Below are 144,179 nucleotides of genomic sequence, written 5' to 3'. Positions count from 1 at the left end.
TTAGCATCAAATTCATTATGAACCTTTACTTCAACTGACTTTTCCATTGACTCAAAATGATTACCCATTGAATTGATTAAACTCTTCAGCTAGTAATTGGAAGGGGAATCAAATGCATCCTTTTGAAATGTAGGCATTATTTTCTCCAAGATACCGTATGGAAGATTCACGAGCTCACTATCCTCTATGTGAGATTTTAAGATCCCTTCTATTACTTTAGCCTGTGCAAGTGATACCAACTTTAGCTTTTGGATCGAAAAGAAAGAATATAAGTTAATTGGACCTTGTGACAGTGTGGAATCATTAAATTTTTTTGTCTTTTTCAAGAAATTCCTTTACATCATTTGCAATGTCTCTTGTTGCATCCCTTTTATCTTCTACATCCATTTATGTCTTGACCTCTTTAAGTCCTACATCATCAACAACCGAAGCTTGTTTCTCAATTGAGGGTGTTGTATCCATGGGTTGATCCAAATGATTCTGTGGATCCTCATCCTTATTATCATTACCTGTCTCATCTCCACCTTTATTCAAATCTTCTTCCTTTTTAGCCTCTTCCAGGATAGGAGTAGCATCTACCATAGCTTGTTCACCTACTGCTTGCACTTCGAGAACAGAAGGAGTATCTACTTTGGTCTACTCACTCCGAGCTTCCAGAATAGATGACTTAGCAGTATCATCATGGACTTTCTTAGGAACAACTTCATATTGGTTTTTTAGCACAACTGATCTCAAGATCTTCTCAGTATCTTTCATGACTTCTTTAGTCTACCCAATCATGAGCTTATTAACCCTCTTTTTTCTTCACAATTCCTTCTTGGCTTCTTTAAGAATTCTATTAATTTCTTCCTTAGATATTACCAAACATATATTAACCAAGATAAGCTCTCTTAACCTTTCATCCTTAGATTGAGCACTTACTCTCCTCATTTCTAGGAAATCATATAAGCTTTTAGGAATTTATGACATTATCTATACAAGAGCCCTATTGAATTTATTCAAATATTCTCTAGTTGCTTCTTCCAATGACCTCTTACTGACATCATCAAGTAACTCATAATACTTAGAAAGTGGCTTGAGATTACCTTGTTCAGTGATGGCTTCCTTCACCTTTCTGACGGTCATACCAGATTAATCTGAACCATAATTAGCTTCTTACGAGGCTTCTCACCACCAGAGGGCTTCTCCTTGGTAACTTTAACAACTTTAGACCCCTTTTTCTTTACTCCCTTCACAACTTCATCCTACTTTGTCTCCTCATCATCCTTCATAGTCACAAATCTTACTTTCTCCCTCTTTTCTTCACCACCAAATGAATTGACTAGAGATTTAGTCGTGCTTGCAGGCTTCTGAGGACCGGAGGAGGGTGCAGAGCTCCTTGTTTGCTTGGGCTTGGGGGCAGAAACTTCCAGTTTAGCCTTTTTCTCCTTAATAGGCTCCTCTACAAATATAATTTTTCTCTTTCTCGCTTCCCAGACCGCCTCCTTCATGATCCTAAATTCAAAATTTTCAAGCTTCAAACTTAAAAGGTTTCAACGAAAAATAACTTCACCACTGGATTAGGAAATTCGTGCAACAAATCTTCTTCACACTTAGATCTTTGAAAAATTCCGCTTGCAGAGCTCTCTCTTCTTCTTCTCTCGAATGCAAAATGAGAAATGAAGTGATTAAGTCATTTTTAATCTTTTGCACACCTATCCTTTAGGTGTAATAAATGCATTTTACCCTAATACTTCTAGATACCCTGCATACATAGGCAATTCTTCAAGAAATCTTTTGCGGCTCTTCAATTTCGCCAAACCCTTTCGGAAATCCTTCAAAAACATTTGCACCACCATTTAATATAGCTATTGACAATATGTTGATCTTCTGACACCAACATTTGACGGGAGGGAAAAAATTTGCATAAATACTCCCCTTAGGCCAAAGGCCTCAATCTAATTCCAAGAGGAATTTGCAGGGCCAAAATCAGGTGCGGACCCATTTCTAGTATCTAAATCACTCTTCTTCACCCATGTCTTCTTTATTTGATCTCTGATCTCTTCCATAGTCATTTTTCCTTTTCCCTTATCATCTTTTTGCACATTCTTTCTCTTGTGTACCGAACCCTTCCTATTCACATTCTTGCTTCTACAAAATCTCACAATGTGATCGGATTTGTTGCAATTATAGCACACAACATTTCTTTGATTGGGCCAGAAATTGCCTTGATTTCCTCTTGATCTACAATGGTTAGCAATATGGCCAAACCTACCACATGCATAACATCTGACATTCCTTCTATTAAAAGAGTTATTTTCCATACTTCTGCATTCACTTGATTTATGACCATACTTATTGCAATTGAAACATTATCCAAAGAAAGATGGACCATTATATTTCATTCTATTTTTGCATTGACTAGCCATATGACCAAATTTATTGCAAACAAAATAGTTACCATTGAAATTACGAGCATTATGTTGTCTTATCAGAGACCTTTTAGCTTTTTTCTTCTGATGTTGAGACTTAGGATTGCCTTTACCAGATCTAGAGCTTTCTCCTTTCTCAAATCCAAGACCTTGCTTGTCATCTTGACTCTTTTAGTTTTGAAGCAGTTCATCAAGTTTGGTGGAGCTAATCATGAAATTCTCCTTGTACTCATTTTCAGTAGCAAGTTCATCCCTAAGAATGATAATCTGCCTATCAAGCTCTTGCTTATTGTTCTTGGATTGTAGCAATTCAAGCTTCAACTAATCATTCTCATAGTTAAGTCTGCAACATTCATCAGATCTCTCTTTCAAGGATTGAATAAGACTCTCTTCATTACGGGGGCTTCACTTAGTGAACCTGGGTTATAGCACATGCGTTCATGACATACTAAAGAATCCCCCTATTTAAAAAAAATATTGCCCTAAACTCCTTTTTTGTCACCCCCTCCCAATACACAACCCGTATTAAAAGTCTCCCTATTTTCACCAAATATTGTATTTTTTCATAGCTGTAATTAAAAATCCCCCTATTTTCACCGATAGGCAATATATTGGACCCTCATTTTTGGGATATTAAACCCCCCAATATGAATGCACATGATAAAATATTGCCTAACTAGTGAAGCCCCCATGCTCTTCATTATTTCTTTCTTCAATCTCCTTAGTCAATCTCATCACTATAGATTCCATCTCATTCTTTTGGACTGCATTATCTCTAGCAAGTTTCTCACATTCTTTTGACTTTTCCTTCAAGGCTTGGTCATCCATGTTTTGGCTTTCTTTCTCCTTTAGCTTATCAAAAAAAAATCTTTCTCTTCTCCCTACACTTGTTCAACTGATCTTTCAATGACTGAATGAGATTCTCACCATCTTTAAGATTCACTTTCATTTGTTGGACCTCATCTTGGGCTTGATCAAGATCCTCAAGTGCCACAATAAGCTGTTGTTGAAGGCTACCAAAATTCATTGAATCACCTTTCCGGATCTTCCTCAAGATGTTAAACTTCTTATGAGGAACTTGGCTCCGATATCAATGGTTGGAATCAAGGAACACTAAGAGGGGGGGGTGAATCAGTGTTCTACAATTTTTAACCTTATTAAGCTAATCCTTCAAGCACTTAATGCAATTCAACAAAAGAGAGATGCAAACACATAAAGTAAATATCCACAACACCATAACACCAAGATTTTATACATCGAAAACCTAGTCAAAGGAAAAACCACAGTGGGAAGCTACCCACAATATGATGATACCCTGTTAGAAGTATGTGAAATATTACAATGGGGATTGCGCATGCATTCAGAAACACTGCCTAGAGCTCACTGCTCAAAAATAAAAACAACAAGGGCTATAACCCTACGAAGGCTCACTGCCTTACAAATGAGTTACAAATGATTACAAGAGAATTTGAACTACTGAATCGCATCTACAAATGCTTGGGTATAGTTTCGGTTAAGCACAATGTCCACTGATTTCACACTCTCTCTGATACTACTCTGTTTCATTATTTTGCAATATTATGAAGCATAAATCCTTCACTCGCATACATGAAACTATGCACACACACTTTCCACATAAACACCAAAATCTAAAATGATCATATCAATTGCTCTTATATACCCGCAACAAGAAATTAGGTATTTTACATGTCGACATCAAGAATACTTAACAAATAATGAAATATGTAAATGTTGTCGATTGAATCCAATCTCCAATGCATATGAAAACCAAAAAGAATTGTCCACATGCTTCCCAACTGTCGACTTAACATCCTCGATCACAAAAAAAATCATGAAAACTACTCCACCAATTCCGCACAACGATCAACTAAGCAAAACATCCATACCCCACTGTTCAACCAAAAAACTTGTACATCGGATCTTTCAACTCAAATGACAACCATCACCAAAGGCTAAGATTCCAGAATAAGGCACTTCAGATATCTGACTATCTTCCTCTAGCTCCGGACACAAAATATTCAAATAAATTAAATGCCAACCTAAATACCACATTCTGTCGGGTGCACTATTATAACTTGTCAGACTTGACCAAGTCTTCATTTTGACTTCCCGTAGTATCAAATCACACATTGCAGATGGTATATTTGACTTTAGTTGCCATCAATGACAACATCTAGCATCCTATGCAGTGTCTCTTGCCAACAATTTCTGCCCTTAGGAAGAAAATACACCCCATATATGTGCAAAATGACCTCCCATTCTTCATATGAAAATGTAGGAAGTACTATGTCTCTAAATTATGTACATGATCCAAAGATTGAAATTATGCCCATGATGGATGCTCAATTATCTCCAATCCAATACTATGAGGTGACAAATGGTCATCAATAACTACACAATCAATCATAATAGAAGCTGATGTAGGCAAGACAAGAGCAAGATCCAATGGTGGCAATAGTGATGCAACTTTATGAAAGCTAACATAAAAAAATAAAGATGAATGTCCTCATTAGTAAGATTCAAAGAAAAGACATGAAATGTAAAGTAGACATGCATCCCAATGAGGTGGATCTAGAAAGACAATTTAGCAACGTCCTAATGCAAATAATGTTTAGGACTCACATATTAGTCAATATAAGATTCAAATGTAGCAATAGGCAATATGGGAAATAAATCATCAATACAAGTCACACAAATAAATTGTTCATTCTCAAATGATGGTGTCTAAGGCCATTTGATGGTTCTACAAGTGTTGGATATGAGGCTCAGGTAATGGAATACCACGAGCAAGAAGAATTTGGTCCATATTGACACTTTTACAATTGATCATGCAATCATCTTATGCATGCCTTTTCATTTCACAACATCCACATTTTATTTTTCATTTATTAGGATGATTAAAAAGAATACTCAAATGGAAGGGATTGAATGTGAGAGACATGGTCAGATGAACCAACAAACTCAAAAAACAAATACACCCAAATTGCCCTATGAATAGAGAACTCCACTATATTCACTACTTTGTAAATTAGTGCATCTTACAATGCAAAATGTTTAATGTGTGAGAAATTAGAAAATATAAGCTTTTACAAAAAATGACACTTGATTTTGAGTTACTGATCAAAAGTTATGACATAAACAAGTTCTCGTAAACTAGTTATGCACAAAAATAAGGACAAAATTGGCCTTCCAACAACTCATTGAAATTGGCACAAAAGATCTTCACATTGAATAGTCACACTCAAAAATCGACTCTCCGTTTTTAATTTATGGTAAAAATAAAAAATTTCACCTTCTTTAGAGTACTAATACAAGATAATAATCAATTTTACAAAACAATGTAAAAAAAGACTATTAGCAGAGCTAAGAATTACAATAAAGGCTAAGTGAAAAGACTAATATAGCTAATGTGAGAGAAGAGGGGATGAGTGTGCAACTTTTACCAAGTATTCTGGGTGCTAAATTTGGAGTGTGATTATGTTGGTCAAATCAAACAGAAATAACAACCCTTCAACAACAACTTTACATGGTAATTTATTTGAAAAATTCTTCTTATACTCCCATGCAATTTTTGATTAGATATTTGTGTAGCAAATCTATGTTTTGATGAACAAAGTCCTTAAATAAAGGTACTATAACAACAAAGTGGTAGAATGGTGGCCTTGGTAGAAATCTAGTGAATTGAAGCAACACACAACAAACAACAAAAAGGCACACCAAAGTTTGTAAAGACTGCTAAAAAACAACAAAGAAATGGTGTTGACAATGACCACATGGAGAAGATGGAAGGGCACCTCTAGTTGATTCTTGGTGAAAGACAAACTGCAAATTAAGGAAGACACCACAATCTCAGAGTATTTTGTACTATCACACCTTTGCATAGTGCTCAAAAGAGTGCAAAAATAACTGCTTTAAAGACTACACCTCTACAAGTCTTCAAATAATTCTCATAGATGATCTCAATAATGTTTTGAAAAAAACAGTAATGACAACCACAAAATTCTTAAAACAAGAGTAGTGGTGCTGACAAACAAGCTTCAAACATTAGTCTTTAACAGATATTTGCCAAAGCAAACAACCAAACTAAACCTATAAACTTGCGTAAAATTAGCACCTTATATAGCTCAAATAGGTATTTCACTTGTTGGTAACAGATCCCTATATGACACATGTAGCTTACAAATCGTCACAAAATACAAACAAAACAACCAAAATAGTCACAAATTGCATACAATAAACACATTATTGGCAAGAATGCAACAAACTAAGAGGGGGGGTGAATCAGTTTGCATAAAAACTTAATTTAAACACAAATTCAAATTTGATAATTAACAACAAAAGCATAAATCATCATGACATCAATAACACACATAACACCAATATTTTTGATGTGGAAAACCTAAAAAAGGGAAAAACCACGATGGGACCTACCCACAATACGATGATACCTTGTTAGAAGTATATGAAATATTACAATGGGGAATGCACATGCATTCAAACACATTGCCTAGAGCTCACTGCTAAAAAATAATACCAACAAGGGCTACAACCCTAGGGAAGACACACTGTATTACAAAAAGATTCAAATTACATCAGGAAGATCATGAACTGATAGGATAGAATCTCCTCATGCCTAGTTATAGTTCCAATTAAGCTCATATACTTCTCTACTACAATTCTTCACACTTCCTTTTTTGCTATCGAAAGATTAAAGGAATATCCGAACATCTCACGCATTCACTGATACCATAGACACACCCACATTAAGATATTATATCAATTTATACAAATCATCAACCTATATTTCAAGGTTGACTCAACCCACAACACAAATTACAAAAATATAACCATACATGCTACAATATTACATGCAGATCAAAAAAATGTTGGCTAAGACATAGTTTGGACCCAAATCAACTCCTCAAACACGCAACACCTCCAATAATTACACCATGAACATCTGCAACACACTATAGTCATCCGGTCACCAAGAAAGTTGCATAACATGAACATATCGAAGAAATCACCAATAATGAGCACAATGATCAATGCGAACCATCAACACAAACAAGACATGATCTAGAAACATCCACAAGCATCATGAATTACCACAACAATAATTACAACATCACCACTTACTAGAATCATCATCATCATTATACCGAACCTCAAGAACACCAGCTAAACTGACTATCAAACTAAAAGATACACTTGCAGACATCCAAATTAAGAACCATCTGAATTGAGAACACACCACAACGTCCTAAACACTGCCAAATCTGCAAACCAAGATATTGCAACGTGGAGTAATGTAGAGTAAAATCCAGAACACCGAACAACTGAAAAACCAACCTCAATATCGGACCTCATAACTTGATCAAATCACCATGCGAACCATATAAACTTTAGCTGAATCAACTAGAGATACTTATCACAAAACCCTTTAATCCAAAACAACTCATCTGCAACACACTGGCCAAACCATCTTACATAATTTGTCTGCAACACACTGACCAAACCATCTTACATGATCTGACTGCAACACTGAAACATAGAGGAATATGTTGACATCAATGACAACAACACATTTCGGCAAACTCCTCAACAATATCCAACAATCTCCCCCTTTGGCATTGATGGCAACATATGAATGTGAAAAACAATCAATGCAAAGAAAGAAAATAATTAGCTCAACTCCCCCTTAGATCATGCACACAAATCAACATAGTTCTTTCTCCCTCATTTTTTCACATGACTGTCTCTCCCCCTTTGACATCAATGCTAAAGGCACATATTGTACAAATCTCTCAACAATATCCACAAATTGACTCTCTCCCCTAAAACTGAGTACCTAACCCACAACACTGACTACTCCCCCTGAGTAGCAGCCACCTCATCAATCTAGATCACAAGATATCTCTGTGAATTCCATTGGACTGAAGCAAATCCATACATGTTAGTTCTCATCAGGAGGGGGAATTACCCCTAACTTCTCTCTAAGATACTCAAAAGTATCTTTAGGCAAAGGCTTCATAAAGATGTATTCAATATGTTCCTTTGTAGATACATAATCCAATTTGACTTCCTTCTCGTTCACCTTTTGTCTCAAGAAATGAAACTTGATTGATATATGTTAGTCTTTGAATGCAACACCGAATTCTTAGAAATGTTGTTAGCACTTGAATTATCACAGTATATAGCAGTAGACACATAAAAAATAACTATGATATCCTTCAACATTTGCTTCACCCATATTACCTAAGTACAATTCCTAGCCGCAATAATGTATTAAGCTTCTATAGTAGATAAAGAAATAGCATTATGTTTCTGGTCATCAACATCACCTGCCCAATCAACATTTGTAAAAGCACTCAAAGTAAAATCATCATCTTTAGGATACCACAAACCAAAATCAATTGTCCCTTTCAAGTATCTGAAAATCCTCTTCACAATAATAACATGAGATTTCTTAGGATTAGCTTGAAATCTAGAAACAAGACATACAACATTCATAATATCCAATCTAGTCTGAGTTCAATATAGCAGTCCACCAATCATAGACCTGTACCTAGTCAGATTTGCTTTCGGAGAATCATCATCCTTAGTCAACTTACATCTGATTACCATAGGAGTACCAACTGGTTTTGCATCATCCAAACCAAACTTTTTCAACAATTCCTTCACATACTTGGATTGAGATATAAAAAAACCTTTACTTGAGTGATTAATTTGCAATCCCAAAAAGAATTTCATCTCATTGATCATGGACATCTCAAACTCATTCTGCATATCATCAACAAACTTCTTGCATAAACTATCATCTCCACCAAAAATAATGTCATCAACAAATACCTCAACAATCAAAATGTTACTATGATCAATCTTGGAATACAAATTACTATCAACATTACCTTTATTGAATTCAAGCTTCATCAAATACTTATCCAATCTGGCATACCAAGCTCTGGGGGCTTGCTTCAGTCCATACAGTTCTTTCTTCAATTTGCAAACCATATCTTCTTGATCTATCAACTGGAATCCATCTGGTTGCTTAATATAGACTTCTTCTTCCAACTAACCATTAAGAAAGGCTGTAATGACATCCATCTGATAAACTTTGAATTCTCTGTAAGCAGCACAAGCAATAAATAGTCTAACAACTTCAATTCTAGCCACCAGAGCAAAAGTCCCCTCAAAATCAATTCCTTCCATCTGAGAATATCCCTTGCAAATAAGTCTAGCTTTATTACTAACCACTTCACCTTTCTCATTCAATTTATTCTAAAAGACCCACTTAGTTTCAATTACATTTTTATCCTTAGGTTTGGGAACAAAAATCCATGTATTATTCTTTTCAATCTGATTCAACTCTTCTTCCATTTCTTTAACTCAATTTTCATCTTTACAAGCTTCATCAATATCCTTAGGTTCAATCTTAGAAATCAAGCAATATTCTTCTAGTCACCACACCTTTATTCTTATAACCTATGATCTAATTCTCTAAATGAATCAACCTTACATACCTGGGAGTGTTTTATTTTTCTTGATTTCCAGAGTCTTGAGCTCTTTCTTCTGCATTAGCACTTATACCTTCTCCTTCATTCATAGGGTTTTCCGGATCCATCCGAATTTGATTCTAGGTATGCAATTGCTTTCCTTTATCTAAACTGACATCCTGATTATCTAAATCATATCGACAAGATCTAATCTGTCTCTCATTTCCTTCATCAACTCTCATGTTAGCACTCTTAACTATCTTCTTCAATATTTTGTTATAACACTGGTAGGCCTCGCTCTTATTAGAATAACCAAGAAAGATCCCTTCATCACATCTAGCATCGAATTTCGCTAAATACCCATCTCTTCTGATATAGAATTTACTTCCAAAAATTCTAAAATATCTAACTATAGGGGAATGACCAAACCATAGCTCATAAGGAGTCTTATTGGTATCACCTTTAAAATGCACCCGGTTAAGAGTATATTAAAAAATCCTCACAACTTCTCCAATACATATGCAGAACATTTCCTTCAATCATCATAGTTCTAGCAACTTCCTAAATTGTCTCGTTCTTCCTCTTTACAACACCATTCTGCTGAGGGGTCTGGGGAGCAGATAACTGTCTCTTCACTCCATGTTCTTCTCAAAATGCATTAAACTCACTGGAAGTAAATTCACCACCTTTTTCAAATCTCAGACATTTTAGCTTCAGTCTAGTCTCAGTCTTAACCATAGCTTTGAAAATCTTGAACTTCTCCAACGCTTCAAATTTCTCCCTTGAGAAAGTAACCCATATCATCCTTGAATAGTCATCAATCAACATGAAATACATGTCACCCTGCAAGCTTCTCACTCTAGCAGGACCACACAAATCAATATGCACAAGATCCAACAATCCATTAGAATTATACTATTTTCTTTTGAAAGTAACTCTTGTCTGCTTCCCTAACTAACATTCCTTATATGTCAGATTAGTAGGATTTATCAACTTAGGAAGATCTCTCACTTCTTGAGTGGAACTTATCTTAACCATGCAATCAAAATTTACATTACACATCCTTCTATGCCATAAGAAAATTTCACCAACTTGAGCAATCAAACAACTTTTACCGCCAACATTCAAGTGAAAGATATTATCTTTATTATATGTACCTTATGCAATCTCAATTTTGGAACCACTTAAGATCTTACACTTGGAATTCTTGAATTGCAAATCATATCCCTTGTCAACCATCTATCCAACACTCAAATGATTATGCTTTAGACCTTCAACATATAAGACATCATGAATATTATGCTTACCATCAAGAGAAATAGAACCTCTACCATAGATTATACCAGCTTTATCATAACCAAATCTTACTACACCACCATCATAATTTTCCATACTCACAAACTTACTCTTATCACCTATCATATGATGATAGTAGCCACTGTCAATAACACATTCATCTTTCTCTTCAACTTTAGCAGCCAAAGCTTTCTTCTCATTAATGCAGTTAGTAGAATCAGTAGTCACCAGATCATTTTCCTTGATAGCAATAAACACCCATTCATCACCCAAATTTCCTCTCTCAAATTCATCATCCGTCACACCTTCATCGACAACATAATAACACTTCTTCTAATATTTAGACTTGTACAACTTAAATTCTTCTTAGGAACTCTTTCCGAACACCTTAAGGCAAAATTTCCTATCTTATTACATGAAAATAATTTAAGAGGTAACTTTCCTTCATACTTACTAGCACCTTTAGGCAATCTTCTGGAAATCAGGGCTTCAAGCTCCTCAAGCTCTTTTTCTTCTTCTTCAAGTTATCTCATCCCCTTCTCATATCTGGACACCCTTGTAGAACTTTCTCCCATATCATATTTTTGCTTCCCGAAAATAGTAGCTTTCAATGCAGATTCAAACTTAGGAAGAGATTCACCAAATTCGCTCAACTCAAAGGCATCAAGCTCCCCAATCAACGTGTCTCTAGTCACATCAGTCATCGTCCAAATCTCCTCAATAGTAGCAACTTTATGCTTGTAAGCAGGAGGAAAGGATCTCAACATTTTAGCTACAATCTCTGATTCTTCCAACACTCCATCGACACATCTGATATTCAACACAAGCTCATTAACTTTCTGCATAAAGGAGGTAATATTCTCATATTTGCCCATTCTCAACATCTCATACTTTCCCTTCAAGCTCTGCAAATTAGAAACTTTCACATGGCTATCACCTTCATACAAAGTCTCAAACTTCTTCTAGATCTCACGAGTTGTCTGCAGATCCATCACATTAGTCATCTCAGAGTCAATCAAGGCACTCAACAATGCTTCTGTAAAGCGGAAAAATCAAACCCTAGTTGTTCTCCCCTCCCCAACTCCAAGGAGAGAGAAGGGAGGTCACTAGGGTTGATGGTTTTCACTTAGGAGAGACTTTACATTCAAAAGAGGGGTTGAAACCCACAAGATCCAATCCCACACAATGCAGGATTGGATTCTAAATGAGTTTCAAGGGTTAAGACATCAAGGATACCCTCTTTTGTAAAGAATACAGATAGAATGATTGAACTAGGAATGCATGTTAAGTAGGAAAGATTCACTTATAAACAGAGATAGGGATACGGGATGAAGCTGCGGACCTGGAATTAGCAGTAAAATGTCGAGACGGTGCTGTTCTGCAAATTTGAGCGAAAGTTGATGGGACGATGGCGCCCGACGTGCACACGGTCCTCCGAAAAATCCGCGAAACGAAGGGGGATCTGTTCGTCTCTGCACAAGGATTCCAGATCTTCAATTACATCCGCGTACCTACAACCTACACACAGAAAAGAGAGGACGATTGGGGGGTTAGGGATTAGGGGTTTGCCTTTAGGTCAAACCCCGGTTTTGGAATTAACCAAGAAATGAGAATGCTATAAATGTAAATGTTTGTAATGTAAACAAGTACTGATACCTTGTTGTAAGAATGTTTGTATTCTTACATGCGAAGGTGTAATGAATGTAGTATGTTGTATGTGATCTCCTCTTCAATGGTTGAATCCTTGTCTTGAATGCAACACTTAGCCTTGAATGGAGACTTAGAATGCTCAATTGCTTGAAGGAATGCTTGAATGCTTGAATGTTTGAATGTTTGAATATCTCTTCCGCCTCTTGCGCACATATGTCTTCCTTCCTCTCTTTCTAGGAGAGGAAAAGTAGTTTATATACTTGTCAATTAGGGTTGAGAGACTGATTTTCCCGACCTTAGGCCGACCTAGAAACAATATTTTCCAATTTGCAAACTTAAAGACCCGATGCCCAATAGGAGACCGGGCCCAAAATAGGGCTAGGGACCAAGGCGCTGGGCGCCATGGTCCCACTTCCCGGGACAGCAGGGTGCAAGGAGGGATCAAGCCAAGGTGCAAAAAGATGCAATTTTTGGTGTCACAAGTAGGTTTCGGGGTCTCCATTCAGGTTCAACATTGCGTCGCCATCGTGAAGACCCAAATGCGGTCGAAATTGCAAGTGTCGCAATTTTAGGACGCTACATTTAGCCCCCAATTTAGCGGGAGTATAAGCGTACGCTCATACTTCCGGTAAAGTACAAGGAAACAACATTGAAAAACTTTCACCACGTCAAGGAGGCAAGATACACCAAGCCCCCAGTGGACTAAGGATCTTACGACTTCGATTGACAAAGTAAAAGGGAAGATCACGAGGGAGAACCATGACTATCAGTAGTAAGGTTCCCTCACTATGAGTCATGCAAGAAAGATATCAAAAATTTTCAAGGCAAAGCTAAATTTGCCAAGAAATTTTCTAGTATCTTGAAAAGATATGAACGGGATGTATGCCCCCCTACGTTAAAGCGATCGCACATGCCTCACCGGGGGTGATTGCTTTAAGGTAGTGATACATATAAGAAATGAGAAAGGAGCACGTTATCACAAGGATTTAGCCCCCAAGTGTGAGATAAGCCCAAGGATAATAGACACAAAACACAAAGCACAGGGTGACTTCGCTTTCCTCAGGGTCAGTATGCTGTATGATAATTCATGTATATCATATGTATGTATGCATAATTGTTCTTCATTCCCCAATCAAGGAAGGTCACCTAGAAGAAGGGAACACATGTGTCTTTTGAGTCAACATGAGAGAGACCAAAAGAGATCTCAATGATTTGCATCGTCCTCAAGTAGACAACACTAAGGACAACAAATAGAAGAATAAGAATAACACATAGAAGAAGTAACAAAAGAGATCAAGAGAGGAGGAGAGAGTCTGCTATGCTAATGAAACTAGTCTAGCACGTCATCTACCCCCCGATCTTGCTGATCAATATTTCGGGAAGGCAGGAAACATGCTAGAGGAGGAACATCCAACACAGCAGATGGAGCTATCACAAGATCCAAACAAGGGCTATGTTCATGTCCCAAGCCACGTTGTTCTTGTCTAGGAGCTAGGATAAGTGCTTTAGAAAATTCGTTAGATAAATGGTTATCAACATCAACATATTCATATTCACTATCAGAATGAACAGGAGTAACATTTTCATCATGAATAACATTTTCATCTATATCATCATCAAGATTTACAAAAATAGGATCTTTAACTCGCACAGGATCAAGACCATCATGCATCTTATGTTTAGGAGATTTTGGCTCAATTTTCGGCTGAGGAGAAAATGGAATAATACTAGCTGAAGGTGTTTTTGGGAATTGCAAAGTTTGAGAAGCAGCTGCCTGAGCTCTAAGACGACGCTTTCGTCGGCGTTCACGTGCAGAACGATTTCGTCTAGTCTTAGTAGGAAGTTGAGAAGATTGAGGAGGAGGAATATTCTCATCCTTATCACTTGGGTGTTTAGGTTGTGGTCTCTTAGGTTGAACAATAGGAGAAGAGGAAGGTCTCTTCTCTCCATAAGAGGAAGGAGGAGGAACTGCTCCATATAAGGGAGGAATATTTGGTTTAGGAAGGAGACCAAGTCCATCATGACGAGGAGGTATAGATCTACTTTTAGGAAGTTTTATAGGCATAGTCACATTCATAGGGATGGGTTGGGAATCTTCTTGAGGAAAGACATTAGTTTTATCTTTCAAAGGAAGAACTTCCTTCTCAAGAATGATAGGAGTATCAAGTTTGGGTGTTCTAGGTTCACTTAGAGATAGGATCACATCTTTTTTCCACTTTTGATAAGATTTGAAAAGATGATCACTTCGCGGTGGAAGAGATTGGAATTGTTTAGGCCAAAAATAATCAATAAGAACGCTAGAAGTTCTTTCAGCTGGTTTAAAGAGACTATGATTGACAGTAACAACTTCACCATTATGGGGAAATTTCAAACACTTATGAATAGGAGAAGCAATAGCTTTCATGGAAGATAACCAAGGATAGCCTAGCTTCACACGAAATTGTTCGGACGATGGAATAATAGCAAAGTCCACATCAAGGGATTTGTTATGGACCTCAATAGGTAATGTAATAGAACCAATTGCAGGAGAAGAAAATGCATCAAATAGTTTCACAACCACATTTGTTTCATCATAGATCACTTGATTCAATTGCAAAGTAAAAAGAAATTCTTCAGTAATGACATTAACCATACAAGAAGGATCAATAAGCACTCCACGACAAGGTGTTTTCTTGAATTTTGCAACTATATATAAAGGACCATCAGGTGCCCTGATAGTTTCACTGGAATCAAATGTGATGGAAGGTTCTTTAGGGATTTTCTGCTGTTCCACAAAGTTAATCACATTCGGAGTCATAGACACAAGATCATCAGGTGAGACAGAATCATTAGTATCAATCACATTAGAGGTATGAGAAGGTAATGGATCGGTAAAAATCTTAAGATTTTGGTTAGGAGGAGCTACAGATGTGTTGCCTTTATCATTCACACCAGAAACAAAGATAGTATTATTATCAATCAAATCTTGAATTTTACCCTTTAAAGCAAAACATTTTTCAGTATCATGCCCAGGATGACGATGAAATTGACAAAAAGATTTGTTATCAAAATAGGGTGAATTAATCTTTGCAGGATCTATTTGCTTTATAGGAGGAAGAGTAAGCACATTTTGTTCCAATAACTTATTCATAATACTATGCAATGATTCATTCAAAGGAGTAAACTTTCTTTCTTTCTTGAAAAACTTAGAAATAGGAGGCACACCTGATGCTGCATTCACATTGTTGTTGATGATGTTTTCATTGAATTTAATAGACTCTCTGTTCGGTTTAAACTTCCCAACTGGTTGTTGACTACTATCACCCTTATCACTTGGAGCCATAGGATTTGCTTGTTCCATTTGACTCACAGTCAGTTGATAATTGTGAAGAGTTGCGCACAACTGTTGGAAAGAAGTAAACTCAGAAAACATAAGTTTTTCTCTAATATCTTTTTGTAAATTAGAAATAAAGATTCTTTGAATATCATTGTCAGGTACTGGAAAGGAAATTTGAGCATACAAATGCTTATATCTACCAATGAAATCAGTCACTTTTTCTTTAACACCTTGTTTACAATGCATTAAATCAATCAAAGTAACTTTAGGACTTATATTGTTTTGAAATTGTTGAATAAAAGCATTTGCAAGTTGTTCGAAAGAATAAATAGAATAAGAAGGCAACGAGCAATACCATTGTAGGGCTTTATCTCTTAATGTTCTAGTAAACAGTTTTGCAAGCAACCTTTGGTCATAAGCAAAATCGGTACATATTGTTTGAAAGGTCTTAACATGTGTTAGAGGATCACCCTTACCATTATAAAGCTCCAAATGCGGAATTTCAACATGTCTAGGGGGGATAACTCGAACAATGTCAAGAGAAAGTGGGCTCGCAACATCAAATGTGGGCACACTAAACTTAGATTGATTCATAGAGGCAATTTGTTGCTGTAAAGAAGAGACAGTTTGTGCAAGATTGTTAATGGTCGCTTCAGTCGAAGAGTTCATATTAGACGTGTTAGATTGTGATGGAGGTATTATGTTATTGAAAGAAGGTATTGATTGAGAATAAGGTGGTGGTACATTATGATAGTTAGTCATAGGAGATGATTGGAAAGGAGGAACACTACAAGGAGGAATGGAATGATTAAACGAATTGCCCCCTTGCGTCATGTTCATTTGTGGAGATGTAATAAGAACACTTATTGAAGGAATGAATGAAGAAGTTGGATTGAATGAAGGAAGAGGGTTGATTGAAGAAGAAGGATTGCCCCCATGACTGGTGATCATAGGTGGAATGTCTTGTATTGAAGTAGTCATTATGTTTGATGTAAAAGTAGGTATACTAGCAATAGGAGTTGTCAAAGGAATAGAATGATTAACTTGAGTAGGAGGTTGTGTATAACCTAAAGTTTCGACACAACTCTTCATAGGCATCACATTCGAATCCACAATGTGTGCAATACCACGCAAAATATCAATTCCATTCTTATCACTTTGAACCATACGTTTTAGACCCTCAATTAATGAAAGAGCTTCACTATCAGGGTATTCTTGAGACATCCATTGTCGAAAATCATCAAATTGGTTATCCAATTTTGAAAGTTGTTCTACAGAAACCTCATGGAGAGCTTCTTCATCATTAAGAGGATTAGAGGAATTACCCATGTCCTCGTTAAAAAGGCCATTCAAATTAGGTTCCATCTCCTCAGCAATTAAACCTTGAAAAGACTTAATTCTAAGGCTTTGTCTAACGGGAATAGTGTAAGTAGGGCTTATTGTTGTAAAACTCATGCACTAAAGAGAGAGAGAAGATTTTGAATTTTGAAGGTAGCAAATTTCAATAAAATCAGCCAATCTCCTAGATTTAAGCTGTTAAATGCAATCAGGACAATCTCCCGAAATTTCAGAAAAAATGTCAGGGACCGTGGCGAACGGAGTGCACACGGTCCTCGCAACTTTTTTCGAAATTTTCAGGGATGAAAGTTATGATGATTTTAAAGCTAATCTGAAAAAATTGAGTGATTTTACGATCTGTAGATAGGCCAAATTAAAGTTGCAATCTCAAAATTGAACCCTACCAAGATTGTTGAAAAATGCAAAATTTGAATTTTGAAAAAGAGAGGGAAACTGAAATTTTGAATTTTATGATTTTAGAGGGAATACTGAAAGCAATGCAGGCTTTGAAATTTAAAAGTTGACTCAATTTCATGCAAAATTCAAATTTGAAAGTGGAAATCAAGGTTGCCGCAATTAAACACTTAATTTCAGAAGTCACAAATTGTAAAAAATTGAATAAAGCACTGAAATTTCGAATGGATGCTAACACACTTTTCAGATTTAGTACAGTAAGGAACACAATTTTGATATGAATTTTAATTTCAACAATTTTTGAATGATTATAAGCCTTAATCCAAGCAATCACTAGACCAACCTTGACTTTAATTTTGAAAGTGTTAGAATTGATAAAATCAACCAAAATTTTGGATTTTAGCAGGAAAATACAGTAAGATCTAGCTCCCGAAATTTCGGAAAAAATGTCGGGGACGATGGCGCTCGGGGTGCACACGGTCCTCGCAACTTTTTTCCAAATTTTCAGGGATGAAAGATATTGTGATTTTATTGCGGAATCCAAAGTTACAGCCGATTTGGAGGTGTTTTGATCAGTGAAATTATCAGTCAAAGGTTGAATCAAGAGGGTTTTAAAAATTAGGGTTTTGACACTTAACCACTTAATTTTCAAAATTAAAGCACAAATATGAATTGACAATTTACAATAGAAGGGTAGATCTAAAACAAGCATTAAACATTTCACAAGCTCAATTACTAAAAAGAAAATTTTAGGGTTTTTATGCAATCAACCTCTAAAATTTGCAAAAGATCAAACATGGAAATGTAATTAAGGAAGCAAATTTTTCAGATCTAACCATGAATAATCAGAATTAGGATGTTCACGTTGGGTTCACCAAAATGTAAAGCGAAAAAATCGAACCCTAGTTGCTCTCCCCTCCCCAACTCCAAGGAGAGAGAAGGGAGGTCACTAGGGTTGATGGTTTTCACTTAGGAGAGACTTTACATTCAAAAGAGGGGTTGAAACCCACAAGATCCAATCCCACACAATGCAGGATTGGATTCTAAATGAGTTTCAAGGGTTAAGACATCAAGGATACCCTCTTTTGTAAAGAATACAGATAGAATGATTGAACTAGGAATGCATGTTAAGTAGGAAAGATTCACTTATAAATAGAGATAGGGATACGGGATGAAGCTGCGGACCTGGAATTAGCAGTAAAATGTCGAGACGGTGCTGTTCTACAAATTTGAGCGAAAGTTGACGGGACGATGGCGCCCGACGTGCACACGGTCCTCCGAAAAATCCACGAAACGAAGGGGGATCTGTTCGTCTCTGCACAAGGATTCCAGATCTTCAATTACAGCCGCGTACCTACAACCTACACACAGAAAAGAGAGGACGATTGGGGGGTTAGGGATTAGGGGTTTGCCTTTAGGTCAAACCCCGGTTTTGGAATTAACCAAGAAATGAGAATGTTGTAAATGTAAATGTTTGTAATGTAAACAAGTACTGATACCTTGTTGTAAGAATGTTTGTATTCTTACATGCGAAGGTGTAATGAATGTAGTATGTTGTATGTGATCTCCTCTTCAATGGTTGAATCCTTGTCTTGAATGCAACACTTAGCCTTGAATGGAGACTTAGAATGCTCGATTGCTTGAAGGAATGCTTGAATGCTTGAATGTTTGAATGTTTGAATATCGCTTCCGCCTCTTGCGCACATATGTCTTCCTTCCTCTCTTTCTAGGAGAGGAAAAGTAGTTTATATACTTGTCAATTAGGGTTGAGAGACTGATTTTCCCGACCTTAGGCCGACCTAGAAACAATATTTTCCAATTTGCAAACTTAAAGACCCGATGCCCAAAAGGAGACCGGGCCCAAAATAGGGCCAGGGACCAGGGCGCTGGGCGCCATGGTCCCACCTCTCGGGACAACAGGGTGCAAGGAGGGATCAGGCCAAGGTGCAAAAAGATGCAGTTTTTGGTGTCACAAGCAGGTTTCGGGGTCTCCATTCAGGTTCAACGTTGCATCGCCATCGTGAAGACCCAAATGCGGTCGAAATTGCAAGTGTCGCAATTTTAGGACGCTACAGCTTCCTTAGCTCTAATATTGAAATCAGCGTCCTTTATCTCATCCAAAGTAGAAGGACCATTTAGAGGAACATTATAAGCATTCTTAGTAATCTTCGAGTAATCTTCACAAATGCATCTCAAGTGACACTCCATCCAGTTCTTCCAAAGAGAGTAGTTCGTTCCATCAAATCTCGAACTATCTTTCTTGTAAGGATAGGTTTCTATCTCGGATCACCTCAAGCACTCAAGCTTCTTTTGGAGGATCTAGCTCTGATACCAATTGTTGGCAACAATGCAACAAACTGAGAGGGGAGGGGGAGAATCAGTTTGCATAAAATTTTTACTTAATTTAAACACAATTTCAGATCTGATAATAAACAACAAAAACATAAATCAACATCACATCAATAACACACTTAACACCAAGATTTTTGACATGGAAAACTTGACAAAGGGAAAAACCATGGTGGGAACCTACCCACAATATGATGATATACCCTACTAGAAGTATATGCAATATTACAATGGGGAATGCACATGCATTCAGGCACATTGCCTTGAGCTCACTGCTAAAAAATAATACCAACAAGGGCTACAACCATGGGGGAGAATCAGTTTGCGTAAAAACTTTACTTAATTTAGACACAATTTCAAATCTGATAATAAACAACAAAAACATAAATCAACATCACATCAATAACACACTTAACACCAAGATTTTTGACATGGAAAACTCGAAAAAGGAAAAAACCATGGTGGGAACCTACTCACAATATGATGATATACCCTACTAGAAGTATATGCAATATTAAAATGGGGAATGCACATGTATTTAGGCACACTGCTCAAAAATAATACCAACAAGGGCTACAACCCTGGGGAAGACTCACTATCTTACAAAAAGATTCAGATTACATCTGAAAGATCACAAACTGATAGAATAACATCTCCTCACGCCCGGTTATAGTTCTGGTTAAGCTTATATACTTCTCTACTACACTTCTTCACACTTCCTTTTCTACTACCGAAAGATTAAAACATTATTTTCACCGCACATATTCATGGATACTGCAAATACATCCGCAACAAGATACTATATCAATTTATACAAATCATCAACCTATATTTCAAGGTCGACTCAACCTACAACACAAATTACAAAAATATAACCATACACACTACAATATTACATGTAGACCAAAACAATATCGGCTAAACACATAGTCTAGACTCAAATAAACTCCTCAAACATGCAACACCTCCAATAATTACACCACGAACATCCACAACACACTACAATCATCTGGTCACCAAGAAAGCTGCATAATATGAACATATCAAAGAAATCACCAATAACGAGCACAACGATCAATGCAGAACATCAACACAAATAAGACACAATCTAGAAACATCCACAAGCATCATGAATTACCACAACATCACCACTTACTAGAATCATCATCATCATTATACCGAATCTCAAGAACACCAACTAAACTGACTATCAAACTGAAAGATACACTTGCGAACATCCAAATCATGAACCATCTAAATTGAGGATACACCAAAACATCCCAAATACTCTACCAAATCCACAAACCAATATATTGTAGCGTGGAGCAATGCGAAGTAAAATCCAGAATATTGAACAACACCAAACAACTGAAAAACCAACCTCAATACCGGACCTCATAACTTGATTCAAATCACCATGCAGACCACAAAATCTTTAGCTGAATCAACTAGAGAATCTTATCACAAAACCATTTAATCCGTAACAACTCATCTGCAACACACTGGCCAAACCAACTTACATAATCAAACTGCAACACTGAACTATAGAGGAATATGTTGAAGTCAATGGCAACAACAAATTCCAACAAACTCCTCAACAATATCCAACACACATTGATGCTATGTGCTAGGAAAGAGGTCAAATAATGTGATGTTGGTGAAGCAAATGAGAAAAGGGTCAATGACTAAGCTTAAAAAATAATTTAAATTTTCCTTAGAAGTTGTGCATAAGATTGAAAAAAATTAAAAATTACCAAAAAAATGACATTGTTGAAAGAGCTTATGAACTATAAACACCAAAACACCAAAGCGAGGAATTCTCGTACAACTTTGATATCAGGTTGGGCAAGCCAAGATCACAAAGTCATGTCCAAATAATCACTAACAGGGTATACACCCAAAAATGAGCCAAATAACGATCGACACATCAATTAACATAAAACTAGACGATGTACATAATCCACCACCCGTATATATACACAAATGGGTGTGAGATGAGAAGGTGAGAACTAACTATGACTAACCCTCTAAGTAATGAACACATGTTAGCAAGTGACAATTGTTGGGACACAATGCAAGGTATGTGTGTTACACTAAGCCATGTGCAAGACCATGTGAAGGGTGATGGACAAAGTCTCCAACCTCCCCATAAGGTGACGAGAGAATATCTCCAACCTCTAATGAGGTGAGATGACAAAGTTTCTAACCTCCTGTGTGCATATGTGGTGAGACAAAAAAGAGTCTAACCTCAAAAGTGAACTTAACCTTTTATGTTAAGGTTAAATTAAACTAATCCACTAAGTGTGACTTAAGCCTAGGTGAGGTTTAGGAAAACACTTCACTCTAACATCAACAAGGGGTGGAGTGTAATGCTCTTAGTATTTTAACAAAACCTCTTACTTTTTATCTTGAATTTGAATTCATTCACATGTCAAAATATTTAATATAATAATAAATATTAAATATTTTTTATTTTGTAAACACTATTTAAAATAAAAACAAAAACTTTTATAAAAACAACGAAAATTTTCACTTTTTACATTTGGGGTAGGGGGTGTTGAGACCCTGAATAAGAAAGTGGAAGTGAAATGGGAACTACCATAGCTAGGTTGGTACAAACTGAACATTGACAATGCATCAAAAGGAAATGTTGGCCCCTCGGGGTGCTAGATGTGGTGAGCAAATGATCTTATACTGAGGGGTGAAATGGGCAAGAGGGAGGGAGAGGGGATGAATCAATATAATGCAATCTTTTTCTTTCTCAACTTAACAATCATAATAACGTTAATTGGATAGTATCAAATATTCGCATAAGATTTAATAATTATGTAACACAAAAGTATACCACACAATTTATGTAGAAACCCTAATGAGAGAAAACCATGACTAGAATATTGTTTATATAAACTTATCTTACAAACTTTATAGACGTCGACCCACATGTGAAACCAATCCCCTCAATTCGAAGGCATCAACCTATTGGAGACACCAATCTCCACAATTTGTAGGTACCAACCCCCATAAATAAGCACCATCTTAGAAAGAGACACCAATCTCTCCTTTAGGAAGCATTGACTTCCAATTTTTTCTTATCTTATGAGTGTTGCTTTTGTTGGAGTTGAGAAAATACAACACCATAGGAGCCCAAATGATCTCTGCAAGCTGAAAAACCTGTTACAAGGAGAAGCAAGGAAGCAAATCAAAGAAGAAAGAAATACACAAAAAATATGCTCAAAAAGAGAGAGCTCAATATTCACAAAATGTAATGTAATAATCCTCCTTCTCTTACAAAGAAAAGAATGAACTCAACCTTTAATAGGTCAAGAAACCCTAAAAGGGAAAGCCTAGGATTGCACATAATAATTAATAAAAGAATTAATTATTATGCACCTAAAGTTAGCTTAAGTGTAAAAGAAATAAAGAGAACTTAAATAATTAAACAAATATTATTTAATTAATCAGGTAAATACCCGAATACTCTAACACCCCCCCTTAAGATAGAATTAGGGAGAAGCTACAACCTAAAAAAACTATTGAAAGCAAGAAAGATGGGTCCCGACAACAAGGCCTGATCAGGTACCCAAATACAATGAAATCTCTATGAACTGGAGAAATAGAGAAAACCACGTGGGAACAAAACTCTACTCCAAAAAGAGATGAAAAAGAACACCACTGAAGCATGAAGAACCTGTAAACTCTGTCAAAGAATAACTACTGAACTGAAGAACCTCCACTGAAATAGAACATGACCAGGTAGAGAAGACTATAATCTGTATGAGTGCCCTCAAATGACACTACTCGAATCAAAAGGCAAACAAGGCAAACAACTAAAATCGAACATACATATGACATGAAAACACCAAAGCCTAAAGAGTTGATCAATCGAACCACAGAAGCATTAGAACCAATAGGACAAACCTCCCCATAATGTTGAAGAGGGACAAGAACACTGAAAAGAACGACCAAGAAGAACTGCAGGATGAAGAACTAGGAACATCAAAGGCGTAGAGACAGTACATGGTGTCGTGGAAGGAACACTCACTTGACCCACAACATGAGGTGAATGTCGTGGAAGGAACACTCACTTGACAAAGGTGGATGGCAAATAAGGCAAACATCAACCCCCTCATGGCACTTTATAAGTAGTGCATGTACAACAAGGCACAAGATATGCAAGATCCCAAGTAAACAATGCATGATGGCACTTTATTTCAGTGTGTTTCCATAAATACAATGCTACAATGATAAGAAGACAGGAAAAAAAAAGAACAACAAAAACCGAGACATCCTACTGAAAGAAGAGATCACAGGACCTGAAACAACTAAGATATCCACCAGAGTGCGAAAAAGAAAAAAACTGAATAAAATATGCATGGATCAGAATATGGAAATAAAACTCATATGGCTAGAAAGTACACAGCACATGCTTTCCAAAAATATAATTTTTTTGAAAAATGGAGTTCGGATGCTCATTCTACGTCCCCTGGAGTGCAAAAAAGAGACCCCACTTTGACTGGAACAAAAACATAGTCAAACAACAAAATTGGAAAAAATTACCAACATCACGAGGTCCGGCTCGAAACCAGCTTTTCAACGCCTATTCGTTTTCAAAAAAATGACTCCGTATGCCCAAGATATGACCAAAAAACCAAACCCCCCTTCAAAACAAGAGGAAGGGGTAGTCTCATGGCTGGGGTAGGCGGACGTGGCCAGTGAGTGGTGCTCCAGTGGCGACTAGGTGGAGCTCCGGTGGCCGGGCGGTTGTTTTCGGCGACGGTAGCAGCAACAAGGGCCAGGCGGGACAACATCAGGTGGTCAGAGCGATTTCCAACAACGGCAGCAGCTGGTGGGGCCAGCGGTGGTTGCGGGCATGTGGCGGGGCCGGGGAGTTGTGGCGGGAGAAGGGCCGCACGTGGGCTACAGGTGGCGGGCCATCGGGCGCGGGGGCGGCAGGGGCCGCAGGGAGGCAGAGCCCGGGAAGCGGGGCCGCAAGGAGGCCGGTAGTCGGAAGAAGCGACGACGGTGGGTCGGAGGACGACGGTGCGGGGCCCGAGGCGGTCAAATCAGCAACATCGGTAGGTTTAGGGCTGCGTACCATGGGGAACCCCCCAAAATGATTTTTAACAAAAAATTTTTGTTAAACCCTTGCTTTTTGATTTTTTTGAAAAATCAAAATCCGGCTTGCATGCCGTAAAAAGGCAAAAAATTATTTTAAATTTTTTTTCTCGAATTGCGTGCCAAAGCCGTACAGCTTGGATCTGGAGAAAAAATACTCCCAGAGGCTCAAGAACCAAAACAAGTCAAATTTTATATGACCATAGGGGTTTTCGGGCCTTCGGATCATGATGGTGAGGTCCCTTTGGGCCCAAAGTGCTCAGAAAAAAGCCTATCCCTAAGTGCATAAAAAAATTTCTGAAACCGTAAATCTACTTCCAATGCAAAAATTCTCAAAACAAGAACAGATAGCTGCAGATCTGAAGCTCTGATACCATGTTGGAGTTGAGAAAATACAACACCACAGGAGCCCAAATGATCTCTGCAAGCTGAAAAACCTGTTACAAGGAGAAGCAAGTAAGCAAATCACAGAAGAAAGAAATACACATAAAATATGCTCTAAAAGAGAGAGCTCAATATTCACAAAATGTAATGTAATAATCCTCCTTCTTACAAAGAAAAGAATGAACTCAACCTTTAATAGATCAAGAAACCCTAAAAGGGAAAATCTAGGTTTGCACATAATAATTAATAAAAGAATTAATTATTATACACCTAAAGTTAGCTTAAGTGTAAAAGAGATAAAGGGAACTTAAATAATTAAACAAATATTGTTTAATTAATCAAGTAAATACCCAAATACTCTAACAACTTCAACAAGATGATGGATAATACAATCTCCTTTAATCTTTCATTATTTCACTTTTGTTCCCTACTCTCAATTCTAATTGTAAATCCTTCACAAGTCTGCTCACTACTTTACAATATCTTTATAAATGTACTCATTAATTCTTCACAAATATGCTCTAATATGTCTGAATAATCTATTCGAATTATGCTTATAAATTTACTTCAATATCCAATACATCAATAATATACTTCAATTATCCTTATAAATTTTCTTCAGATGTGCTATAGAAACTCCTTAATACATTTGCTCCAAAATTTCTATTATTCTCCTCTTAAATCTATAATAACTTCTTGACTAAATCTACTTCTAATGTAACTCTATCATACATCCACGAACCATTTGTGAGGAGAGAAGAGAATGCAACAAATTTCATCTAACAAGCATATCAAAGGAAATATGTATAATGTGTAGCTTGCAATTTGTAGAAATTGTTTAGGCTTTCTCCTCTTTGTAGCTCAATAATTGAGAAAAAAAGAATGAAATGAAACTTTTTTATAGATAGAAGGGAGCGATGTCCATAAGTTATAGTTTAACAACAACAACAAAAACAATAATAAAAGTATAGAGTGAGGTGAAAAACTACTTAAATTGAAATATGTTTTTTAATAATAATTTTTTAAGTGTATTATAAAAATTCTAACAAAATAAAATAGCTTTATCTTTTGTTTATATCTATTTGTATAGTAGTTTAAATTAATAAATCTCTAATTCAAAAATAAAGAACAATTTTTTTTAATTTTTTTTCAAAGTTATATTAAAAAACTCTTTAATAATAATAAAGTAATAGAAAAGTTATGTATTTTAAGAAACAAAATAACATATAAAACTATTCTAGGCCTTGGACCCAACCGCTGGATTATGAGGGCCTCCCTTTCTGCTATCGAAGGTTCTTCTCAACAGGTCACCTTGCTTTTGACTGTTCTCTCTCTCGTCGCAAAGGTGTTGCTACTTGGTGGAAAGATGCTACGGATGACCACTTGATGATTAATGCTTCAGATTTTGTTTCGGTTTCATCTCATGATGAGGTGCTCCTTACTGTCGAAGAAGGCCTGGTTGATATTACTGTGGTGGCGGATCCTTCCCCCTTGGTTCATGCACCTGTTGCTCCTGCTCCTCACCTTCACTCTGCTCCTGGCGCTTGTTCTCTTGCTGCTGCTCCGCTGCAATAGCTTGTTGCCGCTCTGCATCAGCAGTTTGGCAGTGACCTTGCAGGGTCTTCCCTGCTGAATTATTCTTTGAAAGTTCCTAATGATAGTGTTGCTTGGACGGTTGTTTGTCGCAAGAGGAAAGGAAAATCTAACCCCCTTTCCCATGCCCCCCTTGGTCAAGTTCGGGGTTTTTCTCCTCCCTCTTGATTTGGGATGGGTTGTTGATGGTTTGACAAGTCAGTTTGGCTTGTCCGACTTTGTTCTTTTGGGATTTGCTCCCCTGCTTGGTCTTTTTATTTGATAGCCATTGGCTTTGTAAAGGGTCAGCGCCCTCTTTAACGCTGCTTTTTTCAATCAAAAACATATAAAACTATTCATAAAATTTATTAAAATTGTAGATACAAGATATGTTAGATACATTATTCAAAACACCAAACACAAAGAGATGTCTCTCACTATCTTTTAGATAGATGTATTTAAGCTATTCATACTAATTTATTTTAAGAGTTGTTTTATATCTTTCATATTAATATTGAATATAGCTTTTTTATAATTGTAGTCACCTAAAATTGTCTTTTAATCAAATAAATATTATTTATTTATTTAATTAATTCATTAGCCTCTTCTTTCTAATTTAAATAAATATTTATTATTTATTTAAATCCCTCCTTCCTAAATTAAATAAATATTATTTATTTATTTAATTAATTAATTGTCCTTTTTCTCTGTTAATCCTAGCCCTCAAATTTGTTCACATGGATCATAATATAAATTTATAGGCATGTGACGAGTGTCAATTTCCTATTCATTCACTTTAACTTGTCTCCAACATCCAAGTTCATTGGATCTAAAAGTCAACCCGCCACTTAATCTTATCCCTCTGTTTTAAATTAAGCTCTCAATCCTATACATTCTTATCTTTTACCTTTCCACCTCTTAATTTCAGCCCTTCATCTTACCTATCCTTCAATCCTATTGATTCTCTTTCATCAATGTGATCCTAGTCAGTCATAATTTTAATGTTTTAATCCAAACCCTCCATTTTTAGGATTATCTCTATAAAAGAGTCTTCCTCCCTGCATTCCAAAATCACTCTAGAGCATACCTCATCACAAGCATACATGATCACAACCACGTCCATTTTTCCTTGAGCTCTCATACAAGTGCAACACAAATATGAGAGCAACACCATCAAATATGAGATCGTGGAGGATAGAATAACAATGGAGACAAACTTATCATGGATATAAATGTACGATCTTTGTTCTTTTATGTTTTATTTGCATTGCATGATAATTCTCTATTGAATTTTTTTGAATTAGTTTGTAGATCTAGGGTTAGTGGTTGGATCTTAGATAGGGTTTACGAATAGATTCAAATTCGACATAATTCTTTTGGCACATCCACTAAGAATTGGAGGATTTCTATTGGATCCCTTATATTGCTATTTTGTGCAAAAATTTAGCTCGACTAACCTTTTCTAGCTAAGGTTGGAGACATAAGCTTAGGGTTTGGATAGATTTGATCATATCACTAAAAAAACTAATAATTTTTGTACAAAATTTTTACTGCAGGTTGGAGATGGCATAAGGATCTCTCAATCGAAAAATCATATTTTCTCATCATTTTTGAGCGAGTTATAATTTTTTTATGATTTTTCATGAGAATTAAATTCTAGGTGCAAATCAATGAATTTTTGAGAGAATCTTATATTTCAAAAAATCTCTCAAAATTATAAAGGGGGTTTGTTATTTGTATTTTTAATTTTGACAAAAAATTATTACCCCAAAAAATAGATCTTTGAAAATTAGGGTTTTGCAAATATTTAACCATATCTCTCAAATGGCTACAATTTTTTCTACAAAACTTTTACTTCAAGTTGGGGATGGTATAAGGAGCTATTAGTCAAAAAATCAATTTTTTTGGAACAATTTTGAGGGAGTTATATGTTTTTATGATTTTTCATAAAAAATAATTTTTGGGGCATATCAACAATTTTTTTAGAACTTCTTACATTTTCAAAAAGATATCAAAATTCTAAGCGGGGTTTGTTCTTTGTATTTTTTATTTTGACAAAAAAATAGCAAAAAAATAAAACTTTGAAAATAAGGGATTTTCCTTAATCTAAGGGGGGTATGTTCTTTGTATTTTTTATTTTGACAAATAAATAGCAAAAAAATAAATCTTTGAAAATAAGGGATTTTCCTTAACACTGCTCTCTAGGGCTCAAATCAATAAATTTTTCTAAAGTTTTTACATTTTTAGAAAGCTCTCAGAATTTTAGTAGGGGTATCTTCTTTGCATTTTATGTTTTGGACTCAAATAAAAATTATAAAAAATTAGATCTTATTGACTAGGTCAAAAAGCAAAAAAATAAAATTGGAATTTTGTGATGAGCATATGTTTTCTTTTTGTATTTCTAGATTTTTGGCTTACCCTTGCTACTAACAAAGTGGTGCAACTTGCTTTCGGTTTTAGAAGGTCCCCTAGACTACTAACACCTTTCTTGTAAGACCTAGCATGGAAAAGGGGTTATTTTACATCTACTAACTTGTGGTTTTGTAGGGATAGCTAGTTGTGCTTTTGGTTTTTAGGATAGATCACATTTGGATATGGTGCTTTAAAAAGAACATTTGTTTGTCATGTTTTATGCACTTGTATGCTTTGTATTTAGATTAGAACCTAAGGTGTTGTGAAAGTATCCTCTTCCCTCACCTTCATGGATCTTAAGTGTAAGAGAAATCACAATATATTCTTTTTTTTTAGAGAGCCAGCCTTTGGAGAAGTGATCACTCCAATGGGAATAGCCTAAAGCAGTATTTCCTTTGGGTCGTATATAAAAAGAGCAAAGGAAAAAGATGAAGCTTATAACCTACAACTATATATCGAGCATGTCAATTTTGCAAAGGACGTATGGGCCCTAAAGTGTTTGACTAGAGACTTAAGTGTCTCATCTTGAATGTACATATGTAGGTGTTCTTGAATTGCTACTAGAAACCTTGTTTTAGTAGCCACCCCTTTTGATTAAGTGTTGTGGATATTTCAGTGCAATGTATGTGCATTGTTCCCTAAAGTTACTCACCATTTGTACTTCCTTGCATTGAGACAATTTTTTTGGGGGTTGTAGAAGCTAATTGTGGCTTCTGAAAATAGGGTAATTGGGTTATATCTCCAAACCTGAGGCCTCCTACATGTCCTCTCACAAAGATAAGAATACAAAGCACTTCTTAAGGTTTTGTGTATTTGAGTTGATGAAGTACCAAGTGTGGGCCTAATTTCATTGTAATAAGCCTTGAATTTTAGGTTGTACAAAAGTGCTTGAAGTGTGTTCTTTTGTGCTAAACCAATGGAATTTGGACTTTGTGAAGCCTTGGCCATACCCTTATTTGTTCATCCCAATCATCATGGATTGGCATTACATATTTTGTAGGTAAGATGAAGAATTTATCCCTCAAATTGAAAGAGCATATGAGATCTTAGCATTTTTCCTCCAACCAACCTATCAATATGTCCCAAAACTTGCAGCAAAACTACATACCTTAACAACAACTACAACAAGGCACCTCCTCTATAGACATATAAAAACAAAACCAAAACTTTAGGGATTGGTTTGAAAAAATGGATATGAAATTGAAAACATCTTGGCCAAACCCCCAAGTCACACATCCAAATTACACTCCCCAAAACAACATTCTACCTAACCAAAAATCCACATTTACACCTAGAACATCGAACAATCAAGTTAACACCCAAATGACAACATCAGAACCTATGGTTCAATCATGAAAAAAATTCAAACCTTTGGGTGAATCTATAGAATCTGCCTTGTAAAATATTGTCACATCCAAGCTAATTACACTTCCTAAGGGTGGACCTTTTGAACCTAGAATCAAACTAGCATGGTTGAATAATAATGAATTTTGTGAATACCATAGGAACGCAAGATGAAAAAATTATAATTGCAACAAGCTTAGGAATATCATTCAAGTACTTATTGATCAAGGTGACATCACTATTGAAGAACATATCAATAATTCACCTAATGAGGAATTAGGTATATTTCAAGATAATATTTCCAAGCATGATCAAAATAATCTACTTATGTCTAGCAATGTCTTATCCTAAAAAAATCGCACCAATAACATATCTACCTCCCATGATGATGTTGGCCCACAAGTAGGCTACATTTCTGCCACCATTCTATCATCCCCTAAATCTTTACAACAAACGCTCCACCATCTCCATCAAGTAACGAATCCAATGATGAAACCTTTAAATTTTACCCCCAAGGGCTATCTACAATAGAAATTCAAGATAATCCAATTATTAATACCAATCCCTCCCATTATCCAAGAATCCTAGAACCAATGCCACCATGCACTCCACTTCTATTCAAACCCAATCTAGAAATTCATATTCAAGATCTAGTCTTATCATTCCAAAACATGGACTTCATCCAAGAATACCCCATACATATCCAAACTCATACTCCATGTCAAGAGGATAATCCAATGTATGAAGAAACAAGTCCTAAAATGAATCAAGATTAAGATCCCAAAGCTTTCCAACTCAATTTAATTATTGACCAAGATCCTATCTCCCTATAATCTCATCCCACCATCCCTTTTCATTTCATTTGAGATGATCATGTTACATCTCAAGAGTAAAGTATTCTTCCAAGTCCCACTCATAATTCACTTCCTAAGAAAGATCATCACATCCCTTCCATTTTGTCTAATGATCATATTCATAATCCAGTCCTATCATGCCAAAACATGAAATCCATCCAAGAAACCCCCATTCATATCCAAACTACATTTTTCTCATCCACTTCATCCAATGATCCTTTTCCATGTCAAGATCAAAGTATCCCTTCATATCCTTTTCACAATCCTCCATATCAATCTCAAGAGGCCATCATCCCTCCAAATCCCCCTCATGATCCTAATACTCCTCAAGATCCCATCATCTCTACCAAAGATGCTCATAAACCCCTTACTTATCAACTCGTTTCCTTTGCTAAGTTTATCATACCTTCCATACCATATCCAACTCAAAATGGACTCTCATCATGTTTCAATAGCAACAAGTATCCCATTGCTACAAATATTTGTGAAAGCATACATCATCAAGGAAAAGGGTTAGGAATCCATGAACAAGGTATGTTGGAACCCCTTGATATATAAGAAAATCCTAATTGTCATGGCCTTGGCTACATAGCTCATGCTAAAGACACCGGTATCCCTACTAAGCCTCACTTTCCTCCATCTAAACCCAAACACGCATATCCTCCATAATCCAAATTTGTTTTGGGTCTTTATTCGAAAACTAAAGCCTTCATCACTTCCATCTATGTTAGGTTCTTATGTCCCTCCATCTACTATCCATATCACCCCTAGCTCACAATCCACTTACCCTACCATATATCAAGGTCAACAAAGGCACACATCCTTGAGAACCTTCCAACCATCCATTTGCATAAGCTCATCCAAAATACCTCCATAGATCATTCCCATCCACCCATGAATCCCAATGATCTTGGAAGAAATTTGAATGCCAAGCATAAAATTTATAAGTACAAAAATCCACATATGTCCAAAGATCACCGTGTCCCATCCAAGAGACATGTAAAAACAAAGAAAAATTTGATCCAAAAGCAAAAAGAAATATCCAAAAGGCCACAAAGGGCCATCAAGAAAAAAGAAAAATAAAAAGCCATGTGGATTCCCAAGCTTCTCATAAAAGCAATGTATTTTAAAGAACCACAAAGAAAAAATAACTAAAAAACCACTTGGATTCCAAAGTTGTTGCATCCTAAAGAAAAATGAAAATCGAAATCCAAACTTGTTATTCCAAAGGCCTCCTTCACTTCTCCATATAAACATATCCATCTTTCAAATCTATTTTGGGTCCTTATGTCTCAAAATCCAGATCCACCACTCCATCAAAAATCTCAAAATCCAAAATCCAGTTTTCCTCCATCACTTTGACACACATCAAGGTGTGTGCCAAAGTTGATCTTGACAACATTTCCATCTATCCCTACAAAAATATCCCAAAACCCCATCCATTATCCAACATATATTTTCTCTCTCCTTTTCTCACATCCAATCTTTTGCATAAGTTCTTATATATTTCCACCTTATCATCCATTTCATCACCTACCAACATATTTGAGCATATCTTCAATAGCCATGTTCCATTGTCACAAATATTTTAGGGGTAATATCTAAATAATAAGATGTGTGAGCCCTTTCTCTATCTGATCATATCATTCATCCATTGTCTCCCACAAAAAAAGTAAAGAGAAATAATTCATCTAATGATGAAAACCACCTCTTGTGTCTTTGCCAAGCACCATGATGAAAACCTGACATCATGTGTAATCCATTACCCTCTTGCACTCTACACTTGGGGAAAAGTTTCATCCATGCTATCCTATCCACAAATTTCATCCTCCATTATTCCTCATCCACCATTATCCCCTCATTCACCCTATATACATATATTCCCTTTTCCACCTTTGATCTTGACAAGGTTGAGGATCCCCACAAGCATCATGCATCCTATTTGCTTCACCTTATCCACACTTTCAAACCATATCCATTTTTTTCCCCCATTTGTTACTTCTATCATCCATTATCACCTTTGATCTTGTTTATCCTATCTCAATCCTTTCCAAATCCATCCCTTGATCTTGATCAAAACTAAGGACAAAATGCAAAACATGTTTTCATAATCCTCTTGACATGTTCATTCCTGTGGACCAAATGATATTCAAAGCACCATGACATCACCTTACATTTCCATATCCAATCCCTTGGCCTAGAAAAACATGTTATCCCATCATGAGATAATCCTTGGAAACAAAATCAATTGTGATTCCATAATAGGTTGCCTCCATCCTTCACTTATCCATTTACATCCCAGCAGTTCATTCATAGTGCCAATACTGCTTACAAAAGTAAGTTTAGATCATCCCTTGAGAGCGAGCATCAGGTTCAAGGATGAAAATAATAAACCAGTATGCTCTCCCTCTCTCCCTTCCTCCAACGACCCTTTTGGATCATATGATGTCTTAAGGGGCCATATGGTGTTCTAACACATGTGTGGCCCCATTAGGACCCTGCATGAACGACACCATAGGACCTCTTAGCACACTATACAACCCCAAGTAGGACCATATGATATCCTAAGGTGACATATGGTGTCCTAAGGGGTCATATGGCATCCTAAGGGGTCGTATGGTGTCCTAGGGGGTCATATGGTGTCCTGGGGGGCAAGATGGACCATTGTTACAATATAAAAAGCAGTGCCAATACTGCTTACAAAAATAAGTTTAGATCATCCCCTGAGAGCGAGCATCGGGTTTAAGGATGAAAATAATAACCAGTATGCTCTCTCTCTCTCTCTCTCTCTAACGTAACCATAATTCTCACCCTCACCCTAACAATATGCTAAACCTAAATTTTAACCCTTATAACCATAATCTCAAAACTAATCCTAAACCCTAACCCAAACTAAACCTTACCTTAAACACTAACCCTAACCCTAATCATAATAAATGAGAATTCCTAGGGCCACCCATTTGTTATAAATTGCTTATAGCACTAAAATGTCCTACTTGTGAAACATGCATTGAAGACCATAATTCATATATGAAGAGAAAATCTTGTTTAAACTATCCATTTTAAAATAGACCCAAAATCATGAATTATTAAAAGACTTCGTGGCTAAAAGACTCAATCATATCATCATATCCTTATCTACCATCTAGATACTTTGCACCATCTACTCTTATTGACTAGATACTTTGCACCATCTACTCTTATTGACTAGATACTTTGCACCATCTACTCTTGTTGACTTGGCATATATTTACATATTTATATCTATCTTATATTTAAGCTATGAAGAAGTTTATTCATGCAAACTAAAGAGATTACTTAAAGGAAATGTTGCATGATATTAGATGTTAGAACAAACCTTTAATCAAAAGCCAACTAAAATGGACAAATAATATTACAACACATTAATTTAGTGAAATGTGCATATTATTCTAGAATGTTAGAGTAATTTCTAATGTAGCATTAGTATTAGATTATTGTTTGTAGGCCTTGATATCTTCTAGAGGTGTTCAAATAAAGTGTTTTGTAGACATTTTGTTCTTCAAGTTTACATAAAAATTAAAAAGAAGGAAACAAATTGGACCCAAATTGTATTTTAAATTTTCTTTGAAAGTATAAAAATGAACCTATAGCCTAGTTGGCTCATTATTTGAATCCCATGTGTGCATGAGCGGAGAGTTGGGGCTACGATACACTAGAAGGCATAATCCAGTTCTTTAAGCAATCCCAACGGAATCCCCATTTGCATAATGACTGCAAGGATCAATTGAAATACCAAGCCGCCCACAAAGCATCCAGTTAGCCGGAAATTAAAAAATGGAGGGAGAAAGAGGATGAACAAGTGCAAGTGCCAACAAATCCATTGTAAGTGTTGCATTCTATATTTTAGTCAACTCCCATTAATCTTCAAATCCACTATAAAATCCTTCCAATTTGCTAAATAATGTTGAAATGGTAGTGTGATTTTTTACATTGAGTGGGTAGGGCTTATTGGGGCAGAAAATTGTGTTTTTTGCAAAACCTACAACAAGCATTGTGCCTTATGAACAATTCATTATAGAGCCTTTTAGCTCATCAATTAAATAACTTGACTACATACATATTACAATATCCAAACTAAAAACACATCAACTAATATTTCCCAACTATGGACAATAGAATATTTCCAACAAAATATACAAAGTATGAACAAGGGGCAACAAAATTGCAGTAGGGAGACAATTAATACCAAACCTAATTCAACACCCTCTCGAGCTTTGCTCATGCAATAATGTCAGACTCTTGAGACAAGGCGTCATCTGTTGGAAGAGGGAGTGCAAAACGTGTTCCATGTGGATCTAACAAAGTGTGCTCCCTAAGAACCCAGACTGCATAAAACTTTGTCATTGCTATTGTAGCCAAGGGCTCACCAATTTGGAGGGCATGTTGTTGGATCCATTGAAGAAAGGGTTGTGGAGAAGAATATCCAAACCCATATATGAAGGAGAGAAAAACTAAATGTGGCACTAAATTAAAAAGGAAATAAATCCTTATTCAGGAAACCACCCCACCAGATACCTCCAACAAAAATATTATATTTGTTTAACTGTAAATTGAGCTCTTCCCAAGTGAAAAGAAAGGAGTAAACAAAGGCCCCAATTATCAACCTGGTATAGTCTTTTGACTGTGTGAGATCCATAACCACCAAAGCCAGCCTTGATAATGCAATGTCACCTGAAATTTTTGTTGTAGGGTGGCGGATTGTGGATCTGACTTGCAGTTGCAGAGGACTGGCGTGAACGATGATGCAAAGAGGAGCTAGGAAAGGTGGAGCACGTGGAAATGCAAACCCTGTTGTGATGGAGATGTTGCGAGGTATAGCAGCTCGGTTGGAAGTCATGGAGATAGCCCAGAGAAGAGGCCGACATATTGAAGATGTAAGTGAAGATTAAGGAGAAGAAGCCCCGACATAATAAGTAAACCCACCGGCGGTTGATCCGAATGAGGAAAGGTTTTTGAGGGTTTTGAGTAGGACAAATACTAAACCTCATTTTACCCCATCGAAATATGATGGGAAGTTGGATTCAGATGAATTGATGGATTGGATCTCAGAGATGGGGAACTATTTTGATTTTGAAAACACTGTAGAAGAGAGGAAGGTGAAATAGTACCCATTTGAAACGTCATGTATCTCTTTGGTGGGAGCATTTGCAAGTTGATAGACAAAGAAGAGGTAAAGAGAAGATTAAAACATGGGATCAGATGATTGCTAAGTTGAAATCAATGTTTATGCCAGCTGATTATCAAGTGAATCTGTTTTGAAAGTTGCAGAATTTGAGATAGAAGGAATCTAGAGTGAACGAATACACCGAAGCATTTTACAAGTTGAATATCAGATCTAGACATGTTGATGATGAAGTTGAACAAGTTCCAAGATATTTGAATGGATTGTGGATGTCTATACAAGCTTAACTCAGTTTGATCAAATTGGAGAGTGTTGAAGAGGCTTACCAGTATGCCCTAAAGGTAGAAGAGTAGCTAAACAAAAGACATGGGCAGAGGCAGAGAGGCAAAGGTGGAAGGTTTACCGAAGGAAGATTTCAAGGAGGAAGAGGATATACCAGAGGTAGAGGAACATGTACAGATCAGAACAAGAACAAGGAAGTGAACAAAGAAGGTAATTCAATTTTGGAAGGATGATAAGAATTTCTACCAGAGGAGAGAACCAGATGGCTACCGGAATGAAAATTTTGGAAGACAAGACAAGAGAACATTTAGAGGAACTTGCTATAAGTGTGGAGGAGAAGGACATCCTGCTTTCGAGTGTAAGTAGACAAAGAATACCAAAAGAGCAACAATGGTGGAAGAAAACCCCACCGGATCAGACAATAAATTGGAAGATGGAGAACTGTTGATGATGAGGAGAGCTTTGTGTCATAGCGGAGGAGATGAAGAGCCCTTGCAGATGAAGAATTTGTTCAAGACCAGATGTAAGGTATCCGGTAAGTGTTGTAAAGTTATTATTGATAGTGGTAGTTCAAATAATCTTGTTTCTGAAGAGATGGTGAATAAGTTGAATTTGGAGAGATTGAAACACCCTAAGCCTTATCAGATAGCATGGATTCGGGATGAACATAAGTTGTTAGTAAGTGAGCAATGTTTGGTGAAATTGAAAATTGGGAATTAACATGATGTTCTTCTGTGATATTATGCCTATGGATATTTGTCATCTTTTGTTGGGTAGACCTTGGCAGTTTGATAGATAGGCAGTACATGACGGGAGGAAGAATAAATACACTATTGTGGCCAATGGGATGAAGAAACCTTGTTCCCCTTAGAGGAACCTTTGAAGAATGAAGTCTGTACGAATGCTAGAATCTGTTTGGTAGATGGAAGGAAATTCCTGGATGGATTGAGACATGAGAATGTGTGTTTTGCCTTAATTCCTAAGAAGACTGAGAAACCATAACTGAAAGAAGAACAACCGGAAGAGATAAAATATTTGTTGATAGAATATGAAAACATCATTTCAGATAATGTACCTGATGGATTGTTACCTATGAGAAGTATTAGTCATTGCATGGACTTGGTTCCCGGAGCTAGTTTGCCTAAAAAAGCTACACATCGGATGACACCGACGAAGAATGAAGAGCTGAATAGACAAGGACAGGAGTTGTTGAAGAAAGGTTTGATCAGGAAAAGTCTGAGCCCTTGTGCAGTACCAACAATATTAGAACCTAAGAAGATTGGAGAGTGGAGAATGTGTACTAATTCCAGAGCAATAAACAAGATCACGATGAAATACCAGTTTCCTTTGCCTAAGATGGATGACATAATGGATTGTTTGAGTGGAGCAAAATACTTTACAAAGATAGATTTCAAGAATGGATATCATCAAATCAGGACCAGAGAAGGAGATGAGTGGAAGATAACATTCAAGACAAATGAAGACTTGTATGAATGGTTGGTGATGCCTTTTGGGTTGACTAATGCACCAAGTACTTTCACGAGGCTGATGAATGAGGTATTGAAGAAATTATTGGGTAAGTTTGTTATTGTATATTTGGATGACATTCTGATTTTCAGTAAGACAAAAGAGGAACATTTGTTGCAGTTGAGACAAGTTTTGCAAAGGTTGAGAGAAGAAAAGTTACTAATCAATATCAAGAAGTGTACTTTCATGAAGGATGAGTTAGTCTATTTGGGATTTGTGATATCTGAGGATGGTTTGAAGATGGACCCAGAGAAAGTGAAAGCAATTGTTGATTGGCCTACACCAGAAAGAATTAGAGAGGTGAGATCATTTCATGGATTGGCTAGTTTTTACCAGAAATTCATTAGAAATTTCAGTTCAGTTTGTAACCCTATGACTGAGACCATCAAGGGAGATCAAATGAAGGACATCCCATCCTTGCAGCCTAACACAAACACCATGCAAGATATATCGGTAACCGGTAAAAAAACACCAGATAAAGCAGAAAGAACAACCGATAACATCACAGAATACACAACAGGTAAACAATATGAACAATTCTTATTACAGTCTGAAGAATTGCATATGCCACATGCTGGACCGCAACCCATGATTACAAAGCAACTCTTACAACTTAGATATATGATCCACAAATCATCCTCTCAAAAAATCACCATCCGATAATAACTTCCACTGTTCTGCACTGATCCAGACTTCAACCATCCCGACTTAAGTCTCCCCGGACCAGAATCTCGTTGGAATCAATATACAAATCTAAGATCTGCATATCTTCTGCTCGACGAATAGGTCTCCGGTAACAATCTGCACTGATCCGGACCTCAGCCATCCTGACTTCAGTCTCCCCGGACTAGAATCTCTCTGGAAACTACATCTTGCTTGATCTCGAACTTCAATCTTCTATCTTCTATTTTCTATATCTTCAAATGATTCGTAAACTTCTATTTATACCGTCCGCAAATAATAATAACTTAATCAAGTCCGCCCAAAGACCAACTAGTTAATGAAACGTGCTAACGGTAACATGTAGGCTCAAATCACTAAGAACAACTTCAAAAATGCATATAACATCACGCGGTCTTCCGAGAACATCGGAAAAGACTCAAGAAACATAAATCAACGATCCACAAGTCACAAAGATCAACCACAACCCGATCCAACTTTTCTCAACACACTGCAAGACTAACCGGTAAGAACATATCAACCAGACCAATATCGAAATCGATATCTCACGGGGATTAAATCCAAATGCCATGAAACTCAAACAAGACAAAGACAATCAACACAAGGGAATAAATCCAAAACCACAATGCTAAACTCTCAAACATGAAGATCTGCCACGATCTCCAAGCAATTCCATTGCTAACTGCTCAACCGGTAAGAACTACACCGATGCTCCCGCATCACTTGAAGCCACCATGCTTGGAGTAGCCATTGGATGTTGTTGGCATTATGTGAATCAACATGGCATTATGTAAACCGGCATGAAGACATAATGATATGTATGTTGTCATTGATGTCAATATGAGACATGGTGTGAACCGGCACATGTGATAGGTGAAGAAAGAGAGGAACCGGCATATGTATGAACCGGTTTATATGCCAAAGTGAAGCGGCATATTTGTTCGAGGTGAACCGGCATGTAGTTATGGGAACTGGCACATGGAAGCATTGTATGACTATCGGTTGGTAGGTAGCTTCCACTTCAGGGTTTCCGGTTGGAATACCTCGAGTCTGTGTGACTCAATCGGTGATCTTTGTGTGATGAGTTAGCAGTATGATGGAGGACAGATCGTGTTGCCACGTAAGCTCTGTGTGCGTGAAGGATCTTGCATGAAGATGACTATTCCTATCTACCTCAGGATGTGCGAAGTCTGTCAAACGGTGATAACGCATGATGGGTTATCAGCCGCCATGAAAATAGTGGATAATGGACGATGGAGAATGTCTTAAGATCGATTCAAGACTGTTGCATTTAATGCATTGTGATTCAACGGTTAGGATCGAACCGTTTGAATTGCTTAACCTAACAGGTTTAGGGTTTTTGCTACCGACCTGTATGTTTCCTATAAGGTCGATGTTGGGTTACTTTCTGAGGTTGTTGGCAAAAGTTGTGAGTGTGTATCCAAGGAAAGTGATACGTGATTCTTGCCAGACCAAAGGAGAGAAGAGATACCTGCAAAGTGAATGTGCAGAAGGAAAAGAGGAGCCTAAACGGATCTATATTAGCATTAAGTGCTATTAACAGATCATTGTAATACCTGTTGATCTCTAACCACTTCAACAATTGTAAAATCCCCTAACAGGGTAGCCTTAACTGGCTTGATTCAAAATCCCTTAAATTGGGTGGTCTTAACTGACTTGTTTCAAAGCCCTTAATTGGGTAACTCGAGGCTAATGAGTTTTGAGAAGCTAGAGAAGCTTAGGAGATCCTTTCAAGTATTAAGTTCTTGAAATCCTCTAATAAGGTGACCCTAACGGGTTTAACCCTTAACCGGGTGATTCCTAACAGGATCGGTTCCTACGAGAACCTATTGTAATGTCCTTAACCGGACAAGGCTCCTAACAGAGCGGACTTCTAAAGAGTTCAAAAAGCAACTTGTGGGTATTCATCCCCACCATGGTTTTTCCCAGTTGGGTTTCCACGTGAAAATATGTGTGTCATGTGAAATGTTTTTGTCTTGTGATGCTTTGTTTTATCTGTTAAGCACATGAAGGTTCTATGTTTTATGCCTGTCTATAAAACATATTGAACTCACTATTGTGAAGATCTAACAAATAAGTTTACCTGTTTATGCATGAGAATCTAATGATACTATAGTATTGAGCTAAGAGGAAAGCTTATTGAGTGACCAGTTGATGACTGATTGAGCTGTACTGGATGTTACCGGTTGCACTCTGTTTTACCGGTATCCCCGTTTATTAGTCATTTAGAGTATTTGTTGTCAAACTGGTTTTGGACTGTATTTGTGTTTATACTGATTCACCCCCCCCCTCTCAGTACTGGTTTGGTACTAGTGGTTCATCATTGAGTTATCAGATGTGTCATAATACATTCTTCACCTATGACTGCCCTCACAGCCCATTCGACACTTCCACATGGTAACGCAAATGTGTCAAACATGCTTAGTGGATGGACATTTGTGTAAAGACCCAAGTTTTGCGTTCTCCCGCGAAGCTGGATTCTTGATGCCATAAATAACTGCTTATGAAGGTAGACCACTCAAAATTGTAGAACATTGTTTGTAATGAAGATCCCAGAACCAAAACACGATGCAGAGATGAATTTAACCTTTCCACATTGTAAAAAACTTTTGAAATACAGATATATAAAATTAAACAATCGGTGAGGAAGGACATTGGAATTCCACTAACTCGTGTGGAGTACCTTTGTACTCATGTGGAGTATCTCTATATGAATTCCTTACTCTATCCTCAACTTCCATGTTGGTAGCCTTTGCCTGCATCAAATTGAATGCTGAAATGAAGTCCATTATGTCATACGTAAGAATCCCCATTGTAAAGGATGTAGATTATTTTTCAAATCCTTCGCCACTTTTGAATAGACTATTGCCCTGGTTCTTGATTCTCCACATTTCTTCCTATCTCTGGCCCAATGTCATGAAGTCACACCTCTGTGAAAAACATGCTCTTTAATTCCCATTTTTGAACATTGCGAGATGTTATTCTGAACATGGGATCTGACTAATTTGAGTCAGTTGTAGAGCTCGTATACAAGCCATTATTTCCGATTACATCAATGCACTGAACACTTTGCATCCACCTGAAGTGTCATTCCAAGTCATGGGAGTACGTTTTCAGTTGTGTCCTACATCGTAAGCTCAACCTGCCATATCTTTATCCATACAATGGTTAATCAATAAGAAACCTATTTTTGGATAAGAAATTTACATCTTGTCTGACTGATTTATTGCATAGAAGGTCTTTCATGTGATCAACAACAATAAAATATATTAGTAAAATGATACTTAAACTTTGTTGAAATCGCTTTCCAAGTGCTCCATTAGAATTTTGTCTTCGTGGAGCTCCCTTGATGAAAGAGCAATCGTTTTCTCTTCTTGTTCACATCCCCTATTTACCAAAACGTTTGCCTTCCTGTTGGTTTGTCTATAGCAATGCATAATTTGATATGAATATAGACAAGAGCAACTCTCTTGCTTCCTGAATGATATAATCTAACTACTAGTTGGAGGTTTGAGACTTGATCAAAGCTGTGATAATGATATGAGAATCCCCTTCAATTATAAGATTCTTAACCTTATTTTTAATTACTAATTTAACACCAAATAGAAGAGTCACTGCTTCTGACAGGTTGTTGGTTCCATTAGGTATCCTCCCATATCCTACTACCACCGCATGATCTTCTAGATCTTGAATGACACAAGATGACATATGTCTTAGCTTTATCAATGCCTTTTGAAATCAAATCAAAGTCCATGAAAAATAACCGACCAAGTTGAAGGGTGAGGAAAACTAAGTCCATCTTCCAAAAAACCTCTACTAAGTCCATGATCTCTTGTAGATGTTCTTTGTCACGTTATAGTTATGCTCGCCCACATCTTGATGGACCATGAAAAACCTCAAGGAATTTTCGGTAACTATCTCTTTCATTCGATGGAGTGCAGCTACCACCAAATAGGTATTTGTCAGATCTGTCTTCCTCGAGTGAGGGAAATTTGGGAAGAGAAGAGGAAAGGGAGACATGTAGTAGGTCTAAAAGAGGGAGATCAACTACAAGTGAAAATATTAGAAGAAAATTTCGTAAATGCATGGAATTTTTTCTTGCTGAAGGGGGGTCATGTTCTTATGATGACGAGAGCATAGACGACATCAAGGTTCCCTTGAGGTATAAACATCTACGAAAACAATGGGTACCCAAGCAACTTCCTCCAATAAACATTGATTTTTGTGTCAACGAGAGGATATATCGCATAGCACCATCATCATTACATGGTTTGGGCCTATTTTGCATGGACAACATAAAGGTTTGTTATGGAAAAGTTACTGAATTGATGAAGTATGTCGGACCTTGTTACAGTTACAAAGATTGGATGCAATTGGTTTGATATACACAAAGTATGCGTAGGTATGCACTGTCAGAAAAATACATATAGCTAAAAGATAGGGATCAAAATAAAGGAGTGGCTATGTACATTCACGGAAGGCCAAAAGCATCATGGAATATTGCAAGGTTTATAAACAGTACATGACCTAGGTCAACAAATAAGCAACCCAATTGCATTTTTGAGGCACACGGGGGAATCATGTTTTCGTATGTGCAATAAAAACAATAACTGTAGGGGATGAGTTGCTAATTGATTACAATTTGAATAGCATAGATACAAACACATTTACTATGGCGGTGGTACATACTATATACCATTTTACCCGACCTCCAATTAATGACTCCAATATACCATTTTATTATTATGTTATTTTTTGTAAGTCTATTGGTTTCATTTCGCTAATGTTTTTTTATATTTAATTTTTGTCACAGCAGGACATTGATCATACGAGGAAGGCTCTGACCCAGAGCACAGATCGTGATGCATATTCAGGCGCTTCTACCTGACAAGTTTACCTCATTGTTTCATGTTACTGTCTCCAATTAGGACTGTCAATTCCTTGCTTTCATTACCTAATCACATTCTAATTTTGATCACAATCTTTCATAAAGAAAACACAATTGGGAGTGAAACCTATTGTCTTGGAGCCTTTAAGGCTTTCATACTACAACTCAATCAACACTCAATGATAATATTAATTTTGATAATATTTTTAATATTCTTCTCGCAGACGGATGATCGGGGAAAGGCACTAGCAATAGAGGAGAGAATCCATTGGGAGGTGCAGTCACTATTATGCGATGATGACATCGCATATTTTGCAAACCCTCTGGATATGATACGACCCAAAAAGAATGCAATGAAGAAATCCTTCAGTTATTATTCATAGTGTCTCAAACAGATGAGATAAGAGAAAGGGGTAAAATATTGACTGAGAGAGGACGAAACTTGCAGGTAAGTTGTCATGAGATTTTTAATTATAACATAAGTTCATTCATGGTTTTATATTTTGCACTCTTTGATGTCATGAACTAAAATATGAGTTGTTTTTACAAGATTTTTTGCATCCTCATGATGTTGCTAGCCATGATTAGGGTATTGTAGGTGTTGCTCGGGGAGTAGGGGTTGGTTCAAGTGTCGATCTTGATCTTCTTGCGCATTCACCACATCATCTAACCCCATCATCAATGTCTATATTGTCGCCTCAAATATCGGAAACATGTAGCATGTAGGCATCGCATATTGCACCCTTTGGCAACGAACAAATGCCAGAACATGCGCTAGGACATGTTCTTGGGGATGCAAAGGCCACTAGTACTGGTGATGTTTTAGTAGCATTTCCTAGATCTTCTCGTATTTCTAGTATGGGAACATTGTCGGTCACATTGGTGGTGACCAAGGATTTCATTCCCATAAAGATAGAGAAGGTCTAAGGTACTTTAAAATGTTTTAGTTATTATTATATATAATCCATTTGAAATTTACTTGTTGATCACTCCTTTTAGACTAATGATCCCATGATTTTTTTGCAGGAAATGGTTTTTTTTATAAACATCTAAATGATATTACATTGGAGATCTTTGGGCCCACCATACATACACGATGGAATGCCCAAAATCAAGATTTAAAAGATGAGCTCATTAATCATTTAGTTGTGTTGTTCGGTAATAACACATTCAATCGAACCAAGTTCCTTAAGAAAGTCGGAACCTATCTAAATTATGTGAGGGACCAATATAGGTCACATTTAGAGAAGAGCAAAAAGTGCGAGTGTCCCCCCATGATTTGGAAGAGGGAGTGGAAGGACCTAGTGTCAGATGAAAAGGAGAAGGCTGAAAAGAAAAAAAGGAAAGACACCACTGGGCCAAGGAAGGTATGTGATACTATCAACAATGTAATTATATACTAATCACTCTTTCTTTTTACATAATCTAGCATATTTCAAACTTTTCATAGGTTGTCTAACACATCGAATGCAACAAAGGCAAGAGTAGAAAAACATGGGCAACACAAACTTGGCTCTGGTGGTTATGTGAAATTCAAAGTAACCTTTCGTGTTTCAACTTTAGAGCATGTAGAGCGTGATCAACATGTTGAGCATGATCAAGCTAGACAAGATCAGGAACATGATGTGACCCCATCAAGTAAAGAGGACCACTCTAATGTTATTTTAAACATTTTTAATTACAATTGGTGTATTAATTAATGTAACCTTTCGTGTTTCAACTCTAGAGGGTGTTGAGCATGAGGATATAAGACAAGATCAGAAACATGATGTGGCCCCATCAGGTAAAGAGCACCACTCTAATGTTATTGTAAACATTTTTAATTGCAATTGGTGTATAAATTAATGTAACCTTTCGTGTTTCAACTCCAGAGGATTTAGAGGGTGTTCAACATGTTGAGCATGAGGATATAAGACAAGATCGGGAGCATGATGTGGCCCCATCAGGTAAACAACACCACTCTAATGTTCTTTTAATTAATGAAATACATGTAACAATAATAATGAAACATATCAATTTAACATTTCTTTGTTATTGCATAAGACCCCCCCTTGCAATGACCTCCATGTCGTGAGTACACGACTAGGAATACATTAAGATCATGAGTAGGGGGCATAACAATTGTAGGGGGGACAAATGATTTAGAAAACGATGTTCCATTTCATCTCTATTTAGCTTCAAAAAAAGAAACAAAAAAAAGTGATTGTAATCATATTATGACAACCTGCATATTTTTTTATAATATGTAAAAACTGAAACAATGAATGTTATATGTTATATGTTAATGAATGAATGTTATATGTTATTAATGGATGAATGAATGAGTGTTATATGTTATTAATGGATGAATGAATGATTAATGTTATATGATCGGGTATGGGGAATTGAGAGTGATGTGAAGGGGAATTGGGAATGAACCCCATTTGTTATGATTGTCCTAAGTATTTGCGACTGTTACAGGAAGACAACGTTGTTACCGTGGCAATGTGTGGGGTTAGTTCCAAGCAAAGATTAACAAGCAAAGACCCTGACGTAGAAAGCATTATTTTCCTTTCTTTGCATTTGTGTGCCTTTTTGTGAAGAAGTTTAAAGGATGTTTTGGTTTTCATTAAGAATCTTTGTAATAAAAAAATAGTTTTGAATGTCAAACTCAGAGAATATACAGTGAGTAACAACTCATACGGCATTATTTGCTATATAGACCAAAGGTATATGGGATTGTTAAAGCAACAAAACTTGTGAAGGCATATCCTCTACACATAACATTCATCGGCAAAGGACAAAGTTTCAAAGCAAATGTAGTAACCTAGACGAAAAGAAGTTGTTGAAGGTTGTGACAATCATAGGAGCTCTAAATCAAGCCTTAAGAGGACAGTGCTAGATATAGTTATGACAGAAATATAGTGAGGTTAAAGGTATTAATAAAGCTTGAGGTCAAATGTCACTTCATTTCCTAAGCATGAGGATACCGAGGTAAGATGAGTGAGCAATAAGGCATGGTTGCAGCACAACAAAAGAATACAAAGCCTCTTCAATTGATGATAGAGCAGAGAACAACAATATATCTCATTATGTAAGGAATGGTCTTTTCATTGTTCTTAATTGGCACATTCAATATATTTTGCCACAAGTTTGGGTTCTCTTGGATTCCTTTGAATCATACAGTATCTCACACACATATAGAGAAGGCAATAGGTTAGTTGACAGCCTAGCAAATATGGCATGCAATAACATAGAAGTAGACTCGACAATTGATGGCATTGACTTAAAACTATTTTCTCACTTGGAAGACATTGTGAAGGAGGAATTGTGTTTAACAAAGACAAGAAACTAACAAGCGATATATCTTATGATTGTTAACAAACTTTATCATAAATATTGCTCTCACGGGAATGGAAATTATCAAGGATGATCATCATTACATTGCAAGATTTAAATCTTGCATTCTTTTTATTGATAATAATAGCAATTATAATCAACATGAAGAAAAGATGTATTTGTACTTATATTCATTGAAGTTCTAAGAATACATGTTTTATATGCCTTGTTTCGAATATATGTTTTATACACCTTGTTTCAAATGCAGCAAATTTCATCTTCTTAAGACGAAGGTGAAATCCAAACAACTCAATTGTGCTCAGAATGTCGTTTGGCACATATGGAGTATATGTCGTGCAACTACAGGGTGAATGTTTCAGTTCAACACTGGGAAAAGCCTTTCACAGACCATATTTCGGATGAAATCCTTGGGCAAGTGTTTAAAGTTCACAATTCTCAAGTCAGAAAATGTGTGAAGCGACTAATTGGGGAAGAAATTCTATTCCCACAGGCAAGAAGAATCATTTTCCCTTCGTTGCTTTCTATGTATTATATTATATTCTATTATTCTATTATTTTATTATATTAATATATTCTATTATTAGATTATATTAATATATTCTATTATTATATTATATTAATATATTCTATTATTATATTTTTGCAATAGCATTCATTTGAACGAATATATATATATATTTTAAAACAAAGCGTTTTCGTCATAATTTCAATGAACACATATCGATGAACCCCTTAAATCATTCGACGAAGTTGCTATATGTGCAATAAAATTTTCGTTGTAAAGGCTTGCTACACATCGTCAAAATTGCGACGAACAACCACAAAAATTTCGACGAGTGAGCTATATGCGCGACGAAATTTTCATCGCAATGACATGTTCAATATTGTCGTAATTGCGACGATATACTAAAAAAGGTCTGACGAAATCATTGTATGTGCGACGATGTTTACGTCGTAATATATGCTCTACATTGTCGAAATCGCAACAGACTTTTGGTACCTTTTTGACATTTGATAAGAGACATTTTGTTAACTTTGTGTTTTTTTTTCGCGCAAGATGGATGAAGTTTCCGTTGCTTTTATGACGTAAACCGATCATAATTTTAGTGGCATTTTTCGACGGTTCTTTGTTGGGGTTTCAACAAATTACGGAGCATCGAAAAAATGATGAAATTTTAGCAACAAAATTTTTTTCCGCCTTTCGTTGGCAATCTGACGAAACTTTGTCAAAGTTTCAACAAACATTCGTTGGAAGATGGTGCCAAATATAGTAGTGGTAAGGTGTTCTAGTTTGTTTTGTTGCAAACTTATGTTGTGAAATTCAAGATGGTATAAGAGCTCAATCTTTTCTTCAACATGGTATGAGAGGTTGGATTCAACAAACCCTTTCTCAAGCTTTGAGGGTTTATTTTCTTAGAAGCGTTGCATGGTCTCGGATTTTCCTTCTTGTGTGGATCTGAAGGTGGCCAATTTTTTATCATCTTTTGAAGCAAAGTGGACATTTGAAATTTTTGGAGAATTTCCATTTTCAAAAATTTTCTAATTTTAGAAACTTTCTATCTTCAAAAAGTTTCCATTTTTAAAAAAAAATCTACTTTTGAAAAGTTGCTATTTTCAAAAAGTTTTTATTTTTGAAAAGTTTCTGTTTTTGGAAACCTTTTCAAAGTCTTCAAGCCCATTTTGACATGCAATTAATTTTTTGACCATAACTTGCTCATTTAACGTTTGTTTTTTACTTTTATATATTGTTGGAAAGCTAGTTAAGAGGGCTATTCGAATTTGCCAGAAGTTTTGTCAGATTCTACTATTGGTGACTGCAAGAGGCCTCTAAAGTAAGCCTTGTTTTTCACACTTCTAGAACCATAACTTGGGCAATTTCAACTTCTTAGTATTGTTGGAAAGCTCTCAGAGTCCTCTCTTTAAATCTACTTTTATTTTTTCCAGATTTTTCCCTAGGTAATTTTTATTCAATCTTTTGTGTTTTTCACCTTATGGCTAACTACTTGGTTTTGTTGGCTCTAAAAAATCTTGTGTTTGCATTGGATAACTTCTCTTGGGTTGTTATACATGTATTTCCATAACTTCACCCTATTTGTTCATTTTGAGCATCCTTTTAATGCACTTCGTTATTTGCCACTTTTGTGTATAGTGTTTGGGGATTTTATACATATTGTTGTGTCTTATTTTATAAAGTGCCATGGCGGGTTCTCTAGTGCCTATTTTTTTGCCATGACACCTTTGTCTGGTGAGTACCCCTCCACAACAACATCAAATCATAGAGAGTCTTGTCCCATGTGTGTGTGCATTGAATGCATAAACTTTTTCAGTTGCAAGTACTTTCTTGTGCACATTCAGATTATCCTTCATGCACTACTTAGTGACACTCAATTTCAATGGATTTGTCATGCCTCTCCATTGTCACTATTATGGGGGGTTTCTATTGTTGGTGCTAATACTTCCTTGGTTTTGCTTTGAAGTGAGCTACGTATCCAGTATTTGTTCCTATTTACTAGTCACATGCAGTTGTTGTATTTTGGTGAGATGGAGCTTTTACCAGATAGACACTCTTGCATTCCAATTTTGTGGAGGTCACCTTCCATCTTCCGTTGATTGGTGTTTTTCAAACTATTGGCACCTATATTTTTGACTAGTAGTTTATTCTCACATGGTTGAGTAGTATTGATGGTGTGACTTGTGCAAATTCATGTGAAATCGATAACTTTGACTGATAGATGTTTTTCCTTTATTTGCCATTTGATTGTTCTAACCTAGCGTTGTTGGGGGCACTCATGCAAATTCTTGTCTTCTTGATCTTGATCATCAACTTGGTTTTAGAGGAGCTTTTTCATTCAACACCATAGCAATTATCATTCTCTAATTGTTTGCAACGTCTTTGTGCTTTGAGGATATTCTTCAAGTTCCTATTCTTTTGGGATATTGACTAGAGGCTTCTTGATCATCATTATTTTTTCTCTTTTAGAGAGGAGATTTTTCCCATTGGGTTTTTCTCCTTTTCTTTGTTTGTGAGAGATTGTATTGCACTGGTTTGTACATGGGTGCCTAATCAAGCCTAGTTGTTGGGACCCATTTTTGCATTCTCGCATTTCAAGTTTTTTGCTCACCCTAAATTTCACTTAATTGGGGACGTTAGATCATTTTAACTATTAGTTGTTTTTTAACAATTAGCTATATTTTTTTTCTTTTTCGCTTAAGTTCTTTTAGGAGTACTTACTTATAGTTGCTTTAGTTTTGCATCTAGTTAAGCTTTTGTTCATCTAGAGTTGAGCTTTTTTTAGCCCCTCATTCTTGCACTTTAGTTCTCCCAATTTTAGCTCATGGCATCTTTGTGTTTTCTTTACAAGCACTTCATTGTATAGTTGTAATTGATCTTGTAATCTTTGCTTTTGATAAATATGGCACATTTTACTCGCTAATCTCGTTTCTGGAAGGTGTTCTAGTTTATTGATCGATCTTGTTGGCTTGACTTGCAAAATTCAACATGGTACCAAAGCTCAAGCTTTTTCTTTAACATGGTATCAAAGCCTTAAAATTCAACAAAATGTGTAACCAAAGGCACACTCACATTTCATTCTTCAGGATGCAAAACCAAGGACAGGAAATTGATAGTAGTTGTATACAGAACAAAAAATTATATCTACATTGTCTATGAAATCAAAAGTAAGAAATGTTTTTTATTAGTAAAGCAACGTTAACTAGGGCGTTGACCCTTAACATAATCAAAAACTATCAACAGACAACAAGTTGTTAATCTTAGAGGATCCGGTTAATACTGAGAGTGGGGGTGAATCAGTATTACGAATAATTTGAAATCAGAAACTTACTCATAAAATTTTCATCAAATAAAACATAGATGAACACTAGAGTCATTTACCAGTACCGATATCTGTTGATAAACATTTGCTAAACTGATATATCAATTATACACATTAAGTGTTCATTAACCATGCATAAACTGAAAGTAAAGCATAACATCACATCAAAAAGATTCACCACATGAACACCATGATTTTCACGTGGAAACCCAAATAGGGAAAAACCAGGGTGGGAATTGGTACCCACAAGAACTTTGCACTCTTTTGGAATGCACCCTGTTAGGAGCCTAGCCCGGTTAAGAGCTTACAAAGATGTCGTGTTAGGAGCAAACACTATTAGGAGTCATTTGGTTAAGGGATTTACCTCAGCCCTGTTAGGAGCTTTGATCTGTTAGGATCAACCTCGCAAGAGGATTTAGAACTCAGATGTTGAGTCACCCTATTAGGGGATTTACAAAGTGAGGCATGTCATGACCTACCCGGTTAAGGGATTTTATCTGCTATAATTGTTAGGAAAGAACAATGAATGATCTGTGTATAGCACTCAATTGTTTGCTCGATCAGATCCAATTAAGCTCTAAGTCTACAACACTCTGGTTTGGCTTCACACACTTCTCAAAATCACCGACACCACAAACATCAACTCTACCGACATAAATAACTTTTACAACTAGGTCGGCAACAAAACCCTAAGACTTACAACATAGATCATCACAGATCTTTACAACTCATTACAGATCATAACATGGATCATTAAAATCAATTACAAATCAATATCAATTGTTGAGTGATCGTAAGTCATCACAACAACTCGATCCGATACAAAGTCAAACCCTTAACAAATTCCGCTAAGCACTTTACATATTCCGAAGAAATTCTATTTTGATAGCGCCAAAACATAATTCAAACACTTCACGTGGGTTGTGCCATGTCATCACCAACATGTGTACTTGATGTAGATCACCACCAAACCAAAAATCATTACCGGTCCTTAAACCCTTCTTAAACCTTGGTAAAAACTCAACAGAAATTATAAACATAACTTTCGGTTGTCACAACATGACGCAGTTCCGTTCAGATACATGTTACAATGATAGACCAAATACAATCAAAATATTTCCTCGTTTACCGGTTAAGGTCCTAATTCCCAGTTTCTTAATTCTTTACCGGTAAGCTCATTTTGGTAGACCAAAAATATTTAGATGACACAATAAAGCATAAGTAAACATCAGTAGACATGAATAAACATTAGTTGCCATCAACGACAACACAAATAACTGATCAAAGTCATCCATCATGCAATCTCAATCTCTTCATCACAATGTCATCACAAACAATCTTTTAACCGATTCAATCATCATTCTCCATCTGCATCAGTTATGCCAATCATGCCAACAATCTCCCCCTTTGGCATTGATGGCAACACTAAACATCAACGAACTCAACTCATACTGCTATGCTCTGTTCTGGGACCTTCTCTGCAACTCTTTTCTTCTCAGTTGCACCTCATTTGTCGGTCATCTGCCAATTACACTTTATCTTCATTCCTTCGCCCATGACTGATCATATTTATTCTCCCCCTTTGACAACAATGCCAAAGGTACATAAGCATCACCGTTCATCAAATCTGTTGTTGTTGTCTTCAACATGTCTAAAAACTCATCTAAGTTGCTCCCCCTGCGGAGTAGCCTGCATCTCATCAATCCAAAGTAAAAAATAGTCATTAAGCCCACTGGATTGATGCATCTCCTGCATCCTAGTTCTTCTTATGTACAAGTTTGACCCCTAACTTACCTCCTAGATACTCAAAGGTTATCTTCGGCAATGGTTTAGTGAAAATGCCTGCTAGCTGCTCTTTGCTTGTCACATACTCCATTCTGACTTGTTTTTCATGTACTCTTTCCCTTAGAAAATGATCTTTCAATTCTATGTGCTTTGTTGTTGCATGTAACATGGGATTTTTTTGAAATATTAATTGCATTAGTATTGTCATAGTAAATAGTGATCGGTTCAGACATATCAAATTTGAATCCTTCAAGCACATGTCTCATCCAGATTGCCTGCGTGCAATTCATTGATGCTGCAACATGCTCTGCCTCTGCTATTGACTGAGAAACACAAGTTTGCTTCTTACTTGTCCAAGCAACCAATCTGCCTTCAAGAAGAAAAGCTCCACCGATAGTGCTTTTTCGGTCATCAACATTGCCTTCCCAATCAGCATTAGTAAACACATTCAAAGAAAAATCTCCTTTGTAAGGATACCATAAGCCATAATCTGATGTGCCTCTCAGGTACCAGAATATCCTTTTCACCGCTACCAAGTGAGTCTCCTTGAGATCCTTTTGAAATCTAGCAACCAATCCAACAACATGTGCAATATCAGGTCAGCTATGAACAACATAATGCAATTTACCAATCACAGACCTGTATTCTTTCTCATCAATAGATGGTGAATCATCTTGTTTAGACAACTTGCAGCCTGTAACCATCGGACTACCAACAGGTTTACAATCCTCCATACCAAATGTTTTCAACACATGTTTAAAAAACTTACTCTGACAGATAAATATTCCACCATCCAATTGTTGGACCTGCAACCCAATGAAAAATTTGATTTCACCAATAAGAGACATCTCAAATTCTTTCTTGATCTCCTTAGCAAAATCCATGCATAAATCATCATTACCACAAAAAATTAAGTCATCCACAAATACTTCAGCTATCGATACTTTATCTTCATTAGTCTTTAGATATATGTTATTGTCCGCACTGGTACGCTGGAATTCTATCTTGATCAGGTGTGCATGTTGTTGGCATTATGTGAACCAGTATGAGGACATGATGACATTGTATGTTGTCATTGATGTCAATATACTGAAGAAGAGAGAACCGGTATGATACCAAGAACCGGTATATGTGAGAACCGGTATAACATTGTGAATCGGTATATGTGCCAAAGTGAAGCGGTGTGTTTGTTTAAGGTGAACCGACATGTGGTTATGGGAACCGGTACATGGAAGCTTTGTATCACTACCGGTTGGTAGTCTCAACTTCAGGGTTTCCGATTGAAGTGCCTCAAGCCTGTGTGACTCAATCGGTGACTTTGTGTGATGAGTTAGCATTATAACGAAGAACAGATCATGTTGCCACGTCAGCCTTGTGCGTGTGAAGGATCTTGCATGAAGGAGAGTGTGCCTATCTACCTCGAGAATGTGCGAAGTCTGTAAACGGTGAAAACACGTGATGGGTTATCAACCACCATGAAAGCGGTGGAAAACAAACGATGGAGAACATCTTGAGATTGGTTCAAGACTGTTGCATTTAATGCAATGTGCTCAACGGTCAGGATTGAACCGTTTGAATTGCTTAACCTAATAGGTTTAGGGTTTAGGGTTTATGCTACCGACCTATCTATTTCCTATAAGGTAGATGTTGTGTTTCTTTCTGAGGTTGTTGGCAAAAGTTGTGTGTGCATCCAAGTGAAGGGATACGTGATTCTTGCCAGACCAAAAGAGAGAAGTGATACCTGCAGAGTGTAAGTGCAGAAGGTGAAGAGGAGCTAAAGCGGAGCTGCATTGACATTGAGTGTTGTTACCAAATCATTGTAATACCTGTTGGTCTCTAACCACTTCAACAGTTGGGAAATCCCTTAACGGGGTATCTTTAATCGGCTTACTGTAAATCCTTTAACAGGGTGACTCAAAACCATTGAGTTCTGGAAATCCTCTAACAACGTAACCTTTAACAGAATTTAACCCTTAACTGGGTACTCTAGCCATCCCTTAACCGGGTGATCCCTAACAGGATCGGTTCCTAATAGAACCTATTGTATCAGTCTTTAACCGGACAAGGCTCCTAACAGAGTGGACTTCTAAAGAGTTCAAAACAGCTTGTGGGTATTCATCCCCACCATGGTTTTTCCCAGTTGGGTTTCCACATGAAAAATTTGTGTGTCATGTGTGGTGTTATTCATGTGATGGTTTGAGTGATTTGTGTCTGAAGGTAAATCATGTTGATCTAGCTGTTTATATATCTTTGATGATAGATTACCTGTTCATGCACTAGGGTGAAATAGAAATGAAGTATTAGATTGTATGAAAAGATAAGTGTCAACCAGTTTATGCTTGTCTAAGTTATGTTGGGTTTTGTCGGTTGTACTCTGTTTAAGACCGATGTTACTGTTTGTCTGCCAAAGCACAGTGTCTGCTGACAAACCGGTTTTAGGATTGTGTTTTTGCCTGTACTGATTCACCCCCCCCCCCCCCCTCTCAGTACCGGTTTGGTACTATCCGTTCAACATTGAGTTATCAATTGGTATCAGAGCATCCTCCAGGTCCTCTTATAAGCTTAACCGCTTGAGGAAAAGATCCCAATCTAATGATGTAGAGGGAAGGTCCAAAGTTCAACAGAGATAATTTCAGTATATGGAAAGATAGAATGAAGATATACATTAGAAGCATGGGTGCTCAACACTAGAGCTATGTTGAGAATGCTTATATTGCCCCTACCGGTACTCTCACCGATGACCAAAAGAGAGAGATGCAGGAGAATGGGCAAGTCATGGAAGCCCTAATTAGTAGTTTATTTGACATTGAGTTTATTGATGTCCAAGATAAAATAAATCCCAAAGAAGTATGGGATACTCTCAAAAATATTTATGGTGGTGATGAGCATGTAAAACAAGCTAAGGAAGAAAGCCTTAGAGGGAAGTTTGAAGACATGCGGATGGTTGAAGGTGAGACCATTCAACAGTATGGAATAAGAATCAAAACTGTTGTCGGAGATATCAAGAGTGTAGGTGGTAAAATGGAAGATTCCACTGTGGTAAGCAAAGTTCTGAGATCCTTATTACTGGTCTATGCAATAAGAGTTGCTGCTATTCAGGAGTTGAGATCAATAGACAAGACTAAGGTATCCCTAGACTCCACCATTGCAAAGTTGACAGCCTATGAGCTAAGTAGTTTTGATGGCAGTGTTCAAAAGACTGAATCAACTTTTAAAGCTTCTGTTGTACCATCCAAAAAAGGAAAAGAAGCTAGCACTAGTGGTGAAGCAAGACAGAGCAGAGAAATGGATGATGAGGAGATTCTGATGGCATTTGAAGCTCTTCTTGCTAGGAAACTTCCTAAAGGAACCGATAGATACAGAGGTAAGCTCCCTTTGAAATGTTTTTCTTGTAACCGGATAGGACATATTGCTGTAAACTATCCTAATGGTGACAACAAGGACAAACCGGAAAGGTTCAAGAAATTCAAAGGAGGAAACCGGAGAAACTATTTTGTGGCAGTTGATGAAGGTGTCACAGATGAGGAATCAGAACATGAAGAAAATGAAGATATTGTGTTTGTTGCTATCAAGGAAGATGTGTCAGACAAGAAGGCTCTTGTCTCCCGCTTTGATAATCCATTTCAGCAGTTAGAAAATCCCTTTACCAGGTAGCTTTAACAAGCTTTTTGTAAATCCTTTAACAGGGTGACTCAAAATCATTGAGTTCTTCAAATCCTCTAACAAGGTAGCCTTTAATAGGGTTTAACCCTTAACCGGGTATTCTAGCCATCCCTTAACCGGGTATTCTAGCCATCTCTTAACCGGGCGATCCCTAATAGGATCGGTTCCTAACAGAACCTATTGTATCAGTCTTTAACCAGACAAGGCTCCTACCAGAGCGGACTTCTAAAGAGTTCAAAAACAGCTTGTGGGTATTCATCCCCACCGTGGTTTTTCCCTGTTGGGTTTCCACATGAAAAATCTGTGTGTAATGTGTGGTGTTATTCATGTGATGGTTTGAGTAATTTGTGTCTGAAGGTAAATCATGTTGATCTAGCTGTTTATATATCTTTGATGATAGATTACATGTTCATGCACTAGGGTGAAATGGAAATGAAGTATTAGATTGTATGAAAAGATAAGTGTCAACCAATTTATGCTTGTCTCAGTTATTCTGGGTTTTGTCAATTGTACTTTGTTTAAGACCGGTGTTACTGTTTGTCTGCCAAAGCACAGTGTCTATTGACAAACCGGTTTTAGGATTGTGTTTTTGCCTGTACTGATTCACCCCCCCCCCTCTCAGTACCGGTTTGGTACTATTTGTTCATCATTGAGTTATCACCTGCAAATTTTCAAACCATTCTCTCGGTGTCTGCTTCAATCCATACAATGCCTTATGAAATCCATTTGGTTGTTCTATGTACATCTCTTCCTTAAGGACGCCATTAAGAAAAGTTGATTTAACATCCATCTGATAGACTTTAAATCCTTTAAATGCATCATAAGCAAGTAACATTCTTACTCCTTCCAATCTTGCCATCGATGCAAAGTTTTCACCATAATCTTCTCCTTCTTGTGCATAGCCTTTGGAAACCAACCTTGCTTTATTTCTCACAACCTTGCCTTCTTCATTTAACTTATTTCTAAAGACCCATTTAGTGCCAATCACTTTCTTGTCTTCTGGTCTAGGAACAAGTGTCCATGTTTTGTTCTTCTCTATCTGATCCAATTCCTCATTCATTGCATTAATCCAGTCATCATCCTTTAATGCCTCCCTTACTGTTTTAGGCTCAATAGAAGAAATCAGACAGGAATTTTCTCTGATTTTCCTCCTTGATTGTACACCAACATTTTTATCTCCAATTATTTGTTCTTCAGAGTGATTTAGCCTAACATACCTTGGAATAACCGGTTCTAGTGATGTGTTTCGTGCTTCATGTTATTCATTTTTCTTTGCATTTATCGGTTGAGCCCTATTTTTGCAGCATTTTGCTCATTATCCTTCTGCACCTCCGGTTTTATAAACACAAGTCTTTTTTCATCTTTCTCAGGCTCAGATATGCCAGTCTCACCAGATTTCCCAAAGAGTTCATCTATCTTCACATTAGACTCTCAATGATCTTCTTAGTTCTCTTGTTATAACACTTAAATGCCTTACTCTTTGTAGAGTAACCAAGAAAGAAAACTTCATCACACTTAGCATCAAACTTTTCAGTGTAGTCGTCTCTCATAATAAAACATTTACTCCCAATTTTTTTTAAATAACTTACACTAGGAGTCTTTTCATGCCATAATTCATACAGTGTTTTGTTGTTACCTTTTTTGACAAGAACCTGGTTCAAAGTATAAACAACAATGCTAACTATTTCTCTCTAAAACATCTTCGGTACTTCACCTTGAATCATCATGGTTCTAGCAGCTTCAATAACTGTTCTATTCATTCTCTCTGCTATCCCATTCTGTTCACCTTGAATCTCTACTGACATCTGCCTCTTAATTCCCTGTTCATCACAGAACTTAACAAACTCTTTAGAAGTAAATTCACCTCCCCGGTCAGATCTCAAACATTTTAGATTATTCCCGGTATCTTTCTCAACTAAATATTTAAATGCTTTAAATTTACTGAATGCCTCAGACTTTTCTCTTATAAAAATTACCCACATCATCTTGAAAAAATCATTAGTAAAGATCATAAAATACTTATCACCAAAATAGCTCTTAGTCCTCATAGGACCACAAAGATCAATATGAACCAAATCAACAATATTCTCTGAAGAGAAAGACTTACTCTTAGTCTGGTTTCGCAAGCTGGGGAAAACCTCTCACAATACTTGACTTACTAACTTTGATCAAAATGTCAAAATTCACATGACAAAATCTCTTGTGCCACAACCAGCTATCTTCAATATTTGCCACCAAACAATCATTCACATTAGTATTTAGATGAAATAGATTACCCCTAGTCTGCTTTCCAGCAGCAATCAATTCTCCATTGTTTCCAAGAATCCTGCACACTCCACTTTTGAATTCAAGTATATATCCCTTATCATTAAGTTGTCCAACACTCAAGAGCTTATGTTTCAGTCCATCAACCCAAAATACATCATTTGCATTACTCTTACCATTTAATGAAATTGATCCTTTACCTTTAACCATGCAGGTAGAGTTATTATCAAACCTTACAACACCTCCATCAAACTCTTCAAGGGATAACAACTTACTTTTGTCATCGGTCATGTGGTGTGAGCAACCACTATCTATTATCAATTCATCACTACTATCCATGTGAGACACCAATACCTTCTCATCAATCAGATCCTCCTTCACAACAGCAAACACTATCTCCTCATTGTCATCTTCTTCTGATTCATCATCAGTCACACCATCCACTGCAACATAACAATGTTTCTTGGCTTTTCCTTTGAATTTCCTAAACTTCTCTTTCTTATCAGTGTTATGGCAGTTAGCATCTATGTGTCCAATTTTACTACAAGAGAAACACTTCAAGGGTAATTTACCTTTATACTTGCCAGTACCTCTAGGAAATCTTTTAGCCAATAATGCCTCCGGTTCCATCAGATGATCTTCTTCATCACCGTCACCTCTGCTAGTGCCATGACTAGACCTCCAGTCATGATTATGACAAGTGTCCTTTCCTTTCCTCACAGATGTACCAGTTACAAAAGCCTTAAAAGCATATTCAAAAGGTTTCGAAACACTATTATCAAAATTGTTTAGCTCAAATGCAGTTAACTTTCCAATTAGAGAGTCAACAATGACTTTATCTTTAGAAATAGATCTCAGTTCTTGAATAGCATAAACTCTAATAGAATATTGTGGTAGAAGAGTTCTAAGCATTTTACTAACAACAGTATCATCTTCAATCTTACCTCTCACACTCTTTATACCACCTACAACTTCCTTAATCCTTTGACCATATTGTGCTATGTTCTCACCATCAACCATTTTCATATCATCAAATTTGCCTCTTAAAGTTTCTTCCTTTGCCAATTGTACATGTTCATCTCCTCCATAAATTAATTTTAATTTCTCACATACCTCATTTGCAATCTCTAATCCATGAACATCTATGTACTTAGAGTCAGACAAAGTACTTACAATTGCTTCAAGGGCCTCAATGCTTTCTTGTTGTTCTTTAAGTTCATCTGGTGTCAAGGGGTTGGTAGTAGGAGCAACATAATTGGTTACCACATGATTCCAATACTGTGAACCCATTCCTTTAATGTAGATCTTCATCCTATCACTCCATATCCGGTAGTTGTGCTTGGTAAACTTGGGACCCTCCTTCTTCATCATCTTTTACAGGATCTTTCTCTCAAGCTGTTAGGATTTCTACACACAAAGGACCAATGCTCTGATACCAATTGTTAATCTTAGAGGATCCGGTTAATATTGAGTCGGGGGGTGAATTAGTATTAACATTAAGTGTTCATTAACCATGCATAAACTGAAAGTAAAGCATAACATCACATCAAAAAACATTCACCACATGAACACCATGATTTTCACGTAGAAACCCAAATAGGGAAAAACCACGATGGCAATTGGTACCCACAAGAATTTTGCATTTTTTCGGAATGCGCCCTGTTAGGAGCATAGCCTGGTTAAGAGCTTATAAAGATGCCCTATTAGGAGTCACCCAGTTAAGGGATTTACCTCAGGCCTCTCAGGAGCTTTGATCTGTTAGGATCAACCTCGCAAGAGGATTTAGAACTCAGATGTTGAGTCACCTTGTTAGGGGATTTACAATGTGAGGCCTGTCAAGACTTACCCGGTTAAGGGATTTAATCTGCTTCAACTGTTAGAGAACAACAATGAATGATATGTGTATAGCACTCAACTGCTTGCTTGATCGGATCCAATTAAGCTCTAATTCTGCAACACTCTGGTAGATCTTCTCACACTCTGGTTCGGCTTCACACACTTCTCAAAATCACCGACACAACAAACATCAACTGTACCAACATAAATAACTTTTACAACTAGGTCGACAACAAAACTCTAAGACTTACAACATAGATCATCACAAATCTTTACAACTCATTACAAATCATAATATGGATCATTACAATCAATTACAAATCAATATCAACCATTGAGTGATCGTAACTCATCACAACAACTCGATCTGATACAAAGACAAACCCTTAGCACATTCCACTAAGCACTTTGCATATTCCCAAGAAATTTCGTCTTGATCGCGCCAAAACATAATTCAAACACTTCACGTGGGTTGTGCCACATCATCACCAACATGTGAACTTGATGTAGATCACCGCCAAACCAAAAATCATTATCGGTAAAGAATTCTAAACCCTTCTTAAACCCTGACAAAAACTCAACAGAAATTATAAACATAACTTCTGGTTGTCACAACATGACAGGGTTCTAGTCATATACATGTTCCAATGATAAAAAATCGCATTCAAAACCACAAAGCCCTAATCATCACCAACCGCCAGATACAATCAAAATATTCCCTCGTTTACCGGTTAAGGTCCTAATTCGCAGTTTCTTAATTCTTTACTGGTATGCTCTTTCCAGTAGACCAAAAATATTTAGATGACACAATACAACATAAGTAAACATCAATAGACATGAATAAACATTAGTTGCCATCAATGACAACACAAATGACTAATCAAAGTCATCCATCATGCAATCTCAATCTCTTCATCACAATGTCATCACAAATAGTCTTATAATCGGTTCAGTCATCATTCTTCATCTGCATCGGTTATGCCAATCATGCCAACACAAGCAACATCAAGAGAGATGATGTTGGCAAAAAGAACAAGAGCCCATAAACAGTAAGAAACAAACACAGTCAGATAGGCAAGGAATCCTATCCAACCGGAGAACAAAAAAGACCCCACTCAAGGGGGGGGAAAGCCACCCAAACCCCAATGAGGGGGGTTTGGGGCAGGGGACAAGACTTCCCCTTCCACTCGCGAGCAACCATAGTCCAGCTAATGTTGTCACTAGGTCCATCAAAAGAGAGATCAACCGAAAGGGACACCGCAGGGTTACAAACAATAGTGTCAACATGCTATTGCAACAAAACAACAGGAGGTTGGTGTAGACAAGCAACAGGTTGTGGCAAAACAACAACAGCAGAAGCAGATCCAGCAACAGGGGATCATGGCTGCAGAACAAGAGAAGCAAAAGTGGGGACCTCAAGAGATGAGGCCACAAAAGGAGCAACGGGAGCATCAGTAGTCGTGAGGGGCACAACATCGACATCATCCTCATAAGAGGAGCCAACAGACACAGAGTCAAGGGCATTGATTGTTAAGTGATCAACACTAGCATTCTTCCACCAAGTAGGAACACCTTGGTGGCGTGAAATAGAGCAGTCTAAAGCAAGATGACCCATAGAGAAGCATCTCTTGCAGCGAAAGGGGAGGCCTAAAAGATCCAGCAGTTGTGACCAAGGCCTATCCCCCACCATAAGAACCACATATGTCGAGAGAGGAGAGATGCCAATGTCCACAAGAATGCGAGCAAAGGTAGTGTGGTCCATTGAGGACATAGCTTCATCGACCTTTAGGAAACAACCAATAGAGTTACCGATAGCCTCATAACAAGAGTGCTCCCAAAATTGAAGAGGGAGATTGATGAGCCAGACCCAAATTGAACACACATTAGGTGGTTCAATGAGAGGGTTAAAAGAAGTTGTCCAAGGCTTCACAAAGACGGAGTGCACTTCGCAAGCCCACATCATGCCCAAGAAAAAATCTCGATAAACGGAAGATGTGAAGGAAGCGACAAAAATGCCTTTAGCACAAGGGAAAAGCTCAATATTGAAAGCAACCAAAGGTCGCCAAGAGTCACTTACCCAACGATGAAGGTCCGGTAGAGAAGGCCAGAGCCTAGAGAATCTGCAAACAAGACCACAACGTTGGTAGAACCCAATGTTGTCCACGACATCCTGTACACAAACCACCACAAGGGAGGATTTGGCACAGGAAAGAAGACGTGCCTCCTTCGAGGATTGGGCAAAAGATCTGGCCACGTGAGCAAAGCTATGCTTCCTAGTAGGTTTGGGCAAAGAACCAAATGTATCAGTAGCAGTCGGCAAAGCCACATCCCCAGAAGCCAAAGGGTCGGCAACAAGAGGACCCACAGCCGAAGAACCAGGGGGCATGGGTATTGCACCAGGCAAATCCCCATGGGGAACATTGGGAGCCGCAACAACAACCACTTGAGGAGCATCAGACCAAACAACAGCAGTAGCATCAAACCGACCGTGAATCATAGGAGCATAAACCCCCACGCGAGGAAGGGGGGAAGTCAGAAGGTGAGAGAACACCATAAACATCCACAACAGATAACACCGTAGGAGCAGAAACCACCGTCGAACCAGAGGCACCGACAACAGTGTACAAATTGAGAAAGGCGGAAGAGTTGTTGGCGAGGAGTGGGAGAGGCATTTTTTAGAAACACATAAAGTAAGAAATGTTATATGGGGCAAGAAGATGAGAATTGGTTGTGGCACAGGAAGATGACACACTTGATCTTTAGCAACATTGTGAAGATTAGCAATAAGCAAGTTGTAAGCGACACGCCAAAGATAGAAAAGCCTCCTAATACCATTTGCAAACAATGCCAACATGGAAAGCAAACAAGGAAAAATTTCAAATCAAAGGAACAGTGTACATCAAAGCCTTTGTAACTTATCCATATTGATTTTTGTGGTCCAACAAGGACAAAAGCTTCCTAGGTGGAGCTATTTTATGCTATTGATTGATAATTATTCCAAAATGACTTGGATTACATTTCTGAAAGAAAAATCTGAAGCCTTTGAGATGTTTAATGCATTTAAAGCCTTATGAGAGAATGGAATTAGGTTAAGAATCAAATGCCTAAGGAGGAGAGTTCACTTCAAGCAAATTTGAAGAATTCCATGAACATGCAATAATAAGACAAAATTTAACTATGAGAAGTCCACAACAAAATATATTTGTTGAGAGAAAACATAGAACAGTTCAAGGAATGGCAAGAGCCATGTTAGATGAGTCAATGTACATGGGTCAACCAATTTTTGAAGTATTTTTTTTTTAAATGCAAAACAATATTATTTTTTGGGGATGACCTCACTCATGGAGCTCTCCCAATATATGGGGGACTTTAATGCATTTTTTAATGCTTATCTTGGGTCACTTAAAGAGGCATGATCCACGTGGTTTGGGTGCCCACTTTGGACAAGTAAATAATAAATAACATTTACATGTTGCTTTGGGCCAACCTCCTTGGAGGGTTGCATCTCTTGGATGAAGGGCCATTGTGGATGGCATAAATGAAGTATTGCTTTGAGAGAAAGAATATTTTATTGAATATCATTCCTACTTTTAGATAAAATATAAAGAAAAATTCAGCATTTTTTATCAGATTTATTCCAAGTTTGTAGCATATTTCACAGCAAGATCATGCCAATCATATCAGCAAAAATTTGGCATATCTATTAGAGATATTTTGAGCAAATTTATAGCAGATCTTTGAGAGAGAAGAGATTTACAATAATTTTGTTGGGGTTGAGCAAATTTGAGTAGACAATTCGAAGTTGTTTCAAGAAGAAGTTCCAAACATTTATCATATTATTATCTAGAAGGTGGGTGCCTTTATTTAAATGGATTGGGAGATTGGTCTTGTTGTGACATTTTCACACATCGCCCCATTGCAAATGGGGACCCCCACTTTTTGCTTTCTATCATAGTTGTTTTATCAAATCATCTAGCTTGGAAGTAGTTTGATAGGGGATGTGATGCAACTTCTAAGTCAAGTCAAGGTACAAGCCTTTAGTATGACGATGATTAGGCAAGCGAGTAGACTTCCTCAAGTTATAGCATGCAAGGAAGGCACCAAGTCAACCTTATAAGGAGATTACTTTACACATGGTGAATTCAATCAAGAAGTTTGTCTGTCACTACCTCATATCCATGTCCTAGAGAGTGGATGATAATTGTGTCTCTTGCTAGAATCCACACCTTACGAAGGTCAAAGTGCTTGATGAGTTTTAAAGGCAATGGTGAGTGAAAGCGATGCTATCTAAATGCCTTAATAAATGATGATAAGGTCGCTTTGAAGTGAATTGAGAGGAGCAAACCTTGGTGTTGAAACTGAGCGGCAACAAGGAAACCATGACTTGAAACCCCTCCTTGACAAAATTTCCTAACCCCTCCAAAATCCTTGACCATTCTTAGCCTTCTGTTTGCACACACCAAAATCCCCAACCATCCTTAACCTTTCATTCAGACACCCTCAAATCCATAGGCACCAAGGTAGATGAAGTTTTGTTTCCAATTACTAAGATCAACACTTTATGGAGACCAAGTGCTTGGAAAAGTTTTGAGGTCGCCTTGTTGAATGAAGATGCAAACATTTTGAAGGTAAGTTGAGTGAGTGATCTTGGTGCTAACAGTGAAGAATGTGACTTCTACGTTTTGTCCTCACCACCCCAAAAGCCCAGCCACAATGTGTCTTTAGCCCCTCCAAGGCTCGACCACTTTGAGTGAGATGTTCTCACCACTTCAAATCCCCAATCACTTCCCAGACTTCATGTATTTTATTAGAAGAGATAAGATACTTAGTATTTTATTTTGTGGTTGAAGGTGTCATAAAAAACACATCAACACGCCCCTCACATTAGAAGAGATTGGTCTCTTACTGAGTTAGTGCTCAGTCGTAGAGGATTGGTGTCTCCTTGGGTTGGTGTCTACAAAAGAATCTTTGTTAATGAAGTAGGTTGGTGCCTACAAGAAGATCTATGTAAGCAATATTTTGTTGTGGTTTCCTCCCACAGAGATTTCCATGTAAATCGTGTGCTCATATTATGTTCTTTATTGCTAAACATGAGCTAAATTTGACATGTGTGTTATTGCTATGGGTGATTAGATTTGAGATATTATTGTTGTGGTTAATTGAGTTTTGAAACATTAAAAGTTTTGAAATATCTCTTTGAGGTAGGTATACTATAATCTACATTCCCGACCACTCATGTCCAAATAGTAAGAATAAGCTTTGGAAAAAATCTCAAGTTTGGTCATTGGAGGTAATATATATACTCTTTGAACTTTTAAGAGTAAGCTCAAAATCAAAAGCCCAATGGCTTCTGTTTTGGCTAAGCATATTAGGTTGAGTTGAGGATCAATACTTGGCTCTGCCTCTTGCCTTTTGCCAATAGGAAATCTAAAAATGAAAACGTTAATCATCGATTGGCAAGATTTTTAAGACATTTTTCCTCGGGAATCGAGGACTAGGGATTGTTTCTTCTCATTCCATAATGTTGATTATCAACTGGAAACCTCGAAGACCGACCGCCAGTTTTGTGTTTTGACTTCATTGATTCAGTTGAGGAGCTTTGCAATGATTGGGAATTGATGAATCCCTATATCCCTTTTCTTCAAAGTTGGAATTTTTTAGCATGCAAAAACGACCAAAGCCCATTGAATTCTAATTTATCATCCCATGAGGCTACTTTGCAAGATTCAAGATGAGTTGTTCCAACTGGACTTAATATGTCATGTGAAAGCCTCAAAGGGTATTGTCAATCTTCAGCATCTGTGAGACTTAATCGATTTTCACCTAAGGTGATCTACAAAGATCAAAGTCTAGGGTTTCTTATTGCTAGTTGAGGAGCAACAAGTGAATTGACACTCTCAAAGTGGGATCAACCTAAAGCGACAAAAAAAGGGAGTGTTCATATTGACCATGCTTCGAGGAATGAAATTGTTTCATTGATGGGCATACATCAAAGAACAAGAAAAAGCAAACCCTAAATGAAGGCAAACCATGAGACCAAAAGTAAAACGTCGTTGAAGCCATCCATACAAACCCAAAACTAATAGAAAAAGAAAAATGGACTAAACAAACAAAAACAAAAAATGAGAAGGGGAAAGGGAAGGAAAACGAATTTACCAAAGTTCGAGCAAACAATCGATCGAAACACAACATTTTCTCTTGTACAATCAACTGAAAACCCTCAAAATCGAATGAGGTTCTAAATGTGCAATGAATCAACCAACTCTCAACATAAGAATGCTTAGGGTTCTAGTTAATACACAAGGCTCAAAGACATTAATTATTGTAATGATAAAATGAAAGCATCAAGTAGGTGTTTTAAAGCATCCCTACCCTAAATTTCAAATTGCCATTAATCCCCCCAACCACACTCCTACAAGTGACAAGATGACGTTGAGAAATGAAGGTCAAGCAACTTTCTCTTTACTTGGAAGGTATCAAAGGTCGAACCAATTCAGTTTAGTGTACATCATGAACATAGGCAAGGCAAAGACGAAGGTTACGGGGATCATGGATCCTCCCTTGGAAACTTTTGAAAGGAGGAACATTGATACCCAGCACCGAAACAGAAAAGGGAAATCACAACAAAGCAATCGAGGGTCAAGTTTCATTTCTTCAACATTTCAAAGGAGAAAACATTGACTTCCTATCAACGAAGGAGAGAGGAGTTTTGATCAACAAAGAGAACGGGAAAGAAAAGAAACAAAGATGCAAAGAAGAGAGAAGAACACAAGGGGGCAAAACCAATAAGGCAACAAAAAATAAGGGCTCGTAGGTGCAAGGCACAACAACTACAAGCCATCATTTTGTTGCTACAATACGAATTTTGGTATTCGTGTCACAACAAAAATATTGCAAGCGATGATTGTGCCCTATGATAGGGACTATGCAATTTGCTACAAGACCCATGTGTGTTTTGAGTGTTCTCTTTGCTTATTTTTCTTGTGTCTTAAGGTTACAATGATAATGATAAGGTATTAGTGTTGATATTTGTGATGTATGAGCATCTTGGGGTATTGGGGTGTAGGGCAATCTTGCATCATCCAAAAATAATGGTATTTTAATTTTCTGTTAAGGCTAGGTGAATAAAAATAAATGCAAGCATCTATAGGTTTTCATGTATCTAGGAAAATGCCCAAGGGGACATAGACGAATGAAGATATTTAATATTGTGGCCCATGTCTAAAGGCAAATGTAATTTTTATGAGTAGACACATTTTAGCATTAATTATAAACAAAATAATGAAATTTCCCATTTAGGTGTCTACCTAGGGAAGGGAAGGGTCATGCATTCACATGTATTAAGTGGTTTAAAGAAAATAGAAAAAGACACATCTTTAACGCCCACTTTTGAAAATTGAAAAGGCACCCCTTTAGTGCCCACTTTTGAAAATTGAAAAGACACCTCTTTAGGCACTCTCATGGAAAAGTTGAAGAATCATCTATTGGCTATGTGTTGCTTTTCTTGATAGCCATGCGGTGTTCATCAAGGAAGGTCATGAGATTTCCAAGACGCACCACAAATGATATAAATTGAGGGTTGAGCTGGTTGTTTCATCATTCAAAGTTAAGTTCTCTTCAAAGATAAAGAGTAGTTTGTAGCTCTAGCTTGTAGAGTTGTAAAGACTAAGTGACCAATATTTTGTAATTAATGAGTTTATATTTCATTTTATTGAAAAACAAAAGACAAAATAGAACTATGACCAAGTGTTTATCACTTCTATAGCACTATTTAATTTTGGAATAAGTCTATACTATGCTACAAGAGAATAATAAAATTATAGTTGTGGACGTTGTTGCTTCCATATTGCATGCTTTGAGATTTGCAGGCTACTAGGTCGTCATTTTTCACTAAATCCCCCAGTCTAGGCTGTATCAACAAGACTCAGCAAAAAGCAGAAACCTTCATATTTCTGCCATAAAATTTAAGATATAAAAGAAGGAAACCCACCTAGGAAGCTACTTAAGACTCCTATACAGAGAAAATTTAGAGGGTCAGAAGAAGTATATAAAATCTTAGCAGCCATGGAGTCTTAAGAAGCTCTTCATCAAATCATAAACACATTCCACAAGTCAAAAGCAAGAAAATAAAGGATCTATCAGATGGTTCTAGAAGTTCAATTATATTAAATTTATTAGCCAGTACTTTTGATGTTCTACTCCAAGATCAGGGACCAATGTTTTGTAGTGGCAATTCCTGATGGATAATCATATGTTGATATAAACAGATTCAACTATATATACCTTAAAATTGAATAAAACTTGTTTTTTATTATTTCATTTACTGCCATTGAAATTTTATCCAAAATATTCTTCCCCAAAAGGAAAACTAGCAACAAAATCTTATTTTTTCCCAGATACAAAAAACTTCAGAGGAGGCAGGAATGCACCCGTCAGGTATTGGGCAAAGGAGTAACACTACTGAGCACCATTGACCACGAAATTTGAAAAACAAAACTAACGTGAAACGCATAAATTTTTTTAATACCAATGATAGCAAAATGAAAAAAATATCTTCTCAGAAATTCAGATTTGACATTCCATCTTGACAGCAATGCTTTGTGAACAATACCATTAGATACCAAGCAGATAAATATACAGTTGAACCTAAGAATAGATGGTATGTATACCACATTGGGTCACACAATGTTCTGATTTCTTGAACATATAAAATCAAAAATAGAAACAGCAGAATATATTAGGACAGCTACATTCTTCATCATATCAACATTTGAGTCAGGTATTCCTAAGCAGTTCAAGTGGATTCCTATGTACTTAAAAGTTAAAACTATTTATCGGTAAAACCTTGGCCAGCCATCACAATACATGCATGTTAATGCAGGGTTGCCTGCTGATAGAAAAATGCCACATAATGCGAATGGACTTCTCATTTAATTTTTTCTGTCAATGCTCTTGACCACCTATTTCTGCAAGAATTTGAAATTTGTGTTTAGCAGATTAGAGGTAAAAATGTGTAAGCTCAATCATTGTGGCCTTATTAGATCTGCTTGACCAATTCTTTTACACTGGAAACAAGCAGAACTCCAAAAACTTGAACTTGCCAGACAAATTCTAAATACTCAAAAATCAAACTAATGCATAAGATTTGAGTTTCAAAGTTACAGTAGTAATTTTTGCTGCCTTCACCTGAAAGGACTCAAACGTGACATAACCTTAACTTTGGGAATAGAGAAAGATGAGGGGAAGAAATTTGGCCTCACAGGTTGCATACTCTCATTATATTTGACAATTTGACCAAACAGCTGTGAGGATTCATCAGATTGTTTTCCTCTGGGCCTTAAATTTCTCCTCTCCCACGAAGCAGATTGTGATAAAGACTCCTAGCATACAAAAGTTATATTCTGATCACAATAATGCATAACATAGAGATGGAAAAACTGGATCAGCAGTATATTACTCACAAGAGATGTTGACCTCTGTGAACCTCGTCGTCTCTTATTTGAACTATTATTTCTGGTAGCAATCTCTTTGGGAGATTTGGAATGTTTGGAACTGCCATTATCATCACACTGTCAAGTTCGAGTAGTACGTGAGGTTACATGTTACAGCCAAATCCTTATATGTCCCATAGTGTATGCTAATAAGTTGACATAACATCACAAAATACAAATATCCTTTTAGATATATGATTTGATTTTTTATTACATCTTAAAAAGATACGATAATCATCACAGTAAATAGGTGCAGGAGCAGCTGCAAGTATGCCATTTTTTGAAACATTGGTGTGACATGGAACAAGTTTCTGGTAATGCATGCACAAATGTTGAAAATATTGAATAATTAGTTACACTAACATTTCCATAGAGGCAACCCAAGAAGACACATGTTCAATCGCTTTGTCCCCTTTTAGAGAAACACATTCATCGCATCCAAGGTACATAAAAGGCAGTTTAAAGGGCATTGATTTTATACTAGCTGTTCACCTTCTTTGACCTAAAGCTATTCCTCTTCAAGAGTAAATAAATTTTGTTATAATCCACATCCATGAGCAAGAAGCTGTTACAGGTGACATAAAGGTATTGACATAACAAATACATACAGCTCAAATGCACACCTCGTATGTAGATTCCAATAAAGTATTTAAGTCAATTAGACTGCTTATAACAAAGAGCCTCATCCAAGACAAGCCCACCTCATCCAGGCCACAATTTTTCAAATCCAACCTTAAATAACCATGTATCTTCTCCGAATTCAAAGTTCTCAGTCATTGCGATCAAAGATTCCCTTCATCAGCTATCCATTATAAAAGAAAACTAACTCTATCACTATACTATCATAAGATACAAGGCATCGAAAGACATACAGATGCATGAATTGAATGTGAATGGTATTCATCAAGGAACTAGAGAATATCTTTACGAACAATCTATAAAGAAAGACTTCTTTTCTAGTTAAGTGTCATTACTATTTTGGTTTTAGTGTATAAAGATTCATGTGAAAATATTAATTTATCTTGTTCATCTACCAACAACGGATATTGTTGTGACGTTTTCACACATTGCCCCATTGCAAATGCGGACCCCCACTTTTTGCTCGTAGGTTGGTTGTCTTAATTTAGTCGCTTAGCTTGGCAGAAGTTTCTTTAGCTATTAACCTCTTGCTTGAGAGGGGATGCAGTGCAACTTCTAGGTTAGGTCAAGGTATGGGTCTTAGGGGTGATAGGCAATCAAGTGAACAAGTGGACTTCCTCAGGTCAGTGCAAGGAGGCGAGGAGCAATCAAGAGGTAATGAACAAGCAATTGAGGTAAAGTGTCTGATGACAAGCGATCAGGGCCCGAGCAATGATGAAGGTGCCTTGATGATGGTGAGGTTTCCTTACTGAATAATGATGGGGAAATCTTGAAACGCATGGCATAAGTGTTGGAATCAGCGAAATTGAATAGGTCATTCATTTCCACTTCGTGGTGAAAAATCCAGCCATGACTGATTTCCCCTTTAGTTGGCAAATGGAAAGTGCAGCACCATTGATCAGCTAAGTGCTTGAAGGCAGCAAGTTTGATAGGAGGTGAAGTCAGTGATGAGATCAATAATTTGGAGAACTCAACCATCCCCTTCCACTTACCCTCCAAATCCACGACCCTCCTTGGAGACTTCCTTTACACCTGGCTGCACTTCCACTTGCTGCTCTGATCCACGGACTTAATCATTTCACTTCCAGTTGAGGCCATAAAGCCTGCCCTTGCTGCACTTCCACTCGAGGTCCAAAACCCCGACCTATCTTGAAGATTTCCAGTGACCCCCTAAAAGCCTGACCAGCTAGTGAGAACTTCCATTTGGTGATCAAATCCATGACCTGATTGGCATGATTTCCACTTACTTTCAAAATCCACGACCAGCCTCAAGCTATTTCCACTTGACACCAAAAAGTCCGGCCTAAGATGCTAGGAAGAATATATTGCCATCTTGCCACATTAAGTAAGATGAGGTTGCTTTCATGAAGAAAGGTAAGAACGATTTTAATGTCCGATCAAACAAATGATTGAAGATGATGAAGAAATGAAAGAAAACCTAATGGCGAGAGAGGAAGTTACTACTTCCACTTGGGGCTCATATCCACGGTCAGCTCTATGACATTTCCAATAAGGGCTCAAAAGCCCAGTCATATTGCAATGTCAGTACCCCTAAAATCCCCCTCCGACTCTCCTTTACTTCCACTTGAGGCTCAAAAGCCCAACCACCTTGAGTGACATTTCCAGTGACCTCCCAAATCCACGGCCTAGGTAGGTAATGAACAACAGAAATTTGTCCACTTGGTGGAATCCAAAAATCAGACCTGAAACATAAAAATCGGACATGAGGTCAGAAATCAGAACATCATTAGGAAGACATATCAGGTTAGAAAACTCAGAAAATGTATGAAATCTATATGTATATATATCATAGGTGTTTGATGCTAGCTTGTTTGTTGTTGCAGGCGATCAAAAGAAGGAACTGGCTGCCAGCAACATCAAGGTCTAGGACAAGAAGTAAGTATATGGGATGCAGGAGAAACAACTTCACCATGGTGGAGATCAACACATGGAAGCTGCTCAAAGGAAAAGATTTCACAAGATTACACAAGAAGGAGAAGGATATCAGCATCTTCAAGGCAAGAGGGAGGATGCAATGATCCAACAATGAGAAGAATTCCAAAGATGAAGGACATTTGTAACCTTGCAAGAGAGACGCATCATGACCTCAAGTTGTGCATATGCAATGATCAGCACCTTCAAGGATGCCGTTGAATGAAAGATGAAAAAGACAGCAAAGGGCATGCAAGATCAAGAACTAAGATATTCAAAGACAGCATATTGATGATGAGGGAGATGTTAAGGCAATCTTGAATTTCCTCCGGAAATCCAAGAATCATTGCTAGTATAGCAAGAGAGTAATCCAAGACGGAGGCTTCAACTGAAGGTGATCAGGTCAAAGGGCATGACACAATTTGGGAATATCCCCCACCATCATCTCATTCCCTCCATCATCACTATAGGCACTTGGAAATGTTGAGTATCAAGAGATATTACCTGAATCACAAACACAAGTTGAGGTGGTGGCCAATCATCTTCAACCCAATTGCAGCATTCCAAGTAAAGGCATCTAGATTCAATGCACTTGACTCATCCAACAAGGAGGATAACTACCACATGTGGGCACAAAGTTCAATGTACCTAACCTCATCATTCATTGGTCAATCATTCAAGGATGGAAATGCGTCCTAAAAATGTAATTTTATCATTGGTCAAGCATTAAAAGTTATGCAATGGGTGTAACAAACCTTAATTATGGTTCATGTCTTTCAATCCTAGCCATTGATGTGGATTTGATCTGGGCCATTCAATTGTATTGAGAGCACTATATATGCGTCCACTCTCTCATTTGTAAAGGTTAATAGTGAATAGCGGGTTAATAAACAATAGTTGATAGCAAATAGCTAGAGTAGAGTAGGAGAAAAGGAGATTGTTGCCAAGACTTTGTTGTAAGTAGCATATTATTTTCATTGAAGAATGGTGAATTTCATGTGTTGATTCAACATTTGCATGGTCTCTACTTCTCATTTATTTAAATGTTAATTAGTGTAAATGTATTTCAATTTTCTATTCAATGAACAAGATATATAATGTTATTGTATCTTTCATGTAATTGTCAATTCACAATATAATAAATCTGATTATTATATGGTATGTTGCAGATGGAGAAAGAGCATTTATTAATTTCGATGTTCTTCCCACATTTCACCGATCGATATATATATATATATGCAAATAGAGGAGATCAAGCAATACCTTGACCGGTCATGTCTATTAGACATGACCGATCAAGATATTACCCGATCGTGCCTCTTCAAACCATAATCGAATTAACCGGTACCAATCGGTGTGTATGCAATTAACAATAAACCCGATACCAATTGGTGTGTATGCGATTAACAATAAACCCGATACCAATCGGTGTGCTGTGCATTACGATTTGTAACCAATGTTAATCGGTATTTAGGCATTAGTTAAGAACCCGATTGTTAACTGGGATTTATATGCAAGGTTATATATATGAATCGAGGGATATGATCACAGCTAGATCATATATCATGCATACGATTATTGATATAAGATAAAACGAAAATAACATATCGAAGAGTAATTATAATAATCATCAGACAAAGGAATGATAACTGAAGTATTATCATAGTCTATCGATGAGATAGATGATTGAATGAGAGACTTCATTTATCTCTCATTCAATCATTTATCTTACCGAGGTTATCATGTATCAACACTCCCTCTTAGCTAGGGAAGATAAATGAAAGACAACATATCTAGTATCACATTTCTCATGATGGTCTTATAATCTTACTCTCTAAGGAATCATATCACCTAGACATGTGATATGAAGTATAATCAATCATATGATACAGGAAATCACATCACCTAAGCATGTGACATGAAGTATCACCTAAAGACGTGATACAAAAGTTCATCACATCAACTTGTGATGACAAGATATCACCTAAGCACGTGATATTAGTATTGCCTAAACACGCAATACTTAAGCATAAATACATGAGAATAGGTAAATTCTCAGTTTATCCAAGTTGTGGTATGTGCACTAACATTTCATCCAAATGTTTTACCACAACACAATCATGGCACATCCATGGCATACCAGAGATCCAACATGATAAATGGTTTGAACATCATAAGATCGTCACCTTATAATGTCTACATACAAGTGTTCATTATCTAAGAGATCGTCACCTCTTAGAAATGAACACAGGGGGTTAAACCCATAAAAGTCCTAACATGACAAAGAAGTTTACACATAAAACATCTTAATAAGTATAGGGGTACAAAGCAAATTAAATTTCAATCATACCAAGACCTTTTCTGAAGTGCTCAATTTTCACCCTTGAAAGTGGTTTGGTAAGAATATTTGTTGTCTGATCTCCTGTACAAATGTATTCCAACTGGATCACATTCCTATCTACCATCTCTCGTACATAATGATATGGAATCTCAATATGTTTGGATCTATCATGAAACACCGGATTCACTGAAAGTTTTATACAACTTTGGTTGTCGCAATGAATAACTGTAGGCTTCATTGGTTCACCGAATAACCCGACAAGCAGCTTCCTAAGCCATACTGCCTCTCGAGCAGCCATGGAGGCTGCAATGTATTCGGCCTCAGTGGAACTTCGTGCTCCCGATGACTGTTTTTTGCTAATCCAGGATATCATGGCTGAACCTAAACTGAAACGGCATCCTGAGGTGCTTTTCCTGTCAGTTACACTTCCAGCCCAATCTGAATCTGTGAATCCGTGTAAACCTAGTTCAACTCTTTCATATTTGAGACCAAGTTTTAGGGTACCTTGTAGATATCTCATGATATGTTTTACTGCTACCAGGTGTATCTCCATTGGTTCACACATAAACTGACTCAAGGCATTAACTACATAACAAATATCTAGTCTCATATTTACAAGATACATCAGGAGGGACCCAATCATTTGCCTGTATAGAGTAGGATCTGAGGGTTGTGATTCTGATGCTGCTTCCTTAAGTTTATGAAGGTTTGTTTCCATTGGAGAGGGCATGGGTCTATAGTTTAGCATTCCAAATCTCTTCAAAATGTCCAAGGTATATTTACCCTGGTTTAGTATAATGCCATCAGAATTCTGCCATACTTCCAAACCTAGGAAGTAGTGGAGTCCCAAGTCGTTCATGTCAAATTCTTTAGCAAGGTCTTTCTTACACTGATCTATGAGGTGATCCTTTCCTGTGATTAACAAATCATCAACATATAGAATCAATATCAGCATATCACCTTTGTCTTGCTTGTAGTAGAGATTTGGATCTGCATCATTCTTTGAGAAGCCTAGCCTTGAGAGATAAGTGTCAATTCTTTCATACCAGGCCCTGGGATCCTGTTTAAGCCCATAAAGAGCTTTCTTGAGTTTACATACATGAGATTCTACATCATGAATCTCAAACTCTTCAGGTTGCTCTAGGTATACTTCTTGCGCAATCTCTCCATTAAGAAATGTTGTCTTTAAATCCATCTAATGTAGTTTCCATCCTTTTGTTGTTGCAATGGCTAAGACTGTTCTTACTGAGGTATATCTGGCTACAGGTGCAAAGGTTTCTTCATAGTCAATTCCTTCCTTTTGTGAGAACCCTCTGGCTACAAATCTAGCCTTGTGTTTCTCAATGCTGCCATCTGCAACATATTTGATTTTGAAGAGCCATTTGGAGGTGACAACAGATTTTCCAACTGGCCTAGGAACAATCTCCCAAACATCATTTTTCATAATGGATTGGTATTCCTCAGACATGGCATTCTTCCATACTTGATGTTTAAGTGCATCTGATACATTAGTAGGTTCATCTTTTGAAAGATCATTCATGAGAGCAACGTAGTTGGTAAGTTTGTTAGGCCTTTTGCTTTCTCTGAAGGTTCCTAAAGGGGCAGCATACTTCTGAGCTTCTTCTACAATTTTGGTGGCCCATAGTGGTCTTTTCTTGAAATTTTCTCTAGGTGGGTTTTGAGTTTCACCTTCATTCTCCTCAAGACTCTCCCTTTGAATCTCAAGAGCAGGGCCTTCATCTATGCTAGGGGTAGGGATATAGACTTCAGGTTCTATTGAGCTTTGGGCTCTTTTCAAGGCTGAATCTTCTTCAAAGATTACATCCCTACTCAGTTCAATATTCCTTTGACAAGGTATATAGATTTTGTAGGCCTTGGAGGTTTCACTATATCCTACAAGTATTCCCCTTTTTCCAGAAGGCTCTAATTTTAATCTTTTCTCCTTAGGTACATGAATATAGACAGGACACCCAAATATCCTAAGGTGGCTGATATCTGGCTTTGTTTTAGTAAAGACTTCCTCAGGTGTTTTATCTTCAAGATGGGAGTGAGGACATTTATTTTGTATATATACAGCAGTGTTGGTTGCTTCTGCCCAAAGATTGGTATTTAGATTCTGATCAAGAATCATGGCTTTGGCAACTTCTACAATTGTCCTATTTTTCCTCTCAGCTACCCCATTTTGTTGGGGATTATAAGGTATAGTAAGCTCCCTCTTAATACTAGCATTTTTACAAAAAATCTTTAAACAAATCTGAGGTGTATTCCCCCCATTGTCAGTTCTTAAGGTTTTAATTTTATTTCCTGAGTGGTTTTCAGTTAGTGATTTAAATTCCTTAAACCTATTAAGGATCTTTTTTGATTCTTTACATTTCAGAAAGTAGATCCAAGTTTTCCTAGAGTAGTCATCAACAAATATTACATAATACAAAATCCCCCTAAAGAAGGTACGGACATAGGTCCACACACATCAGAATGAACTAACTCTAAAACTTTGCTTGTTTTCCTAGTACTATTTTGAAAAACACCCTTAGCATTTTTACCTAGGGCACATCCTTTGCATGCCCCTGAATGATATTGCTTTAACTTAGGCAGGCCTGTGACAAGGTTTTCCATTGATGATAAAGCTCTAAAATTCAGGTGACCTAATCTTCTATGCCAAACTTCATTAGCATCTGTAGTTTCATGGATTAGGGCTAGGTTGGGCTTTGTGCACAGCTCATACAAGTAGCCTTGTCTTTGACCAATGGTTTTAGCTTTCTTGACAGATGAATTCTTTGGCCAAGCCAACACTCTGTTGTCCATGAAGGTCACTCTGTACCCATTATCCTCTAGTGTTGATATAGAGACTAGATTTCTCTTGATGCCTGGGACATATAGTACTCCTTTAAATTGCAATGATATGCCTGACTTCAGTTTGATGGTGCAGGTTCCAACTCCTCTGACTGGATGTGTGGAGTCATCTCCGATAGTCACTTCCTCATCATTCTCCTCTATCATGGAGTCTAGCACTTCTCTAAACCCCGTAATGTGTCTAGAGGAGCCACTATCAATCACCCAGGAGTTAACCTTGTTTGATGCTTGGTTTGTAAGTGTTGAGTAGAGTACATACTTCTCGGAGTCATCTTCCCCTTTAGATTTTCCTGCTTTGGCAAATGTGGCTTGTTGTTTGGCTCTTTCCGGACATTTGGCAACATAGTGTTCGAATTTGTCACATCTATAACATTGGATATGAGAGAGATCCCTCTGGGAGATATTCTTGCCATGACGACCTTTCCTTTTCCAAAATTGTTTCTTCTTGCTTTTCTTATTGGAGTTTATATTTAGGATTTGGAGATATTCATCTATATTCTTTTGTTTGATCCCTTTCTTATTTAACCTTGATTCTTCTTGGAGACAGTCTACCCTTAACCTTTCAAACTTTGGAAATTTAGCCCTTGCATTGATGCCTTGGACGAATGTTTCCCATATACTAGGCAACCCATCTAGAGCAATGATTGTTAATTCTTTGCTTTGGATCTCATATCCAAGGGTTGCTAGCTCATCCCTTAGGGCTGATATCCGCATGAAGTAGGCATTGACTGACTCCCCTTTGATCATAGCTATATGATTTATTTCTCTCTTTAAGGTCAAGGTTCTACTTGCATTGGATATCTCGAATGCATCTTCAAGTGCTTTGAACATGTTGTAGGCCGTTTCATGTTTCCTTATGATAGGCATAATATTATTCCTCACCCCATCAACTATGATTTTGATGGCCTTTTCATTTCCCTCTATCCATGTCGCTTTGTCAAGTTCAGTCTCAGGTTTTGTGGTTTCAGCTTTTACAAATGATTCAACTTTATTTTCTCTTAGAATCATCTTGATTCTGAACTTCCATGCTGAGAAATCATCGGCTCCTCCGAGTCTATCTTCGAACCTGATAGTGCTTGCCATTTGGAGAAATGTGATGTTGGATATATTCTTGACTTGAATTTAACACAAAATTGAAAAGCCGCAGGTTCGATTTTAACTTGGCTCTGATACCATGTAAATGCATTTCAATTTTCTATTCAATGAGAAAGATATATAATGTTATTGTATCTTTCATGTAATTGTCAATTCACAATATAATAAGTTTGATTATTAAATGGTATGTTGCAGATGGAGAAAGAGCATTTATTAATTTCGATGTTCTTCCCACATTTCATAGATCAATATATATATATGCAAATAGAGGAAATCAGGCAATACCTTGACCGGTCATGTCTATTCGACATGACCGATCAAGATATTACTTGATCCTACCTCTTCAAACCATAATCGAATTAACCGATACCAATTGGTGTGTATGCAATTAACAATAAATCCAATACCAATCGGTGTGTATGCAATTAACAATAAACCCGATACCAATCGGTGTGTATGCGATTAACAATAAACCCGATACCAATCAGTGTGCTGTGCATTACGATTTGTAACCGATGTTAATCAGTATTTAGGCATTAGTTAAGAACCCGATTGTTAACCGGGATTTATATGCAAGGTCATATATATGAATCGAGGGATATGATCACAGCTAGATCGTATATCATGCATACTATTATTGATATAAGATAAAACGAAAATAACATATCGAAGAGTAATTATAATAATCATCAGACAAAGGAATGATAACTGAAGTCTTATCATAGTCTATCGATGAGATAGATGATTGAATGAGAAACTTCCTTTATCTCTCATTCAATCATTTATCTTACCGAGGCTATCATGTATCAACAATTAGATGGATGGAAGCTATTGTGGATTATTAACGGTGAAATTCGTATGTTCATACTACTTATATTTCGCTGATTGTTAAATACTTTGCATGGTCAAATGAACTCTTTCTACAAGCTCAACTTTGATTGCTACTTACCCATTGATATGCATCACATTGATGGTGTCTATATTGTTGGTGGTGATCTAAACATCATAAGCTTACCTTAGAAGATCACACTAGCTTTGTGGAATTGTTGCTTTGCCATGCAAAGCAAAGTCTAGTAGAGTTTCACTAAATCATTCATAGTCTCTTACATTCTAGGAATTAGATTAGACTCGCTAAACCCTATCTCTTTTAACTTTTGTTTTAAAGTCAAGTAAACTTCCACGTTCCAGCAGCATTCAAATATTCAGGTTCAATGTAAGTCCCCCTTGTGATTCCAACAAATCTCATTACAATCATTGAGTCTATCCATGTATTTTATTAGCATCCGAGAGGTCTTTGTTCAAGAGAGGATAAGATACTTGGTATTTTATTCTATGTTTCAAGGTGTCATAAAAAACACATTAACAGATATGAGATAGTATCCTCTTATCTACCATTTATTTAGTTCTACAATACACAATGATACCTTTATAAATTGAACCTATAAACAGGTTATCTATATTTGCAAAGCAAAACATTGTAATGCCTCCCAGATTTTCAGACTTAAAAAACCTACATGGGTAAGTTTAATGTAATTTGATATTTCTTTTTTATGATAATGTCTTAGAATTTGATTGAATATTTAAATTGACCATTACAAAGCCATTCTCCCTGAGGATGCATCCCCTGCCCTAAACACCTCTGTCCACTATAGGGGACATTTTGGGGACATAGATAAATAAGAAACATCACCTCCCTATCCCCCTTTTTTGGCTAAACCAAGGAACATCCGTAGGATGTCCAAAGATAAATAGAAGGTGTCTTAAAAACGTAACTCATTCTCTGATGCCCAAGACTTTTGGGGTGCATAAAAAAAAACTTTTGATTTTTAAAAAAGGGATTGATGGGCCCACAAGGAGCTCTCACCCCTTTCAACTATACCTAAACTTAAAACAACTAGAAACAAAAAAACAAACTCCTCAAGAGAACAAGCACTTTTCCAGTGCATTCTCCAACTTGTGAAGAAGAGCAAAAAGAGAAGTAATGAAAAGAGAACAGTGGGCGAAAGAAGGAATAGGACATCAAATCCACTACATTTGAGTTTAGTTTAACATCTTCTATTTGTTTGTTATATGTCCTTTGCATTATTTTAGTTTTTTAGTTTCCAAACAAATTAGGAGAGTTTTTTTTTCTTTTTTTCTTCTATTTGTATTTGCAGATGTGTTTTAAATTCTTAACAATGAGCAGCAATGGGAGGAGTGAGAGTAAACAAATTTAACTTCAAATGCAACAAAGAACTAAGGTTCGTAGAAATATGGCTCCCATGGGGTGTTCTTCTGGGAGTGGGAGCATAGTGTTGTGACCTAATGATACATCACCCCATTCCAAATGGGGACCCCCTACATTTTTGTCCACTTGGTCTTTTGGTTGTGATTTTTTTGGGTAGTCTAGCAGCAACTTCCTCAGTCTCCTCAAGTCCCCAAGTGTTTTGATGAATTTTGGCAAAGTTTGGAAGAAAGTATTGTCTATCTAATGGTTTTTATCCTTCAGACTTAGAAAAGAAGTCAGTAATCTAAGGCATAGTGAAATTTGAGCTAAGTGTCGAAAAGGAAATCTTTCAAGGAAGCTACCGGTGAAATTTGAGTGTTTTCTAAGAACTTACTATTTTTGGTAAGTTTCACAATGGCCTTGATTAGCCTAATTTTGAGTTTAAACAAACTTACTATTTTAGTAGTGTCTATTTTTCATAATATTTATGTCCCTGTTTGCCCTGATTTTGTGTTTGGAATAACTTACTATTTTTAGTGTTTGGAATCCTTCTTTGCCTCCAAAATGCACCCGGGATGACTTGGTGGGCAAAAATCCCTAGGTAGGGAGGAATTTTCCAAGTATAGAGAAGATCCTCCTCCAAGCTATAGATGTGTGCCCAGGCATTTCTCAAGTCATTAAAATTTGAAATTTTCACTAAGGCATGGAAAAATCCCTCAAGTGATCCAGAATGTGCCCAAGCTAGGGGAAAGAATCTTCCACCCAAAAATGGAATTGGCACCAAAATGCAAAAGAAAATCCTCTTTCGAATCTAGGATGCAGTAGCATAGAAAGAAACGTGTGGAAGGCAAGTTTGAAGCATGCAAAATGGAATATTCCTCATTAATGAGGTGTAACTCAAGACATAATGGAAGTTCCTATTTTTGAAGTCAAGTATGACGAGCAAGGTCCACTTCAATGACAAGTCATCTCCCTCTCACAATGCAAACACGAGATCTGTTTGGGAAAGAATTAGTGCAGTTGCCAACTTGGTGGGTGAGTTTCCTATTTAAACAAGGCATGAGAGTTCATTCTTCACGACGCATTTTGGAGAATTTAAGCAAGAAGCAAGGCGTGAAAAATAGCTAAGGCACGGTTTTTCTTCATCTAGAAGTTCTTATCTTCGAAGGTTTTTATTTATCCAAGTCTAGAATATGCCACATGGAATTCTTCCTTTGATGGATTTTTAAAATTTCCTTTAGCATGAATTTAACGTTAGTTATTTCATTTTGCTGGAAATTAAATGGCAAAGTCAAGCAAGGTGGCAAACACTTCTAGGCAGACGCAGACAAAAAATGAACAGTAAGGATTCATCCCCGAGTCAAAGATCATTTCAAAGTGAAGGGAAGTTAGCAACACCAACATAGGAAAATTCATGTTGGAAGAATTCAAGAAAAGAATATTTGGTCACGATGGACATCCTCCTTCAACTATCACCAAGAAGATAGTTAGAAGTGGAATTGTTGCGACTGTCCGTTTCCCTCCTGCCATCCAATGCCCGAAGCTGATCATTGAATGTTGAAACACTACGATGTCGAGAGAATAGCAATTGTGGCACCTAATGGCAAACTCTTGGCAAATCTCACCGCTAAGGCAATTGGTGAGGCTTTTGGAATCCCCACATTTCAATCCATGATGTTCAAGGCTAAGGAAAGGGCAGCCATGCTCTATGACTCCGAAATAGAGGGGTCAGTTGGAATCATCAACAGAAAGTGGATGCAAAAGCCAATGCCTCACAATTCCAAAATGCCCAAGCAACTCATCAGCATGGACTTCAAGTAAGAGTATAGTGATCTCGAGCTAATGATGACTCGGATTAATATACCAACAATGATTGCGTGCATTAAATAATTCCTGATATGTTTCTGAGTCATTCAAACAAATATAAGCTGAGGAATTTTACAAAGGGTGCGCCATTTGAGACATGGATGTATTACTTCATAGATGAAATTACCTCCGAAGTCCGGATGTTTAATTGGTCCCGCATAATCAACAACCTTCATGAACAATTGATAAATTTGGAGAGGACAAAGTAATTCTACATGAGCTCCTACATTATCTACATGTTGGCTAGTACTTATAGATATTCCAGACTGATTTGTAGAGGCGTGGTTGGTAATGGTGAAGGTGAATTTAAATCTTAGGATTGTTACCCACAGCTGCAGCTTAAGGAGAAGAGTTGTCGAGCACATGATGCATTCCTAATGTACATCAAAAGAACATTGCAAGGAGGAACTCACCAAAGGTTATCTCTTGAAGCCAAAAGTTTGATCAGCAAGTATGGATCCTAGTTTATCCAGTTTCCAAAATGTACATACATATGAGTCCAAGGTTTTGACGATCGTCCTTACCGACATCTAATCTACCCAACCAACAGGATGGTTCTACTTGAAGTTCTCGGGCAACTTGAAACATATCAAAGCTTCAAAAGAATAAGGCAGAAAGCAGCAATTACCTTTCCATTCTTTAGTGGAAATATGGATGAGTCTTGTCTGACAGCTCAGGCAGCTGAAAGTGGCAGGCTAAAAATGCAGTGGTATCCCTTTCCATTCTACCGATCTAGAGCTAATTTTGATCCTCTCAGTTTTATTGGATCGGTGAATGGATAAAGATTCAAACATAGAGCAAACATAGACTATTTTTGGGCAAATGCTAGAGATGAGTTTGACATCAGTAAAAGACTATGTTCTAGACTACCAATAAGCTTGATCCAGACGACTAAGCCTTTTCTTGTGCCTGATCAACTGGAAGATAATGCAAACTATATTCAGCCTAGCTTTGGTGAGCATGCACCTCTTTCTCCTATCAAATGGTCAGAGCCAGAGCATGCAGACTTGACCACTTTGATACGGCCAGCTATAAAATATTCCAAGTGGTGGGTTGATCAGCAATGTCATAGATTAAGACGGGGAAATACAATCTTGACTTATGACCTGATGGGTGAAGCAGAAGGATATTCTTCAAAAGAGGAAGCAACTCAAAGTGCCAAACCAATTGAAAGTGCTAAAAAGAAGGGGAACACAGTTGTGAATGAAGGGCCTTCTCAGAAGAAGCAAAGGATAGAACCATCTCGTTCTGCCACATCTAAGAATGAAAACTATATATTGGCCATTGATCAATCATTGGCAGAGATGGAAATTCCTTCCCCGATTGATGAAGAAAACATCCATCAAGGAGATGAGCAGCCTCCATCTCCTACTGGCATAGAAGTAGTAGAGTCAGATAGTGAAATGGATGTTGAGGAAGGCGAATTTCAAGAAGGAATGATTTCATCCCTTCGGAATATCATGTGTGAAAACGGCAATCGGGAAATGGAAGGCATTGAGCAGCCAACTGTTCCTGATGGGTTGAAGGAGAGATTGAAAGAAGAGACACAAGAAATAAAAGTTCAAGAAGAAGATGATATGGCAGATTTCTTGGCTAGATTAGAGCAAACTACAGTAAAGAAGCCAGCTAAAAGGTTTTCCACCATCCAGAGAGATGAAACAGGATGCAAAACAGTACAGATTGTCGTACCAAAAGTAGATAAGGCAAAAGGAGATATTGCTTCTCATGAATACGAAATCGCTACATTTAATTTGGGACCAACTACCAAGAGCAGGAAGCTGAAGATTTGGACAATACGGTTGCTTCCATGAAGGCAAGACTGGATAAGGAAGTAGGAAAGAAGAACGAGTATAAGAGAGAAGTTGAGCACTCAAGGGATTACATTAAGCATTTGACTACTAAGCCGCTTCATCAAGCAAATCCAGAAGCTCTTCCACTCTTAAATTCGCAAGAAGCCGTTGAAAATACTGAGAAAGAAAGGATAACAGCCAAAGAGACTAAGGCATGGATGGAAATCATAAGTAAAGAAGCAGCCACATTTGTAGGAAGGTTAGCATTGACATATGGACAAACTTCCTCTCTACTCTCTAGAATTGCAAGCATGGCAAAAGCATGGGCTGATCTTCAGGACATTCAAGAAAGAATCATTCCCTACCTAAAGGAATGTCGAAGCGAGAATTAGTTGATGGAAGTATAATTGAAGCAGGCATATGATTTCAGCGGTTGGCACTGACATTGGTTGCACGCAATGAAATCCTCGAAAAAGTGAAGGCAAATGCTAACAGAGCAGAGGAGCAAATAAAAGGAATTCAAGACAAAGTTTACCTTATAGCTGCAGAGGTACTTGAAAAAGAAACTATCCGAGAAAAGGATATGAAGCCAAAAAATCCAAAAGCCAAGACACAGAAAATCTTCTCCACTGACCCAGTCTTGAGGCAGAATTTGTCTAAGGCATCGAAACTCCTATCCATCAGAGATGCTTTCCAAAAACAAGAATCAAATTGGGAAATCACTTTTGCTGTATGTGTAGATGATATGGAAGGGTTAGAATTTAGAATCAGTATGCTGCCACATGTCACGATGGAAGAGGTTGATCAAATTGTGACCATATTCATTGAATTTTCTGCTTCTCAACAAGAGAAGGAGGTGGAATCCTAAAAATTAGCACCTTGTGCCACTTGTCTCACATGCACTGGATATTGATTTTATTTTGGGAAACTCTAATTAGGGTTAGGTTGTCTTGATCTTGACCGTTGATCTTAGATTGATCTCGGCCATTAATTTGTTTTCAGAAACTCTATATAAACTCATTCTCTCACTTCATTTCAGTGTGGAGAGATTTATGCAGCTGCTTGAGCCTTGGATAATAAAAAGTTCATTATCAGTATTGTTTTGAAGTCTTATTTGTTATCAAGTCGTTACATGGTTGCATATTTTCCTAGATTTGCTTTAAGTAATTTGCTTTGAAGTTGTTAGATGAATGAAGGATTGATAATTTAGATTGGTGAAATTTTGCTCATACTTTTGTTGGATGGATGATTTTCATTCAATGTGTAAAGTTATCCTGAGCTTTTAATGTGGATGCTTAACTTCTACTTTGAGTAATATTGTTCAATTGTTGGAATTATTCATGAGTGTGAAAATCTTAAGCACAACCCTAGAAGATTGCACCCACTTTGCGTAGTTGTCCAAGTGTGACGAAACAAAGTGTCGTTACCAGTTTCACTTAGTCTTTACCATCTCTTGAGTTCATAGGAATAGCTTAGAAATAGCATAGAATTCCTAAACCCTTATCCTCTTTCTCCTTTTTTTTAATCTCAAATCCGAAAATCCAAAAACAAAGAGCCTTTATTGACAAATTCACCTAAGTCCAACTTGTAGATGATATCAGTTGTTAAGCGTAAGTCCCCCTTGTATTTCAATACACACTACTGTTGACGTGTCTAAAATCGCATTGCTGCAAACTCCATACGGCCAACGCAGAATAGAATGACCAGCTGAGTATCCCATCCTCTCTTGAGATAAGGAAGTCCCTAATGCTATTTTTTTTTGTGTATTTCATCAAAGTGGACGACCTCAATGTTTCTTTTGTCAGGTCTTGACTGCGAGATTTTTCAGTGGCTTGATGTGTTTATGCTGAAAACACAAGGGGGACTTACGTTGAATGGGTAATTTATAGATAAGTTCCCTGGAACTGTTATAATCTTTTTATCAAATGATTTCGGTTAATTTGATACTGTTTTGGTGGGACTTCAGGTTCTCTGGATTAAAAAAGGGGCAGAAGGAGGGAAGGATAGAGAGATAGAGAGACATGAAATGTAAATTCTAACTAAGATAGCAAATTCGGTCAAGCAGACAGACACCTCCAAGAAACTATATTAAACATCACCAGCTACTTAAGCACAATGTTTGCATAAATCCAGTGCAATCTTCAAAGGAGAAACAAGATTTTCATGTTATCAAGTACAGTATTAGAACTTTTACATTCATAGTATGTGTTTGATAACCGAACTAAGCATGAAAGGTCCAGATTAACCATGTAGAAAGAAAGGCAACCAGCCGTTCCATAATGGTGTGGACTGCAAGGATTCTATTAGATGCTTGCTTGTAAATGCTATGCAAAAGAAATAAACACAATTGAAAGATTTCTAAATTAAGTGAAGAAGGAGACCATGCACTCACAAGGAAACTTGAAAACAGTCTTAATTCTTTGCATTAATTCTTGTAAATTTCGCCAAAGCTTTTGCAACAATCCAAGAACTTCTTACAAAAATGAGGGAAAATCAGTCCCTTAAATAGACTCCAAAAAGCATGAATGGCCTAAATTTAATCTAAACAAGTGGCCCAGATTCATCCATAAAGCATGGCTGCCCATACCCATAAATGGGATGCAAATATCAACAACCACCCCAAAATGGGCAATAACTACCCAAAAAGGGATAATTACAGCAATTTGAAATAATCCAAAAGGTGCATCAATAAAGTTTTACATTTGTTGACCAAAAGTCAAATGTCACTTTTTGGTGCAAAAGTGCACTTTTAAGATTTAGAGGGAAAAAAGCACTTTTGGGAAATTACTTTCTCTATTTCAGTCTCACTCCTTTTCTAGAAATTGATCTTCGCCATGCAAGTATTCCCGCCATAAATCACGACCTACTGCCCATTCCTCGCGAACGTATTCCTGTAACCTGATACATAACTGGAAGAGCAGACTGAATGGAGGCATGGGAGGATGGCGAATTTTGTATTGCATGCCTTCGAGATACTAGTCCACGTGCTTTAAACTGTCCTTCCAGCTGGAGCGATTACGCTCAAAGCATAATATGTCTGAATGGAACTGACCAGCAAAACTCAAGTCCTTAGTGGAATAGGTAATCCTATTCGTTCCCAATCTTTCTTCCTAGTCCAGCTGGATTGCATTATCGGACAAGTCGTTTATCCATCCCGAAACCATTGATCAGAGGATGGTCTTACCTAGTTCTTGCATGTTTCCCAAAATCACTTCACATGCGTCACTCTCCTTGTCAATAATTTGTTTGGTGTCGTTCTTCATGGTGATAGTCCAGTACCATTCCTTAAGAACACTGATGCTATGAGGATCTAGGATGGCGGACAATGTAGGAATCTGTGCGTGTCCAAAAAAGAGCTCTCATGAGGGGAAGGGTAGTGGCTGCCACTTCGTGCATGTGAAGGGAATCCCTCTTTACCTCTAATAACTTGACTAGAGTGAGCTCTCGATGGAGGGCCATTTCTTTTACTTCCTTAAGGATTCGCTCTCCCCTTTTCTTGATGTCTTGTATCCATTCCCTGACGGCCTTTGCAGTGTCTCGTACTCCTTCAAATTCTGTTGTGGTCCTTTGCGCCAATGTCGTCGGGGGAATATGGGATTCGGAGGTATTGTGTAGTGGCCTTAGGAGATGATCGATGTATCCCTCGACTTGCTCAGCACGAGCCCGATAAATGTCCTTTTCAACTGTTATCTCTTCGAGCTGCCTGAGTATATTCTACACTGAATCCTTAAATTCTTCTTTTTCTTGCTCTTTAGTGGCTCATCCGATGGGGACAGTTGTGATGCTATAATCTACCAGTTTAACTAATCTGTTGGCTTGTCTACAGGCGGGGTGGCAATGTGGAGAGTGCAGTTCCTTTGCTCGTCTTTGGTCACTCTGGAATATGCCTTGGGCTTTTTCTTCCCCTTAGCTTTTGCTTAGTCCATGCGCGAGAAAATATCCTCTAGATCAATAGGTGGTTTGGTGGCGGCCTTGCGCCGGGCTCTGGCAATCAACCATTCTTGAGGCACTGTCTAGGCTGATAATAAGGTTAAGTCTGCATTCTGTTCTCTGACATTCTCAGCCGACTCACCACAGATTCGCAATTGCTCTGCTACCGGAGGAGTGAAAGAGGTGTGTAGCTCTTTGCTTGCAGCTGAATTTCCCCTATTTCGCTGAACAACTGCCTGACATCTTCATGTGATGCTTGTTCTTCAGCTCTTTCGAGCTCATGAGTCTCATCTATCCTTTGCTCTCCTTCGACGGTGGAGTCATCTTTGGCTGTATTGTGGAGCAGCAACTCGTGACAGCTCTGTTGAGTAGGTTCATGCACTTTGACCCCCTGGGTGCATGGAATCTCTCCTTCCTCTATTTGGTTGCCCAATTCGGTCAATTCGAGGGCTCTTAGTTCAGTGTCTAGCACATCGGGCGCAAGACGATCATTGGCTTCAAATGCATCGATGTCACTCTAGGAAGGCGGAGCAAGTATACAATCCAATTCTACTACATCGTCGAACGAATTGGGGTCTTTTGAAGATGAAGTGACCTCTGGTCTCTTTATAGGAATCTTTTCCCTTCTTGTTCTTTTGCACGTCCGAGTCCCTCTGCAAGCCTTAGCCTTCTTTCTTTTCTCTAGTTTCTCAGTTTATTCCCGGGGTGCACTAGACGTTCCTTCATCTTCTGAAAACTGAGAATCTAGGCTGCCCATTAAGTGGTAAGTGAACTGGACTCCCTCATGGATTAGCCTTTCAATGTGCTGATGTAACCATTGATCTGTGTACCTTGTTGGGGCTGCCATGACTGCCCCAAAATCAGTGATTGGGTCCTGGGACCAATCAACACCTGGCAAGAGATGCCTTACTGCTTCAAATTCTCGGACCTGGAGGCAATTCCCCGAATATGTGAGCTGATCTGGGACCCGACGGTATTCAAAGAGTCGCATTTGTTGCACACTTAGTCTAGAATATTCTCGCCTCCTGACCTCGTAGTCATCAGAGCAATTCTTCCAATAGTCTTCAACTGATTCCTTTGCTCTGTACTGCCTACCATAGGCTCTCTTCGCCAGATTATCATGATAGAAATATTTTCTTGGAAAATGGTCCTGTAGGCCATAAGAGGCCAACTTTGCAAGGGACTCCTCTGCTAGGGTAGGGGTCTTCAAGTGGACATCATGGTTGCCTATGATCATAGAGAATGTGAATCCAGCCTGCTTGCTTTCTCGGAGTAAGATGTCGGTCGAGCGTGACTGCCTTGCAACCTCCATAAGAATTACTTTGTCGGTTGGGTACCGTGGAAGTCGGAGAGGGGCACCATCAAAGCCAGCTATTCGGATGTAGGAGAACCTTGGGAACTGAATGAACTAGGCTCCATACCTCTGTACTAGGGCAATAGCTTGCTCTGAGAGCCTTATGTGTAATCCTCCCTGCATTAGCCTGACCAGGCGCATTGTGAAGGCGTCATTGATGCGCTCATACTGGCCAACTGCATAAGCTGGGCTGCTCTTTTCCCTCTGAGCTATATCTTGGTATTGCAGTTGCGGGTAACAATCATAGACCTTCACCTGACCAGGCCCATTCCTGATTTCACCTTTCATTATCAATCCTGGCAATGGCTAGTTCTTGGCGAACATATAGACCAAATAAGAGGTCATGGTGAAGTACTTCTTCATTTCGAGCTCAATCAGCTGAGTGTGGATGTTATCGCTTATGATCTGGGCCCAGTCAAACTCAAACTTCCCAACGAAGACCTGCTCTGTAAAATAGAACATCCACTCTTCAAAGTAGTTGGACTTAGGAAGTCCCATGACTCGGCTGAGTAATGTGATCATATCCCCATGCTCATTATGAAAATCACTTCGCGGGGTCTTCTTCCCAATTCTGGCACTTGAAAGCCTCTTCTCTTTGTACCATTCTTCGTTGATCAGTGCTTTGCATCGGGCCGGATTCACATCATATGCCCCTTGTGCTTCATCTATCGTTGTAGCTGTGGGGTTGTTTGGAAAGGGAAGGGCTTAATCAATTTTAACCACAGCATTCATGAAGATTTTTTGATTGCGAATTTATACTTGACGCTTTTTGGATTTTGAATCAATTTTCAACAGAGACAGAGCATGAAAAGTTCTCCTAAGTTTGAAAATGCAATTTCTGGTGAAACCTTAGGAGTGAATTCTAAATTTTGACTACTTTGAACAACGTTTTACAAGCGAAAGAGACGCAAATTTCAAAAATTCAAGCATTTTGATCAAATTTCACGCATTTGTCTATTCGATTTATAAGTATTTCAGATGATCATACAAGACAAAGCGTACTTACCTGATGAGAGTGGATGGCGAGAGATTGCCCGACTTTGTTGCGTGAAGACGAATGGACGATTCTGCAAAGTTTTGAATTCCAACAGTTATCTCTTTGATTTAAATTTTTCGCGGTTATTGGACGAAGGAGAATTTATCATTTTAAATGGTTTTTACCCTGGGCAAATGGCAATCTGAATTTGAATGCCTTGGAAGAATTTATACATCGTTTTACCTTGAATTACCTTGAATTGCATGAAATGAGCCTCCTTTGCCTTACAAAATCGGACGTGGTCTCCTTTATGAAATGTAGCAACGTGGAGGGGGGGTTTATCAGATCTGAATGGCATTTATCTTCTTATTTTCAGACCTTGGAGAGTTTTGGAGGCCCTTTGAAATTTAAATTTTGCCTTTACCCAGCCCGCGTGAACTTCGGAGCTTCAACGTGCCTTGCGAGCTTGGAGATTTCCAACCCTTTGGCGAATTTCGGGGGTCTTGGGGTTTTTGAACTGGAGACTTTCGGAGCACTTAGCATGCTTCGCGAATTTGCAAAACTTCGAACCAAAACGCCTATATTCGCATGCTTTCGCCCCTTCGAACTTCAGCGCTTTAACAACTTCTGTGATTTGGAGAGTTCGCGATTTTAACCTGCTGGAGCTTTGGGCGTTTTGAAGTGTATTTCGCGATTTTGAAACAAACTTCGGAGTTCTCAGTGTTTTGTATTTATCGAAATTTCGGACCTAGGGAATTATTTTGCAAATCTCGGGGCTATCAAATGTTTTCGCTAATTTCATCGCCTTCCACTTTTGGCTCCAGGGTCCGATTTTGAGGATTTAATGTGAATTTCGGACCCAAAGACGTATTATGCAAAATCGATGCTCTTTGAAATTTCGGAGCAAGGGTCCGAATTTGGGGTTATAAAGTGAACTTCGGACCTGGAGGAGCTTTTTGCAACTTTCGACATTTTTCATATTTTTCATATTTCGCCCAGGGTCCGAAAATGAGGACTTTAAGTGATTTCAGACCTAGAGGGTCCTTTTGCAAGATTTCATGTTTTTTACATTTTCGCCCCAGGGTCCGAAAATGAGGACTTTAAGTGATTTTGGACCTTGTAACATTTTTGGCGAATTTTAAAAGGAACTTCGGACCTAAACGCATTTTTTCAAACTCGATACACTTTGCCATTTACCCCCCAGGGTCCGAAAATGAGGACTTAAGGCGAATTTCGGACCTTTACCATCCTTTTGCAAACTTCGGAGCTCTTAGCACCCTTTGCGATTTATCATTATTTTGAAATTTCGAAGCTAGGGTCCAAAAATGGGCGTCTAGAACGAATTTCGGACCTGGAGGAGCTTTTTGCAATTTTTGCCTTATTTCACATTCTCCAGTTTTTGCCCCAGGGTCCGAAAATGAACGCTTAAGCGTTTTTCGGACCTGGGGCCACCTTTTGCAACATTTAAAAGCATTTTACATTCTCCAGTTTTTGCTCCAAGGTCCGAATTTGAGCATTTCAAGTGAATTTTGAACCAAGTAATAGATTTTGAATTTCGAAATTTTCGCCCCAGGGTCCGAAATTTGGCCCCTTGGGCGATTTTAGCAACCTTTTAAACCTTGTGAAATTTTAACCTTTCGCCTCTAGGTCCGAAATTCCGTCCATAAGGCGATTTTGGGAACTTAAGCAAAATTTCAGACTCCAGACTAGTTTTCGCCAGGTCTACAAACTTGGATTTCGGAGGCTTCAGAATTTCAAGGCATTTGGGCAAGTTTCGCAGCCTTGGCATTTTGGTTAGGAAATTCAATCCTTCATCAGCAGGCGAAAATCATCCTTTACTCCAATCCCACAAACATCACCTAGACAAACCTTACGCAATCTATTTCATAGCTCTTCATGCAAAAAAACAGCAACTTTGGTCCTCGTGCGACCTTTAGACATACTGCTCTTGCTGGGCGGGCCTCGCCAATTTCCATCACCTTACGCCTATCCAAGGCGATTTTCAAAATTTCGAACAAACTCTCGGCATTCGTGCTCGTGGGCTAGACTAGCCGGATGGATTCATCGACTCATTTCCTTGACATCATCACTTTACGGACCAGTCGCAAACTCGCTCGAAATGACACGAGACACTCTACGCGAAACTCAGCAGGGCAAAGATGAAAGGCTCAAAACAAGAAGGGGGACCCTGTCGGCGACAGGGAGCGTGTGCAATGCACAACAACTACCCAAGAAGCTATCCACATAAAGTTGCTCGTTCCCACATATAGACCTTGGAGTCGCCTTGTGGTCTTTCTCGCAATCTTGGCACAAGTAGTGATTTTGTTCAAGAGAGGATATAATATCCTTGGATATTTTATTCTAATGTTCAATATATGATAAAAACATACACCAACAAGACCCCTTGAGGAAGTAACATAGGGACAGGAGCAGGTAGAGACACATGATCAACAGATAGACGCTCCAGATTAGCTAAAAGAAAGTGTAATGGTGAAAATATTAGGGTTTCCACAATTAGATGTATAAAAACCACTAATATTTAGACTTAGGGACCATTACATTAAAAGACGCGTGAACCTAATAAATCTAGCCACAAATCAGCGAGGATAAGGTTGAGAATTCTTATTAGATTCACTTTGGGGGGTTGCTTGTTTATCCTCTTTTAGATTGAATGCTGAAATTAGGGTAAATGTGCAATAATTGAAGTGAAAACACATGAACAGTGAGTTGCAGTCATCAGATCAAGCCACAAACCTGGATTAGAGCAATGTAAGAGTGTTCAGATCTATTCCCAAAAGGAAATCTTGAAATGTCGAGACCAGAATGCTCGTTGCTCTAATCCTCAAAACTTTTCGCCATCCAAAGGGGAACCTGTTCGTCTCTGTAAATAAAGCCAATTCTGAAGATTGCAGCTCTGTACCCGTTCCTACGCACACTAGAGAAGGGAAATAGGTTGGGCATAAGGGTTTGTCTTATAGGTCAAACCCCAGTTTTGGAATTAACCATGAAATAGAAATGAAATATAATTGAATTGCAGTCAAAGAAATGATCTCCTTTTGAGGGAAATGTTGAATAATGTCTGAAACACTAATGTTGTACCTTTTAATGTAGTTTTGTTTGTCTCCACAAGGAATTAGGGTTTCATGAAGTCTTCATAAACATAAAACATGAATGTCAACTCCAATGCTTGAACTTTTGACCTTACTTCTACTCCAATGCTTGAAAGAAGATTGAATGCTTGCTCACTTGAATTTGAATGAATGCTTGATTGCTTGATTGAACTCTTGGATGTCAAAATAAGAGGGCTAGACCTCCTTTTATACATGCTCGTTAAAAACAACTTAATTTTCCAAAATGAGCCAACACGAAATCTAGGTCCCCGCCAAAATGATGTTACCGATGAGGGGCCCCAAAATAGGTCCTAATTGGGAGGACTAGAGCACTGGGCCAGAGCGCAAGTGCTCTGGTCCTGACCAATCAGGGACACGGGAAATGGGCTAAGAAAGTGTACATTATGAAAAAACGGATTATTTGCATGGTGTGAGCAGAATCAGGGCTTCGATCAAGCCTCGAGATAGGAACGCCGAGGTGAGGGCCCAAATGAGGACAAAATTGTAAGGGAGTACAATTTAGGATGGCTACAAAAAGAATGAGAGAGGAGCTAAAGGAAGAAATTGTTCCTGCACTGGAGATTGAAGAATTTTTTAGCCGAATAAACAAGCCGATGGAAAAGAAGACGACAAGAAATCCTCCAAAGTCACTAGAAATGAGTCTGGATCCAGAACTTTGCATGTGGCAGTGCCCAGGGTTGACAAGGACAAAAATGAGATCACTCCAGATAAGTATGATGTTACAACAATTGATCTGGGACGTGCTACCGGGGCACAAGTGATAGAGGATTTTAATGATTCCTCTCAAGCACTAAAGGAAGGTGTTGTGCATTGCACACACTCCCTGTCGCCGATAAGGTCCCCCTTGTTTCTTTTCCAGCTTTCGTCTCGCCCGATGTAGGATTTTGGATTTTTATCCGCCATTTTGAGTTGCAACAGGTAGTAGTGAAGCAATGATCCTGCAGGAGAGTAAGCCCGCCCGTTTCCTCCAATCCTGAGGCGTTCCTAAGAGGTCAGCAATGATCCCCTCGGGGATAAGGGGATTGAATCATGAACTATGCTACCATTAAGTTTTGAGGTGCCTGTTAATTTAAGTTGCAGGGCCAGGGGGTCAATTTGCAGAGTGTCTCGCAATTTGAAATATCCAAAATCAATCCAAGGGAGACTAATTTTTGCGTGAGTCCTAAAATCAGCTATATGGGCAAGAGTGTGAGTTGTCCACGGGTTTGCAAAATGGCCTTTTAGGCCGAATTTGGCTTTAACGTTAAACTTTTCTAAAATGCCTTCAGGCTAAAACCCCGAAAATGATAAAAGGCGTCTTTTTTATAAATTTTCAAAAGGTGCTTTCAACCCGAAAAATCGCCAGAGGGGCGTTAAAGTTTAAACTTAAAAACTTTTCAAAAGATTTTTTTGGCCAAAAATCGCCTTTCACCCCGAAAATGCAAGTTGAAAGGCGTTTATATTTTTTTTAAAAGCATTTTCACTTTTTAAAATTGCAACAGCCCGAAAATCGCTATACATGGGCGTGGCATCATTTTTTTATAAATGCTTATCAAAAGGCCTCTCCAGGCCGAAAAACGCAAGTTAAGTGAAAATCGCGCAACTTTAAAACATTTTTTCAAAAGGACCCTTTTTCCCCGAAAATGACAAGGCACTTTATTGAGTTTGCAAAAAGTGGTCTTACCCTAAAAAGTCAATCGGAAGGCGTTAAAAAACAACTTAAACATCTTGCAAAAATCGCCCCCCAGCGGAAAAATCGAAAAGTAAAATAATAAGACATTTTACTAAATTGGCAAAAGATCATTATAGCCCGAAAATCGCCAAACAGTAAAAAATCGCGAAAAATCATAAAGGGCATTTTGAAGTGCACGTTTTATACCTTCACCCCGAAAAACGCGAGACATATGAAAATCGTGAAACTTTAAAAGGGCATAAACCTTTGAAGTTTGCATTTTATTCTTCTAACCCGAAAATACCAAGAAGGGTTAAATCGCGGAGCTTTAAAAACTTTTCAGAAGACTGCGTTCACCACCGTTGAGGGAGAATCACGCAATACAAATAGGGAAGAGCGTCTTTTTTCTCGTAATCGTGAAGTTTGCATTTTATTATCTCACCCCAAAAATGCAAGGCATAGGGAATGGCGTCACTTTATAAGTGTGTGTTTTAGCGGTTCTACCCCGAAAATCGGCAGACACATGAAAGTCGCGAAGGCAGAGGAAGGCGTTATAACTCTTCGAACTTGGCAAAAGGCCCTCCCAGTCCGAATTTGCGTGATAGGGTTTTATCTCAGCATTTTCATCTAGCCTCTCTAGCCCAAAAACGCAAGTTAAGGGGAAAATTGATAGCAGCGGCATTTTACCTCAGTAGCTTGCAAAAGCTTTGCAGTCCAATATCGCACAAAAGAGAAAATTAGAAAGGCATTACACTTTGCAAAACCGCCCAAGTCTCCAAAGTCCATTCTACGATTGGGCGATCTACCAGGTAGGATTCGATTCCCTCCTTCAAATCATTAATTTATGCAAAATTGGTCATGATTTTTGAAAGTATCAAGCGTAGCATGCAATAACAAAACCGGCTAGGAAAATTGACTGTTGAAATAAAATTCAGACAGAGAAATTTTGAATATTTTAAAAAACTGAACTTAGGCAAAACTCTTTTCCAAGTGTGAAAATTGGCAATCATTAAAACATCTAAGCCTCGAATTGCAAAATTGAGCATTTGCCCGTACCGTCGTAATTGGTCGGAAGTGGCACTTTTTGAAACCCGCTCCAAGTGGCAAATTTTAAATAGAACCAGCTTAATTTCCAATTTCAAGTAGCATTTCATTTCCAATTAATCAAGCTCTTTTTATTCAAACGTCATGCTTTTTCAAATTTGGTGTTCCCACTGATCATTGGTTTTATGTGCTAACATCGTCCTCTGTTTTGGCTAACCCGTTTGGTTCCTTTATCTCGTCTCGTAATTCGTGTCCGGTTGTGTAGAATAGATGCCTAGATCGGCGGTAGAATCCTCAAAGAAAACTGGTGCAACCGGAACGTCTCGGGTTTCCAAGTCTGACATTCGCCGCAGAGGCGAGAAAATGAAGTACCAATACCAAAAGGGAGGAGTTACGGAGTCAAAGGTCCAGCGCATATGGGAGAACATAGGTGACAATGATTTGGGCCACATAGACATTCAGGATTTCAGGAACAGGGTATACTCACCAAACGCCTATGGCAAGCCCAGACGAATGATGGAGAGCGGTATTGCTCAGGTGGCAGGTTTCCCTCTGGCCATGCAAAATTATGAACTAGTGGTTGAGGCTGCTAGGCACTATCAGCCAGAAACCAGATTAGTGGTGCTAGCTGATTTCACACCTGAGGCCATTGGGGAGGCATTTGACATCCCATTTCCAAATAATTCCGTTGCTACAACTATTTCCGTTGCTACAACTATAGATGAGGCGCAGGTCGCTTATGACATGAACCCTGCCAAATGCAAGACGTTGATAAACGAAGAATGGTACAAAGAAAGAAGGCCCCCAAGCATTAGGATCAGTTAAAAGACCCCCAGAAGTGATTTTTATAATGAGTATGGTGATATGGTCACCTTACTCAGCCGAGTTATGGGACTCCCTCAATCTAATTTTTTTGAGGAATGGACGTTCTACTTTACTAAGCAGGTCTTTTTGGGGAAGTCCAAGTTCAACTGTGCTCAAATCATCAGCGACAATATCCATACACAGTTGGTCGAGCTTGAAGAAAAGAAATACTTTACCATGACTTCCTACTTGATTTACATGTTTGCCCGACACCATCCACTGGCAGGGTTAATCAAGAAAGGTGAGATCGGGAATGGGCCGAATAAGGTAAAGGTGTATGAATGCTAGCCTCAGCTGCATTATTATGACATAGCTCAAAGAGAAAAGAATAACATTGCTTACGCAATTGGTCAATTTGAGCGTGTCAATGATGCCTTTACAATGCGCCTAGTCAAGTTGATGCAAGGAGGATTGCACATAAGGCTTTCTGAGCAAGCTACCATTTTGATACAGAAGTATGGTGCAGGGTTTATCCAATTCCCTAGGTTCACTTACATCAGGATAGCAGGCTTTGAGGGAGCACCATTCCAACTTTCACGCTATCCAATAGACAAAATAGTCCTCATGAAAGTTGCAAGACAAGCACACCCAGTAGGCAGCCTACTCAGAGATAAGAAGCAGTCCAGATTCACCTTCCCCATGATCTTGGGTGCCCTTGATGTACATTTGAAAACTTCGGTGCAAGCTGATGAGTCGTTTGCTAAATTAGCATCCTACAGCCTACAAGAACATTTCCCTAAGAAGTGTTTCGATCATGACAATTTGGCAAAGAGAGCCTATGGCAGGTGCTATAGGGCAAAGGCATCAATTGAGGATTATTGGAGCAACAGTTCCGATGACTATGAGGTCTGATGACGTGAGTATTCTAGGCTAAGTGTCTAGCAAATGCGGCTTTAAGAGTACCATCAGGTCCTAGATCAGGTAACAAATTATGGTAATTGCTTGCAAGTCCAAGAATTTGAGGCAATTAAATATGTCTTGCCAGGCATTGATTGGACTCGGGATCCAATCACTGATTTTGAGGCGGTCATGGAAGCTCCAAAGAGGTATACCGATCACTGGTTATCCCAACAAATTGAGAAACTAACCCATGAAGGGACTCAATTCGCATACAATCTGATGGGCAGTCTCGATTCCCAGTCTGCGGAGGATGAAGGAACCTCAAGCGCACCAAAAGAAGAGGTTGAGAAACCTGGAAAGACGAGGAAGAAAGCCAAAGCAAATAGAGGGACTCGAACATCAAAAAGAACCAGAAGAGAAAAGATCCCTATCAGGAGGCCGAAAGTTAGTTCGTCATCCAGAGACCTCAGTTCGGAGGATGATGTAGTTGAACTTGACTATATACCTACTCTGCCTTCACAGAGTGATGTTGATGCGTTTGAGGCAAATAATCCTCTGGCACAAGGCGAGCAAGATGCAGAGGTAGGGGTCATTGGCTCTGATGAACCTGGAAATAAAGTTGAGGAGGGAGAGATTGCACCTAATCAAGAAGCTGGTAAGCATGAACTCACACAAGGAAGTCGGAATGAATTGCAATTGAATAGCGGCGGCAAAGATGACACCACCGTTGAGGGAGAACAAAAAGAGGATGAGACCCAAGAGCTCGACAAAACTGAAGAGCAACCATCACAAGGGGATACCCGACAGTTGTTCAGCGAGGTAGGGGAGAACTCAACCATGAGTAAGGGATTGGATATTGTATCTGTTACTTCCATGACCGATCAATTGCAGATAGGCAGTGAGCCAACTGAAGCCTCCAAGGAACGGAGTAGAAATTTGGCAATTACATCTAGACAGATTATCCCTCAAGATTGGCTAGTTGCTCATGCACAGCGGAAAGCGATCGTCAAGCCGACTATCAACTTGGAGGATATCTTCTCTCGTATAGGAGAGATAAAATCCAAAGGTAAGAAAAAGCCCAAGACCTACTCCCGGATCACTAAGGATGAGCAGAGGAACCGCACCATTCATATCGCTAGCCCACCTACAGATAAGCCAGCGGATCAAATTGCATTGGCCAATTATTGTATTGCAACCATCCCAATAGGGCGAGCCACCAAAGAGCAAGAAAGAGAAGAACTCAAGGAATTTGTGCAAAATATGCTCAGACAACTCGACGAAATGACCACTGAGAGAGACATATACCGAGCTCGTGCTAAGCAAGCTGAGGGGTACATTGATCACCCGTTGAAACCATTGCAACACGCCGTTGAATCCCACGTTCCCCCATTGGCATTGGCACAAAAGACTACAACCGAGTTTGAGGGAGTACGTGATACTGCCAAGGCCGTCGCGGAATGGATTCGAGACATTAAGGAAAAGGGAGAGAGGATCATTCAAGATGTGAAGGAAATGACCCACCACCGAGAGACCATTCACATCAAATTGTTTGAAGTGAAGAAGGAATGTTTCAAGATCCATGAGGTGGTTGGTACAATTCTTCCCCTCATAAGGGCTCTTTTCTGGACCCACACACAGATTCCCACATTGCCAACCATCCTAGATCCCTATGACATCAGCACTTTCAAGGAGTGCTACTGGACTGCCAACATGAAGAATGATACAAAAGATACCATTAATAAAGAGCAAGAGTGCAAGGAAATTTTGAAAAACATGAGGGATCTTGGTGGAAAGATCCTCAGATCAATGGTCTTTGGCTGGAAGAATAGTCTGTCTGATAAAGAAGTGCCACCAATGTGGGAAGATAGGCTGAGAATTGATAAGGTCGCATACTCCATAGAGGACCTAGAATTTGCCAATGGGCTGCATATGGTCATATTAAGTTTTGAGGCTCATCGGTCCGACTGGAAGGATGGGTTGAAGCATGTAGATCGCCACCTGGAGGGTATGCAATATAAAATACACCATCCTCCTATACCTCCAAGCATGGTGTTGTTCCAACTCTGCATCAGATTTCAGGAATACGTTCGGCCAAAGCATACAGTAGGTCGGGACATCTGGAGAGAGTATTTGCACGGCGAGGATGAAATTTTGGAAAAAAGGGTCCACAGCAAGGAAAGAAAAAGTGCTTTCCTAATATGTTTCTTTTAAAATCTTAAAAAGCACTTTTCAGACATAAAGTTCATTCCTAACTACCAAAACAGTTGTAAATCTTGAGCTCTGTGCATGTGCACTTTTTGGAGCAGCTTTTGGGTAGTTATTGATTACCTTTTTGGTAGTTATTGTTTCTCCTTTTGTTGTTGTTGATATTTTGCCTCCCATTTATGGGTATGGGCAGTTTTGATAGAGGATGAATCTGGCCCGCTTGTTTAAGTTTAATCTTGGCCATTCATCCATTTTTGGGAACACTATATAAAGGAGTTAGTTCCTCCTTTATTCCAGGCAGAAAATAAAGATTGTTGCAAAAACTCTAGCGAAATATATACAGAATTTAATGGATGTTAAAGTTGTGTTTGTTTTACTGTGAGTGCATGGTCCTCTTCTCCATTTATTTTATATATTTGCAACTGTATTTACTTTCAGACAGTTATTTATGCATGTATTTGATGGAAAATCTTGGTTCATACCATTAAGAAATAGTTGATTATTGTTTCCTCTGCATGGTTAGTTTGAGCCCCTTTTGTGCTAAGTTCGGTTATTAGATTTAGATGAATGGGTTTAACAATCCATCATTTGTATTTAGTAGCTTGAAAATTCAAAATCCTTAGATGATTGCACTGGTTTTTACCTAGTTGTGCTAATTAGCTGGCAAAGTAATTTCTAGTTATTTTAAGACTTTCGTCTATGTGTTAAAATATGTTGTCTTAGTTAAATTAGTTAGCTGTTCTTATTCACTCTTTATCCTTATCCCTCCTTTTTTCCTTTTTTTATTAAAGAAGCATGTCAGTCAAGCTGAAATAGCATCAATTAGAAGCAAATCAAATGAGATAGGACTGTAAGACTTTAGGGAACCTGTACAAAACCAATTCCGTCTAACCCTAAGTCCCCTTTATGTTTCCAGCAAAACACATCAACTACTAAGCAATCCTGCAGTCAAGACCTGACAACCGAAACATTGAGGTAATCCCCATTGATCAAATTAACGCAGCATTAGGGATTTCCTTATCTCAAGAGAGGATAGGATTCTTAGCATTTCTATTCTGCGTTGGCCGGATGAAGTCGTAGTTCCACAACTTTAGACACGTCAACAGAACGAATGAAAGAAATGGAAGAGAAAAATAAAAAATTGAAAAAATGAGAACAAAGCACTATGTGAATATGTGTGACACTTAATGCATATGTTCAAATAGGAAGACCAGAGTTTTGTTCCTCCCACTACTCTTCTGAAGGAATCAATGGATAAGCTTGAAGAGATAAGGAAAATCGCCCAAGGTTCTAAAATATGGGTAGAGAACATTTTCACTGCAACATGTAAATTCATTAAAGACTTGGCTCAATGTTATTGGATAATCTTGGCCATCCTTGGCAGATTGGAGAATGTGGACCAATCATGGGACATGCACATCTATCCAGACATGACTGTGTTGGCATTGCAGAAGTATAGTGTTGTCATTGATGTCAATTGCAACTGGTAATGAAGCTAGTATAGCTACCGGTAATGATGCAGTAAAGCAACTGGTGTTGATGCAATGAAGATCAACTGGTAACCCTAACCAGTTGAGATGCAGAACCCTAACCAATGAAGTTTGGAGAATCGGTTGTGATGATCTATGACCGAATGGTGATCGGAGATGAAGATGCCATGTATGCATGTTGCATGTGATGAGTTTCAAAATGGTTTGGGTGCATAGAGATAACTGTTTTTCTTGCGAAAGATCAATTGCATAATATGAAGTGAAAAACGCGTGATGAGCTACAGGATCCAATGTGCAGTGATCCAGGAGAAGTTGAAGTTGTCTAGAACAATGTGTAGTTGATTGCTATGTAATCTAACGGTCAAGATTGAACCAATATGTTTGTAATCTCTATGAGATCTGTAGGATTTGTGTTGTGTTACCGACCTAATGTATTTGCTTATAAGGTCGATGATTTGTTTCAATGAAGTGTTGGCAATTTGGTTAAGTGTGTGAGTGATTGTTGCAGAACCAGAAGGTGTGTCTGCAGAATGTTGTGAAGGCAGATAGGAGCGATAAAGGATCTGATTCAGCAAGGAAGTGTTATTTCCAAATCAGTCAAGAACCTGTTGTTCTCTAACCATTACAACAGTTAAATCCCTTAACCAAGTAAGCTTTAACAGGCTTGTTGTTGAAATCCTCTAACCAGGTGATCCATTAGCTTGGATTTGAAATCCTCCACCGAGGTTACCTTTAAGAGGGTATTACCTTTAACAGGGTATTGTAGTCAATCCCTTAACCGGGTGGTCCTTAACCAGATTTGTTCCTAACAGGACATTATTGTATAAGCTTCTAACAAGGCTTGGCTCCTAACAAGGCGAACTTCAAAAAAGTTCAAAAAACTTGTGGGTATTCATCCCCACCATGGTTTTTCCCATTTGGGTTTCCACATGAAAAATCATTGTGTCAAGTGGTGAATGATTTTGTGGATGTGTTTTGATATGGTTGATATGAATGACTGGTAAATCCACTTAGATATATTTAGATGACCGGAAATGATCTGAAATGAGTTATTACTGGTATTAAGTGAAGTGGTTTAATGTTTTGGTTAAATGGTATTTGAGTTTCAGATCTGTTGCATTGTATCATTGATATTTTGGTCAACCGGTAAAGTTTGAGATTGCAATTGCAGTTTTTGATACAAAGACTAAACCGGTTAGTTTAGTGATATGATTCTGAGTTGAAAGTTTGTTTGGTGAAAGTTTAGTTTATTTTCTATCTACTGATTCACCCCCCCCCCTCTCAATAGTTGACCAGATCTTTATAGTTTCATCATATTATTAGACTGTTCCATGTCTTGAGGCACTGATGGAAGTCCCCAGGCAAGAGTTAATAGATGGGGAAGTCATCAGAGAAAATGAAGCATATGACTTCCCTCGTGGTACTGTGCAGTAAATACACGGAAGGAATTCCTAGAAAGATCAAATATGGAGTTAGCTCGATGAAGGATAGTAGTTAAGAAAATTCAAGAAGAAATCCTCAATATTGTCGAGGCATTGCTTGCCAAAAGACTAATTGACGAGGAGCTGACAGTGGATAATATGAAAAACAAGCTGCATGAATTCTTCTTCGTGGATTCCTTCTCAAAGGGTCATCTGGAGAATGTTTCCTTATTCTCAAGCATAATGCACAGAACCCAGGAGACAATGTCGGGATAGAAGAAGGTTTTCTCCAATTGTGAAAAGGATATTGCTATTTTGGAGTATAAGTTGGGGACTGCGCCAAGTGTCCTCCGTAGGGGAGCTCGAGGCCGTCATGACCAGGTTCATTGCATTTGTTGTCAAAGAGAGAGATAGCGGTCGCCTTGGGCAAGAATCCATTAAATGCATAGTGGGTGCCTTATTTGAGTGGTGGGCTACTTAACGTATAGTGGGCGCCTTATTTGGAGTGATGGGTTATTTAATGCAAAGTGGGCATGATGCCTTATTTATTGTCATGCCCACTATTTGGCACCAACTAGGGTATTTTTGGTCAAACCTTAATTAGGGTTTTGCATGGGAAGATCTTAACCCTTGATTTCAATGTATTCTTGGCCATCCATTTTCATTCTTGGGACCTATAAAAGAGGTCTACTCCTTCATTTGTAAAAGAGGGAGAATTTGTATGGAATTGTTGCTATAAGCTATTAAGATAATAAGAGTAATACATTGGATTTTGGTGTTTACTTGTGTTATTTTGAAGTTTGCATGGTTTCTCTTCCTCATTTAGATTAGGTTTGTTTCAAGTTGTTAGATGAATCTTTTTGATTTTAATGGAGAATGAGATGGTGTCTAATGAATCTCTATAGCTCATGCTTTTTGTACTTAGATGATTTCTATATGAAGTGCAAAGTTAGCCTGAGCTCCCTACTTTATGGATGCTTAACTTCAATTGTTAATGTTCATTGTTCACTATGATGGTGTTCATTGTGATATGAAAATCTCTTGCATAATCCTTACAAAATTGTACCAGTCATAGCATAGTTGTAGTTCATCTTGGCAGAGCAGCACTTGGTTTATTTAGAGTTTGTCCATCAAAGCGCTATCCATTGAAGTCATTGTCCTTAGGTTTAGAATAGGATTTCTCAACCCTTTCCTATTTACTTTCCACATATTTCATTGAGAAAATGTTCCAAAAACACTTATCATTGCTGAATCATTCGCTATACTTCCTTGAAGTCTAAATTTGTTAAGTATCCTTAAGGATTGTTCCATTTTACGAAAGGTCACCCTTGAATTACCAGTAGGCATCAGGCCAAACAAGCTCATATCCATCATAAAGTCGCAAGTTTGCAATAGGAACCTTGGAATTGCTTGTAATTGTATGATCTTCCGCAATCTTAGCATACACGGGATTTTACTCAAGAGAGGATAGAGTGACCATTTTGTGTTGGTGTGGTCATAAAACACCTGTCAACACGTAGTAGGGTCAACAAATTCAACTAATGCATTTGAATGCCCTTCCAAACCCCTCAAAAAGTGACCAAAATGCACATTTAACCCCAAAAAAACCCTTCTTACAATTAGCAACAAGAATAGATAAAGACAAAAAAATCGGGTAGAGTATATTTTTGGCCTCTAACACCACTACCTTCACCCACTTTATCTCCCAAATGTCTAATATCTATATCTAATTGTTTTTCTTGAGGACTTTCATGTAAAGAATTCCTCAAGCCCATGGATTTTAGATATGCCAACTACTTCATTTTGTTAGAGAGGATGGTTGAGGTGCGGGTAGTTTTACAATTAATCACCTAAGAGTGACTGTTGGAAACTTTATTTTGCTACATTACCCGGGGACGCGCCCCCGGTATTTTTTTTAGGCGTCCCTGTCTCGGGGACAAGGGACTCCTAGGGGATGTCCCCACAAATTATGCATATAGACAGTGAATTTTGACAATGAATTCTATAAGCAATTTGACTTTGACTCTCAATTTAACACAAATTTGCCATAAGAACTCTGCTGGTTCTTATATTTTAAGGTTCTATAATGTATATGTGCATATTTTATCCATGTTTTCATATGAATATTTTGAATTTCCCTATATATTTTAATTTTCCCTATTTTTATATAGCCGTCCCTAGCCATCCCCAAAATTGACAAAAAAAAATCACCGTCCCGAAAACGCATAGCCCTGTCCCCTGTCGTCCCCGTCCTAGAAACTCGGGGTAACATAGTTATTTTGTGTTGATGTGGTCATAAAAGACCCGTCGACATGTAGCAAGGTCAACAAATTAAACTAATACATTTGAATGCCCTTCCAAACCCCTCAAAAAGTGAGAAAAATGCACATTTAACCTAAAAAAAAACCCTTCTTACAATTAGCAACAAGAATAGATAAAGACAAAAAAAAATCAGGTAGAGTAAATTTTTGGCCTCTAACACCACTACCTTCACCCACTTTGTCTCCCAAATGTCTAATATCTATATCTAATTGTTTTTATTTAGGACTTTTCAAGTAAAGAATTCCTAAAGCCCATGGATTTTAGATATGCCAACTACTTCATTTTTGCTAGAGAGGATGGTTGAGGTGCAGGTAGTTTTACAATTAATTACCTAAGTGTGAAACAAAAGACTCTCCTAGCCCTGGAAAAGAGATGTTTTGAGAGATTTAATAGCATCCTTGGGCAGATGAAGCACGTCATTAATAGCAAGAACCCTACTTTGAAGTTTTATGAGGAGAGTCTTAAAATGTAATGTCCCCATTCGGGATTCACCTTGATTTAGACCTGAAACAACATTTCTAACTTAAAGTGAGAATTATAATACATTTATAAATATAATTTCATTAATTCTGGAGACATTTTACTATAATATTTAACTCATAATGCTGAGAATAGTTTTTGGGAGAAAAAACTTATCTTGAAAAGTTTCCCAACATCTCCTCTAAACCATGTGTTGACTCTTGTTGTTGATCATATTTTACTACAACTTTTATCTGATTGATATCTCACAATTAGTGGAGAATGGGTGAAAACACAAATAATTTTCCCAAACAAAATCTTCAATCTTCGAAATATTGTTGACTCCTCTTAGACCATCATTGGTCTTTTAATAATGCTCATTGTTCAAACCACAATCAATAATCTGCAAGGCTTAGGTGAGGCTGCAATAAAAACCACAACCAATATTCCCAAAGTCTTCCTAGTGGGTCCCTTCCTCTGTAGTGGAGCTGCTGCAAAAAGACACAACAATAATTAAAAACCTTTTCAAATTGCTGCAATCACTGTTTGAGAATCCTTTTCTGAATAATTATTGTGTGGGGGCCCACAAAGCACTTTGGCAAGTTATTCTATTGCTAATAAATCTGAATTTCTGTTGAAGTCTTCTTTCTTTAACTCTGATGTCTAAGTCAGATCACAGACACCACGTGGAATTCCTTCCTTTATAATCTCTTCCACATCACAAGATAAGATAATTATAAATGATGCTGTCTGAGTGCTGCTTGAATCAAACAGAATAATTAAATCTGATTATGTATTTGACATATATATCTGCTGTAGCCTCCTCTTAATTCTCCTCTTTTCAATTCGGCATGCTTCACTTATTCATGATTTCCCATTCATCTAATTCATCTAGCATTTATTGCCTGCAGATTTCACTTACTATTTCCCACAAGTACCTCTTCATTTCGATTAAATTAGTTATTAGTTTGCTTAATGTTGCTCAATCAGTATTCTTCCTTAACGCAGCAAAAGAGGATGGTTTATGTGACTTATCACTGGATTTCTTTGAGAGTCGATATCCCTTATGCATCGAACTGGATATGGACTGGTTTGTCATCGAACACTTCTACACCATTTCTTATACTTGCTTCACTGACATATGTGTGTTTGATTGCTTCAGATCTGCACCTTAATGTTTGTGGTGAAGTAGACCTTTACGTATCTACTGGGTCTGAAGTCCTAAAATTTTTCCCCCCATTCCTCAAAGGTTGAAACACCTTCTTATATCTTCATTGTGAATATGATAGCCTGTGTTTCCGAAGGATGCATCTAATGCCTATTCATTAATGCTTCTTTTGTATGCTGATCGCACCTTTCCATATTATAATTGGATAAATAATTAAGTGATAATCCGCTGGTGTTAAGTATCTTTTTATTAATGATGTGTCATCAACTAGACTCTAATATTCGCTGTCTGTATACAGATCGTTAACTTCCTCTACTTCGTATTATTGAGATAATACTGTGTCACCCCATCTTCCCACTTTGCTTCGTAGCTTTCATTCTCTCTTTTATACATGTATTGGCAGACAAATCTGACATCTGCCACTATCTATTTATTTAATAATAATTATTTAATAGCAATTAATATTGATTGCAAATTAATATTTTATTTAATAATTTATTATTATTGAGATAAATGGTTATTCATTATTTAATAATATATTGCTGATAGAAATAAATGGATGATTAATCAGTGCTAAATAAGTGTATTGATATTTAATTTGATTTAATTTATATGGTTATTCTTTTGTATTTTAATTTTATTATGATTATTTATTATTAAATTATATTTCAAAGTGGGGGAGATTTAATAGCATCCTTGGGCAGATGAAGCACGTCATTAATAGCAAGAACCCTACTTTGAAGTTTGAAGTTTTATGAGGAAAGTCTTAGAACCATAGTGACACGACATAGGAACACAACGAACACCCCACTTCATACAACAACCTATGCTCTAAATCCCAAATGGTATGTAGTTAGGTCTATAAGAGTGTCTTCATCTAATGACGAAGTTGTGAAATAAGGGCTCATGAAGGCCCTTCAAAAAACGTATACTGATGAGGAGGGTTTGGTTGGAATTCCATTGCTTGAGGCAACCCATCATAATGGCAATGACTCAAAATCAAACTTTGATTTTGATGCATACCTACCAAATGTAGGAACTGATTAGGGACAACATTATAGTTTCTATGCTTCAGTCATTTGGTAGTTTGAACTTGCAGCCTTTCGGCATTTTGTTGCAATTCTTATATAGCTTATATGAACAATGACAATGATAGCATTTAAATTTGGTTAATTTGTTTGTCAATTCTGATGTTGAATCTCAACTCAAGTCTAATGTTATGTATTAAGGTTCTATAAAGTCTATGACAAAAAAACTTTATCAATGTTACAAATGAATATTTGTAATTTCCTTAGATTTTTAAGAATTTCGTTAATTAAAAATAGGCCTCCTCTAAAACATGGCCAAAGAAAAATTTTATCACAAAAACTTGGTGGAGCGTAGTTGTTAAGCAATCAAGTAGATGAGTTCTTTGATGGTTGATTAATATGATTTGATTTATCTAATGAATTTTTGGTGTCAATTGCCTATTGAAGTCGTCAAATTATATAGTTTGACTTATTCATTAATTTGATTAGTCAACTTTTTTTGTACCCATAAAAGAACATTCATGTTGTGTCAAATTTACAACAAAATCTCATTGGTTTCGTAATCAGCAGATATGTTTCATAACTCTATCCTCCAATTGGCCTATGTCATTTCTGTCATATACCATGTTTTATGCAAGAGCAATAAGGATGGGTTTTCATGCGTGTTCATTGGGGCAGATAATGAGCTCAAATCATGAAGACACAATATGGACTCGTCAGGACATTAAGATAGTCATCCAATTAATTGTGAGTTTACAAAATTCTATAGCATTGAATTGACTCAATTTATGTAAATTTGTTTCTTGATTAAAATTTAAATGATTTATAATTTTTTTAATTATTTATATTTTTTTCTAAATGTAGAGTTTACATTTTAAGATTATAGGATGTTATTTATATCAAATTCATTAATTCAATTACCATTCTAGCATCTTAATACACAATGGCATCCAGCTCTAGATCAAGTGCAGATTTAACAAGTGAAACTCATCCTATTGGAGCTAAATCCTCCTAGAAACATGCCAAATTAGGACCGATGGTGAGGACTGTGATTTGTACTTATACATGAAGGAGCTTATTGGAGGCATCAATCACCTTAAATACCATCTAGCAAGCATTCCCAATTAAGATTCCAAAAGATCTGCAAAGGCCCTAGAAGAGCTGAAACAAGAGATGATAGCACTTCTTGTATTACTAAATAAAAAAAAATTAGAGAGGGCCGGGACAAAAGTAACCATAGTAGCCTATACTCCTAATATCCTAATAGAATTCAATGTTGATAGGGCATGCATTATGGGCTCTAGTTGCAGTACATGCATAGGTGGCACACCCACTTCATCTAGCCCTAGTCGACCTTGATCACAAGGGCATTCTGTGCCTAAAAAATGTGCATGGAGCAGAAACTTTTTGGAACATATAGGGTGGAATATGGAGGCAAACAAAGAAGCAAATAAGGCATGTGCAAATTTTGGTACTACAACTGTTGATTTTGTAACTAGGTTAGGAAAATAAATAGGATTCGGATTGCCTTAAGGCATCATCTGAATCCTTATAGGGCAGGGCCCTATCTATTGTATTTATATGTAATGTGTAAAACCATTAAGGGCTGGACCTAACATGTAAAGGGGTGCATCTCTAGTCCAACATGTGGACCTATCTCCAGCACACACATTTTGTGGCGTATAGTCTTATGTATTGATCATTTATGATGGGCTGGGCCAAAATGATTGTATTATTAAAAGGATGCATCCCTTCTCCAAACGTGTGGTCCTATATCTTATTTTAGTACATCTCTATGTAGCGTGGGCTCTTGTAACGTGGAAACTATATTGTTTAGGTCCCATGCTTATGGTGGCGTGTGGAACTAATAAATAGTGTTGGCCCCAAGGATGGATTGGGCCGACCCAAGATAGGGCTCACCTCTTGTATATATGCACAAGCATATCACTAGTTGAAAATGAAATCAAGCAATCCGAATATTAGACAATCAATGAGAAGACCCTGTGCTCTGCAATAAAAGGTCAATGCGCATTCTGATCAAGGAATCAACGAATTACTTCTGCCATCACCATTTGCCATACATGCGATCTTGGACAGTGAATACATTGAAGAGGATAGCAAGTTCCTCTTGAAGGTCTACAAACACCATTAGGTCTGCAATCTTCAGTGAAGAACTACGAAGAGCTGGAAGCTGTATGCTGATGATATTCTTATATAAGAAAGAGATAAGTCTGCTATCTTCTGCTGTTACATTGTGCCCTAGCTGGGTTACGACTGTAACTCTAATTCTGCCCTAGGTTGACAGTTATGTCAAATAAGTAATCTGATCTTTATTGCCATTGTATTCTACAATTAATAAAAGGATCTAGATCTGATTTGTTGCTGGGTTTTTCCTCCAAGAAAGAGGTCTTCCCAAGGTAGTCTTGTGTTGTGTGATCCTCTATTTATTTCTTGTTCTGTGCATCATTACTTTTCTGTTCATTTTGTTAATCTGATCACGAAAACTAACAACAACAACCTTCCCTTCAAAATGGCAAGAGTCCAAATTGGGAGTATTTGGTGACAACATTTACAGTTGTAAGGAAAGGATATAAGACACCCTCTTTGAATGAGTTAAGGGGAGACCACTTAATAGTATGAAACCTTGGAAATCCTGGTTAGAAATAATATCCTAAGGGGGTCTACTTTTGTGGGCTAGTTCGTCATGCCCCCAAATTGATACATCTAATCAGCAACTCACATACCATGACCAGCAGACCAAACTAAAGAAATAGTCTTACTATAGTAAGACTTAACAATTTTGGTTTCCTAACTTTCGCTGGGCAAGGATTAGCAAATCAGGATCATTACCAGGTAGTGGTTATCACAATGAGCAAGTTGTGGTTCTCTTCACAATAGACAATGCATCATGTATAGATTGTTCCATTTCATCCAATATATAATTATTGGCACCTCTTAGAAAATTTCTTTGAGTCTTCCTCACATCAATTAAGGATAATTACCTAAGATACCGGTTCTTCCCCTTTTGGCCTGGGTCCGGGTCCTGGTTCTTGCCCGGTCCTGGTTCTCCCCGGGTTCTCCCTTGGTTCCTCTCGAGTCCTTCCCAGGAGGCTGGGTTCCCTATGGATCCTGCGTCGCAGAACCCACAGGGAACCCGGCCACCTGGGAAGGACCCAGGTCAAACCCAGGAGGACCCGCGTGAACCCAGGCCCATGGGTTCCCAAAAACGAGGCCCATGGGTCAAAAATAAATAAAAAAAGACTTTTTAAAATAGTTTTTTTATAATAAAACTCTAATTCGCCCCTTTATGACTTTTTAAAAAAGACTTGAAACTTGAATATTATCTTTTTTGCAAATTATGAATATGATATTAGACTTTGTCACTTTAGTTATTAGTTTACTGATTACATTTGCGATATATGAATATTTATTGGCATTGGCAATTATGGATTTATGATTTATGATTTATGTATGGAAAGTCACATTGTATATTTTATTTTTGTATGGATTGTATATATTGAACATATATATAATATGTGTATATATATATAATTAATATATGTGTGTGTGTGTGTACGGATGAACCCAAACCCATACCTGTACCCAAGATTTTTTTTTTTTTGCCGAATCCGTACCCGAATCCGAACCCGAACCGGTAACTTAGATAATTAATCTTAACCAAGATAATTAAGAGGAGCGGTCAGATATTGAATAGATGCGTTGGTATCCAAAGGGATACTCTAGTCAGTCACATCTCTAATGAGAAGACGCCTCCCTACTGTTGACGTGTCTGAAATCGCATTGCTGCAAACTCCATACGGCCAACACAAAATAGAATAACCAACTGAGTATCCTATCCTCTCTTGAGATAAGGAAGTCCCTAATGCTATTTTTTATATTTGATCAAAGGGGACAACCTCAAGGTTTCTTTTGTCAGGTCTTGACTGCAGGATCTCTCAGTGGCTTGATGTGTTTTTGCTGGAAACACAAGGGGACTTACGATTTGCAACAAGCTAGTCTGTTGTGATTCTCGAATTACGAAATAAAATCAAAAGGGAAGGGTTCAGGAAGCCTAAGGACAAAGATGATAACAGCTGATGCAGTGAGTAGAGAGATTTCGATAAACCAGTTCTTGTTTCGCCAGAGATACCCTCACAACTGGACAAAAATGGTGCAAGCTCCAAGGGATGAAGGATTTTCAGACCAAAGACACCAGTTTTAGGCACCCAATTCTGGCACAGCCTAAGACGAACACTCGCAGTTGAACTAAGCACAGTTTGGGTTCAGACTAACCATGCACAGTGACCTACAATCAGCAGACCCCCAATGGTATGAACCAGAAATGCATCAAATACCCCTCCACACTTCACCATTAAAATCCCTGCACTCTAAAATTAACCAGCTGAAAGAAACCATGCAAACAGACCAAAACAAAGACAACAAACACCATATTTCAATGTTCATATAGTTGCTTCAGCTGCCATTACAACAATTTCTGCAGCATCTCTATGCTATGCCTAAAATCTAACTATCTAACTGAAATCTCTAACACTCTAACAATCTCCAATTATCTAACCCTTTACAAAAGAAAGGCCTCTGCCTTTTATAGATATTACAATTTTGAATCGAAGGCTAGGATGGACTGCATCCAAGGGTCCTGATCTGCCTTCCAGAAGCTGGCAACTTTAACCCATGCCGAATTAATTCTCAGTTATCCAACCAGCAACTATCTCAACTACCTGCCACTATTTGGCTTTAATTCAGGTCTATCCAATCTTCTTGGTGGTTGGGAATAGTTATCCACAAAAATATCTTGCGCGGGACCCATAGGCAGTTTACAATAAAGCAATTTCAGTTTTAAAACTGAATTTCTGGACTTAAATCTAGCTGTGCACTTTCTTGAGAATGCATAGACTGAGTGTTCTTTTGCCTTTTGCCTTCAATTTCGCCAATGGACTTCATCTTTGTTCAGCGGCACGATTCCCAATGCTCGATTGTTCTCGGGCTCTTGCATCTTTTCTTTTTCCAGTCTTCAGAGCCTGGCCTTGAATTGTGATCCTTCCTTGATTTGTGTTTGAGGCCTTCTCCTGGTTCTTCGATGACGCCCTGCGATCAATCAACCAATTTCACTTCATTAAATTAATTTGAAAAATTAATTAATTAATTTAACAAATATTAAATTTAATTACGACGTCTGGCTTGAGAAGCTCTTTGTGAGATGTATCTTGAAAATGCTTCTCCTTTCTGTTCGAATGTGAAATCTGATCCTTGGTCGATTTACTTCCGCGTGATTTTACCTTTGGAGTCTTGGGTGTTTTGAATGGGTTTATGACGTTTTGAAAACTTCTTATAGCATGATTTTGGAGGTTTGAAGAGCTCTTGCAAATTTTAAAATCCTAACACTCATGCAATTTATGGCAAACTTCGGAGAATGGGGGGGGGTTTTGCAGACTTTAAACTTCATGTCTCCATCTTCTAAATTACGAACTTTGCGTTTTTGCGTTTTTGCCATTTTTAAACTTTCCGTATTGTGTTGCGAACTTCGGACCATTCGGAGTTTTTGCCCTTGCACGATCTTTAGCTAAGTTCGAAGCCTTTCCAACTTTTGCTAATTTTCGGAGCTCTTGGAGTTTCGCCAACTTAAGCAAATTTCGGACTTCTGGCACTTTTGGAATTTCGCGATTTTAGACTCTTTTGGTGAATTTCGGAGCGCTTAGATGTTTTGCGAATTGGAGATATTTTCGGACCTTTTCAACGTTTTTTGCAAGTTATGAAAAACTTCGGACCTTTTCACGCTTTCTTTGCAAGCTCTAAGAATTTCGGACCTTTCGAGCGTTTTTTGGCAAACTGGGAGTATTTTCGGAGCTAAACACGTTTTGGCAAATTTGATATATATTTTGAAATTTTGGAGCTATTTCACCCTTTGCAAATTGCGAAGTGTTTGAATGAATTTAAACGCTTTTTCGTGATTGGGGATATTTCGGAGCATTTGCCTTATTTTGCAAATAAAACTTCGGACCTTGGCCCCCTTCTTGCAAGTTATAAAACTTCAGACCTTTTCACGCTTTTGGCAATTTCGGAGTTCTTGAACCTTTTTGCAATTTCGCCAAAATTTCAAATTTCGGAGCTAGGGTCCGAAATTGAGGTTTTGAGTGAATTTCGGACCTGGAGGAGCTTTTTGCAATATTTCACTTTTTGCCCCAGGGTCCGAAATTGAGAGACTAAGTGAAACTCGGACCATTTGACACTTTTTGCAACATTTTAAACTTTTCAACTTTTTGCCCCAGGGTCCGAAATTGGGGGGTTTAAGTGAAATTCGGACCTAAAGGCACTTTTTGCAACATAAGTGATTTTCAAACCTTTTGCCAGTTTTTGCAATTTTTTCACTTCTTCACATTTTAGCCCCAGGGTCTGAATTTGGGCATTTTAGTGATTTTAAACGTTTTCCTCACGAAGTGCGAGCTTGGGCACTTGGGCGAGTTTGTCAAGATCTCGTCGAAGGATCATTTTATGGAATATAACATTTAAGTATAAGGGACATTATACTTTAAGTTATATTCCATATATACTTTCAAGATGTTTGAGAGTGGTTTCGGACCTCCAGGAGTTATATTGCAAATTCTAGTTTTTGGAGGATTCCTCAGTTTTTCAGAGTTAGTCAAATTTCAGGATCAAGACATTCCAGACTTAGCCAAATTTCAGGGTCAAGAAATTCCAGACTTAGCCAAATTTTAGGGCAAGAAATTCTAGACTTAGCCAAATTTCAGGGCATTTGAAGATCAAGATGACATTCCAGACTCCATCACTCACCAACTTGACCCTTCATATCCCCTTCCTCTTCCGCAAAGACAGAAAGGCACAAACCGGGGGGTCCCTATCCAAGACGGGGATGGGTGTGCAATTCGCACAACACCTACCAATCCCATGGAGGGGTATAAAGAGGAATGTACTAGCATACAAGGAGGGCATTGAAGGGATAGAGATTGGATGATTACTAAGATATTGACATTCAGTTGTGCGAACATATGTTCTGGTTGTGGGTCTCCATCAAAGTGAAAGCAGACATCTGAACATATTAGCACCATCAGCTCCAAGGAATACAGCAAACAGTGAAAGGAAATAATATCCAGATCAGAAAAGACATGTAAGCAGCAGACACAAACAAGATCAGACTCCAACTGATCCAATTCAGACCTGTTATATCAAACATCTAATGATCTTAACAATTACTCTTGTGGGCAAATTCTAGGGCAAAATCTAGTAATATCCAAATAGGGGGCATTACATAGTTATGCTGGGAAAGATTCTATTACTTGGTGGAATGATTTGTTTGAATGTATTGTTCAGTCTAAAATTCAGAAGTCCAAATTTTTTTATAAATTATGGCTTATCCTTTAACTCGAGTTTTATGGTTTCTGTGGAATAAAGGAATAAGCATTTTTTCTGAAGATGGCTCCAGGGATCTTATAGGCTTCTTTAGAGAAGTCGCTATTTTTCTTATCTCTTTGCAGGTTAGCATTCAGTTGGAAAAAACTAAAGAATAAATTAGGAAATTTACAAAGGAGAATCTTTCAAAAACAATGGAAAGATATTGATTACGGTGAATTTTCTCGGTCATCCACTCATTTGCCTAAAACTGAGTTAGAAAACTATTTCCTGAAAGGTGACTGCAAAAATGTATGCATTACAGCATGACAGATATGAGAAGAAAAGCAAAAACATTATAAAAGCTGGAAAGAGACAGAGAGACTGCTGATAAAAAGGACGATAAGGCTTTGCAATGCCGTTTTCTTATATTGGATGTTCTTTTGGACTGGTTATGCTATGAAGATCATATAATATTTGCTGTATATACTCTATTTTGCTTGGGTTCTCTATGTGAGTATTTTGATCTGTTAGATTTGTATCAGTGACATTTGCTGCTCCGTGTGAGCTGCTTTTGGTAACACTTTGTATTTCAGATGCTCTTTAGAGGCATATTTGTATACTTTTCCAACATACATTAAAAAATAAAAAAATTGATTCCAACTCCTAAATTTTTGGGTAGCTAATGAGCTTTGGTAACATAAGTTAGCTATACCTTTTCCAGAAAGGACTAAAATAATTAAATTGACTCAACAATCAATTGCGGTGCACTCACTATATTTGACCAGGTGAGGATAGTAATGCACTTATAATGGAAAAACAAAGTACTTTCTTATTGATCAAGACAAGCATCTCATCTGGCTAAAATCAACTCATACTCATAAAAACTAAGTGAATTCATTAGTTACTTCAGTATCCTCTTCGGTATTCATATCCCTATAGGTGACCCATGGAAATGGACAGTCTCTGTTTGAACAAAAAACAATTAAAAATGGCAAACCTTACCAATAATCATCGCTATGGCTGGACAATTAGGATTGTGGATAAAGCTTGGGCTGCAAGACATATTTACTACACTCCTTTTTCGATCTAGGCAAGATTATAAAATGCTAGAAAAGCTGCTGATAAGCCTTCATTGAGGTAAGCAAGAAGGGATTAAATTTCAAAGGAATTTGGACTGCCTCTGAATTTCATGAGATAAATGGTAATGGTGAGACATTTTTGCATTCAAGATCAGCTCTACTTAGCAAACTGGTACAACCAAGCGACAAGTAACAGATTATCTTCATCGGCACTATGAGTAGACAGGTAAGGCCTGGGATTATAGAATAAATACTTAAATAAATATTTAATTCCCCAAATTGGCATCTTGCAAAGAAACGGATTGTTTTGTTGGGAGATCTTTGTAACAAAGTGTTGCATCAATTACAAAGTTCAAGAGATCTAATTTGAGCATAAAACTTAACAATGCAGGTAAATTACCCAATCAAGAACTCTATAAATCGGTTTCTAAAAGTTGATTTTTTAAATTGCAACTTCAAAGACCTGACCCTTGACGAAATTGGAAGTGGAGCAATGGGAAAGTACTTTTTTGGCTATGCAAAAGAAAAGAATTACATGATCAGGTTTTGCATACTTTTGCTGTTGCTTCTTAACTGAACAAGTAAGCGATGAAGAAGAGTGGGGAAGATGGATACAACAATCCTAAAGAAAGATTGCGAAGGCATTGTTCAAAAACACAAGACTGGCATGGTTAGTTAGGTTTGGCAACCAAACCAGGACTTGACAATAATCTGTAAGCAACCTATGTGGGAGAGATGCTTCACTTGGCAATGTCATCTATAACTGTACTTCTGCCAAAACCTATTGGGCATGGTTACAAGCTAAATTTGATTATTTATTCATTGGACTTTGTACCTGTTGACGTGTATTTTGTACACCATCATACACAGAATAAAATACCTAAAGGCATCTTATCCTCTCTTGAATAAAGTCTCTAACTGCTGAAGATTCGCATGAAGGATCAGTTAGGATGACTCCAATGTTCTGGTTAGTAGGGTCTCTACGTGTGGATAAGCTCCAGTGGTATGATGTGATTTGCTGGAATCACAAGGGGACTTACATCTGTTGATTGAACTTCCGATCTGCTTTGCTGGGACACAGGCTCTTACTGGCTTAGATTTGAAAAAATGGAAAAAGGATGAGGGCGAAGAGAAGATCTAATCCTAATACTAAGAATGTAGGAGCAATGATTTGATTTTTGATGAAACTCTAACTAGGTCTTGTTTTGACATCAATGGACCATCTCCACAAGACTAGTGCGATCTTCTAAGGGAAGCTTTATGATGTTCAAATCATCACCGCAGGCATAGACACCATCAAGTTGATGCATATCAATGAAGAAGCGACAAATTGAAATTGAGCTTAAGCTGAATGATTCCAGTTGACTACACAAGGCAAGTCTGCAATCAACAAACTGCTAGTAGTATGGATATACGAATTCCACCATTAATCAATCGCATTTCCTCCATTCATCTAATCATCTACCATCTAGGATTGAAGACTCAACAAGAAACCATGCAAATTGCAAGAAACGACACACTTCACCATTACTTCAATGAAAATGGAGTTTGTTTACAATCAATGGCAACAATTTCTTGCCTTGTCCTCCTATTCTACTCTAATTAATATTCTATCAATTTCTAACTACTCTCTATCTACTAACTGCTTTCTATTATTTACAACTCTCTCTAATTTATTGCTAAATTAGCCTTTACAAATGAAATGCCAGGGCTTATATAGTGCCCACAATACAATTCGATGGCTTAGATCAATTCGAGATCAATGGCCAAGATTTTACAATGAAAACCCTAATTAGGGTTTGTTACAACCATTACATAACATTTAATGCTTGACCAATGATAAAATTGTATTGCTTGGACACATGTCCTCTCTAGAAAATTCCACCAATGGATAGCTGGGGTAGGTACATCGGAGTTTGTGCCACCTTCCATGAGTTAGGTACATTGAATCTGGACATGCTGAGGTGGACCACACTGACTGGAGGAGTGATGACTAGGATGCCACCTCATCTGACACTTGTAGCTTGCTAGATATTCAATTTGATGTCGTTGAGAGGCTATCTTTAATTAACTCTTGTCCTAACTCCTTTTGTCCTTGATTTGCAAGATGATGATGTACCTCGCCTTGGAACGCTGGATTGAAAGAGGTCGCCCCTGTCCTGGCTTGATCGTCCCGGTGAAGACCGTCCTTGATCCGGCTTGATTTTCCTTGATGAGATCTCCATTTGATGCCTACACAACATTTCAAAATTAGCAACATGATTTTGCAATGAATAACTAGATTAGAGATTAAATTTAGGTAACTTCATAATAAGTCCTTGAGTTATTATTTCCTAGAAAAAAACGATTGAGCTTATTGAAATTCAAAATTTCAAAAATTCAAAATTTAAGGCTATGACGATCAAAATTTGAAATTAAAACAAGGGATCTTGCCATACCTTACTTGAGAGCTTAACTCTAAAATGCAAAACAAAGGAATTCGCCTAGGCACAAATCAAAATTTGATGGCTTCAACGTGATCTCTCTCCAAATGAACGTCCACTTTAGCAATTCGCCACCTTGGGGAGGAGTCTTCAATGTCTTGAAGATAACAAATTCGCCTTACTTGAAACAAACACGCACTCCTCTTTGATGATAATTTCACACCTTGTCTTCTCCAAAATCGCATATGAAAGAGGATAAAATGATGATTTGAAAATGAAATAAACACCTCCCTTTATAGGCGCTCACCTTCACATTGACCCTAGGCCGACTTTGGTGAATAAGGCAAATTTAAAATAAACTTAAAGGCCGACCTTTATAAAATGAAACAAATTTTAAATCAAGCGCCCCATTTTATTTATAATTAATTAATTTAATGCCTATAATTTTAAATAAACTCGATTTTTAAAAGGCAAAAATTAATTAATAAAAACCCATGCGCTAATGTTAAATGCTAACTTTAATTGGATTTCAAATTTATCGATTTTTTCCTAGCATTTAATAAAATCTAAAGAATGTTTTAGCGCCAAATTTGGAAGAGGTAAGGACACAAACCTATCGCTCTGGTCCCTGACTAAGGGACAGGAGCGAATTATCACCTTGATCTTGATTCTTCTTACTTTTATGTTCAAAACCTCCATCTTTACGTTGAAACTGGCATTTTCGCTAAGAACCTCGAGCTTGATTGATTTGATTTTGTGGATGAGTGCCCTCTAAAGTGGATATCGCCCTGGTCCCTTGGAGAAGGACAGGAGCGAACTTCAGTGTCCTGAGCTCATGCTTGCTTTCATCAACTTGCCATTGCTTTCATCGTGTAAAATGAAGTCTTTTGATCCCTCTTGGACACTTGAAATTTGATAACCCTTCAAAACTTCAGCTCTCATAGGAATTTCGCTCCGGTCCCTGCCTGAGGGACAGGAGCGAACTGGGACATCTGGGTCCCTTGTTGATGTTTCGTAATCTTCAATTTGTCTTCAACGGGTTCAATTCATTGTCTTTGCTTGCCTCAAACCTAAAACTTGCTTGATCTTTGCCTGAATTTTGCCTTATAAGAAATTTCGCTCTAGTCCCTGGGAGAGGGACGGGAGCTACAATGGATTTCGCCCTGGTCCCTGACTAAGGGACAGGAGCGATTTTGCATTTTTGGTCCATTTTTCCTCATGTTCGCGTCTTCAAATTATATTCAACTGATGAAATGTATCTCTTTTGATCTTCTCAATTCGCGAAATCGTTCAAATCTTTCAAGGACAAGGCAATTTTGGATTTCAAGCTCCGGTCCTTCAGTGAGGGACAGGAGCGATTTTTGCCCTCCAGGCCCAAATGCTTCACTTTTCACCATGAAATGTCTTTGCTAGGGAAGATATCATCCCGCTTCAGCCTATGAATAAAAGTTAATGTCCAAAAAAGGTCTAAAAATGTGCATATAAAGAAAATCGCTCTGGTCCTTCAGTGAGGGACAGGAGCGAATTTGACCTTCTAGGCAAAAACTTCATCATTTAATTGTTTTTGATCAAGTCTGGATGCTCTACCATGCTCATTTTGTCCTTCACCATGCCTTTGATGTCTCAATTCGTCCAAACAAGGTCAGGAATGGCTCAAATAAGTATTATCGCTCTGGACCCTTGGTGAGGGACAGGAGCGCTTCGCCTTGGTCCTCTTGAGAGGGACAGGAGCGAAATTCGCTCTAGATCCTCAGTGAAGGACAGGAGCGAAATTTGACCTTTCGAACTCTCTATCAAGATAACTTTTATGGAATATAACATTTAAGTATAAGTGACATTTCCTTCTATGTTTCTTCTTTCTTATACTTTAAGTTATATTCCATATATACTTTCAGGATGTTTGAGAGTGGTTTCAGACCTCCAGGAGTTATATAGCAAAATCTAGTTTTTTGAGGTTTTTTCAGTTTCCAAACTTAGTCAAATTCAGGATTAGGACATTCCAGACTTAGCCAAAATTCAGGATCAGGGCGTTCAGACTTAGCCAAATTTTCAGGACATTCCAGACTTAGCCAAATTTCAGGATCAAGACATCACTCAAGCCGGACTTGCTATCCATGTGATCCCCTGGGCGACACTCAAAATGCAAAGGCTAACTGACAAAACCCTAAAAGACCTAGAAAACAAACCCTAAAAAGCAAAAAACATGGGTCCCCATTTGCAATGGGGCGATGTGTGAAAACGTCACAACAGTACCCAGGGGGGGAAATTGCCATACCAATTGAACCTGTACCCAAATTGGCAACTTCACGATAAAATATCTCTTGAATGGATGAAATATTGAGAGAAGTGAAAATAAAAACTTCTGATATGATGTATGTAATCCACAGCTCTTACATGATATTCTCATGACAACATTTGTAACTTCCTGTGTTATGCTTTCCAAACCATTAGTTAATCATTAAGTTCTTATGGAAGCATGATTAGTTGATTTCTTTTAAATTTCTAGAACCTATTTTGGTACTTTACCTTCCACCAGAATAAGAAAAAAATGCAAACCTCAAGCCAATGTTACATAACAGAGACCAACAGCATTTTATGGCTGAAAGAAAACAATATGTTCCAAACTCCCTTTCAAAGAAAAACTCACCTTTAGTTGTGTATTGTCATTTATTCCCTGGGGATATTGGATACGGTCCATACCATCCACTCCCTTCTTATCATCAACATGTGGGCTCTTCTGCAGGCATTTCTTTTCGTCACAAAGCTATTATTAAAAAACAGACTTCCAACTTAAATCATTGCCTTTCAAAATAACTGCAGGTGAAGAATACTTTATCACAAGAACTTGGCATCGTGAGAATTCTTTTACATTTAACAGTGTTTCATTCGCAGGTGGTTGTTTGAGAAGATCTGAGTAAATAGCAAGCTCATTAAGTTCAGTATTCAAATTACAGAATACATGATCTCTTGATGTTAGACCATCCTGAATTGATACCTGTAAAGGAGGATAAAATCAATAAAGAAATGCAAATTTCTACAGATCAATTCAAATTAAGCAACTACCTCCATCTTTCAACTTAAAATTCTTAATTCCAAGTTGCAATACTACCAAATTTTTCTCATCTTTCACCTTCTTTTCCACACATGCTGCAGAATGTAACTTATTATCCTGATTACAGACACTTCAAATTATTAAATAATGGTATCCCGATGATAGTAAACACCTAACAGCGTAGACAGTATCAGCAAGATATAATAAATCTAATCTGAAACAAACAGTTTGTATTAAGGATTCTGTTTGAAACAAATAGATACATATCCATATCTGTATATGCAAGATCATGAATATTATGAATGCAATCATTAAAAAAATTATTGCTGGCAAAAGCATAACATTGAATTATGAACCTTGTTTGGTATGCTGTCCAAGTAACTGATATTATTTTCGTTTAGAGCTTGTGGTTCTGTGTTGTTCTCCTGAGAATATGTTTGATGTACTGCATTCAATTCATAAAACACTTTATTTGTTTCTACACCACAAGCATCCTGGACAGATAGAACATTCATTCTTCTCCCCTTGCTTTTTGTTGATATATTTTCGGCAGGCCTAGACTCTTGCAGAGACTTACTGGGTTCCGAATGTTTGGAAACATTTTCTTTCAATGCCTGAACTTCCCTTTCTTTTTCTCCCAATTCAACTTTCATTACAGTTAGCTCAACATCCTTTTCATTGTTTGCCTTCTGGAGCTCATCCATTGCAATGCGAAGTTTCTCAATATTCTCAGAAGCATCTTGAAGCTGCTCAGTTTTTCTTTTCAGATGGTTGCCATAGTCTTCCTCCATTCTTTTTAATTGATTCCAGACAAAATCCTTCTCTCTCAGGAGTGCAGAAACCTCATTTTTCCTCAAAGAACTAATCCTTTTACACTCATCCTTTACTTTGGCAATTTCAGTAACATGATCTTTCTCCATGTTACAAAGTGATTCCTGAAGGGCTCGAGTTCTTTGCTCTAATTCCAAGATTCTCTGTGTCTGTATCTCTTTCTCTTTTTCAAGTGAACCCTTATTCAAAGCTTTAGCTTTTACCTGAAAATTAGTCAAGCCAAAAAAAAGAAGACAATAAGACGGAAAAACAATAGCAAAAAATAGTTAAAATGCTAAATAGACTGTATAAATTGACAGCAACGGAAACTTCACCTGCTCTTCTTTAAGCTCCAGCATCAAGAATTCATATCTTGTTTGGAGTTCTTCCAAGTCATCTAATGCAGAATCTGCTCCAAAATAGATTTCAAGATATTGAGAGGAATAAGATGTATCCAAACAAATACAAACAGTACCATTGAGAATTTGAAAATCATACGTTTTGCTAATAAAAAAACCAAGAGGATTACAAAAATGTCACGATAATACAAAATAACAGAGGATGATTGCAGAATTTTTCAATTTTTATGGAGAATTTGAGCCATTATTAACAATAAAGCTACACATCTGAGTATTTTTTAAACCAAATGACATAGCCCTAAAGTTGAATGTTTTTCACTAGAGAAATTTTTCTCAACACAAAATAAGGGTGTCAAAACAATCCCCCTAGCCACAAAAACTTAAACAATTATTGTTATCCACCTAACACAAGTACATTTGCATCTGCATATTTTGGGATCTGAACCAGATTTTCATTGAACTTAATGTGCAGTTTATTATCATCAGTATCAATGTATGCTCTAACTCATGCATATGAGGACTACATTATCGGAAATTCTTGCAATAATAAGACTCAAAAGTGTCTATTTAAAAAGCATTTAAATGTTTCTTGCATAGCCACATTGCCTATACTATTAGAATTTCAAATTAAACCCACAGTAAGTACTCAATAATGCCCCACAAACTTGTAGATGATACAAAAAGGATCATAGTTATGTCATATACCATAAATATATATTTGTGAATCTTCAATATTATTTATTCAACATGCACGTAGAATATCTCAATACATATGTGCATACTCATTACGAGTCCTACCAAGAAGATTCAAATTCTCTTTTTTTAAGTATAGTTAGAAACCTGTATACCTCTAGGAGTAATGTAAAACTCAAAGAAGCACTGACCATCCTTCAGAAACTCTATTCTACAATATAAAAGAAGAACTATGTTTTCACACAATATTTGAAAAAAAATACTATGAACTTTAGGATCCAATTTAAGAATTGTTGAATATTATGTAAGGAAAGGGTAAAATTTGGACATCTAACCCTGGTCGTACATAAGAGTATTGTAGGAGATCAAGGAGAGCCATGAGCATAGTTTTCTTGACTTATATAAAATTATTGTATTTCACTTCTCTCGTTAGAGATTGGTACCTTGTGTTCATAATGTTTATCTCTTCTCATAGATACTCAATCATATCATTCATCTCAAATTCTCAAAGAAGTAGTTGCATAATTGGTACCTTGTGTTCCTCTTGTGTTGCATAACTGCTAGATCTTGTGATTGCTATTGTTGTGGCTGTTCAAGGTTTGCAAAATTAAAAGATCGTATATCTCTAACATCATGGGATGAGTCGAGTGGAACCATGAGGTGAGAGGAGAAGATGAAGGGTACTTGACAAGACCCATGGGAATTAAAAATTCCCATTTATTGAAAAGAGGAAAGAGGAAAGGAATAAAAAAAAAAAATTGGGTACTTGAAGAAGAAAGAGCCATGTGCCCAAGTACATAGGGTGTTCTCCAAAAAGGGGAACATTTAAGGTTGACTATAAGTGGTAAAATTGTGTGGAGATTTGAAGTAGGTCGACACCACTTAGTTAGGATTAGGGAATGTGCAAATGATTAGGGAGATATCAACTGAGGATTAGGGGGAAAAGGGAAAGTTGGAGGATGTGACATGTGAGGAATAAATTAAATACTAAGTTTGATCCGAAACGTTGGTAATACTAAAATTCACAGAGTCAAATCCAGAAATTACTTAGCAACATTGATATGGACTGTGGAAATCTCATGCTTCTAATAAATACTAAGTTATCGGGCTCATTGGCTGCCTGGGCTGATCCGGGTCCAGTTCGCTCTAGGTCCAAGGTACCGGTCTGGTTCGCCTACGAGTCCAGCAATCTGGTATCCGTCAAATTTTTTTGTGAGGGAAAATTTTTGCCAGTATTTTGTCGCCTAAGACATTTTGCTAGATATCTATTGCCGAGGATGCCTAAAGCGCAGTCAGGTGGAGAGCAAAGTCAAGTGGAGCGGAAATAATTTTAGAAGACTAAAGTTTTAATTTTGCAAAATATTTAATTTAGATATGTTAAATTAATAATGTTAATTATAGTCTCAGTCGTAACACTCAGCAAAATAAATCCATCTCCTTAGTTTTATCAGTGCACAGAAACTAAGTCTATCATTTGCGATTTATTTAAGATTAAATTTAGTTAGTATTAACTAAATTTAATTGCTATGCTATAGTTAATGCATTGTGGAGTTTATTAAAGGAAATGATCGCCGGTGTAGAAGGATCGTGGCTCCACACAGGGGTCACGACCCTATGTGGAACCACGTGGTTCCACATAGGATCGTGACCCCCTATGGAGGCACGATCCAATGAAACAAAAGATATATATGTGCTACCCTCTCCATTGATAACATATTCGATAGGAGAAAACAATATACTGTGATTGGTAGTAAATATAATCGTTTGCTTTTCATCTGCAGAGGCAAATCGATAAGACTAATAAAATCGATTTTACATTCCTTATATCCCACGCTAAAACTTTAAACTAGTTGTCTCAGAATTCTGATTGCTCAGAAATTAATAACAGTCTATTTACATTTACAAATAAGTTTTAGTATTTATAATATTTATGTTAATTTTTAGTATATTTATAATCTAATATTTTATAAATTATATGTATATAAATAAGCATAAATAAACATATATATTTATATATAGTATATCTATTATATATATATATATATATATATATATATATATACATTGTTTTTGTACTAACAAACCCAAACCCCTTTTCAAATTTGTTGAACAGGCGAACCAGGTTATCAAACCTGAACCGGTGCCCGAACCCAAACTGGCAAGTTAGATTAAATAAATAAAATTATAAAAGTTATTTATTTAATTTTTTGGAGGAAGGGCGATACAGATAAAGGAGCTAGGCCTCAAAAAAAGTAGAAGAAAACAAATTATATTAATTAAATAATGATAAAATTATTTAATTGATATAAATGATGGGGAATTAGATGAAATAGGGGTAAATCGACCAAATGTAGTCGATTTGGGGTGTCTACACCTTCAACAATTTCTAATCACTCAAATCCTAGAGTGTGCAAGGTGAGAGCATATAATTTCTCTAACCACACAGCTAATCTAAATGGATGCAATTACAAATCATATGGCAGCAAACCAACAAAAATATGCATGTGATGGAGCCAACCTAATCAACACCTCTTCAAAAGACTACCTAGAATCAAAATGACACACAGACCACAAAGCCAACATATCAACTCCTCTTCAATTGATTACATGTATGCAATGCAAGCCACTGCCAAAATGTCTAAGCTTGGCTCAAACCAAATTTTTCGATAATACCAACTTGTTCAATGCCAAACGAACTGAATGATTATGCTATAATGGTTAGCGATAAACCATCCTACTTACAATATGAAATGCATACAAGATAATGATCCTCCAATGGTAATACCATTCGAGGTCTACAACATATACATGAGACGCATTACAAAATAGCATGAAACAGTTGCAACAATTGATTTAGTATTTTAATCAGACATATAACACTGCTCCAAGCACATAAAATTACCCCAAAGACCTAGTTAAACATAGAATATCATTCCCAAAAAAAGCAAATCACTAGTCCAGCTGAAATCTACCTCAAATAGCTGATGTAAGTCTGATAACACAGTGTTCTGCTGGTAGTACTACCAAATCAAAACTAAAACTCTCTGTCAACATTCTGAAAGTCACTACAATATAATGAATCAACTACCCATATTAATACACTTCAGCTAGCAGCCCGCAACGAGTAGGAGTTGGCTTGGGCAGTGGGTTTGCTCCCCATTGGTCTTGAGTCCGACTCTCTGAACCCAGTGTTTATACGGTGTGTGTAATGCACGTACCCTTATCCACACCGCAAGGGATTAGTCTCGCCTCAGCTCGTCTCACAAATGGGTGCCGGGCTAGGTCGTGGGGATACCCTAGGCAACAAAAAAAATATATATCCATCTAGGACTGAAATACACATGAAATCATGCTGATTTCTCCTTTGCATTGATGTAGATCAAACTTATAAACTTATTATGTGGCAATAGATCTGAAACAAGGGTAAATGGATGCTGGTACAACAGGTGCAGCTAGTAGATGTCAACACTTGTCCACCCAAAACTCCAAAGCATTCCTCCAAGAGCTGAAATCATGCAATGAGCATTGCTAACACTTATGACATGGGGTTTGTTGAATATCATACATGAAATCTAAAATCTAAGGAATTTAAGAAAAACCAGATAAATTTATTCTATTTGACATAAAAAAACATTTGGAAAACAGAGTTCGAAATTTTTTTATCAAAATGCATTTTAAAAAACATTTTCAACTAGATTTTTCGTAGTAAGATCGTGTCATGGGCTTCATTCTAGTCTTTTGCCAACTCCCTTTTGATGATGTTTTTGTAGCTAGGTCGGATTCCTTCTAGGGCCGACCTAGCATATTGGTGACTAATTGGCCTATTGGCCTTAGTCACATTAATGTGCAAAATCAATATGCAACTTGTATTTTGGTCCGGCCCTAAATGGGCAATGTAACTTGTAAATTGAGCCGGCCCTATAATGGGCGATGAAACTTGTAATGTGCAAATGTAACTTGTAAGTGTGAATAGGGCTGACCCTATGTTAAAAATGTAACTTGTAAATGCTTATAGGGCTGACCCTATGTTAAAAATGTAACTTGTAAATACTTATAGGGCTGACCCTATAATGGGCGCCAAGCATATTATTGTTATTATTTGCAAGGCCAACCTGAGGTGTACAATGAGGTCAAGGCACATATATATGCAAGGTTCATTCATGCATCAAGACACACATCAAGTCAGCGAATTACATCCTCCTTCAGCAGCGAATTTATCCAAGACAGTGAATACATCTCTAAGACAGTGAATTGCATTATCAAGATCATCGAACTTATCCAAGGGCAGCAAACTCATCTCCCAGGTCAGCGAATCTGTGCTTGAACAGTGAACCTCATTCATGGTCTGCTACAGGTCTCCTTAATCAGCGAATTGTCCTCTCTGATTAGGGCATCATTCTCAGTCAAGGATAATTGCAGATAAGTTTGTTATAACTCAGATTTTCATGGTGCTGTTCATACTACTGTGTGCCCTAGTGTATAGTTATATTCGGTTGTTCATATTGCTTCAAGTGTTGACGTAAAAATTGTAAAGACAGAGTCTGATTATTGCCTAACACAAGTTGAGATTTTGTTGTTGGGTTTTTCACCTCCAAGAGGGAGGTTTTCCCAGGGTATTCTTGTGTTCTGTGTGTTCATTCTGTTATTTCTGGTTATTGCTATCAGTCTGATCTAAAAACAACACCTTTTGTAATCATCTTTGACAAATTTCGCCCATAAATAGGAGCTATTGGGGTATGAATTGAGATATATACAAATAGGGTGAACGAAATGAGGACTTTGCTTTCTGTTTAACAATTGTCGTTGCGGAGTGGCCATCACCAAGGAGTAAATTGAAAGTGGAATTTTTCAGATTTGACATGCTTTTATAGAAAGTCTATCATAAATTTGAGAGGTATTTGTGCACCTATCACAAAAACAAAGGGCGGTAGGAATGAATTTCATTGGACAGCTGTAATTAAGAAAAGCTCATAGTTTGCAATTTTTGGATTCGATTGTGTGAGAGTTTTTGCATCAACATTTCGGATCACACTCCATGATCCATCATCAAGATGAGAGAGTGCATAAGGAGGAGAAATGGTAGGTTGCAAACCAAGACACACTAAAAAGGAGGGGAGGGAGGGGGGAAGAGACAGAAGGAGGTACACACGAAACCCAAAGTGAGTTGACCAAACAAGCGAGAGTTATAAACATAGACAATAAATTATAGTCAACCCGATAGTGCCTCCATTAACTTATTGTCGATGTTTATAACCCTCTCTTGTTTGGTCAACTCACTTTGGGTTTCGTGTGTACCTCCTTCCCTCTCTTCCCCCCTTCCTCCCCTCCTTTTTAGTGTGTCTTCATCTGCAACTTACCATTTCTCCTCCTTATGCACTCTCATGTTGATGATGGATCACAGAGTGTGATCCGAAATGTTGATGCAAAAACTCTCACACAATCGAATATAGAAATTGCGAACTATGACATAATGGATTGTGGAAATCTGATGTCATTAATTAGGAAAAGCTTTCAACTTTTGAAGTATAAAGTCATGAAACAACCAATTCTAATAGTGCCTGGTATTATCGAAGGGTTTCAAGTGGATTGTGATGCAAATGGGATAGCAATAGAATCAGTTGTATGTCTGATTAAAATACTAAACCAATTGTTGCAATTGTTTCAATAAGTTGACCCCGCAGTGTGATGGTGAGGTCATGGCAATGTTAATATTGCCACGAAGGTTCAAACCCCACGAAGGACAAAGGAAAATGGAAAAGAGGAGGAGGATGTGAAGGAGGAGGAGGTAGACATGGAGGAGGACATGTAAGAGGAGGAGGATGTCTGTTAATGCTAGGGATGAGGTCCCCCATTTGTGGCCTCACCTAGAGCAAGGGCCAAGCTAAAAATCTTTGCGCTTCACCGATCAAAAAACAAAAGTCGAGGCACTATCTAGTATCTACTACCTAAAAATTTATTTTGTTCACAAGTCACCATGCATTGAAATTTATTAGCAATCAAGGTAAGTTGAGCCAAAAGCACATGAAGTGGATTGAACTTCTTCAAAGGTATTCATTTATTTTAAAACGTAGATCAAATAGTATAGCTAATGCATTGAGTAGAAGGTATTTTTTGTTGAATGAGATGAAAATAGTAGGTTGGCTTGAGTCCAAATGAAAGTTATACGTGAAACATAACTTTCTTAGATTTAACGATAATTCCTGAAAATTAATTTTCTTTTAGACTTCTAATAGTCATATTTTTTTTGTGTTTTCCAAGCAATTTATTAATAAATATTTCTAAAGTATTTATAATGAATAAAATATTCATTCAAAATAGCAGAAAAAGATATTACTAATGTAATAATGACCAAATTGTCATCACATAAAAACACAAAAAAACACAATGAATGATAGATGTTTTGGGGATTCACCATGAGGAGAGGAGAACTATTGTGACTTACAGGTTGATGGGACTCGACGTGATGGAACCACTTTAGGGGTGAGTTAGAGTACCTATGCTCAGGTCATTTGCATGGGTTGTTGGGAATTAAAAAAGTCAAGAGAGGCATACCATGGGAGGATACAGATCAAAAGGGTGAAAAGAACGCTGCTGTTACCTCTTTTTACAGTCATCTTATGAGTCCATTTGTGTTCATACAAGTGGATTGAAGAGAGGTTTTGAGCAAAATATGGTACACTACTGAATTGGTGACTCTTGGGAAGGCATTTTTAGCCAAAGGAATGATTAGGAATTTAATTTTGACTAATGGTTTTCAATGTTCCAGCAATTATCCTTCTTTCTGGGTGATGGAATTTGGAAAATCAAACTTAAACAGATGCAGATCTAAGCATTTTCAGACCATTCAACGTCTTGAAAGCGTTCGATTGCATCCAAAAACCCTAAAATGTCACTAAAAGTATCATTTCGCCCAATACAAATATCATTTTGCTCTCTTCACTCTCTTTACTCTTTAAAAAAAAATCCCAACACCCCTTCTATTGTAGGGTTTTTCTCACATCCAACACCTTGTGCAGCTTATCATTGCTACCCCTCAAACCCAATAGCATCTCCACTAAACAAACCCCCACTAACTTAGACGCCTTCATGGGAGCGATGCAAGCTCCTTTGAGCCATAGACTTACTAGTTATTGTTTTGATATTTGTTTCGAACATTTGATGTCATGGATTTCATATTCATGAGTTTTGTATACATTTGGCGATATTTAAATATCTAAGTGTGCTATTTCCTTCAGCTATAATTTGTGTTTATAATTATGTGATCGATGTATACTCATGTATGTGATCAAATTAGCTTCTACTTGATGATGTTATTGTGTCTTTAAGGTTTATTTAATAAAGGGTAAATGAAACAAGTTTTAAATCCTTAAAAAACTCTAAATTTCTTGGGTTTTTCACTTGCTGAGTTTGCACTGAGTTTTTTTGCCGAGTCCCGAGCCTCAAGTCAAGTCACCCTCACCAAATCCGTGTTGAGTCCGGGTCTCGAATTTGTGTCCAAAATTAATAGTTTATCCTTTTATAAAGTAGTTCTTATTAATGAGTTCAATAATGGATGCAGTGATTGTAGCAGTTATTGAGATGCCATATTAATGAAAAAGGAAAGTCCTCTTGTTGCATATGCATAGACAAAACTATCAAGCTTTTACCATTTCAAGGGGTTGAAGTGCCCCTTTTGTATCGCCTCTTGAAGAATTTCTTTGTTGTAGATCATTTAACTCGAACATCTTATTAAATGTTATTTAGTGTTTGATTGGAAGCCTCACTACAAGATAAAATTCAAATAAAATTGACTTTCGATAAGCTTGATAGTGGCAATAGCAACTTCGAAGATGATGCTCATGTATTGAACAATTTAGAACAGCATTTGTCAACAAATGGAAGAAGAGTATTCCTAAAAACTCAAAAACCAAAGGTCGACATATATAAACATGAATAACCAAGGTTTAGAGTATTATAGTACCTAGCTTGAGCTTGAGAAGTAAAGCATCCTTTAGATCTGCACCGCAGAGGAGATTTGTCTTGGCGATTTCATATGCTTGTGTCAACTCCCTTTCCTTGTGCATCAATTCATTCTGTGTAATAAATAGAAAATAAAAATAAAAAATTTACAAGTGAAAGAAAGTAATCAGTAAAATTTCAAAGACTTCCCAAAGCAAGAATTAGCCCGATAATTATTTAAGTTTCAATCCCATGTATAAGGCGATCCATTTAAGTATAACACTAGCAAGAGTATAACCAAATTTCAAATCATCACATAGCGAGATAGCTTATTGCTCAAACAAACATGGGTGAGGTTGCAATGTAATGGTTTCTTGTATACATGGTTGTTGACTTTGGCATGTTTGTCATTGATGTCAATAAGTATGCTTGTAGAACAAGGTATGTAAGTGACAGGACAAGATTAAAGACATAGCAATATGAGTTTGTTGTTGATGTTAACAGGTGACAAAGGATTGGCATGAATACATGTTGATAGCCCTTCATTCTAATTGCATCAATCAATTATGACAGTACGAGTAGAAGTCTCATGGTGTAAGTTGTGTTTGTATTTGAAGATAATGAAGTGCATTGTGGTAATCATTTTCTGGTTATCATCTTCTAATAATATCAATGCTTAATCATTTGTAAAGCACACGAGCATGAAGATTAGTTTGTAAATGTTGTTTAGAATCTATAATAAGAATGTTATGCTCTGCTTTCAATGTGATAGAAACTTGAAACTGCAATCAATTTTGATCTTGTCGTAGACTGAGGAGTTATGGATTGTAAATGGATAATTATCATATTGCACACCATACTTTTATAACAGATTTTTTTGTGCAAATGTGTTGAAGTTTTTGTTCCTGTAGTTCAGGCGACAAGAAGAACAGAGACTAGCAACAAAATAACATATGACAAGAATCTGTCGAAACAGTTGAAGAAGTTTAATGTCTTAACTAGTGATAATTATTTATTATCAAAGGTGAACTTGCAAGACTAAGGCACACTATGGAAAATTCTACTTTTGCAAGAGAAAAAAAAATGGTGGAGCTAGCGTTTCGTGGAGAGGGAAGACAAAGGCAAACATGGATGTACTGAGGTCGAAGGATTGAAGGTTACCACAACAAGAACTAGCGGCCACCATTTCGGGCATGGAAGGGATAGGAAAACCAAAGCTTTCGTGCAGTGAAGAATAGAAAGCGTTTTGCACACAGAGAAAGACAATGGGGATGCAACAAATGGGGGTTTGCCGCTATACACTTTGGCCCCTGAGTGGACTTCAAAACAATCGAAAAGAAGTTTTGGAGACCGAAGTTGGTTAGGGTAGAACAATAGGCTAATAAGGTGTGTCAAAACTCGGAGGCTGTAACGGTTGTATCAATCCTTATAGACAACTATGAGTGGAAGGTATCTGTTCAATTTTTAAAAAGTCGTGCTTTCTTTATGAAGTGGAATGGTGAATGGCCGGCATTTTCCAGAGTTAGAGCGTGGGTAGACGCTAACTGGGGAGAGGCATGTGTTTTGAAAACCCTCCCAAATGGGTTTTATCTAGTAATTAGTTCCAGTGAGCAGGATAACGAGTGGATTCTAAATAGTGGTCCATTTCTTATGGGGGGAAAAGGGTTTTTTATCAACGATTGGAGGCCTAACTTTGACCCTAAAAAGGAAGAGATTGATTTGGTTCCCCTGTGGATACGTCTTTATAACCTGCCTCATGAATATTGGGATATTGAAACTCTTAAATTAATAGGTGACAAACTTGGAGGGTTTCTAAAAGTGGATGAAGCGGTGGAGGTTGTTGAATACAGTATGTATGCCAGAATTTGTATACAATGGCAAGCCATACATTCCCTCCCTCAATTTGTAGAATTGAAGACAGGTGAAGGTGTGTGGAGGCAATCTATCGAAGTGGAAGATCTGATTCATGTTTGCGTTATATGTAAAAAGAAAGGGCATTCAGAGACAGAATGTCAGAGTAAAGCGAAAGGGAAAAATCTCTATCAAAACAGGCTTCAGGATCTAATAGTTGAAATGACTAAAAATAAGGGTGGTGATGTCAACGATGGAAACAGTATCCAATAGGAAGATAGAAGAGTTCAAGCTAAGGCATCCAATGGAATGGAGATTGACACAGATAATAATACCAGGTCAGCAGGACTGATGAAAGGAGGTCAAGAATCCTATTCAAAAGAAGGTAATGGTTCGCAAGGAATCAATGTAATAACGGAAAAAGATTCTAAAGTCCCAAAGGGTATCGATAATCCAGAAAATTTTGAGCCAAGATTGGATTCAGCAGGAGAAGAGGATTGTCTTCCAAAATCATCAGAGGAGGAAAGGAGGCAAAATGAGATGGCGATTGAGAAGGTACGAGGTTCGACACCTCATATTAAAGACTGTCAAAAAATAGATGGTGCCAGCAATTCTTATCAAAATAGGGGTTTTAACCCTAATGATCCTTTTGCTGATGATTATAACATCCCTGGTTCTAAGATGGGTTTGGAAGAAGGAGAAGGACAGGTTGATAAGGGCATCGAGGATGTCGATGATAATGTCTTTTAAGATATACAAATTTCTCCCATAAGAACCTTAAACTTTATGGATAAGGACAATAGGGATTTGGACTCACTGGAAAAGGAAGGCTTAGACATGCAAGAGTCTGAGGATGAAATAAACAATATTGATAATATCGGGTTGCAGGAGGAAGTGGGATGTCTGGAAAAGAGATCTCTGAATCAAACTAGTTCAAAAATCTCCAAACCAAAAATAGGAGAGAAGCGCTCCAGAGGTGCTAAATCCACTAGGGAACGGCTTGAGATGGCAGGGACGGCCAAAGGACAAACCAAACTAAGATCGGGAAGAGCTTATGACTCTTCCCGGAGGCAATGAGGTGCCTTTCATGAAATGTCAGGGGCATTGAGGCGACTGATCAAAAGATGTTTTGATCAGGTACAGCCAGATATTGTAATGTTACAGGAAACAAAGTTGAAGGGTGAAGATATACAGTCTTTTCGAGTGTGTTTCCATAAGTGGTGGGGTGTCTTTTCAGAGGCTTGTGGGCCTTCAACTAGTTTGGGGATTTTGTGGAATGAGGACACTGTGAATATTGAACTTGTGCAATTGGAGAAACATTGGCAATGGGTGCATGTTTTTTCAAAAGCATTACAAAGCAACTTTGACTTATTTAATGTGTATGGGCCCATCAGTACACTAGATAAAAGGAGAATGTGGGAACAATTGAGTACCCAACTTGCAAATTTGGGTGATCATTTCTGTGTTTTGGGGGGGGGATTTTAATGCCACTTTATCCCCTATGGAGAAAAAAGGTGGGAGTTGTCATGTTAGCCAAGTGTAGCAGGATTTTCGTGATTTCTCCGTGGGCAGTGGTCTAGTGGAAGTAAAATTCAAAACAGGGGAATCCACATGGACTAATAGGAAAGTTGGCTTTTCCAACATTGCTAAAAAATTGGATCGCTTTTTTTCTTGCAGGGAACTGGATGTCAAAATCATGGATTACGGAAGCCTCAATATTGCCCATTCATGGCTCGGATCATTATCCAATTTGCTTACTCATCCAAGATGATATTGCTCTTGTGCGATGCCCGATTAAATTAGAAATGATGTGGTTCAGAGCTAAAGGATTTCGGGATTTAATAGAGGACATTTGGTCCAATGCTCTGACTTGGAATGGTAATCATGCTTTTGTCTTTTATAAGAAATTACAATTTTTAAAGGAGTCTTTAAAGAAGTGGAATAGGGAAAGTTTCAAGAATGTTTTTGCTGAGAAGTTGGCTATTGAAAAGAGATTAGAGTGTCTACATAACAAAGTGATTCAAGATGGTATGACTGACTCATAATTTATGGAAGAAAAAAGTTTAAATCAAGGGTATAGGGAAGTGTTGGAGAGAGAAGATATTTTCTGGAGACAAAAGTCTAGGGAAACGTGGCTCAAAGAGGGAGATAGGAACACAAGTTTTTTCACAGCTTTGTTAAGGTGCGAAGATCTAGTAATAAGATTTTCACTATTAAGGATCCTAATGGTGTAATGTTATCAAATCAAAAGGAGATTCAAGAGGCGGTTGTGGGGTTTTTTCAGCAGCTATTGACAAAGGAAAATCCCCAAAGACAAATAGAGGCAAGCTTTTTAGATGTTATCCTGGGGTGTAGATCTCCTGAACATAATAAATGTCTAATGGCAAAGATCACTGGAAAAGGCTCTGTTTGATCTTGGGGGTGATAAGGCGCCAGGGCCGAATGGCTTCCCAACTGCCCTTTTTCAAAAATTTTGGGATCTATTTGCTATTAATATATTGCAAGTTGTGGAAGAATCTAGAGCTGGAGGTTTTATCCTGAAGGACTTTAATAATACCTTTATTGCCCCGGTGCCCAAAAAGCAATCGATTGCTTCCTTTGATGATATTCGACCAATCTCACTATGCAACACCATTTATAAAATCATCTTGGGTAGCAAGAATTTCAATCTGTTGGTAAAACTTGATATGCAAAAGGCTTATGAAATTCTTGCTAAACATTAGTAAACTCTTGCTACGTTAGCAAGAATCATCTCCAAAGTGATTGCTAACAGATTGAAATTGCTAACGTCTTGCTCATTCTTGCTAACATCTTGCTCCCTCTTGCTACAAGGCCATCCACTCAATTCCGGTAACAAGAATGAGCAAGATGTTAGTAAAACTTGATATACAAAAGGCTTATGACAAGGTATGCTGGAACTTTTTGTTTGTTACTCTTTGAAAGTTTGGCTTTTGTGATGAATGGATAACTTGGGTCAAAAGTTGTGTTTGTAACCCAAGGTTTTTTGTATTGGTGAATGGTAGTCCCCAAGGTTTTTTTGAAGTTTCTAGAGGTTTAAGACAAGGTGATCCTTTGTCACCATTCCTGTTCATTATCATGGTGGAAGTATTAAGCAAAATGATTACAAAGAAAATGGATGAGGGGGTTTGAACGGGTGTAAAAATTGCACAGGGAATTAGGGTTGTCTCTCACCCTCCAATTTGCTGATGACACTCTCCTTTTTGGAGAGGCAACCTTAAGAGAAGCAAGGGTATTGAAATGCACGTTGGATAACTACTCTAAATGGTTTGGACAAAAGATAAACTGGAGAAAATCTGAAATATTCCTTTTTAACACTCCTTTAAGGAAGCAGCAGGAAATCTCAAATATTATGTGGATGCAAGTGGGCAGGTAAATACATGGGCATCCCGTTGTTTGGAGGTGCAAGTAGGTCTACAATTTGGAAGAATTTAGTTGACTCTTGTATTTAGAGGATGGATGGTTGGAAAAGCAAATGGCTGACTTTGGCAGGTCGTATATGATGTTAAAAACAGTAATTTATGCAGTTCCGCTTTTCTCTATGATGTGTTTACAAATCCCTCAAAAGGTTGTGAAGGTGATAGAGCAGAAAATGAGAAAGTTTTTTTGGAATGGAGCTCAGGAGGAGGATAAAATTTCATTGTTGGCTTGGGAGAAAATATGCAAACCAAAGCAGCAGGGAGGTTGGTCTTCATAATTGGCAGAAAATGAATGAGGCTATGGGAACCAAGCTTGTATGGGCTGTATATAAAAACTCGCAGCAATTAGGGGTTCAAATTTTGCGGGCCAAGTATTTGGACCAAATGGACGATTGGAGAATTTTCACAATTACAAATCCACTGCGTGGGTCAGCTATATGGAATTTTATTGTTTTATGCAGGAAGGCGATTACTGATCACTTTTCATGGCATATTGACGATGGCAGGAATGCACAATTCTGGTTAGATTCATGGGACGGTCATCAGACTTTGTATAGTAATCAAAATGTGATGGGGGTCAGAAGATTATTGGAGGATGCGTGGGGCACCAAAGTGAGAGATTACTTGGAACTCAAAAGAGTTGATGAGAGGACTGAATGGGGATGGAAATCGGTACGAGGAGTTTTACAAAACCTTGATCACATCCGGATTATGGAAGAGATTTTTAAAGACAAAAAAGTTTATTTATTTGATGGACAAGATGCAGTAAAATGGTGTGGGGCACAACATGGCAATTATTCGGTCAAGATTGGATATCAACTTTTAGACAACAGAGAAGCAAGTGAAGAATGGCCAACGGGTTTATGCTGGGGAAAAGACTGTCTCCCTAAAGTAGGAGCATTTGCTTGGCTTGCAGTAAGAGGTAGAATCTTAACTAGTGAGAGGAGGAAGCAACTAGGAATGGTGGGGACAACGAAATGTGTAATGTGTGGCATGAATGAAGATGAGATAGATTACCTCCTTTTGAAATGTGATTTTGCGTATGCTTGATGGAGGATGGTACAAGGAAAATTGGCATGGCATGGTCCTCTTCCTAGGACTTTAAGGACGTTTTTTTGTGCTGGCCTCATAAAGGTAAAAATTTATCTTTTCCTCTGTGCTGAAAATAAGCCCATCAGTGATAGTATGGGAGATATGGAAGGAGCGGAATCGAAGAATATTTCAAGATAAAGGGGAATCATTGAAGAGGATTATGGCCAGAATTGACATATCAATTGAAGAAGTGGTGGGAGCTGTAGCCTTTCGGCTTAGTGTGAAGAATGTAATTCTATCAAAGGAGGATTCGCGTATTCAGAATTGCTAGCCAAGAATCAAGTTCAGGCTCCTTCATGGACCTAGGCAGGATGATCCCTCATACTACAATTCTCTAGAGAAGTTAAGAGAAGAATGGATCCCACCAGAGGGAGGGTGGATCAAGGCAAACTTTGATGGAGCATCCAAAGGTAACCCGGGTGAGTCTGGTGCAAGGGTGGTGTTTAGGGACTAGAAGAGCAATATCGTTGCATGGGGTGCCAAGCGACTAGAAAGGGGCACAAATAATGCAGCTGAGGTACAAGCAACATCTTTAGCAATCGAGTGGGGTTTGAAACTCGGTTTCAAGAAATTACACTTGGAAGGCGATTCATTGATTATTATCAATGCAATCGTTAAGGGTGGAAATGCAAGCCTGGATGCTAAACAAGTTTGTTCGGAAAATAACTCATGACATGAAGTTTTTCACAGATTTCAAGATATCCCATGTGCGTAGAGGGTAATAAAGAAGCGGATGTGCTGTCTAAAATGGGCTAGTAAATTCAAGGAAGAACAACAATTTCAGTTGGAAGATACTCGAGATCTTTTCATTGATGACATGGACGGCGTTATGACGCATATGGTAACCCCGAAAAATTTGGAGGATTGAAGTGGTAGTTGAAGGACTTGCTAATAAACATGATCATGAAATGTAGTTAATACCGGATCGTGTGGAAGGTTGATAAGATATACTCTGACAGAGCATTTACGAAATGTAGTGATGAAACAGGATTTTGGCGGCGATGAAGGTCGGCTTTCACAAGAAGGAATGAAAGCTAATCAAATCGATTTAAGGAATAAGTGGGGGAGATATATTTATTATGCTATAGTGGCATTATAGCTCTCAGTTGCGGAAGAGATGGTTTTCAGAGGCAGAGGTAGCGGCACTGTAGATTTGTGATAATGGAGGCAAATTTTACATTTAAAACGCAAAAGAAACTTGTGCCTTTTGTGGGAAAGGCATCGAATAGACATTTACGGGGGCTCTTTCTCTACAAAGAAAGACCGACTATTGGAAGCAGTAAAGTTAATGTTGAGTGAGAACATTGTGCATAGCAGCCATAGGTATCGAACCAATATGGATATCTACTCATTGATAGCAGCTTGGAGGCTAGAATTTGAAGACACAGTTGACAAGGTTCAGCGAATTTTGAAAGAACTTATTGCAGAAGAGTATTTGGTTGGATTGGAGTTTGTTCTTGAATGGGTCGTCCCGCGGGTTGGAACTGATGTATCTAAAGGTGTTGTGGAGCACGGAAACCCCATACCCTTTGTGCGTTGGCCAGAGGACGAAGTTAAGGAAAGATGCAAAGCAGCAGCATGGCAAGGATGGGAAACCTTCAAGATGTTTGCAGGGCTGATGAGGGTGGAGGAAGCTCTTCAAGCAGCGCACAAGCTAGCAAGGGCATGGGACCGAAGCTATGACCGCGGGCTCGTACAGAGGAAGCGCGGCGAATATTAGCCAGATTCAATGAGGAGAACCTGCATGAGAGATTTTAGTTAAAAAATTTGTTATGCTAGTTGAGGGTACGAGGTGTTAGGTGATAGATTTTTTGCTCTGTTAAATTAGTGGGTAAAAGGCTGCCCGATAGACTAGTATGTTGTGCTTCTCAAATTTTGTAGTGTTAATTGGTGGACTTGGTGGGATGTGTGATGTATAAGGTTTTTTGACTGCTGGTTTTCTGAACAATGTTTACTCTATTTTTGCATATTAATATAATCAAAAATTATTACCAACCAAAAAAAAATTATTTATTATCAAAAGCCATTCGAAGATTATTATAATTGAATGCTTAGATCATACTATGCACAGATTTTAAAAAGGCAGTTTAAACATTTAACATCTATTTCCTTGTCCACAATTTTTGAAATTGTTCTCTTCTTCAACCCGACAGAAAAATCTCTGGAGTGCTTGAGATTGAAACTAAAGAAAAGAGAAATATGTGAGGATAGAATATATGATGAATGACAGTTTTAAAAATGAAACAAAACATTTTGTTTTACTGTTGCAGAAGTTGATTATGAAAAACGGAGTGGTTCAAAGAGGATATGAAGATGACTGATCTATGAATGCGATCAGAAGTGAAGCAATTTGCATAAGTCAACGTTGCCAATGTGGCTTCTAATTAATTTCATTATTTGATACAGTGAGTGAGGGTTTGATAACGACAATAAGTGAAGGTTTGATAATAACAATGAGTAAGGGTTTTGTTTTCAGTCAAGCATTGTATACTTTGACATTTTTGATTGGTTGCAGAGTTTGTTATGAATTAAGGGTTTTGCAACAAAACAATGATTGCAAAAGTATTCTTAAAGAACAGTTTGTCATTGTGAAAAGTTATAAGGCAGAGACTTGATCTCTGAGACAATTTAATTGTGAATAATTTGAAGAGTGGCAGTAAATCAAATGTTTTGTATTGAAACAGAGTAACCCTCAGGATTAATATTGTTTTGAGTTTTTGTAAGGGGTTGGTGCTCCTTGGAGTGGGTGCTCCTAAAACTTGTAAGGGGTTGGTGCTCCTAGAGTTGGTGCTTACAATTTTGCCAGTGAGGCCTACTATAAAACTTGTTCGTAGTGGCTTTTCACCCTTTAAGGGTTTTCCACTCAAATATTGGTGTCATGGTGTTATACTTGTGTTTTGAATCTTTTGACTAATTTATTCTTCTTTGTCAATACTGTCATATATTTTATAGGAACTATTAACATTACTTTAATGAGGTTTTTGAATGTATAAAAAGTGAATTGGTTTATATATCACCGATTCACACCACTCCCCCCCTCTCAGTGATCCTAGTATTCCAACAATGGCAACATCATGCATGGGAGACACTGCGAAGAGTATAACCGAATTTCAAATCATCACATACTAAGACAGCTTATTACTCTAGCAAACACGGGTGAGGTTGTGGGGTGTAATGGTTTTTTGCATAAATTAGAACATCGCACATGTTCTCGAATCTTAGTGTTAGCTAAAACCATATAATCCAGGTCTGGAATTCGCTTACAAGCATTTCTACCAACGGTTTTGTATTCTTCGTTTTTTTCTAAAACAAAACATAAGGATGCAAAAACATAAAAGTGATGCCTTTCGCAAATTCAGGCTTGAATATACATAGGTCTGAACTAGTTAAATATATGGATCGAGCTTTCAATTTCTTCAAAACTAGTCACAATTTAAAGCTTCTCCCATCCCAATACTGCAGGTTTGGCCATGGACAGAAATATTGTCCAGGCATAGCCCACACTCCATTGAAACAAGCTTAGCTAATATTTACCGAGCTAAAAAATAAATAATGGAAAATAATTAAAAACTGGGTCATCAAATGAAGAACTATAGTTTGGTTATTTTACCGTTTGAAGGCGCTGTTGGAAATATTGATGTTCGGCATCTAAGAGGGTTTGCTGCATATTCACTTTCCGTGATAGAATTTCTCTCTCCTCTTTAAGGAAAGAGATTTCTTGCTTACTCGTTTCAAGATTCCTCAGTGCAAATTCTAACAATTTCTGCAACACGTCATAGAATAATGTAAATTAAAAGCTGAATTATCAAAGCCTAACAAAGGGTAAACCGTAGAAAACTAATTACCTCGATGGCTATTCCTTGCTCGGCACAGATGTCCTGCAGAGTGGCCATCTCCGCAAACAGAAAATAGCAGAGGGAAATTTGGCTTCGTGTTTTTCTTCTACCGTTCCTTTAATACAAAGGAATCAACGGGTCTAGATTTTAAATTTTTCCCTCCGTTCTCTTTGTCCTCGAGAATTTTATATATATTATTCATTTTAAATTTGACATTATAAAATTATAAATAAAGATATTCCATGTACCAATCATATTTTATAATTTTGTAAGGGCGAAAAGTGTTATTTATTTATTTTAATTTAAATTGAGTCTTATAAAATAATAAATAAAGATATAAGAAATAATTATTTAAATTTCATTCACTAATAAGATTATAAACATTTATAATTTTGTAATGGTGAAAATGGTATACGTTGCATTTTTTTATTTTATTTTAAGGTTTTATTTTGTTTTGGATTTGTTTTGATCTCATTATCCTTTAAATAATAACTAACTAGTATGCAAGTGGTGTATTTTTATATAAAATGTGTCAAATTATATGAACCTTCATTAATCTCAATTTCCTTGTTATTAAATTTTAATTTTAAAATTAGGCTCATGTCATTCCATGCTAACTAGTTTGCTTGTCAGTTTGAACACAAAATATTTTAAATGATATGATATGATGTTATGCACATGCATTGATCCACATTAAGGATAGCTAACATGTTACATGAGTATTATGCCATCTACTTACATTACCTTAGACGTCTTGCATGATTGCTAATATTACCTTCAACTTTGTTTCAAATCATTAAATTAGTTGATATAAGGATTTGACCAAGAGAGAATTACCTTATCTAGAAAACTCTCAAATAGTGTATTTCTATAGATGTCACTACTCTTG

General features: G+C 37.5%; 1 protein-coding gene across 5 annotated transcripts; it reads right to left on the bottom strand.

Annotated features, from left to right (window-relative positions):
• Positions 1-69,853: 69,853 nt before the first annotated feature.
• On the bottom strand, positions 69,854-143,446 carry LOC131067790 (uncharacterized). Of its 5 annotated transcripts, none has more exons than XM_058002942.2 (11): positions 143,300-143,446; positions 143,065-143,217; positions 133,097-133,208; positions 124,420-124,493; positions 123,631-124,308; positions 123,332-123,391; positions 123,092-123,217; positions 122,870-122,959; positions 70,718-70,825; positions 70,443-70,636; positions 69,854-70,222 (listed from the first exon to the last, which is right to left on the bottom strand). In XM_058002942.2, the coding sequence occupies exons 1-11, from the start codon at positions 143,345-143,347 to the stop codon at positions 70,183-70,185; spliced, it is 1,683 nt and encodes a 560-aa protein (XP_057858925.2). In that variant the 5' UTR covers positions 143,348-143,446; the 3' UTR covers positions 69,854-70,182. The 5 variants fall into 5 exon arrangements, with proteins under 5 accessions (XP_057858925.2, XP_057858928.2, XP_057858926.2 ...); XM_058002945.2 differs by having other exon boundaries at positions 70,517-70,636; XM_058002943.2 differs by having other exon boundaries at positions 123,353-123,391.
• Positions 143,447-144,179: the final 733 nt, after the last annotated feature.

This window comes from Cryptomeria japonica, chromosome 3, assembly GCF_030272615.1.
Source record: "Cryptomeria japonica chromosome 3, Sugi_1.0, whole genome shotgun sequence".
Lineage (NCBI taxonomy): Eukaryota > Viridiplantae > Streptophyta > Pinopsida > Cupressales > Cupressaceae > Cryptomeria > Cryptomeria japonica.
This window is presented reverse-complemented; position numbering and strand designations above follow the sequence as displayed.

Bases quoted from the DNA above. Each gene is read 5' to 3' on its own strand.
- LOC131067790 (XM_058002942.2), bottom strand. From the start codon at position 143,347: ATGGCCACTCTGCAGGACATCTGTGCCGAGCAAGGAATAGCCATCGAG. The intron at 124,309-124,419 runs GTGAAGTTTCCG...ACTAATTTTCAG, and splicing joins TGGAGCTTAAAGAAGAGCAG to GTAAAAGCTAAAGCTTTGAA. The intron at 123,392-123,630 runs GTTCATAATTCA...GTCTGTAATCAG, and splicing joins TGGACAGCATACCAAACAAG to GATAATAAGTTACATTCTGC.